The sequence below is a fragment of the Eschrichtius robustus genome, chromosome 12 (assembly GCF_028021215.1).
Source record: "Eschrichtius robustus isolate mEscRob2 chromosome 12, mEscRob2.pri, whole genome shotgun sequence".
NCBI classification, from domain to species: Eukaryota; Metazoa; Chordata; class Mammalia; order Artiodactyla; family Eschrichtiidae; genus Eschrichtius; species Eschrichtius robustus.
This window is the reverse complement of record NC_090835.1, coordinates 74500803-74641813: the sequence shown is the minus strand read 5'-3', so window position 1 is coordinate 74641813 and position 141011 is coordinate 74500803. Positions and strand designations below refer to the sequence as shown.

Below are 141011 nucleotides of genomic sequence, written 5' to 3'. Positions count from 1 at the left end.
GCAGGGATGAAGGAGAGGGAAACGGTTGTGTGACTTCACTGACCCTTGTAGCAGGTCTCTCTCTGTTGGATGTCACTCCTTTTCTGCCCACTCTTAGATCCTCTGTGGCCAAATGCTGGCTCTCCCAAGGCACCTGTGTATGAGTTCTTTGAAAGGTCCTTTGGGGGTCTTCACACTGCTGAGTAGGATGATGTGGGAGATCTGGCTCCAGAACAGCCCCTTCCCCCATCCCCACCCTCACCAATGCCACTTGTTCTGGGTCCCTTGCCCAGAAAAATGGGCGCCTTCCACGGTGACCATCTGGTCCTCAGGAGTGCATCCTTGCATGCATAGTAGTGGGATGCAGCAGCAGCTAGCAGCAGCCCTCTCCCCCTCACCATCCCTCTCTCTTTATTTTCCTGTTCCCTGATGAGAAAGACTCAACACTGCCTTCTAGACTGAGCCCTCACAGCTCTTACCACTCCCTCCTCTTCCACCATCCAAAGTCCAGCCTTCTTCTAGCAAATGGGATGATAAAGGCCTGAACTGATGCATGAGGGTGGCAGGACCAGTTCCTGTGTCTCTTAATAAGCCCCCAAGGAAGGCACCTGGCCCCGCTGCTCACGGCGTTCTTTGGGATCTGGGTCTTTGATGCTTCCTTGTCCTCATCTCTGGATCCCAGTCACCAATCATGGAGCAACTGGGAAAGTTCATGTTCAACATCAGAGCAGAGAAATCTCTGACTTACAGGAATGAGGAAGGTCCAGGGAGTGACAAGAGAGATGGGGGTGGGGAGGGAAGTGTCCTCTTGGCCCAGGTGGCCTGACGGGGGACACTAAAAATTTTGTGAAAGACTCTTCCTTCTTTCCTGTGCCTACTTCCTCCTCCCTGACCTCACCCTCTGAACAAGCACACACCTGGTCCCTCAGCAGAGCAGAATCCTAGGTCCAAGGTCAAGGAGCAAGACGAGGACAGGTCCTACCCAGACAAGTGTGTGGGCTGCCGGGAGCTGCTTCCAGCACCAAGGCCCCCGACTCAGTCCCACTTTCCTCCCTCTCTCGTCCCTCAGCCTCCACGACCAAGAGAAACACTCCTCTTACGAAGCTGCCCACCATCCTCCAGAGTGGAACTGTCGTCACAGCAGGCCCAGCCCTCACCTCAGGCCCTGATGCCCCTTTCACCACCAGCACGACGGTGTTCACACCTGGACTCCTCACCTTGCCTAGACGCTTGCCCTTCCCTGCCTCAGGGAGCATCAGACTGACCTCTGTGACGGGCTACGGCTTCACTGGCGCCAGCCCCTCCACCACGGGGCCCAGGAGGACCATGGGGTCCCAGACAGTGACTGCGTCTCCCAGCAATGCCGCAGCCTCCGCTGCTGGCCCAGCCTCCACCCCCACTAAGGCTGAGCACCTGTGCACCACGGGATCGCCCACCACGGGAATGTGCCCCACTGGCAGGTCTCTCCTCAACCAATTATCCCCCAGCAGGTACCCGGGGGGCCTGGGTTGAAGGCCATTTTCCCAGACATGGCAACAGTTCTTGGTGCCTGAAGAGACCCCAAGGTGAAATGTTACAGCAGACCAGCCCCTTTCGCCCACCGGGAACTCAGTTTGGCCTGTTGCTGAACGGGAGGTGGGAGAGGGAAGCTGGGATGGACATGGGACAGAAATGAAGGCAGTGGGAAAGGAGGTCAGGGGCTGGGTCAGCATAAGAGTCTGTGGATGAAGAGGAGAGGGTAGGGACCGGACAAGGGGAGCAGCCTGGGGAGTAGGAAGTGGGAAATGGGGACACTTTAATTTGAGTTCCCTGAGGAGTGGACTCTGAGACCAGGATTCACATTGTATTTGGAACACTGGAAAGAGCATGGGGAAGTGAGACAGGGAAGGGAAGGCAGCAGATAGAGAACTTACTGAGGCTGGTTATCACTGTGGGCAGCAAGAGCTCAATCCCGTTGGGGAGACTCTAGGGTCCAGTGTCTAGCAGCCACCTGGAGGGCAAGGGAGCTTGGGTACTTATACACCCACTCTCTTGGTTATTGGTAGAGGGCTGCCTGCCATGTGTGGCATGGAGAGCACCAGTGACCAGAGAAAGCCCTCAGGCCAAAAAATTTTTAAATGGAGTTGCTGAGGACTGGTGTACATGGAAGTGATACAGCAAGGGAATATAGGCAGGGCACCTATAGCATCTGTTCCAAAGGACAAAGGTGGGAAGTGCCATCCTCAGTCACCATGAGGAGAGTAAGAACGTTGGTTTCTTCTGTCACAAATGGGGGTCTCTTAGAGCCCTTGTCCTCAGCAGATTTGGGGGAATAATGGAGGAGAGGTACTAAAGTGGAGAGATGCTTCCCTTCGCTGGGGGTGGGGGGCTTCATCCCTGACCTCTGAGCACCTCACTTCCTTCTCCCACAGGTGGGCCCCCAAGGAAGAGAAGCCATCACTCCCCGCGGGGACTGGCAGGTTTCCCCTGGTCCCACTCCTCTCGCGTGGTGTGCAGAAGGACGTGGGCCAGGGTGGGGCACCCTGGTACTCACCTCCTCCGCACTCTGTCCTGTCTCCGCAGGCACCAGGACTTCTATCCTGCTGTGCTCGTGGGGGTGCTGGCCTTGCTCCCAGTGCCTGTGATGCTGATCGTGGTCTATGGGTTCTGGAAGAAGAGGCACATGGGAAGTGAGTAGCGCCCACCCTCTTGGCCCCCCGAGGACAGAGCGCTGGGGGGTTTGACACCCTTTCCAAAGTGCCCGACTGCCCTCGGTCCCCAGGCGGTGTGTCCTCGCCTGTGTCCAGTCAGGAGGACCGTACAGCACCCAGGTGAGGGAGGCGGGTGGGCAGGCAGCGACAGCTTAGCGTAGCCTTCTGGGGCTGAGCCAACAGGAAGCCGAGGGCAGAGGCAGAGGGGCTGGGCTGGCCCAGGAGCTGTGGGTGGTGAGCAGGAGGACCGCCCTCTTCATCTCTGTCCCCATCCTCGCAGGCTACAGCATGTGCCGTGATCCTGCCAGATCCTGGAGGGACCCATCCACAAGACCGGAGCCTCCGTGGAAGCCTGCTTGGTCTGAAGCCACTTAACTGTATGGTGGGGGGGAGCTTCTCCCAGAGAGGTCCCGGGAGACCAGAGGAGGAGTGAAGATGGGGACCTGTCTGGATCGGACAGGCTGGGGATGAGGACTCAGCGCTGGACTCAGGCCTTCCCAGAACCGGAGGCTGCACTGCATCCGCTCAGTTCCCCTGGGCTGCCCGGAACCTGGCGGGGGGCAGGGGGCAGAGCAGGGGGCACCAGGCGGGAAGTCCCTGGGGGTGGGGGGGAGCCACTGAGGTGATTCTGCTGAGAGCCACAGACGCCTGGGCCCTGGCTGGATGGCAGAGAAGCCCCAGGTGTGCTGTTTGCAGACAGAGACCTCAGCTCCCATCGGCCTTGGAACCTCTTACTATCAAGCTGATGGGGGGAGGGGTGGACAGCTAGGGCTGCCCTCTCCCCACCCGGGGCTCTGTCCTCAGTTTCCCTCTGCTCTTTTCAAGCGTCCCCATGCCCTTGGGGGAAGAAAGAGCCCCAGAAACAGCCCGTGTCCCGAGGGTCCCACCCTGGAGGAGAAGAAGGAACAGTGACTAAGAGTTGGGGGTCAACAAAGGTGTTGGGGATCCCAGAGCTGTCCAAGCCCCCCAGCCCCTGGGCCAAGTGTCCTCTACGGGGCCTCTGGATGGGCCCTGATCTGACTGTGGCTGCTTGTCCGTCGAGTCCTGGGAGCCAGCAGGGACCACACTCCCGCTGCTGCTGCCTGCTGGCCGGCACCTCCAGGGAAGGCTGTGACCGGGCAGCTGAGAGCCCCTCACCCGCAGGACCAGCCTGTCCCTGGACTTGCATGCAGAGGCTGATCAGGGCTCTCTCCCCCAGTTCCCACACCCTGGCTCCGGGTCTGAGCTCCTGAAGAGAACAGGGGGCCCTTGAGGGTCCACTGGAGGGGAGGCCATGGCTCAGAGAAAGGGGGGGTCACTTTCCCTCTGGGGACTTATTGTCCCCTGGAAAGAGAGGACCCACTGGTGACACAGCAAAGACAACTCAGAGCTGACTACAGCCTGGAGGACTGCCTGGGCCGGGAGGGGCAGGGAGGATGGAGCCAAGGAGCCTGGGCCAGGGGCCCAATAGCCGGGGGCGTCTGCCCCTGCCTCACTGGCTCATGCCTCAGTTGGCTTCTTCTGCGGCAATGGCTGAAGAATATGGACTGGATTCCTCCCCTAGCGAGGGGTATCCACCAGCCTGGAGCCACTGGAATGAGAGACTGGGGGTAGATGTGGCCTCTCCACTCTTGGCCTCGGGACACAGCCCTCCCAGGTGGGAGATCAAATGTCATAGTCAGGGGAGTGACACAGCTGGGGCCTTGGTGGGCAGCCAGCCTGCAGGTGCCACTCCAGGATAGAAGTGGGGAGAGAGGAAGGGGCAGGGGGCAATCCTGGGGGACAGCAGGGAGGCAGCACCTCTTTCCTATGCCCAGGAGAAGGCACTAGAGGGGAGACTCAGACTGAGGAACTGACAGACCTGGTGCCAGGACACACACACACACACACACACACGCACACGGCGATAACCGTCCTCCTGATCCCGGTGTGTAACTAGGACGGGGTTTATTCTCCACCCTAAAACCACATGCTGACGGCCCTGCCCCAGCTGAGAGCGGGATGTTGGTGGGTGCAGAGGCTCAGGACCGGGACCCAAGGATGACACCTGTCACTGTGGGACCCTGTGCAAGTCACTAACCATATTGGGCCTCATTTTCCCTCTCTTGTGAAAGGGGACACTAATTCCTACCTCTCAAGACTGTCCTCAGGATAAAATGAACTAACACGAGCCTCATACACTGAGTAAAAGCCTCATGCTGCTTGGTCCTCCACTTCTTGTCCAGGTCTAATGCTTGTCACATTCTACTTTTAAAACCATCGGATCCTATTTCTCTGTTCTGTACTTGATGGGAAGGGGCTAGGGAGGGTGCAGGGGGACATGGTCTGGTCCCAGGAGGTGGGTCTGGGCCCAGGCAGAGGCCTTTGTTACCTGATGTCATGCCGGGTAGCTGCTAGGTGGACCGACCATTCTTATTTGCCCAGGATGAGGGGCTCCTGGAACCAGGCAAACTCCCACCCGTGGAGCCTGCTCCCATGTGAATCCATGGTAAGGAAGGACACAGGGTGCTGAGAAGGAGGTGCAGACTCCGTCCCCAGCTTCCCAGCTCTTATGCGCCAGGGTGGCCTCTTTGGACCTCCAGGCTCCAGGACATTTTACCCAAACCCTGGCCCCTTACATCCGCCTTTCTGTTTGCCCTTCTCCCCAGAGCTCCAGGGGTATCCAGATCCCCAGCAGATCCAGGGCGGGCAGGTGCAGGGCAAGGGTGGGTATCAGGCCAAGGCTGCTATTGCCTTTGGTGGACGAGATGAGGAGTCTTCCTGAGCAATGGCCTGAGACTACGGGACATACCTGCGAAGGGCTTCCTGTCGTGGCCAAGGGAAGGAACAAATACAGGAAGCCCAGCACCCACGGGATGTTCACTCTGTGAGCCCTGATCTGATCCCACAGGACACATGTGTTCTTGCTGTGAGGCCAGCAGGCAAGCCTGAGGTTCACAGTCCCAATGGCTGCAAATGTGCTTTTCACTCTGCATCACCCTGGGTGGGTGGATGCTGCTCTGTGCAGCCTGGCTCCTCCTTCAGGCTGATGGGCTTCTTGCCCCTGTGCTGGGAGTAGTGAGGGAGGAGGCAGCCTCGCGCCTGGGGCAGACCCTTCCCAGCGCAGACCCCCTACCCCCACTGATTGACGCAGGGGGTCTGAAGCCCCGGCACCCCCTGCCACCTTGGCAAGTTCTGAAGGGTATCCCATTTCCAGAATGGCTCCCAAAGTGACCTGAGCTTCCTGTGGCCCAAGGGCAGCCTGACTTCTCCTGCCTGTCCTGCTTCCCCTGCCCTTCTTTTTCCCAGCCTGGTCCCCGAGCACTTTAAACTTCCTGGTGCTAATTGCTGCCTCAGAGTCTGCTACCCACAAGCCCAATCTGCCCCTCTGCTTGTTTACAGGGTTATCTCTTTTCTTTGTTGTTTCTCTATTAAACATAAACGGCCTGTGACAATTGTTTTTCTGTAGCTCATATAAAAACAATTAAAAAAAATGTGTTTGAGTTGTGTGGCCTTTCAACAAACACTATGGAGTGACTATGGCAGGCTGGGAGCTGGGGCACAGGGATGACCTGAGGGGCAGAGATCCTTTCTCCTCCTCTCTCCCTCCCCCTCCTTCTGCACCCATCTCCCCCTTCCCCTCCCCTCTGATGTTCCTGCCCCCAGCTTTGTTCTCTCCCACCCTTGCCAGGGACCCTCCCTGCACCTCCGTTCCTGGAAATGACTCTCCATCTCCCTTCCCCTCTTCCCTCAGTCCCCACGGAACTTCCCAGTTCCCAGGCAGGCCTGGGCGGGAAGTCTCTGACCCCTGGGGACCTTGGAAGTGTCCCCTAACTCTGTCATTCACCTTCAGCCCCTGCTTTTCTCCGGTGGGGAGGAGAAAGTTGAGGCTTGGGAGGAAGTGGTAGGAGAGAAGGGAGAAAGAAGGAGGAAAGATAGGTTCTTAATTTGTTACCAAATCCAAGCTCGTACTTCTTCCCACACGACGGGCCAATCCATGGAGAGACAAGCTGTTGGGACAAGGAATAGCGATTTCATTTGGAAAGCCAGCAGACAGAGAAGATGGTGGACTAGTGTCTCGAAGAACCACCCTTGCCGAGTTAGAATTCAGGCTTGCTTTATACTAAAAGGGGAGGGGGTGTGGCTGGTGGCTGCAAACTTCTTGGTGCCGGCCAGACCCTGGAGGGGATGTGATAATCCTTTGTTCTTGTAGTTGTCCACATAGGTCAGGTCACCATGTTCCTGTAAATCTCCAACAAGACAAATGTGATTCTCTGCTGTGCAACTCTGTATCTCTATATGAATGGAAAAGTGTTATACCTTTAAAGGTCAGAGCCTCGAGAATGGGCTATTATGTATATTTCAGGCTATAGACAACATTCTTAACTCCAAGCAAAAGCAATAGAATACAAAGGTGAAAGTAAAAGAAACAGACCCAATATGGAGTCAGGTTTGTTCTTCCCTATTACAATTTCACCATGGTTTCCTCCTGGGCTTTTATGGCTTTCTCCACCCCAGAGCGAGGGAGACAGGCTGACGGGGAAGAGGCTGGGCACAAGAGAGCCAGAGTCCCCTGGAGCCTTGATCTAGTCTCAGATGTAGCACCTGCAGCTGAGGGTCCCACCTATAGGCCAAGGTCTCCCCCTCTTCTCCAGGCAGGCTTCGGTGGATGGGCTGAATCCCCCGGGCTCTGGGTTTCTCTTCTCAGGGGCTTCCCTGCTCCCTTGCTTCCCTCCCCCCATCCCAACTCAAGAAGAGGGCCCATGGCCTGGGAGGCCACATACCTGCTGCCACCTGTCCTGCTGGTGCTCTTGGCCTCAGATGAGGGGCAGGCGAGGGGGGCAGAGGGAGCAGGTCAAGAGGAGGGGCAGATGGCTAAGTGAGATAGGTATGAAGGGGGCTATGGGGAGGAGAGGGCAGGGGCAGGGTGGCACTGTGGCCAGAGGCCAGCTCTGGGGCTCATTCTGAGTGTAGACACAAAGAGGGTGGCTCCCTGCAGGGGGGAAGCCCTCATCTCACAGCCCTGCAGTGGCGGTTGGCGGGGCTCCGTGACCTGAGGGTTTATTCTCAGGCTCCTGGGAACAGAAGCCAGAGTTGCTGTGTAAACTAGAGGACGAGACAACTCCGTGAGATGCTGGTATCCACCCCAGCAAGGCTTAAAGATGAAAACCCACGCAGGGAAATATCAGCACATAGCTGTACTGTATTAACCACCATTCCAGGCTCTGGACAAGCCCCAGTAGCTTTGATTCTCTAGCCAGGATGACCTCAGCTTGGGCTTCTTCATCATGGCTGAACTCAGGGCAAAGGACTGGGGGTTCTATTGGTGTGGAATCTACGAGTCTTCCAGGAACTCTGGTCTCAGAACCATCTGTCTGGTATATCCCAGGGTGAGTTCCTTTCCTCCTTTTGTGTGCCTCTCAGACTTCCTGAATCACAAGATGTTAGGGCTGGAAAGGACCCTAAAAATCACTTCCTTCAACCGTTTCATAGCTGAAAACTAGGGCCCCTTCCCCAAGGTCTTTGGTTGGTCAGGGGCAGAACCAGCACCAGAACTCAGGCCTGCTAGCTTTCGGTAGGTTCTTCTTTTCCCGTCACACACATTTCTCTGAACCTTTTGGTCGCTACCAACAGGACTCCTCCATTGATGTGTGATGATTGCAGAGCTTCCTCAGGCTTGAACAAGACTGGCTTATTGGTCCATTCCCAGGTATCCCTACCCTGACCCTGACCCCCAACTTTCTCTCAAAGGGCTGTGCTCGAGATGGGTCACAGGTAGCTGGGCAGGGGTCAAGAAACGTGGACAGACAGGAGACAGCCAGGTAGCGAGACAGACATGAGGCCCTGGGGGTGGAGCTGAGAGGCGTAGCAGCCGAGGCCTCAGAGGGCCTGGACTTGCCCCTGATAGTGAGAGACCTTACATGTCAGAGTGGGAACTTTGGGGTCATCCCTAACCCAAGGCCCTCAGTATTCCTCCTGCAAACTTCAGAGTTGCAAAGCATCCCCTGCATTCTCTGCAATGGTCAGGGCTTGAATGACACCTTCCCAGACTCCTGCCCTATGGGAGCCTGTCCAGCCGTTTGGACGCCTGAGGACCCAGATCAGCGGCTGGGTCATTCACTGCCCAAGCCTTGGCTCATTCCCTTCTCCATGTAGGGCATGAGGCTAGGCTCCAGGAGGGGAATCAAAAACCTTGAGACCCCATCCTCAGCTGGAGGAGCCCACAGCCCCGCCAGGAAGACAGACAAGTAAATAAAGGATTATGATGCAGGGTGGTAGGTAACATCATAGAAGCATGTTGGGTGGACGTCCAGTGAAGAGAGGAACAGGTTGATGGAGAAAGCCAGGGTTTGGACTCTCCTGGGGGACTCCCCAGAGGAGGTGACACCACCTGGGCCTTGTTGGATGAGCAGGAATTTATCCAGGGGAGACAACACAGGTTGGGAGGGTGGAGGGAGCCATTAAAGGTTGAAAGTGCATGCATGACATGTTCAAATGAAAACAGAAGAGACTATAGAACACATCCAATATACAAGTGACAGTGTGATGCCTAATCTAAAATTGTGGCACTTCACAGTGAAGGAAATCCAACACTACTGAGCATAATAGCTCCATTCATCTGCAGGGCCATGTGTGGCCTCCTCTTACCCAGGCCTGGGGACTAGAAGTGGGGAGCCCTGGAGTGTGGGGCAAATAGAGAGGAGTGCTCCCCTCCCTGTCACCTCCTCCAGCTTCAACACTGCTCACCACCAGGAGCACCAGGAGGACCACTGGTGCCATGAGCCCTGTCATTGACAGGCACTGTCCCCTCACCCCTGTCCTCTCAGCCCTTCATTTCCTCCCACACACTGCTGACTGTGCCAAATGCCTCCAACTCCCACATTCCCACAGACACCTGGCTCTTGGGATGAAATGGAGTCAGACAGTTCGTTTCTGGTCACTTCACCTCTTTCAGCCTCAGTTTTCTCATCTGCAAAATGGGACCAATAACATTCCCACCTTCATCTGGGGTTCTTACCTTTGGCACTATTGACATTTGGATATTATTCTGAACATTTCTTTGTTGTGAGGGCCCATCCTGTACATTGTAGGATATTTAGCAGCATCCCTGGCCCCTACCCGTTAGATAGCAATAGCACAAATACCCCCAGACTGCACAGCTGTGGCAACCAAAAATGTCTCCAGACATTGGCAAGTTTGTCTTGCGGGACACAACCTCCCCCAGTTGGGAACCACCATTTTACAGGGTTGTTGTGAAGATTAAATGAGATCATGGACTCAGAGGGCCCAGTGCCAGGCATGTGATCAGGGCTGCTTCTTTCTCCTCCTCCCCATTCCAGCCCTTCTCTATCTTTCAGTACAAGCAGGGGAGCTATCCCGGAGCCGCAGGGGTCTAGGGAAAGGGCACACTCTGTGGTTACTACCACCCATGGCCGGATTTCTTTTCTAACCCCGCCTGATGGTTTCCAGGTGGATGATGACAGCGGAGGTGGCAGAAGTGAGAGGCACTCACCCCGCCTTCCTCCTGGAGGAAGACCTCATCCTTACACACCTGCCCACCGGACCCCAGACCACCCTCCCTTCTCCTCTCCAACCCCTCACTCCATTTCTGGCCATGACACAGGTCCTATGGGCAAGGCTGATGTCACATTATGGCTGAGGGCAAGCAAGGTCCTGTCTAACAAAAACATTCCCAAACGAGCTATCTGAGCAGGAGGCAGTGAGATTGCAGAAGAGCCTGCGTGACTCACTGGGATTTTGCCCAGGGGGCTCTAGCATCTGGTTGGCAGCTGGATTCGATGACCTTTTACATCACCCTTGAGAAGTGATGAATCTGCAATTCCAAGTAATCTTTCCCATGATGTGGCAGGACATCACCCTTCTGCTCACATGGCCTGGAGTTCCCACAGTTCTGAGTCATTCCTTGGGGGCACTTCTGTCTCTGTGTGTGACCATAGAAAAAAGAATAGGTGAACATACATCAAAATATCACTATGATTATCTCTGGGCAATGGGATTAGAGGAGGGAAGGAAAATTCCACTCAATAAAATGAAGAGGACTGGCTCTGGAGCCAGATTACGTGGATCTAAATCTAACTTCTACCTTATATGAACTGTGTGATCCTGGGTAAGTTGTTTTTTTTTTTTGTTTTTTTTTAATTAAGATTTTATTTTATTTTATTTTATTTATTTATTTATGGCTGCGTTGGGTCTTCGTTTCTGTGCGAGGGCTTTCTCCAGTTGCGGCGAGCGGGGGCCACTCTTCATCGCGGTGCGTGGGCCTCTCACTATCGCGGCCTCTCTTGTTGCGGAGCACAGGCTCCAGACGCGCAGGCTCAGTAGTTGTGGCTCACGGGCCCAGTTGCTCCGCGGCATGTGGGATCTTCCCAGACCAGGGCTCGAACCCGTGTCCCCTGCATTGGCAGGTAGACTCTCAACCACTGCACCACCAGGGAAGCCCCCTGGGTAAGTTGTTTAATTTCTCTGGATCCCAGTTACCTGGAACAATAATATTATCTACCTGATGGGTAATAAGGTAACACATGTGAAGTATGTGTTTGCCTAGCACATAGTAAGCACTCAATAAATGTTAGTGTGTTTTAAGTGGTGGGATTATGGACAACTTTTACCTTTTTAGAGTGAATTTTCATATATTTTTCTGATAAAAATTAACTGAATATAGTTTTTAAAAGATTTTATAAATGCTGAATACATTTTACATAGTTATTCTTGTAATAGCCATAATCTCCCTTTAAAGCTGGGCACCACCTAAGTGTGGCAGCTGATCCTGGAGGAAATTGCATGTGGCTTGAAGGTATGATGTTTCAACTGCACAAGAAGTATTTACCAAGTAACTGTTGATATCATTTGCTGTATGTCATCTACTTAGTAAGCACGGTTAAATCTTGAGTCTTATAATTTCAATACTAGGTCTTTAAAAATTATCTAATTTTTCTAAATTGAGACTTTAAAAATTCTGCTAAAAAATTTTCTTTCGAAACAAGCAAATTTCGCAGCAACTAATTTGTCTTTAGGACTATTTTTGCTTTCTACTCTAATTAAGGCACAAATTATTGCTCCAGAACTCCTGTGGACGTCTCAAAATTTAGAGTAATTTTAAAAGGGTCTCATGACCAGATAATGTTAGGAAGGGCTGATCTAGATGCACATTGGTCTCAAGATTTATTTCCTTGTTGATCCCTGATTGCCCAACACACTCTGGGTGTAGAGGGAAGGACTTGTGACCTAGCTTAGACCAGGGCATCACAGGGAAACAGTGCCACCGTGTGGGGTCCAGTCTGTGCTAGAGGTGGGAATCAGCCCCTCCCTGGAGAAACTTTTTCTTTCTTTTCAGAAAAGCTGCAATTCTCTAATAATTCTCTTTCATTTTTAAGGCATTATGCATCCGACTATGGCAAGACCAATTTCAGTTGGCAGATCTCTGTGGTCAAAGCCTGGCCTGATTTCTACCCTGATGGGCATTCTGACTTCTCAACTCGATCTTGGACCAGAAGCCCAAGTGTGCCTTTCTGGATGAGATGGCCAGATATGTCCCAGACTTTCTCTGATGACTCATTTGAGGGCCTTCCTTCACTCCCCAAACCCAGGTATTAACCTTCTAGAATCCAGCCACTACAGATTTTACAATATCAACATCACTTCCACATCTAGCAACAAAGAGGAACTGCCTCTTGTTTATTGCATCTCCCTAGCACCTGGCGTGGTGCTTGGCATATGGTTGGTGCTTGGAAAATATTTGTAGAATAAATGAATGTGCCCCTGAGAAGAGTGCTCCAGCCTCTCCCATTCCCTTCTACAAGAGGGAAAGGGATGCCAAGAAGGAGGGGGCATTTGTAGGCCAAGTTCCCTTCCAGGAACAGATGGCTTACACAAAAGGGCTGAATTATCAATCATTTTAACAGGGTTCTTTACAGAGGAGTGGGCAAGGATAAGGGAACCAGTAAAGGAAGGGATCGTGATGCATCCAAAGACAGGGAGCTGTTAACACCCCCACACTTGAAAGAGCAGGGAGAAAGAATTGTGTTATTGGAACTGAGTGAGCGCCAGAGCCATGGAAGAGGGACCACCAATAAGAGCTGTAGCTACAGAGGAAAGCAGCTCCTGTTCAAACCATGGCAAACGTGGAGGGAGTAGGGGGAAGTAAAGACCCCAACTTATTTCTCCTCCTGGCCTCCAAACTCTTGCCTATATCTTCCCTTGACTCGACCCATCAGTAAGCCAGTAGGCTGGGAGCCTGGGGGATGCAGTCCAGAGGGGGTCAGTCTCCTTGGGACAGAGCAGGACTAAGCAGAAAGAACATGGGTTGGTGGAGGGGGCAGGAGAGGAGAATAACCAGCACAGTGGTCAAGGATGTCAAAGGCGGCAGAAAAGCCAAGAAGGGGAGGACTGGGAGGAGGCCACTTGTGACTTCTAAGGATCAGATTCAAAGGCACAGTTGAAGAACATGAACAGCAAAGCCATCTCTAAAATTTTTTTAAAATAAAAGAAATACAAGATAGAGAAGCAAGAAGAACTACAGTTCTGCAGCCTGTGGAAGGAAAACCACATTCACAGAAAGAGAGACAAAATAAAAAGGCAGAGGACTTTGTACCAGATGAAGGAACAAGATAAAACCCCAGAAAAACAACTAAATGAAGCAGAGAGAGGCAACCTTCCAGAAAAGAATTCAGAATTATGATAGTGAAGATGATCCAGGACCTCGGAAAAAGAATGGAGGCAAAGATCAAGAAGATGCAAGAAATGTTTAATGAAGACCTAGAAGAATTAAAGAACAAACACCTAGAAGAATTAAAGAACAAATAAACAGAGATGAACAATACAATAACTGAAATGAAAAATACACTAGAAGGAATCAATAGCAGAATAACTGAGGCAAAGAATGGATAAATGACCTGGAAGACAGAATGGTGGAATTCACTGCCATGGAACAGAATAAAGAAAAAAGAATGAAAAGAATTAAAGACAGCCTAAGAGACCTCTGGGACAGTAAACGCAACAACATTCACGTTATAGGGGTCCCAGAAGGAGAAGAGAGAGAGAAAGGACCTGAGAAAATATTGAAGTGATTATAGTCAAAAACTTCCCTAACATGGGAAAGGAAATGGTCACCCAAGTCCAGGAAGTGCAGAGAGTTCCAGGCAGGATACACCCAAGGAGAAACACGCCAAGACACATAGTAATCAAATTGACAAAAATTAAAGACAAAGAAAAATTATTAAAAGCAACAAGGGAAAAATGACAAATAACATACAAGGGAACTCCCATAAGGTTAACAGTTGATTTCTCAGCAGAAGCTCTACAAGCCAGAAAGGAGTGGCACAATATATTTAAAGTGATGAAAGGGAAGAACCTACAACAAAAATTACTCTACCTGGCAAGGATCTCATTCAGATTCGACACAGAAATCGAAAGCTTTACAGACAAGCAAAAGCTAAGAGAATTCAGCACCACCAAACCAGCTCTACAACAAATGCTAAAGGAACTTCTCTAAGTGGGAAACATAGAGAAGGAAAGGACCTACAAAAACAAACCCATAACAATTAAGAAAATATCGATAATCACCTTAAATGTGAATGAATTAAATGCTCCAACCAAAAGACACAGGCTCGCTGAATGGATACAAAAACAAGACCCATATATACGCTGTCTACAAGAGACCCACTTCAGACCTACAGACACATACAGACTGAAAGTGAGGGGATGGAAAAAGATATTGCATGCCAATGGAAATCAAAAGAAAGCTGGAGTAGCAATACTCATATCAGATAAAATAGGCTTTAAAATAAAGAATGTTACAAGAGACAAGAAAGGACACTACATAATGATCAAGGGATCAATCCAAGAAGAAGATATAAAAATTATAAATATATATGCACCCAACATAGGAGCACCTCAATACATAAGGCAACTGCTAACAGCTATAAAAGAGGAAATCAACAGTAACACAATAATAGTGGGGGACGTTAACACCTCACTTACACCAATGGACAGATCATCCAGACAGAAGATTAATAAGGAAACACAAGCTTTAAATGACACAGTAGACCAGATAGATTTAATTGATATTTATAGGACATTCCATCCAAAAACAGCAGATTACACTTTCTTCTCAAGTGCACACGGAATATTCTCCAGGATAGATCACATCTTGGGTCACAAATCAAACCTCGGTAAATTTAAGAAAATTGAAATCATATCAAGCATCTTTTCTGACCACAATGCTATGAAATTAGAAATCAATTACAGGGAAAAAAAGGTAAAAAACACAAACACATGGAGGCTAAACAATACGTTACTAAATAACCAATAGATCACTGACAAAATCAAAGAGGAAATAAAAAAATACCTAGAGACAAATGACAATGAAAACACGACGATCCAAAACCTATGGGATGCAGCAAAAGCAGTTCTAAGAGGGAAGTTTATAGGAATATAAGCCTACTTCAAGAAATAAGAAAAATCTCAAATAAACAATCTAACCTTACACCTAAAGGAACTAGAGAAAGAACAAACAAACCCCAAAGTTAGTAAAAGGAAAGAAATCATAAAGATCAGAGCAGAAATAAATGAAATAGAAACAAAGAAAAAAACAGCAAAGATCAATAAAACTAAAAGCTTGTTCTTTGAGAAGATAAACAAAATTGATAAACTTTTAGCCAGACTCATCAAGAAAAAGAGGGAGAGGACTCAAATCAATAAAATTAGAAATGAAAAAGAAGTTACAACAGACACCACAGAAATACAAAGCATCCTAAGAGACTATTACAAGCAACTCTAAGCCAATAAAATGGACAACCTGGAAGAAATGGACAAATTCTTAGAAAGGTATAACCCTCCAAGACTGAACAAGGAAGAAATAGAAAATATGAACAGACCAATCACAAATAATGAAATTGAAACTGTGATTAAAAATCTTCCAACAAACAAAAGTCCAGGACCAGATGGCTTCACAGGTGAATTCTATCAAACATTTAGAGAAGAGCTAACACCCATCCTTCTCAAACTCTTCCAAAATATAGCAAAGGGAGGAACACTCCCAAACTCATTCTATGAGGCCACCATCACCCTGATACCAAAACCAGACAAAGATACTACAAAAAAAGAAAATTACAGACCAATATCACTGATGAATATAGATGCAAAACTCCTCAACAAAATACTAGCAAACAGAATCCAACAACACATTAAAAGGATCACACACCATGATCAAGTGGGATTTATCCCAGGGATGCAAGGATTCTTCAATATACACAAATCAATCAATGTGATACACCATATTAACAAATTGAAGAAGAAACACCATATGATTATCTCAATAGATACAGAAAAAGCTTTTGACAAAATTCAACACCCATTTATGATGAAAAACTCTCCAGAAAGTGGGCATAGAGGGAAGCTACCTCAACATAATAAAGGCCATATACGACAAACGCACAGCAAACATCATTCTCAATGGTGAAAAACTGAAAGCATTTCCTCTAAGATCAGGAACAAGACAAGGATGTCCACTCTCGCCACTATTATTCAACATAGTTTTGGAAGTTTTAGCCACGGCAATCAGAGAAGAAAAAGAAATAAAAGGAATACAAACTGGAAAAGAAGAAATAAAGCTGTTACTGTTTGCAGATGACATGATCCTATACATAGAGAAACCTAAAGATGCCACCAGAAAACTACTAAAGCTAATCAATGAATCTGGTAAATTTGCAGGATACAAAATTAATGCACAGAAATCTCTTGCATTCCTATACACTAATGATGAAAAATCTGAAAGAGAAATTAAGGAAACACTCCCATTTACCATGGCAACAAAAAGAATAAAATACCTAGGAATAAACCTACCTAGGGAGACAAAAGACCTGTATGCAGAAAACTATAAGACACTGATGAAAGAAATTAAAGATGATACAAATAGATGGAGAGATATACCATGTTCTTGGATTGGAAGAATCAACATTGTGAAAATGACTCTACTACCCAAAGCAATCTACAGATTCAATGCAATCCCTATCAAACTACCACTGGCATTTTTCACAGAACTAGAACAAAAAATTTCACAATTTGTATGGAAACACAAAAGACCCCGAATAGCCAAAGCAATCTTGAGAACGAAAAATGGAGCTGGAGGAATCAGGCTCCCTGACTTCAGACTATATTACAAAGCTACAGTAATCAAGATAGTTTGGTACTGGCACAAAAACAGAAATATAGATCAATGGAACAGGATAGAAAGCCCAGAGATAAACCCACGCACATATGGTCACCTTATCTTTGATAAAGGAGGCAAGCATATACAGTGGAGAAAAGACAGCCTCTTCAATAAGTGGTGCTGGGAAAATTGGACAGGTACATGTAAAAGTATGAAATTAGAACACTCCCTGACACCATACACAAAAATAAACTCAAAATGGATTAAAGACCTAAGTGTAAGGCCAGACACTATCAAACTCTTAGAGGAAAACAGGCAGAACCCTCTATGACATAAATCACAGCAAGATCCTTTTTGACCCAGCTCCTAGAGAAATGGAAATAAAAACACAAATAAACAAATGGGACCTAATGAAACTTAGAAGCTTTTGCACAGCAAAGGAAACCATAAACAAGACCAAAAGACAACCCTCAGAATGGGAGAAAATATTTGCAAATGAAGCAACTGACAAAGGATTAATCTCCAAGATTTACAAGCAGCTCATGCAGCTCAATAACAAAAAAACAAACAACCCAATCCAAAAATGGGCAGAAGACCTAAATAGACATTTCTCCAAAGAAGATATATAGATTGCCAACAAACACATGAAAGGATGCTCAACATCATTAATCATTAGAGAAATGCAAATCAAAACTACAATGATATATCATCTCACACCAGTCAGAATGGCCATTATCAAAAAATCTAGAAACAATAAATGCTGGAGAGGGTGTGGAGAAAAGGGAACACTCTTGCACTGTTGGTGGGAATGTAAATTGATACAGCCACTAGCAAGAACAGTATGGAGGTTCCTTAAAAAACTAAAAATAGAACTACCATACGACCCAGCAATCCCACTACTGGGCATATACCCTGAGAAAACCATAATTCAAAAAGAGTCATGTACCAAAATGTTCATTGCAGTTCTATTTACAATAGCCAGGACATGGAAGCAACCTAAGTGTCCATCATCGGATGAATGGATAAAGAAGATGTGGCACATATATACAATGGAATATTACTCAGCCATAAAAAGAAATGAAATGGAGGTATTTGTAGTCAGGTGGATGGAGTTAGAGTCTGTCATACAGAGTGAAGTAAGTCAGAAAGAGAAAAACAAATACAGTATGCCAACACATATATATGGAATCTAAGGGAAAATAAAGGTCATGAAGAACCTAGTGGCAAGACAGGAATAAAGACACAGACCTACTAGAGAATGGACTTGAGGATATGGGGAGGGGGAGGGGTAAGATGTGACAGGGTGAGAGAATGGCACAGACATATATACACTACCAAATGTAAAATAGATAGCTAGTGGGAAGCAGCCGCATAGCAGAGGGAGATCAGCTCCGTGCTTTGTGACCACCTAGAGGGGTGGGATAGGGAGGGTGGGAGGGAGGGAGATGCAAGAGGGAAGAGATATGGGAACATATGTATATGTATAACTGATTCACTTTGTTATAAAGCAGAAACTAACACACCATTGTAAAGCAATTATACTCCAATAAAGATGTTTAAAAAAAAAAAATGGGTGGAAGACCTAAATAGACATTTCTCCAAAGAAGACATACAGATGGCCAAGAAGCACATGAAAAGCTGCTCAACATCACTAATTATTAGAGAAATGTAAATCAAAACTACAATGAGGTATCACCTCACACCAGTTAGAATGGGCATCATCAGAAAATCTACAAACAACAAATGCTGGAGAGGGTGTGGAGAAAAGGGAACCCTCTTGCACTGTTGGTGGGAATGTAAATTGATACAGCCACTATGGAGAACAATATGGAGGTTCCTTAAAAAACTAAAAATAGAATTACCATATGACCCACCAATCCCACTACTGGGCATATACCCAGAGAAAACCATAATTCAAAAAGACACATGCACCCCAGTGTTCATTGCAGCACTATTTACAATAGCCAGGTCATGGAAGCCACCTAAATGCCCATCGACAGACGAATGGATAAAGAAGATGTGGTACATATATACGATGGAATATTACTCAGCCATAAGAAGGAACGAAATTGGGTCATTTGTGGAGACATGGATGGATCCAGAGACTGTCATACAGAGTGAAGTAAGTCAGAAAGAGAAAAACAAATTCCCTGTATGTGGAAACTAGAAAAATGGTACAGATGAACTGGTTTGCAGGGCGTAAATAGAGACATAGATGTAGAGAACAAATGTATGGACACTAAGGGGGGGAAGCGGCGGGGGGTGGTGGTGGGATGAACTGGGAGATTGGGATTGACATGTATACACTGATGTGTATAAAATGGATGACTAGTAAGAACCTGCTGTATAAAAATAAATAAAATAAAATTCAAAAATTCAAAAAAAAAAAAAAAGAAATACAAGATAATAAAAGAACACCAATTGAAGGGGAAGCAGAGACAAACGAGGGGTTTTCAGGACAGGTGAGACTGTGCCCATGTGAACATGAAGGAAAAAATGGCTCTGGGTGTGGGAGGGCGGTAGAACTTAAAGATACTGGAAGAGAGAGGACATAGGTGAGAAAGCAAGTTCCTGAGGATTGTCAAAGGCAGGGAGTCGGGGAGAGAGAGACAGAAAGAGAGAGAGAGAGAGAGAGAGAGAGAGCAGTCATCTTGGAAAAGGAAAATGGAAATCTGGGATGGACATAGACAGGAGGAAGAAAGAAAGAATTTAGAGAAAAATATATTGAAGAGGGAGGAAAATAATGCCAGCTACTTTTTTTGAGCACTTGACAATGTGCCATACACATTTACATACCCAGATAGTGAAGCCACCCGGAGAGTTAGGAAACCTGCCCAATAGCTAGTAAATAACAGAGCTGGGCTTACTCACCGTAAGACGCAGAGCCTGTGTGCTTAACCCCTATTCTGTAGTTTCAGTTTCTGTCCCACTCAGCCTACCAATCCTACACTCTGCCCCATGCTCAGGCTAGACATCTTCCCCTGCCCCTGCCAGATCTGGATCACTCCTGATCCAATCAAGTGGCAGGTGAGATTCCCTACACCTATGATGCCTTTCATCAGGTTCAGTGCCTGGGTCCCTTCTTCTAAGCTCCGGTGTTCTCAACTAGATCTTCCCATTGGTTGGACATCCTGCCTCACTATGGCCCCTGGACAGGGGTTGAGATCTTTAGCTTAGAAAATATGAGATCTTAATAATGGGAGAATGGCCTCAGCTGGAAGTGGCAGAGAGTGACAATCAAATACAAAGAGAGAGGTGGGAGCACGTCAAGTCTGTGAGGGATCAGAAGTGAGAGAGAGTTTGGGGCTGGAAGGCAGGGGTTTGGATCCAGGAAGATGAGATCAAGCAAAAGCAGGACAGGACCAAAGAGGGAAGTGGGAAAAGGAAATCTTAAGTGGCTGCTTAGCAGCAGATGATGTTTGTAGGCTCTAATGTTTGTGGTTGGTGGTCCCAGCTAAGGGTGGAGTGGGTACCACAAGTCACTCTCTGAAGCCCACTTCTCAGGCAGGGCTGGGCAGGGGATTTCCCAGGTTGGGTTGATGCTGTGCCTGGATAGAGTTTGAGTTGTTCCCGTTTTGAGAGGCTTATTTCCCTGCCAGTTATTGGCAGCCACACCCTTCCCCAGCCCAGGGCCTGTCTGGGTGCTGGCCGTGGTCCTGACCGGACTCTTGTACTCCTCTGGCCGCCCAGGTTGGCGAGAGTGGGGATGGAAGGATAACAGAGAATCTGAAAGACGGTGAGGATGTTCACCTATGTTGATCTTGATTTATTTCTAGGGGAGGACGGGGAGTAGAGCTGTGTATTTGAGGATAGTGATGGTTTGGAAGAGCTGCTATAGGCAGTTTACTAGGAAACTTCCAGACATTCTGAAAAGGATTACCCAGCAGCTGTGAAGTCTTAGCCAAAGTTAGACATCAGGAGTATATCATGTGTCCAGTCATGCCTCTGGTTCTAGGGCTTCCCTCAGCAACGGTCACCACTGTATCCAGGAACACTGAGGCTCCAAGAGACCTGAGTTCTCCATCACATACATGATAGTTGAATAAATGCATGCATCAGTGAATGATGGCATTCAGCTGGAATGATGTAATAGAGGGGAAAAGATCTCTGTGCCCAAGTGTGAAGTGGCAGGTATCTTTGAACTCAGATTTAGCAAAAGGAAAGGAAGGACCCTGTGCCTGGGAGTGGGGTGGTGCAGAAATGTTCCTATGCTCAGACATGAGAATTAGGGGATTGAACTACAAATTAGCACAAGCTAAGAGAAGAGAGAGTTTGATGTGCACATGCTGTGAATTCATATGCATGAATTGGCAAAGATTTCTTGGTGCCTGCCCTTTGCTATGAGGCTTAGAGGAATAAAAAATACCCTTTTCTCAGGTAGGAAGGATGTGAGAAGAAGAGGTCAGAATGGAGCATAAGTGGGACAGAAAGTAAGATAAAGATTCATGGGATTTCTGAGCTCTGCTTCTGCCTAAGATACAGAAAGCTAGAAACATTTAAAATAGCAACAAAATCATGAAATACTTAGATAGAAATTTAACAAAATATGTGCAAGATTTGTATGCTGAAAATATAAAATATTGGTGAGAGAACCCAAAGAAGAAATATGTCCACAGATTGGAAGACTCAATAGTGTCAAGATGTGTAGTTCCCTCCAAATCAAGCTATAGATTCAGTGTAATCCCATCAAAAGCCTAGCAGGCTTTGGGGAGAGTGTAGGGGGGAGAAATTGACATACAGTGTCTAAAATTTACATAGCAAAGTTACTAGAACAGCTAAAACCATTTTGAAAAGGAACAATGTAGTTGGATTACTCACATCACCTGATTTCAAGACTTGTTATAAAGCTACAGTGAGTAGTCAAGATGGGGTGATATTGGTAAAAGGATAGACACATAGATCAATGGAACAGAGTAGACAGTCAAGAAGTAGACCTACATGTCAAGTGATTTTCAATAAAGATACTAAGGCAATTGAATGGAGAAAGGGTAGTCTTCTAAACGACTGAGAAGGCTGGTGCGGGCAGGACAGTGGGCTGTCCTCTTGGAGGTCTGGGATCCTCAGCACCCCGCTGCTGGGCTGCAGTGGTGGCTCCTCCTCTCCTCTCCTCCCCCACCCCACTCCCCCTCCTTGAATCATAAAGCCAGATCCCAGTCCTGATGATTGCTCAACCTCCAGGAGCCAGTTCCTGTGGGCAGCGTCTGACGAGCCTGACCCTCTCCTTTCTGCAGTTCAAGGGAAAGAAGAGATCTTGCACAAGGCACCCTGCGTCTGTCCTCCACAAGAGAAGGGTGACATGGAGCCTCTTGGGCTGCTCATCTTGCTCTTTGTCACAGGTAGGATTCCCTCCCGCCGTTGCCTTCTTTCCCTCTCCTTCCTTGAGTATATGGCAAGTGGGTGGGTGGGTAGGGAGCACTGAGCCAAAGTGTGAAGATGGCTGAAATTCTCGGCATGTCCTGCACCCCCTCTTCTCACTGTGCCCCATATTCTTCATCATCTCCCTCTCTCCCCAGCATCAGATTCTTCATGTACGTGGAAGTGTCAGAGGCTGGTGGATTCGGACACCTAGAAAGGGAAGGAGTTCTGATGGTGGCATCTCAGGCACTAGCTAGTAGTTGGGGGAAGTTTTGGGGGGCACTGGTAAGAGCCCCTAAAATTATGAACCACTTAACTAGCCCCAGAAGAGTAGCAGCGTGGGAGGGAGAAAAGAACCTGGTACTGGTAATCTGCATCTTTGGGGTGCCCCTCCGTCCTCTTGTCCGCAGCCCTGGATGGGAGGTGAAGGGGCTGAAGATTTTGTGATTGAGCAGGGGGGATTGGCACCCCAGATTCTTGCACATGACGGCCTTTTCTTGTTGGGGAAGGGTGCCTCTTGCTCCCCCGGAGCAATAGGCATACCTGGGTGAGAGGAGAGACTGTTCCAATGGAGCTGGAGCTTCTTGGCTGGAGGTGGAGTAGGGGAAGAGGGATGCGTTGGCCTGCCCAAAGGCAGAGGGATGGACTGGGGAGTATGGAGGGGGCACTGCTCACCAGGTCTCTCTGGTTCCAAAAGACAGGCCACCAGCTCCCCAATCCTTTTTACAAGTTTCTGTCACCATGTGGTTGAAGATGTGGTTGAAGAGAGGGGAGGCTGAGGCAGAGGGCGCTGGGTGATTCTCTTATAGCCCCTGCCCTGGCAATAGACTGGCACTCTAAGCCCACCCCAAGGAGGGTCCCTAAAATAGCAGCCTCATGTCTCTCCCAAAATAGTTCTGAGACTCATCCCTCCTGAAAGGGGAACAAAGACACAGAAATAGGGAAGCTGGAAGCTAAAGGTCAGAAAGAGGAGAATGCAGTGCTGGTATGAGCGTGGGCAGCTGCAAAGTAAGCAAGGATGGCAGGCGTGGGGAGGGGGTGCCCAGCCCCACGTGGGAGCAGCCCCAGGCCTGAGAGGGCCACTGGCCCTGCTCTCTTGAGATGGAGGGGGAGAGGGGAGGGCTTGATTTCATGTGACAGGAAGAACATGAGCGGACTAGGACTGGAGGGAACTTCAAGACCAAATGTCTCTGGAAATAGGCCCAGAGAGGGTCAGTTATTTCTCTAAAGATGTCCAGCAAGTCCAATGGTGATAAAGCCAGATCCAGGACCCGGGTTTCCTGGTTTCCAGCTTCCTATAAACACATACCTGGGTTATGCCGCCTTCTCCCAACTTGTGTAAAGACCTGAGTTCCTTAAGTGCGGGATTTCTGTCTTTTGTTCATTGAACATAGTAGGTGTTCAATAAACACTTGGTAAGTGAATGAATGTCTCCCCCCCAGAGCTGTCCCGAGCCCACAACACCACGGTGTTCCAGGGCACGGCAGGCCGGTCCCTGAGGGTCTCCTGCCCCTACAACTTCTTGAAGCACTGGGGGAGACGCAAAGCCTGGTGCCGCCAGCTGGGTGAAGAGGGCCTGTGCCAGCAGGTGGTCAGTACTCACCCCTCGTGGCTGCTGTCCTTCCTGAAGAGGCGCAATGGGAGCACAGCCATCATGGACGATGCCCTGGGTGGCACACTCACCATTACGCTGCGGAATCTTCAAGCCCATGACGCTGGCCTCTATCAGTGCCAGAGTCTCCATGGTAGTGAGGCCGACACCCTCAGGAAGGTCCTGGTGGAGGTGCTGGCTGGTGAGTGGGCAGCTGACTGCACCCTGGCCTGCCCTTGGGCCTGGGGTCGTCTTTAGTGTCTGAGCACAGGACCACCCTCAGGGCTTTCGGGGACCCTGGGAAATCCCACAGTGTGTATCTTGTCCCTCCCCACAACTCAGGGTCAACTCAGGGTCACTGTGGATGGTTGTGCAGGTTGCTAACTGCACAAGGGGGTCACAATCCAGCCCTGCTGTCTCTCTCCAGGCTGTGCTCCCTGGTGGAGGACTGCATCACTTGCAGGAAGGGTACAGTTCTCTAATTTGCACAAGGCACCTTATGAGCTAGCTGTGCTCCTGCTTCCCCCAAACAGCTTTATCCATTTGGCATCTGGTTAGGATGTGAGCACTGAGGTGGTCCTTAAGGAGTAGGAGGACATTCATCTATTCCTTCACACAACCACCCAATGGACCTACCAACATAGATTAAGCACCAACCCGGTACAGAGAAACAACCCTAGAAAGGAACACTGCTGTGACCCTGGGCAACGTGCTTCTCCTCTCTGGGCCTCCATTTCCCCATCTTTAAATGGAAGTGGCGGTGCCTGTGCTGCTGACCCCACAGGGCTCCCATGAGACACAAATGACATGACAGAGTTAAAAGTGTTTGGCGTCAGTGACAGCCGTTGCCCCAGCCTCCTGCTGCTAACTGCTTGGGATCCTCATTTCAGGCTTGACTAGGTGAGACGGGCAGTGGTGGGGTCCTTCTCATCCCTGAGCTTGCACAGGGGCTGCCCTTCAGGAAAGCTTTCTGTGTCTCCAGAATGTGGTTGTGTCCCAAAGGAGAACAAGTCTGAGGTTACGTATCCCTTTTCTGACTCTCCCCTTGTCCAACTCCTCTCCCCAACATGGCCCCTTATCATGGAAATGAAGGTTGAAAGTAACATTCGTCTAAGGTGGGGAGGGGAGGGTACACTGCCTGCCTTAGACCCCAAACCCTACCTCCATGGGAGTAGGGGGTGAGGACACACAGATTTTCAGCCCTATCAGGGTCTAAGGCTCAGCTGACTCCCAAGAGGATAGCAGGAAAAGATAACAACAACAACAACAATAACAATAATCCATAGCTGGTATAGGCAGCTTGACTGTTCACACAGGACTTTCAAAAACACCCATTATTTCGTTTGATCTTCCCAAAGACCCTGTGTGATGGGAGGGTGGGAGTTGCAGATACTGAGCTCCTGTGAGGGGATGGGCACTACACAGGATGCTCTCACTGTATCCTGCAACGCTATTATTAAGAAGGTGTTCCTAATTGCTCCACTTTACAGGTAAGGAAACTGAGGCTCAGAGAGGTTAACAACTTGATCCACACAGGGCCATGTCCCATAGAGCCTCACCCCACCCAGAGAGGTTCTCCCCACTGTGGCATCAAGGAGGGGGGCTAGAAGCTCACAGGCTCTGTCTCCCACAGACCCCCTTGATTACCAGGACCTTGGAGATCTCTGGATCCCTGAGGAGTCCAAGAGCTTTGAGGATGCCCACGTGGAGCACAGCATCTCCAGGTATAGTGACAGGTCTTTCCTAAAATCCCTGGGCAGACCTCCACCCTGCAGAGCCAAGGCATGGGGTGGCAGCTGGGGGGCGGCATGTGCCAGAAGTACAAATTCCAAGGCAATTAGAACACTAAAGTGTCTGCATATGATCTTGTCTAAACACCCCTCCAACCAGCCAGTGTGTGTTGGTATGACTGTGCCAGTTGTTAAAATACTGCAAAACTTCCCTAACAGTTTGTAAGTAGCTGCTGCTCCAATACTCCTGAATGGTCGGCCACCCCTCCCCTCCCCTGGCAGCCCTCAGACATCTCCACAATTCAGCAACAATGAAAGTTTTAGTATTTTAGTACAAAACTGGTACCCTCAGACCCCTGCTTCCCTGATGGGACCAGAATCAGTTCCGACTGGTTCTTGACTGGTGTTTAAACACTGTTAGTATAACCATGAAGTGCACATGTGCATGCGGACACATATACACACACACACACCATACCACACCATCATGCAGAAAACTGCTCAGCAAGGGAGGTAATTGTTTAAAAGCAGTCAGCAGGCAGATCCATGCCTGGAACTCAGGTCTCCTGACTACAGGCTCCCCCAAGCCCCGCAAAGCCTCATCCAGGGATGGTGCTGGATGGGGAGATATCCTCAGCCCCCGGAGCTCCTGGTGTCTCCCCATTCCTTCTATGAGGGCAGATTCCAGTCTGTGGGTCCCCTCATGGCCTCCCACATGTCCTCTTTTTTTCTCCAAGGAAACTTTCTGAAGAGGAGAGCCCCTTCCCACCCATTTCCATCCTTTTCCTCCTGGCCTGCATCTTTCTCAGCAAGCTTCTAGCAGCCAGCACTCTCTGGGCTGCAGCCTGGCATGGGCAGAAACGGAGGACACCCCATGCCAGTGGGCTGGACTGTGGCCATGACCCAGGTTATCAGCTCCAAACCTTGACAGGTGAGCTTGGAGAGCATGGTGGCGGCTGGGGGCTGGTGAGGTGGGGCTGAGAGGGGCCGAGTGAGTACTCTCTGTTGCAGAGCTGAGAGACACGTGAGAGGAGGACCCACGGTGGAGGAGAGGCCTGGGAGAGGTCTGCACGGACGACCCCCGCCTGCTGCACACCTGCCCCTTGGCCACCAAGTCTCCTGGTTCTGCTTTCGCAAAAGGCCACTCTGCCTGTACCCGGCTTCTCCTGGCTCCTGGAAGCAGGGATTTGTGCGTGTGCGTGTGTGTGCGTGTGTGTGTGTGCATGGGAGGTGGGAAGGACATCTACCAACTTCTGGACATTGGACATTAAACACTCTCACAAATAAATCCAAGACTTCATGTTTAACTGATGGTTTAGGGCGTCATGAAGGTCTTCTCTTTTGCTACAGGGCTAGGAGAGTGAATTCAGATGAGGAAAAGATAAAAGGTCTGGCTCCTTGGGGCCTAGGGTCTTAGGATATCATGTCCCTCCATTCCCACAGGCTCCAAACTGGCCAATCTTTTTATTCTTCTCTCTCCCTCCCAGAGATCTGATTACCAAGCCCTGCCTCCTCCTGTGGAATTTCTCTAGCATCCTCTCCTCTCCTCCTCCTGCCTCCTGTCCATCAGTTCCCTAGGATTACTGCTGGGCCCCCTGCCCCAGGCCCCCTGCCTCCCTCCGCCCCCCTCAAGTCCATCCAATTCCCAGCTGACTCAAACCTCTAGCAAACCTAGAGGTTTGCTTTCATCATGTTACTCCGCCTCCGGAGAAATGGCAAGGGCTTCGGTTGCAGAGTGCAGCGTACCAGAGCTGGGGACTACTGGTGCAAGCCCCTTATCCTGTGGAAGGGAAACTGAGGCTCAGAAGGGAAAGGATTTACCCAAAGTCCCTCGTAGAGCCTGGAAATCCTACTTTCACTTGGCGTTCAAGGTGTCCTTCCCTCTAGCTCAATCTTACTTATTTATTTGTATATTTATTCAATAAATATTTTCTGTGCCAGGTACTAGTCTAGGCATTGGAGACACAACAGTGAACAAAACAAGCAAAGATTTCTGCCCACACAAAGCCATGTTCTAGTGGGAAGAGAGCAGACAAACACAGTAAGTCAGTCAGTCAGATGGTTAGGAGTACGGGGAGTGCAGGAGGCACGGGGGATGACGCAATTCTGAAGAGTAGTCAGAAGGCACCACTTGAGAAACACTTTGAGGAAGCAAGGGGGGAAGAGTATTCGGGGCACAGGGAACAGCCACGGCAGCTCAGGGAACCTCACCTCTCTCTTCAACACACACATGCCACCTGAGGTGGAGCGAGGAGAATGGGATGGAGACTACCCTGAGGGTGGGTTGCCCCGAAGAGGAGGAAACAAGTTGGCCACATCCTCAGGTTCTCTGTCCTGGGCCTCAGAGAGGTGGAAGCCCAGGAGCCCCTCTGGCCATGGCCACACGGGGCTGCGTTGCCCCCTAAGCTGGGTGTGGGTACCTGGGGTTTTGAATCACTGGGCAAGAGCCCCTGAGGCAGCCCTGTGTTCCAGCCTCATGTCAACACATCACTCCCCTAATTGCAGTCCTGCCCCAGCCCTGCCTCCCCACTCCCTGCTTAGGCTGCTCCGCTGTCTCTGTCCCCAGCTCCAGGACTCTGGTCCAGTCTGTGTTTCCCTGGTGTCCCTGACTCAGAGGCACGTGAAACTTCCCCATCGGGTCCTGGGGCAGTCGTCTCCTTCCTGCAGACACAGGCACAGTCTAGGAGCCAAGGCTGAGCAGAGCCCAAACTGAGCCCCCTGCACCTCCCTCGCTCCCGCCCCGTCTGGGCACCAAGGGTGATGAGATGGAAGGGGAGGCTCCAGGACTTGCCTGGTCATGGAGTGCCGCTGGAACTTTCCTCCTCTTGGGAGCTCAGCCTTTTCTCCTGCCTGCTCTGCCACGTCAGAGACATCTACCCTGGGATTCAGATTGCCATCAGGATCCCCTGCCTTGGACTCTCTGCGGTGCACACTGAACAGAAGGGGTATTCCAATTTCAAGTTTGCCTCCTACTAAGAAGACGTAAGCAAATTCCTTAACTCCTCTGAGCCTCAGGGTCCTCGCATGTAAAAACAAATAAAAAACCCAACACCAAACCAAAACAAAACAACCCTACTTTGGTGGGTATTTATGCGATTGAAAGGAATAACATTAAAGTCCCGGCCAGATGTCTGGCACATAGTAGGTCCTGGATAAGCACTGGTTTCCTTCCTCTTCTCTAATGCCCAGTGATAGGACACCCCCCTGGATCCTGGCCACCTCTGTCCTAGGCACCCAGCAGGGACTGTATCTGTTTTAGGCACTCAGCAGGGACTGTATCTGTTTTAGGCACTCAGTAAATATTGAAGAGAGGTCTCCTCCTCACACAACGCTCCCACATGGCTTGTTACTGTGAAAATAATTCTCTTGTAAGGAAATCAAAGAAAGCCTGATACATATTGGCAGGACAGATATACGTACTTCCATAATACTCACTGGGGAGACCCATCTGTCCAGTTAGCCAGAGACTCTGCCAGTGTTAGCACTGAAAATCCTGTCTCCCGGAAAGACCCCCAGTGCCAGGTAAACAGGGACAGCTGGTCACCCTATCACCATGTCCATGAGGCTCAGCTTAACACAGAAGCCGGCTTTCTCAGGCTCCTGCTCCCAGTTTCCCATTCTCAACTCCCTTGCTCCTGGAGGAAGGAGAGAGGCAGAGAGAGGGGAGGAGGAGAGAAAAGAGGACAGAGGAAGGAGGGAGGGTGGCTTTTTCATGCCCCTTTCCAGGTGTGACCATCTAGGTCAGAGCAGTGTATCCTCCCAGCCATCCCCACCTTGACTGTTCCTGTCTCTCTGAGCACTGGTGCTCCCCCGGTGTCAGCAGGTTTATTACTCACATTCCATGCAGGATCCCCAAACCCCAGTTCTGCACAAGGTGACGTGAATGAGGGCCAGATGTTCCCTGTGCAGGGAGTGGGTTTGTGTCATAGGACAGGAACCCCAAATTATGAGACTTGGAGCTTATATAGAGCATCTGGCACGTTGGCCCTTCTTCCTCTCTGGAGAGAGAGAGAGGTCTTTACTCTGGAACATGAACTAATCTTCTCCAGGGAGGGAGGGGAAGGATGGAAGCAAATCTCTCTGGAGCTGACACACTGTCTCTAACTCCCAAGGCAAGTTTGCTCTTCAATCGCCCTGGAACAAAGCTTGGTTAGTGCCCTTTCCTGGGAAGGCCCAAAAATGTTCATAGAGAACTGTCTCCTAACAGAGAGGATAATGCATTCATGAAACAAAAATAATATGCTATAAATAAGAAATGCTTGGAGAATAAAAAATCTTGTAAATTAAAAGCACTAAGGGATAAAAATCTGAAGGACAAGGAGAGAAGGGATGGAAGAAAAAGATGAGGATATCTTCTAGGAATCAGAACAAAAAAGATGGAAACTGAGAGAGAAAAGCTATGAAGATGAGATGAATACATGAGGGTCAATATCCAACTAATTATCAAAGCAATAATGCAAATCCTAGAACTGGAGCACGTGGTCCACACTCAAAGTGTCTAGGGAGCGCCCATCTGAGGGAATGAAGACAGGCCAGCCCAGGGCGCACCATCAAGGTGGGGCTTCCTGGACGATCTCCTGAGAGCTTGGGTGGGGCACTCACATAGAATTTAAAATCAAGATGGCCTCGGGCCATGAGAAGGACACTTTACGTCCCTCCTTCACAGCTCTGCATCATCGGATTCTGTATTTGGAATACCCTGAAGATCATCTTCCCCCTTTCTCTAATGCTCTCTGGTTGTCACAATCCTCCTCCCCCTCTTCATTCCTTACAGGGTGCGGGGTGGGGGTGGGGGCGGGGGCAGGCTCCCAGCCTTCTGTTTTTCCTTGGGCCTTCTCACCCTACCTTGCCCATTCCTACCCTCAGGGATAGTTCCTGAGCACTGAACCAACCAGGGCTTGGAAGAGCTCCTTCTCCCCACCCATGGAGGGGCCCACCAGTGCCTGCTTCCCACCCCATGGTCACTGAGAACCCCACGTGACTGTCTGAGGCAAAAGTTTCCTGCCCCCAGGGGAATGCTGTGTCAGTGCCCAGGCAAGCCCCAGAGCTGACATCTCCCTGCCCAGCCATGGGCCCCAACCTGCTCCTGTTGCTGTTCCTGGGACTAGCAGGTAAGGTTCAGAAGGAGCTGCACTCTGGGCCCCATATACCCCACTCCATGCCCAGGAATAACTGGCATTACCATGGCAACAATAACATGTAGGCCCAGAAGGTGGACCTCTAGATCCCTGTGCCCCTACGCAGTGGGTGGGCCAGGAGGTGCCCTGTCCAACATCCCTGCAACTTTCCTTCCCTAGGCCAGGGCTCGGCTGGCAGCCTCCCTGAGGTGCTGCAGGCGCCTGTGGGGAGCTCCATCCTGGTGCAGTGCCACTACCGACTCCAGGATGTCAAGGCTCGAAAGGTGTGGTGCCGGTTCCTGCCAGAGGGATGCCAGCCCTTGGTGTCGTCAGCTGTGGAACGCAGGGCCCCAGCCAGCAGCCGCGTATTTCTCACTGACCTGGGGGGTGGCCTGCTCCAGGTGGAGATGGTTACCCTACAGGAGGAGGATGCCGGAGAGTACGGCTGCGTGGTAGAGGGAATCTCAGGGCCCCAGACTGTGCACAGAATCAGTCTGGATGTGCTCCCTGCAGGTGAGTTATTCCAGCCTGGCCACCACCGCTCTAACCTGCCTTCCTGCCCCACCAGCTGCTCTTGGGTCCTTGGTGGGTAGGGGCCCTTGTGGGGGAGGAATTGGGAGCAGATATCCTTTTGACAGCTCTGCAGGGAACGGAAACCAAACTGGGTGAGAAGTCTGAGATAAACCAGCCACATAGCAGTCCCCTTTCCCCTCCCGCACAAGTGGGTCTCCCCACAGGAAGGCAAATTCTCTTTCCCCACTCAGGGCCTTGGCCTCCTTGTCCAGCATTTTCAACATACTTGATGCTATTATTTTGCTTAGAAATGTTTTAAACAAAGTTTTAATTCAGACATATCAACTGGAATTAATTTTTTTACATCTTCCAGGTTTTTATTGCTGTAATAACAAGTCTGATGGCTTAAAAACTATTGAATTTATATCTAATTTAATTTTATAAATCTTCCCTGAGCATCTAGTATGTGCCTCACCTACAGGCAGGGTACATTCAATGCCTGAATTCCTTCAACTCATTCAGTTTTAAAAACAGAAAAAAGTGTCAGCAATAGTTAATATTATAGGGTTGAGAATAGTTAATATTATAGGGTTGAGAATAGTTAATATTCTCAACCCTATTTTCAGTATAGAAACTATATTCACAGGTTTCATTTTCACAGCTTATAACTTTCTCATGTCTAAATATTTATTGAAAGTACATTTTAAAGTATTAAATTTTTTCCAGAAAAATAGGATATTGTTTAAAAAAAAATGTTCTGTTGGGAACATGGTCAGCTACCTGAGGAAGCAGAAACTGTCCTACCTTGCACTTATGGATGCTGACATTTTTTTCATTTTCAGGTCTTCCTTTTTCAAGTAATTTGTGCCAAATGCCCAAAGTAATGAAATTAAGAAAGGCATTTTTCCTTCTCTGTTTTTTCTCCATCTTTTAATTACGAGGATGGACTAAGCTGTCATTAGAATCCCTCTTGAGTCCACAATTATTATTTATATTATAAATATACTTCTGTTAACCCTAGTCATCCTTTGTTCTCCTTCTTCCTTGACACTAAGGTTTAGTAACTCAAGGTTAGAACTCCCTAAATGGCAAGTTGTGACAAAACAATGCACTGGGAATAGGTGGCAGGGAGACAGGTACCTGTAGTGGGGCAGGTGCTGGGGACCCCAACAGCTGTAGAGGATGGACGTTCAGGCAGGCAGGTAGAGCACAGTATCCAGGGAGGATGTGGGTGATTTAAAAAACTCCAGGAGATCAGGACATATACAGCAAGATTGGGGCCATAGCATCTCCAGTTCCTGGATTGGAATGGGTTGGGTAGTGGGAATGGTGACTCTCTAAGAACACGGCAAGACTCTCCTCTCAGAGGGTCTAGAAGGACTGCCCGGGTTCCCAAGGCAGATCCTCAGGCCCAGAGAAACCAACCCTGAGTCCCACAGACAGAATTTGAGCATGTTGTTAGGATGACAGAAACCTTGTCACAAAACTGAGTCTCAGGGTCCAAGCAAGGCTCTCAGCAAGGATCAGCTGGCATTGTGTCATATCAGGGCTGACCCTAAGTTCCTTAGCTCCTGAGCGCAGAGCTTGGGGTGGGGCTCAGCCAGCCTGCAGGGGCGGTCACAGGGTTGCAGGTATGTGGAGAGGTCTAGCAGGCTGGGCTGAGGTCCCTTTGGAGAACAAGTGATGAGAGCCAGGAGCAAGGTCTCCAATGAGATGAGTGAGGTTGGGTAGGGAGGTGGGCACAGATTACCCAGTAGGGTTTCTGCATAGTCTGAGCAGCCTGGGTACAGTGGGAGCAGGTGAAGGAGAAGAAATGCAGAGGGGGAGGGTTGGGAGCTGGTGGTAAAGGGGAAAGTGAGCATATTCACAACCAGATAAAGACATAAAGAGGCCACTCCCTGACCTCCAGAATGAGAGGCCCCTAAGGAGTATCCCAAGCACCCCTTCTTTGTGTTCCTTACTTAGGACTTCTCCTTCCTCAGCTCTACTCCCCCAGTCCCTCAGATCTCAATAGGCCCTTGAACCCTGCCCACAATGGGTATGTTCTCATTAAGTATTTCCTTCTGACTCAGCTCCTGGCCTGAAAGAGGACGACGAGGAGACCCATCAGGTCAGGAGTCTGGCTGACATCTCCTCTTCAGATCCTGTAGGCAGTGCCAGCCCTTTGGACCCCAGCCGAGATAAGAAGAGGTACTGACAAGAACTGTATTTGGGAGGCTGGGAAGGGGTGGTGGTGAAGATACAGCTTGTTTAGAGCCCCAGACTAAATTGAAAAGAAACTTTATGATTCTTTCCACTCCTGGGGAATTTCTGACCAGGCAGGTAGGCAGACAGACAGACATACCTCCCTATCCCAGTTCAGCACTGACCCCTTCATCCCAGATCTCCAGCCAGGATACCCTGACAGTGTGTCTCTCTGCCCTGCCTGAGTTTGTCCTCCTCATTCCATTCCAAAAATCTCTTTCTCCAACCATGGCTCACCAAGAACTGCACCTCTGTGCCACTTCTCTAGGATTCCTGGCCAAGCAGCTCCCTGCCAGGTTCAGGGCTAAGCTCACCTACTCCTTTGTGTCTCTCAGCAGACCCTTGATTTGGGGTGCTGTGCTCCTGCTGGGCCTGCTGGTGATGGCGGTGGTGCTGTTTGCTGTGATGGCCAAAAGGAAAGGTAGGTAGCTGTCCACCTGCCTATCTCAGAATGGCCCCCTGGTCCTATATCAGCCAGTCTTGTATTCAAGGCTGAGAATCTAGGTCTGCTCCCCCTACAGACGGGCTTCAGTAAGGGTCCCCAGACCCTAGAATTCCCATGGCTGAGGGGTAGAGGAGAGCAAAGAGATTCAGTGGGAGGCGGCCTGGGGAGAAACAGGAATTGGAGAGGGTGAGACAGTGGGATTGGGGACAGGTGACTGGAGGAGGTGGGGGATTTCGGGAGATGGATTGAGTGTTGAGGCAGGTTGAGGGGAGCTGTGGAAGCAGTAAGTGGGTGGGGGGAGAGTTAGGGCTGGCTGGGGGTGGGGGCTGGGGAGATGGAAAACTTTGCTGGTGGGAGTGGGGAAGGTGAGTATGGGCTAGGACGGAGGTTTCCAAGGTTTCTGAAGGGCGTGAGGGGGGCACTGAGTCAGCATAAGAAGCAGACTGTGCTTCTGTCCTCTGTCCTGCCAGGGAACAGGCTTGCTGCCTGTGGACGATTTCAGAGCAGTGGAGTCTCAGGCTCGGTAAGAGACCTCTGCAGGCCCCCAGCCAAATTCCCCAGACCCTCCCTCTGCCACAATCACTGAGAAGTCCCAGGATGATGGGGTGGAGAAAAGACTGGGACCTGGTAGAAGTCCAAACCCTCTTCCTAAATGCTGTAAACTTGGCAACAATGGTCTCCCACCTTCCCACCTTGCTATCCACCTTCCCAGATTTGTGGAGAAACTTGGGGCTTGAAAATCTTCAAAGTGAAGCCTTCTTGCCCACTGACATACTCAGGATTGAAGAGACAGATCCAGTCTGGTCCTAGGCTTCCCATCTAAGGGAACTGGGGCAGAGGGAGGCATTTTCTCTTTGCCTGATTTGCCTGCTTTTGTTACAGGCCCCCTCCTCAGTGGTCCACCACATCAGTGACTCTGGACTGGCTGTTGACGTGCCATCGGATGTACCATATGTTAGGCTCGACTCGCCACCTTCCTTTGACAATAACACCTACACCAACCTTCCTCTTGATTCCCTGTCAGGGAAACACCCACCCCCAGCCCCATCCTGTTTGCCCCCTCTGCCTCCTAAGGCTGAGATCTGCTCCAAGCCTGTGACATACGCCACAGTCATCTTCCCTGGAGGGGACAAGAGTGGAGGAGCCTCCTTCAAGCCAGCCCAGGATCCACCTAATAGCGAGATTCCACCCAGCTAAGCTGTTCACCATCCTGTAAACTCACAGAGATCATCCCCAGGGTTCTGTGTAGCCACCCACGCAGCCTGTGCCCTAGATCCTTAGGATATCAGAGCAACTAGGGTCTTCAGGATCTGATCTAATATCTTGACTTTTCTCACCTGGTAAGTGATACTTGGAACGAGTGAGGTGTCTGGGGAAGTCCCCCACGCTAGTTCCTCTGCCATTACACCACAGGGCTAAATAAACTCTAAATGATAATATATGAGCTCTTGATGCTTGAGGGGGAAGGAAAGGGCCCAAGTTTGACTTCACATGGCCCGAAAACTGAAAAGACTGGTCCAGAGTTTGTGTTGTATGATCTCCTGCCTGTTCTGCTAGCGGGGAAGTGGTTTCCCTCCCTGGTCAGAATACTGCACACAATTTGAATTAAGGGGCATCAAGAAGACCTCTTCAAAAGTATTTTGTGTCTTTATCAGGATACCTGAAAGTATAGAGTCATTTTCTTGAGTCTAGAAATCTCTTCTGCTTTCTGCTCTATACCTTGTAAACAAGTGACATCTTATGATGTAACAACATATGGTGGGAGAAGGGGGATAATAATTAGTTAAAGGAGATTCAGGACAGATGGGGTATGAGAGATGGAGTTGGAAAGAAACAGGAGTAAGATCAGAAACTGAAATAGATACCAAGCTTATTCCTTGGCAGGACAAAGGATTTTCAAGCACCAGGAAATAAAAGAACTTTGCAGACATCAGTTTTACCAGAGCTGGCTCTTTCTCAACTGGGTGATCATCCGGTAGTTCTGTTCCCTTTGGCCTGAACTCTGAGCCTGGGACGAGTCCAGTGGAAAAAGGGCATGGGGGTGAGGGGAGGAGGAATAAATGGTAAGGGTATGGCCATGGTTAAGTGTAAATGAAAGCTAGTCCAGGCTGGGGATAGGAGGCCCTTTAAGGTTTCTGCCATGATTTCTTCTCAACTGTTCAGTTTGAAAATATTTGCCCATACTGAGATGAGAGACTTAAATGGAGAAGATGAGGTGCTCAGGAACCCAGTCTTTTATAATCATGGAGAACTAAGCAAAAAGAGGTTTTCGCCATCTGGACCATCTGGAAGGGCCCTAAGCTTGGTCTAGGTATCTGAGGAGAAGGAACAGGCAGGGACTGTGTAAGTCTAGTGATGCTATTTTCAGGAAGCTCTGGCAGGATGTTTTGAGCTTCCTCTGATAGAGTCTCAGCCTGTGACAGAACCTAAATTTAGGGAGGCAGGAGCTGCCTACCAATCAACTAAGCCCTCATTTCCCCTGGCTAGGATGACTGGGGACTTGCCTGGTGGGAAGGCAAGGTGGGGGTGGGGGAGGGCAGGAGAATGTGGGGGAAGGGCAGAATAGGTCTAAAAAGTACCCCTCTGGGAGAAACTTACCCTGGTCTGAATGTAGTTTGAACTTTTTAGAACGTGACAGAAGTAAAGGTATATTTAACAATACAAAAGAAAATACTAAGATAATCAATTGGCTGGTAGAGAAGAGGGAAGGAGAAATATATTAATTCCATCATTGCTTTGGTTGGTATTCATAGACTTCCAACCAGAGTCATAGGTATAAAAGTAACTTCTACGATGAGAATACTAAACTAAATTTCATTATAAGAAACACAAAAACAAAGCAAAGAAAATGCAGGTGACATGGTGAGATGACTGCTTCATATCAGAACCTTTGGAATTCAGTTAAAGAAGTTCTCAGAGGAAAATTCACACCCTTAACAAGAATTAAGCATCTTACTCAAATAGCTCGTTAATTTTAAAGGAGAAAAATGACATAACTAATACATAAATAAAAGAGCTTATTCTTTGAAGTAAAATGAAATAACAAAGTGTTAGCTAACTTTACTCAAGAAGATGGATGAAATAAATGACAAGGGGGAAATCATCACAGACATAAACACAAGGAAAAAAATAACAAGATTATTTTGTGCTGGTGGTGGTGGTAGAGTGGGAATGACTGTAAAGGGGCCTGAAAGAACTTTTGGGGGTGATTAAATGTTCTCTATCATGTTTGTGGTAGTGGTTACATGGGTGTATACATTTGTCAAAACTCATCATTTAAATAGGTGTACTTTACTGCATGTAAATTATATTTTGATAAAATTTATTTAAAAAAATACTTGAAAGGCCATTGGGGAATAGTTAAAATAATCTTACAGGAAAAAAATCTTTAAAGTATTACACAAAACTCAGCGGCCATAAAAGAATTCATAGATACATTAAAACTGACACATTAGGATAAATTAAAAAAAGACTGATACTTTTCCCTTTATGACAAAAATACCATAAACAAAAATCAAAACACAAAATGAAGAAAAATTTTGCAGCTCATACAAAGGCAGATGGCTCATTTCCCTAATCCCTACAAATCAACTAGAAAACAAATACTTAATAGAATACAGTCACAGGATACATACCTATAGCTCACACAAAATGAAATATAAACATAATAAAGATGTTTAACTTCATCTAAGGGAAATACAAATTAAAAGTACATTGAGGGCTTCCCTGGTGGCGCAGTGGTTGAGAATCTGCCTGCTAGTGCAGGGGACACGGGTTCGAGCCCTGGTCTGGGAAGATCCCACATGCCGTGGAGCAACTGGGCCCGTGAGCCACAACTACTGAGCCTGCGCGTCTGGAGCCTGTGCTCCACAACAAGAGAGGCCGCGATGGTGAGAGGCCCGTGCACCACGATGAAGAGTGGCCCCCACTTGCCACAACCAGAGAAAGCCCTCGCACAGAAACGAAGAACCAACACAGCCAAAAATAAATAAACAAATAAATAAATTAATTAAAAAAAAAAAAGGTACATTGAGAGTGATTTTAAAAGAAAGTGGTTAGAGAAATCTGAAAATTCTCTCCTCCATAAAAGAAACAAGAAAACTGGCAAAAACAGAATTAACTTTTTCAGAACTCTGGAAATTAACCAATGGCTTGCATCAATCCAAGGAGTATTTACTCAAGAAAAATGGCTTTCCCCTGCCCCTATTTGATTTAAAAGACAACTTCATTAAGCAATAATTATATACCTGTGTTGATGGGTACACCATTTATTAAGATGTAACTTTTATGACAATAACAATATGAAGAAGGGGGGAGGGAATGGGGCTATATAGTATCAGTTTTTGTATATTATTGAAATTAAGTTGGTATTAATCTGAACTAGATTGTTTTAAATTAAAATGCTAACTGTAATCCCTACAGCAAGAAAATAACACAAATTATATAGTAAAAGAGATGACAAGGGAATTAAACTTAACTCATTTAATATAACAAAAGACAGTGAAGGAATAGAGGAGAAAAAAAGACATAAGACAAGTAGAAAACAAATAACAAGATGGAAGACATAAATCTTACCTTACCAGTAATTATACTGAATGTTAATAGATTAAGCATTCCAATTAAAAGGCAGAGATTGGCAGAATGGATTAAAAAACACATGATCCAACTATATGCTGTCTCAAGGAGACAAACTTTAGATTGAAAAACACAAGTTGGCTGAAAGTAAAAGAATGGAAAAACATAAATCATGCAAACTAGCTATAAAGCACTGGAGTAGCTATACTAATATCAGACAAAATAGACTTTAGGACAAAAATTGTTACTAGTGATAAAGAAAGGACATTCTATAATGATAAAAGACTCAACCCATTAAGAAGATATAACGATGATAAACATATGGGTACCTAACAACGGAGTTTCAAAATACAGCAAAAACTGATAGAACTGAAGGGAGAAACAAAGAGTAATGGTTGTAGACTTCAATATTCCACTTTCAAAAATGATAGGACAAGTAGGTGGAAGATCGCAAGGAAAGAGTAGACATGAACAACACTATAAACCAACTAGACCTCACAGATACCTATAGAACACTCCACCCAACAACAGCAGAATACACATTCTTCTCAAGTATACATGTAACAGTCTCCAGGACAGACCATATATTTGACCATAATCAAGTCTAAATAAATTTAAAAGGATTGAAATCATACAAAGTATGTTTTCTGACCATAATGGTATGAAATTAGAAGTCAATAACAGAAGTAAATTTCGGAAACTCACAAATATGTGGAAATTAAACAACTCACTCCTAAATAACAAACAGGAAAAAGAAATCACAAGAGAAATTAGAAATACTTTGAAATGAATGAAAATAATTTCACAACATACCAAAACTTCGGTGATTCAGCAAAGTCAGTGCTTAGAGGGAAATTTATAGCAGTAAATACCTATATTAAAAAAAAAAAAAAAGAAGAAAGATCTCAAATTAACAACCTAACTTTCCACCTGAAGAAACTAGAAACAGAAGAGCAAACTAAACTCAAAGCAAGTAGAAGGAAGGAAATAATAAAAATTAGAGCAGAAATAAATGAAATAGAGAACAGAAAAACAATAGAAAAAAATCAGCAAAACCAAGAGTTGTTCTTTGACCAGATCAACAAAATTTACAAACCTTAGCTAGACTGGACAAGAAACAAAGAGAAGACGACTCAAATTACTAAATCAGGAATGAAAGTGGAAGGAGAACTACTGACCTTATGAAATAAAAAGGATTATAAGAAATATTATGAACAACTGTATACCAACAAATTAGGTAACTTAGATGAAATGGACAAATTCCTAGAAAGACACAAACTACTGACACTGACTTAGGAAGAAATAGAAAATCTGAATAGACGTATACCAAGTAAAGAGGTTTAATTAGTAATCAAATAACTTCCCAAAAGAGAAGCCCATGCCCAGATGGCTTCACTGGTGAGTTCTACCAAACACTGAAAGAATTTTAAAAACCAATCCTTCACAAACTCTTCCAAAAAACAGAAGAGGAAGGAATACCTCCCAACTCATTCTATGAGGCTAGTTTTACTTTGATACAAAAACCAGACAAAGAGATCACAAGAAAACTACAGATCAACATTCCTTATGAATGTAGATGCAAAAATCTTCAACAAAACACTAGCGAATAGGACCTAGGAACAAATAGAAAGGATTATACACCATGACAAAGCGAGATTTATTCTAGGAATGCAAGGTTGGTTCTACATTTGAAAATCAATATGATACACCATATTAATAGAAAAAAAACCCCAAACCACATGATCACTTCCAACGGGTGACGGAAAAAGCATTTGACAAAACCCAACACTCTATCATGATAAAAACACTCAACAAACTAGGAATAGTATGGGATTTCGTGAACCTGATAAAGAGCATCTATAAAAAATTCACAGCTAACATCATACTTAAAGGTAAAAAACTAAAAACTTTTCCCCTACAGTTGAGAACAAGACAAGCATGTCCACTCTTGTCACTTTTATTCAACATTGTACTGTAGTATCTAGCAAGTGCAATTAGGCAAGAAAAAGAAATAAAAGGCATCCAGATTGGAAAGGAAGAAGTAACATTATTTCTATTCGCAGATAACATGATCTTGTATATAGAAAATGCTAAGGAGTGCACCCAAACCAAAAAAACTTAGAGCTAACAAATGAATTCAGCAAAGTTTCAGGATACAAAACCAATATGCAAAAATCAGTTTTATTTCTATACCTTAGCAATGAACAACCCAAAATGAAATTAGGAAAACAATTCCATTTATAATAGTACCAAGAATAATAAAATTATTTAGGTATAGACTTAACAAAAGAGGTGTAGGACTTGTGCATTAAAAACTACAAAACATCACTGAAAGAAATTAAAGAAGACCTATATATATGGAAAAGATATGCCACTTTCATGGATCAGAAAACTTAATATTGCTAAGACAGCAATTCTCTGCAAATTGATTTATAGATTCAACATAATCTCTATCAAAATTACAGCTCTCCTTTTTTGTGGAAACTGTGGAAGATGACAAGCTGATCTAAAAGTCATATGGAAATGCAAGGGACCCAGAATAGCCAAAACAATCTTGAAAATGAATAATAAAGTTGGAAGACTCACACCTCCTGATTTTAAAACTTACTACAAAGCTGCAATAATCAGGACTGTGTGTACTGGCATAAGGATAGACACATAGGCCAACGGAATAAAATTGAGAGTTCAGAAATAAACCCATACATCTAATAAAACCATACATCAACAAGAGTGTTCAGTCATTTAAATGGGGGAAAGAATAGTCTTTTCAATAAGTGGTGCTGAGAAAGTGTATATCCACATGCAAAAGAATGAATTTGGAAACTTACCATTCATTATATGCAAAAATTAACTCAAAATAATCAAAGACCTAAATAAAAGCTAAAACTATAAAACTCTTAGAAGAGAACAGAGAAAAAAAATCTTTGTGGCCAAAGATTGGCAATGGTTTCTAAGATATGATACCAAAGCACAAGCAACCAAAAAACAAAAACAAAACAGATAAACTGGACTTCATCAAAACAAAACACTTTTGTGCTGCAAAACAGTACCATCATGAATGTGAAAAGACAATTTACAGAATGAGAGAAAATATTTGTAAATCAAATCTGATAAGGGTCTAGTATCCGGAATATATAAGAAACTCTTCAAGCTCAACAAAAAGGCAAATATTCCAACAACAAATGGACAGAGGATTTGAATAGACATTTCTCCAAGAAGATATACAAGTGGCCAATAAGCTCATAAAAAAATGATCAACATCATTAGTCATTAAGGAAATGCAAATCAACACCACAATGAGATACCACTTCACAATCACTAGAATGGCTATAATCAAAAAAACGAATAATAACAATTGTTTGTGAAGATGTGAAAAACTGGAATCCTTACACATTGCTGGTGGGAATGTAAATGGTACAGCAACTTTGGAGAACAATTTGACAGTTCCTTAAAGAGCTAAACAGAGAGTTTCTGTATGACCCAACAATTCCATTCCTAGGTATACACTGAAGAGAACTAAAAACATATGTTCATACAAAAACCTGTACACAAATGTTTATCGTAGCATTATTCATAACAACCAAAAAGTGGAAACAACCCAAATATCCATTAGCTCATAAATGGATAAACAAAATGTGGCATATCCATAAAAAGGAATGTTATTCAGCCACAAAGAGGAATTCTACAACATGGAAGAACCTTGAAAAGATTATGTTAATGGATCTCACCTTATTATATAAGATGGAATCAGTTCATCTCAAAGCCTCCCTGGCCTCCGGTCTAGCTCTGATTCTAATTTCTGCCATAGTTGCATTCATGACTGTTAAGAGTTAAGAAAGATCTAAGTTTCATGCTTTAGAAACACAGGCTTTTATTTTGACAAAGATATAGATAAAGGCTAGCATATTTAATATGTATACTATACAGTATCTTAAAAAGGAGACTTGGGGGCCTATCTTTGTATTACATGTAATAAAAGAATCATGGTCCCTTCAGATGATTTTTGTTTTAACATATACATTCTTGAATTTCTTCTTCATCTTTATTCTCCTTGACATCAGCCACTCTGACAAATCCTGAAAATAGGAACATAAAGAGTAATACAAACACAAGGAATTTCCTTAGCAATTACAAATTTAACTCATGGCCTGGAATAGGAGGAGATTTGCTGGGCCCTAAAGCAAGAAACTATATTCTTTCCTCTCTTTTACTTGCCCATATCTTATCATTTACCTTCACAGACATTACATTGTGGTTTCTAAGGCCTTCTTTCTCCCTTAGTGACCATCCAGCTACTCCAAGGGAACAATCTATTTGTTTAAGCTGGGACCAAGGAGGAACTTCCTATGCCTAAGGGTTATAGATGCTGAAACAAAGGGCCAAGAGAGGCTCTTACACTGTTGAACAATATAAGGGGTCTCTGTCTAGGCTGGGTCCGGCACTGTGAGAGAAGGACAATTACCTCTGGAACAAGGACTAATCCTAATATCTGTATGTCCCTTCTTATTTGGAGGTACAGTCTTTGACTGCTTGTGAGTAAGAATCTGAGACTGTTCTTTATGTCTCTCAGACAAGGGTTCCAGGAAGGAATGCTTACTCTGCAAATTTCCTTCAAAGGAGTTATTTTCCTCCAGGAATTCTCCCTCTATCCAAATCCTGGTCAAGCAGGTGTCAAAAGGTCTGATGATGTTAGTCAAGGACATGGACTCTCTCTTTCCATATCTCATTACAGAGGCTTTAAGCTCAGAGGCCCACTGGTGATAGACAGGGCAGGTCACACATCGAGAGAAGAACTCCTTAAAGTACTGAAAGGAAGCGAAGGTCTATTAGCTCAGGGATTAGTACCTTCTTTCCTCCACTCCACTCCATCAGAACTTACAGCAGTCCCCACTCAGCATACTCACTCAGGGCTGGGGTAACAGAAAGGAGTAAAGTACGCCCAGATGGTAAAGTAGGCCCAGAAAGTCTGTTTTGAGATACAGAGGAACTGGAATGTTTTAGACTCAGAAGGCAGGGATGCAGGGAGATGTGTCAAACTATAGACTGAGCCACAGTGGTCCATTGAGAAGGGCTAAGTGTTAACATTTTAATGGTACTGGGTAGTAGCTGTGCAAATCCAGAAAGTTAAGGAATCCAGTCCTGACCATGCAAGAATATCTGGGAGGATACATGAGGTAGGTGGAAAGACTTTCTAGGTGGAGTAAAAAAAGGGTTCAAGGGGGAAAAAGAGACAGAGGCAGCAAGGAGAAGAGTAAGGGAGAGATGCAGGTGGCAGAAAGAGTACCATAACTTAGGTGTTAGTTGAAGGGTAACGGAGACAGGTACCTTGAGGGTTTGGCGGGGAGTCTCTGAGGGAGTATGCGCGAAGACACCCTCTGGCATCTTCTGTAACATTAGCACGTGGCACTCTAGGAATCGGACAAAGCCATGTGAACCAAATAGTGAGGCATTGGTTCTTTTCACCAACTGGCGAGCCTTGGAGAAGTGGTGCTCAAATAGCTTCCACTGTGAGTCCTGGGCAAACCTGAAAGGGAAGAATCACAGCTCTCAGCTCTCTCCCCTGCTTACCAACCATGGCTCTTTCATAGAACTGTCAATTTTTTAAGGCTCTAAGATCTCCTGGACAGTCAGAATTGTGATTCTGGTAAGTGGCCAAGGCTACTAACTCACATGTAAGGAGACTTAAAAGGAAACCAATGATATTCAGCCTTGCCATGGGTTATCTTGCACTTAAATATAACTCTAAACCAAACCCTTAATCTATAAGCCCAAACCTGTTAAGGGACAAGAAGAACCCTACAAATAAGATGGGGGGTAAATGGGAGGTGAATGGTTTTTAGAAGTGGGTTGGATGAGAGAAGCCGCCGCAATGAGAAGCCCACACACTGTAATGAAGAGTAGCCCCCACTCGCTGCAACTAGAGAAAGCCCGCGCGCAGCAACGAAGACCCAACACAGCCAAAAATAAATAAATAAAATAAATAAATTTATTTAAAAAAACCCCAAAAACAAAGAAGTGGGTTGGAGATGTGGAACAGTCCTGCCTGGGAGGGCAAAAGGCAATAGTTTAAATGAGTTCATGGTGTCTTCAAATTTCTACCCTTTCCCACAGCCCTGAGTAACACGTTGGTACCCCACATTACCACATGGCCAGAGAGGAGTGGACCCCCAGCATGACATTGCTCTGAGAATTTAGAATGCAGCTGTGCTCGTAATGTTGAATGAAATGCAGACATTCCCCAAAGGGCCGACACAGCCATCCTGTGGACAGAGAAAGTAACCAAGTTAGTATAAGTTGTCCATGTAGGAAGTGGTATAGAAGGTGTGTGGTACAGGGGAGGAGACAGCACCTGAAAGGCAGACATCCCTGAAAGGCAGACATCCCTGAATCACAACGTGGTTCCTAGACCTTAAGGAACCAGAAGCCAGGAGCAGAGGCCATGCCTGAGGGACAGGCTCATGACTGCCTATGTTCCAAACCCAGGACCCCACCTGAGGTCTCAATCCCTCAGGAGTACAGCAGAGCCCAGCACAAATTTACCTTTTCCATAGAGCAGCAGATCTAAGCAAGCAGAATAGAAGCAGGCCAGGCCAAGGACATCATGACCCTGGGCAATGAGCGCCCACTGACTCTCCAGCACATGGACACACAGATCAAATCTGCCGAGAAACAGAGCCACTGGGACCAGCTAGAGAATGGGGAGGACAGTATAGGAGAGGAGGGAATCTTACACCTTCAAAGCAGCCTAATATCCCTCCCCTAAATCTCCTCTCCATAACTCTATTTATATAGAGAGCATCTGTGCCTGGGATCAGACCTGTCTCTAAGGCAACAGAAGTGGGAAAATGACTCTGAGACAATTTCCAGGGTCTTGATCAATTACCTACCTCCCTGCAGAAAAATGGGGGAAAAAAGGAATATCTGGTAGCTCAGACTCTGCATTTCTACTCCTGACCCCTCAAACTTAAGACAATGCTTCCTGGAGTGACTAGAGAAGAGACAGTCCTGGCTGTGGAGAGGGAACAGTTTCTCCCTCTCCACTCTAAGCTTCTCTGGAAGATCATACCCTCCCTTCTAAGGCAACAAATACAAAGGACAGAAAATGATCTTAATACTTTTTCTTCAGAAATGCAGATCTGAAGAGAACTGAGAGAACCAGATTCTCTAGAGCTGGTTTCTTGAGGTGTCTGCATATCTCACGAGCTTGAAAACCTAAGGAGGTTAAAGAGCATCATGTGAGGTCTAGAGGTGAACCTGGCCTCTCTAAAAGCCCTAGGCCCACCAGCGTCAGGCCCCATTACCCAGCCTGATGGAGAAGTCAAGATGGCCGAGGCAGAGCTTGGTGTAGGCCAAGGCCTGCATGAGCTGGGCTGTGGCCAACAATCCCTCCCTGGAGAACCAACATAGGCTGTTCTTCTGAATGGCCATCTGCTCACAATGCAGCCACTTCTCCTTGTCACCCATGTTCTGGGAGAACTGGGAGAGGGCCACGTAGGTAGAGACAACCTGCAGGGCAACAAACATGGGGTAAATATTCTGACTGTACAGTCAGGCTGCATCTCCATCTCGTCCCTTTCCTGCATAAGAGCCCCCTGCGTGCTTTGCTGCTCACTCAGTCAGCACTCCTGGGGGCCCCACCACTCACCTCAACTCCAGCTATGAAAACACACTCCTTCTCACCCCTACACTTCTAATTTGATCATTCTCACTGCCTGTTCTTGAAACAAACCACTTTCTCCATCTGCGCCTCTTATTTCTCCCCAATCCAAGACTTTCCCCTTCAAAACGCTGGCCAAACTGCACCTCTTCTATGTTTTCCCTAATTAAGTCCTCTGATTCTTGCCCCTTAGAACTCTTCAGAACTGCTGCCTAGGTCTCTGTTATCAGTTGCATGCACATTTGACATCATTGATGACACTCTTGAAACACCGTGTTCGTTAGGTTTCCAATAGAATAATCTTATTAAAATATAAGCAGACTTGGTCACTCCACTTCTAAGAAACCACTAACAGCTTCCCACCTTCTTTAGAGTAAAAGCCAGAACCCCTACAGTGGCCTACAAGGCCTGCACCATCTCCCATCCCCCTCCCTAGACTGACTCATCTCCTGGCTCTTCCACCTCTCCTCCCTCCCCTCTAGTCACACTGCCCTCCTCACCGTTCCTCAAACACAGAGGGCGTGCCTTGTGCATTCGCTATGCCCTCTTCCTCTCCACCCTTCTCCCAGATAGCCATGTGGCTTACTTTCTCATCTCCTTCAGATAGTTGCCCACATGCCACCTGCTCAGTAAGGCTTTCCCTACCATCTTATTAAAATTGCATCCCCACCCCTCACCCTGCAGCCAGTTCCCAGAACTCCATGTCCTCTGGTCTTCACGTAATTTTTCTTCATTGTATTTATTATCACCTAACATACGACATATTTCACTTATCTGTTTCCCTGGAACCAAGATCAGTGCCTGGCACAGAATAGGTGTTCGTCAAATATTTGTTGAACAAATGGATAAAAGAGAGATATAGACAGATGGACACTAAAATTAGGAAGACATATTTCTCTTTCTTCTTTTTTCCTAAGTCAGCAATTCTGATCCTTTTTTTAGACCACTGGCTTCTTTGAGAATCTGATGAAAGCTATGATCCCTTCCCTACTTCCTATCACTCCCCAAATGCTCTTTTGAACACACACACAAATCAACATTCATTTCAGAGAGTTCACAGATAGCTTCGTACCTGGAAGCCCATCTATAAACTGCAAATTGAAAACCCTGCTCAAACCCAAATCAGTGGTGTCCCGCTAAGTCTGGGTTATGGTGGAACCACACTTAACCAGGGACTTGGCAGAGTCTCTCCCCCTAGCATTTTAGGTTTCTGCGTGAGGACAGAGGTAAACCAAGGGCTGGCTTACCTGGGCTTCACTGGCAGACTCCTTGGCTGAATTCTCCTGCATAAGAGTGGCCAGGTAGGCAAACCTGCGGCTGCTGGCTGTGGCCTCCAGGTTGTAGAGCTGCCAGAGCAGGGAGAGGCACTGCACCTGCTGCTGCAGGATTGCCAGCTTCTTCTTACTGGTGTGAAACAAAGGGTGGTTAGTGTGCCCTTATTCTTCACCAGTGTCCGCTATCCTTCCCCACAAGAAATCTGAGTCTACTCACCCAGACTTTCAGACTCAGAAAGGTTCCTGGGATCCCACTACTTCTAACCCAATATGCCTTTTAAATTCATCCCTCTCGACCAGAGAAAAAGTTTTCAAAGAGGTTTTTTAAAAAAGGTTTCATTCTTTGAATTGCTCTTTTGGTTGAATACATTTCCTATAAATTATTATAGCTCAATAACCAGGTAGCAATTTAGTATTATGTGTATATATATCAGAGAAATAATATTGATATTAAGTTGCCATATATGTGTATGTGTACACACAATACACATATATGTATCTTTATTTGAAAGACACAGGATAATACCATACTCCAAAAACAAAAGAAGTCCTCATTCAGCTACAATGAATTGGCTGTAAAAAGAGCAGTCTTTATAGTCAAATAGGCAAAACTCCAGGCTGGGTCGTAGTTTAGTTCTCTGTGGCCCTAAATGGAAACAGGACAAGTTGGCTAGGCTTCTCACTTCTCACTAGGATTGTCTGGGGGTTGGCTCAGGGAACAGGAACGCCAGCATTTCTCTAGGAATGTTTGGAAAATGACACCAAACCAGGTCCAAGGGAAATTCCTTTTCAGCAGACGAAGGGCTTGCCTAGCCAATTTTTTGGCCAAGGTGATCTGTCCCATGTTGAAACAGACCTGGAGACGGTAAAATGAGAAACAGTAATGTAAATGTGGGAAGAATATTAAGGACAAGGTTCTAGATGTAACACACTGGCTTTTATTTTGGAATGTGTACTTGGGGCCCTTGAGGTGCTAGAGTGAGCTGAGTTGGAGCAGAGCCTGGCCACGCTACCAGGCACCAGTAGGGCCACGAGCCAAGCAAAGGAGTGAGAAAACAGAATTACAGAGAAAGCACTCTCCTTTCTCATCTCCCACACATTTGTGAGTGAGTAGTAGAGGAAGGCTATGATTTAGAAAGTGATGCTCCTAGACTCAGATGGGATTATCATTTGGGCAGAGACTGAGATGCTTCAGATGCCATGGAAAGCATCTGAGATATCACCAAATCCCGTATCCCTCTTCATAAACAAGTTGTACCACCATAGTGCATTTGAGGGTAGGATCTGAGGAACTACCTTGAGGTTATCATATACCTGCATGTTCTGTGGCTAAATCCTCCAAGAAAATGATAAAGTCTATGGTAATTTCTGAACAATCTTAGGAAGACTGCACAATAATTCTTTCTTATAAAGGGAAAGAAATAATTATTTAACTTTGCTCCAAAGACCTTTTGGTTGAAACACAAATAATGCAATACCTTGGACAACTCTTAACATTCCCTTTGGTGTTCAACGGCATTATACACATTAGGTTTACTCTCCTAACCAAGGTTATCTTAAGGTTCACATTGAAACAAGTTTTTATTTATTTATTTATTTATTTTATTTTAAAGCTCGGCTCTCTAACAAAACATCCCCCATGGTTTTATGAAGTCATCATTTATAAACTGATAAATAATCATTCCAACACATTTTGTTCTGTTGGATTTAACAGTAATGAGGCTGGGGGAAGTTGCTGTTATGAGTTATTCATACAGAATAAGTAAGTTTACCCCTATTTGTCCTTTGAAAATGGAATGTCTCATGGCATGCTTTCCCCAGAGTTTCTATTTGATATACAAATCTCATTCCCTGGGGAAATTTGTTATAAATGATATACAGTGATCTACAAGGTATATTTATTTATTTATTTTTAAAACAAGATGTGGAATGGAGTATAGAGAGCTCCTATTTGTATATAACAAAGGAAGGGGAAAGATTATATACATTTATGTATGCTGAGCCCCTCTGGTAGAATACATAAAGAGAGGACACAGTGGCTCAGTGGTAGGGTTGCGGGGAGAGACTTTGAAATGTATGTTCTTTTTTTCCTTCTAGCTTTATTGAGATATATTTGACATATAACACTGTGTAACTTTAAGGTGTACAATGTGATGATTTTTTTAATTGAGAGATAACTGACATACAACATTGTATTAGTTTTAGGTGTATAACATAATGATTCAATATATGTATATACTGGAAAATGATCACTACAGTAAGTTTGATTAACATCCATCACCACATATAGTTACAACTTTTTTTCTTATGACGAGAACTTTTAAGGTCTACTCTCTTAGTAACTTTCAAATATACAATACAGTATTGTTAACTACTGTCACATGCTGTATATCACATCCCCAGAATTTACACCTTTTGACTTACCTTCACTCATTTTGTTCACCCCTGCATCCCCCTGAATTAGTTTATATACACTCCAGTGAGCAAAGGACATGACAGGCAATTCACAGAAATAAATGACCAATAAACATTTAAAGAAGACTTATAATATCTGATGTTGGTAAGGATGTGAAGAAGTGAGAAAAACTCGAATTCATATAATACTGTAGTGGACAATTTGGCATTATATTTATTAATTGTAAAATCATTCATATTGTCTGCCTTAGCATTTCCACCTCTGGAAATTTCTCTTACAGAAACACTCTCACAAGGGAATAAAGAGATATTTACAAAAATAGTCACTGTAGAAATGTTTATAATAACCCCAAATTAGAGACAACCTAAATGTACATGAAGAATGGAATGGTTAAGTAAATGTGATATATGGATATAATGTAGTACTTGGCACCTGTAACTATGATTGGATGTATGCCAATATGCAAATATGTTCAGTCTGTATTTTTAAGAATAAAAGCCAGATGCAGAAAAAAGACAATGTAGAATTATGATTCTATTTTAAAAATAATGGAAAACAATAATGATATGACTATGTGTGTATAGCTGGTGGAATTCACACCAATTATTAACTATGCTGGGGGTGACATGGGATTAGTAAGCGCTCTTTGACTTTCTACATGTATTTCTGCTTTGAATTTGAATCACATTTATAATTGCACACAAAAAAAGAGATTTTAAAGGCAATAACAGGATATTCCTCAAGGAGAAACAACCCAAACTTCAAGGTTACCCCCTGCCCTCACCTCTGACCGAAGACAGCAGAAAGTGGCCTCCTCAAACTGAGAGATCTTCACCTTGTGCTTTTTAAAAAACGAGAATGCTGAGGGTTGGCCCAGAAGGCTGCTTGCCTTCCTCAAATAAAAGAAGGCCTCCAAACAAGACAAGGGATGGAGAAACTGGATTAGGATTTGGATGTTGCTAAGCATGTGACTGGGGCGAGGGCTAGATCAAGGTTATGATGAATTTGAACTGGGGCAGGATTTAGTTAGAAATGGGGAGCTGGACTGTGTGTGCAGGAGTTGGGGCAGGGCTGGCAGCACATGGTGCTCCTTCACTCCCACTTCATATTTTCTCCTAGACCCATTACAGCTCCTTTCTCTCTCCCACTTTCCTCCACTTTTCATTGCAAGTTACTGGATGGTAAGAAATCTCTATCAAATTCCCCTAGTCATAGGGCTCAGCTCAGGGGCAGAGAGCAGAGCTTGCTCACCATGTAATTATCTGACAGGTCCAAGGAGGCAGCGGCAGCCTCCAGCAGGTAATAAAACGCACAAGTGGTTTCTCCAATGACCAGGCAGTGCTGGGTGAGAGGTGACAGCACTAACTTCAGGACTTCCTTACAGTGGCAGGGCTTCGTGGTCAACATGTCTTTCTCGGGGCTGGTCTGAGCCAGTTTCCTGTTCACTTGATCCAGGAACTCCTCCTCTGTTCTTTGTGGAGAGAAGATGAAGAGCTGAGAGTGGCCACACAGTAGCCGCTCTTGCTGAGGCATTACCAGGTCTCAAAGTCACTTTGTCCAGGAAGCTTTCCTTTATAATTCATTAATTCTATGTCTATCTTTCTCCTCCATCGCTCCATAAGGTTTTGAAAGTCAGGGACCTGGTCTATAATGGCAAAGCCAAAGTACCTCACAAACTAAAGGAAACGACCACACCTGAAGAGTAAACTAACACTGTTACATGAAAACATAAAAATGATACAAAGCAGTAAGTAATAATACCTTTATCTATTAGCACATTTGAACTCCATCATGGCATATTTGAATATTATTTTATACAACACCACCACCTTATCCTACAGTAACCCTGCCATTCAGGTAGGCAAAAATTACCTCCCTTTTACAGATGAGGAAATTGAAGCTCAGAGAGGTTAAGTGACTTATGTATGACCTCACAGCTGAGTAGAACCAAAACTAGAGTTCACCTTTCTGACTACTAGTCCAATGCACTTTCTACAGGCACCACGAGTCCAAAAGAGGTCTGATCTTTCTGAGATAGAATGATCGAAAAAAGTGGGAACTGAGGAGGGCTTTGAAGGATGGTGAACATTCTGTTAAGTGGAAGGATGTGGATGTCACTGAGTATTTTTAAAAAGCAGAACTGTGTGAGCAGAGACACAATAAGTGTGGGGGTGATTCATGTAGAATATAGATTTTTGTTTGAAAACTGAAGGAAATCAGGTTGGATAAATATAATAGGAAACTCGAGAGTGGCTGGTGAATTCAAGGTAGGAACATGTAAAATTGATAAGACAGGCATTGGAAAGCCAGGAGGTACATGGTTATGAAATGTAAAATCATTTTAATATCATCTGGGCTCAAAAGTAATTGAGAAGGCAAATTTATAGCTGAAAAAAATCTGCTACATGTACAATACATTTGAGAGCTATTAAATAAAGTTTTTCTTAATCACTAAAAAGTAATTTCCCTACAAACAATCAAAAATTGCCTTTCTGATTCTCTGTTAACTTGAATTTTGGGCTGAGTACAAGAGTCACTACTCCTGGGTGGTCAGATGCCTTCCTTGTCTGCAGGTAAGGTGAGTGCCCTAGTTTAATGGTTATCTGTGTCTCACTTCCTGGTCTCCTCCACGCCCACTCTCAGCATCTCCATCTACCTGCAGTGTTCCCTTGTGAAGGCCTCCTGACTTCTGGGTGATTTTGTCTGGAACTGAAAACTGTCTGTAGGGGGAAAGAGATGATTATCTTTAATTGCCCATATTTGTATTAACTGAGAATATTTAAAATTCCTGACTACCTTTCCACTGCAGCTTAGTTCAGGACCTAATTGCCTCCCCCATTATAAAAATGATAAGTTTAGGTTTAAAATTAGCCTTACACACAAGATTAGGGTGCTAAATTTTTCCTTAAATGCAACTATTTGTGATTCAAATAGTAACTCCTTTCATTCTCAAACTTCCCAAACCAATTCCTAATTCTGTTTGCAAAAGAAGTGAATAAAGAATGTGTCCATCTGGTTTGATGACTAATTCTAATAGTAGAAATCCAAGAATATATCTAGATCAGATTTACGACTAGATGGGAGCAAACCACAGATCCTAAGACCTAGTGAAGAAAATCATGAGGGCACACATCCCACCAGAGTCACAATGACCAGCAGAGGTTTTCAGCTTTACCTGGGTGGCCTTAAATAACCTTTATCCTCTAGATTTGCCTTTTCCTCTGCAGCTGTCTTCTGACCAAAAAGCAAAGACTGGGAATGATGTGGGGATGTTACCTATTTGGGCTCAGGAGCACAGGTGGTGGGATTGAAAAGGAGTCTAAAAGAATAATTATAGGGAGGACTTGCGTTAAGTAAAAGGACTGGCTCTCTGATTATTTAATGCTGTCACCTAAGGTAAGGTAAAGTAAGGCTAAGGTAATTAAGGAAACTGGAATTTGGCAGCACTACTGCAATGCACAATTGTCGGGGCATCACCATATCATAGCCCATGTGAACAGCACCCTCTGTTCTGCATGGTCATGCACAACGGCCCTGGGTCTGAGAAGCCTCCTCAGGGTCCGGCTGTGCTGGAAAGGTCTTGGGCCTCTCTCGCAGCTGGACTGACCAGGCTGTCGAATCTACAGCTGACAGTGACCTCTCAAAAACAAAAGGCCATATAGGAAATATGAATGATAGTGTGATTTCTTCATAATACCAACCAGGACATTTACTACTTTCCTCTTTCCCCTCAGAAATTACAAAAGTGCAAATGACTGTAGAGCTCATCAGCCAGTGACCAATTTCTCCAAGTTACTGGTCCACCTTCATAGAGTCATAAGAATGTTATGGCCAGAAGAGGTACGATCATAGATCAACATCTTCATTTTAGTCTTTTACTACCACCGATTCACCATCTCTCCCATATCCCTCTCCCCTGCCAACACCAACACCAACTTCTCTTTTATCAAAGTAGAAAAAGAGAAGATTTGCCTGGGTCTTGACAGCTGTCTTCAAATATGAATGAAGGCACAACTCTGAAAAATGAGTGAAAAAGCTGCAGGAAGGTAGAGTTCACCTTGATGAAAGAAGCTTTCTAACAGCTACTGAGAATGAAATGGGATGTCCTACAAGGTAAGCTAACTGAAGATGGTAAAACAAAGAGGGTGAACTCTTGGCCCTCAGCAGTGAAATCATGGAGTCCTAAGCACTGGACCACAGGGAATTCCCAAGGGTGAACTCTTATCTGGGATGTGGTAGAGGGCTATAGGCTTTGGGGAACATCTATCCACTAATCCAAGCTTCTTTAAGTAGCTAACTCCTACTTATCCCTCAAATCTCACTCAAGGGAGAGTCTTATCTTACTCATTTCTCAGGCTGGGCTAATGGCCCCTTCTCTAGGTACCCCAACTCCTATGTAGTCCGTTTTCATCATCTTTATCATGCCATATTGGAATTCTCTATTTATATGTCTGTATCACCCCCCCAAAAACTGATAATTTCATTTTGTATTATTAACACCTAACTGCAGCATCTGATACACATAAGGGCTCCATATATGTGTACTGAGCTGAATAATTACTGAGCTGAATAATTATAATAATAAAAACAATAACTAAAATGTATTGAGCACTAACCATGTGCCTGGCACTATTCAAAGCACATTATATATTTTAACTCATTTAATCCTCACAACAACACTATGAAGTGTGTATTGTTATTTTCCTCAATTAACTGAGGTTATGTAACTTGCCCAAGATTGCCAACCAAACCAAGAATAATCTCTAAAGTTCCTTTTAACTCTGAGATCACACTTTTCTTATTTCTGGTACTTCAGTGAGAAATGGCTCTCTCCACCTATTTTTCTCTTTTAATCTGATTTCACCTTTTGAATAAAGAGCTCCAAGTACACGAATAAAGAGTAGTGCTGCCCACGTGTCCTCTTTCTGCCCCCTAGATTTACCTTGGGGAGAAGGCAGCTGCAATTTGTCTGTGATCACTTGTGTTAGTATCGAGCCAGTATCTTTGTAGCTACAGAATCGGGAGGTCCCACTGGAGCTCTTAGTAGAACAGATGGCAAAACGGTGGAAGGGGACAAAATCCCCCCCGTGACAGCTCCCACAGCGGCAGGCCAAATCTCGAAGAAACCAGGCACATTCAAGGTGTAGGGCTGTCTGTTGTGCCTTGGGCCACAGCTCCCAAGCCGCTTCCTGCAACAGAGGCACTCCAAATTCTAGCACCTCGGTTTGAGGTAGGGATAGTTCCTCTTGTAGCCTGAGAGGAGAGCCAGCATCTGAAATATAGGAAAATCTAAATGAGAGTCTCCCTTAAGGTTCTTTTATGCTACCAGGTAGCAAACTCCCAAGCACATGCTGCTAGTGTATAAGAAAATTTCATTTATAATTCCTATTTGGTATAATGGCTTCCTTTGTATAAAGAATTTTATACCAATCTGAGAGTGATATTGACCATATCTAGTATAAAGTACAACAGGGAAGAAATGATTAGTGGTAGAGAACTACATGGGATAGATTTCTTAGTTTTTCCTCCTAAATTGAGCTTTTTTACTACAAATTATTATAAACATCAAATAATCAGGAAGGCTCTGCTCAAATATATGGTCCAAACATATTTCAAAGTCAAAGGGAAATTGTTTGTGGATTATATATGCTTTGGGTAGCCTATGTCACAATTTTATTCTTTTTTGTGGAGAATATGAGATTGCAGCTATTTAATTTATATCTTGCTTTGTTCATATCTGTTTCAATATCACATGTGTTTAACGTCCTTGTGAATTTCTAAAATTAGAAACAGTTTATCTTATTTTCTTATTATTTATCCCAAGAAGCCAATAAAAGACTATGGCAATATTTTCTGAACCAAAAATCAAAATACAAATACTTAACACATGCGGTTAACATGGAGCTGGAATTCTTGAAATTAAGACAATTCTGAAAAATACAGGCTATTCATTCACTATAACCATGGCTCTTCCATGATTAAAATAATTAATTTCCCCAATCTCTTAGACATAAGCTTTAAGAGACTGAGGCCCATGATATATGATATTGATATTCTTTCTGAACACAGATACCCTCACCCAAAGCTCTCTATTCAGTCCTGAGAACAAGGGAGCAGCTCTTCCTCACCTGACTTTCTCTCCTCTTTGGTTTGTTCAATAATCTCGATAGAGGAAGGCATTAATATTGGCTCAGCAGGAAGGTCTTGGCTCTTGCTGCACCAGCGGAGCACATTTATATCCACAAGAGCCCTCAGTACCTGAAGTAGTTTATTTTTACCCCAGCCAGGCAGGAGGTGCTGCAGCAGATCTATGTGGAAGGAGTGACCAATGACTGCAGCACACTTAACCAGCAACTGTTCCCCTGGGCTCAGTTGATCCAGTTGGTTCACTGCTATTTCTGAAGAAAAAAAAAATCTGCAATGAACCGGCTTTCTACAAACATAGAATACACTGTGTTAATAACCTGTTCATTCAAAAAAAAAAAAAAAAGGGCTTGCTTTTTTGTCCATCTGTTCTCTACTCAGCCGAATCTCTTGAAAGAGCCTTATCTCCATGCCCTCTTTTGTCTCCATTCCCCATTCATTATTCAACCAACAATCAGGTTTTCAGCACAACACTGAAATTGTTCCTCATGGTCACCAAAACCTTTTACTGGCAGATCCATTTTCTTCTTACTTTCAACTAAACATGGAGGCTGGGCTTCCTGGTCCCAGAACTCTAATTAGTATAAAGATCTTAACTCCAAGCATTTTAGTAAATCTCTCCATATTCTGACCCATATATTAAAGCAGTTGGTATTGAACCAGTAAGTCACCAAGCCCAAAATCTTGGAATAAATCTAAACTTTACCCTCTCCCTCACAACCAACTTGTCACCCACTCATTCTCTTTCTAAATGTTCTTGAATATATTTCCTCCTAAACAATTTTAGTATAAGCAGTCATTTTCACCTGGATCACTACACTACCTTGTTTTGAACATCTCCAATTTCCTCTCATTCTTATCTCAATAACACATTAACTAGTGGTAGAACTGTACACCTAAAGTACAAATATAGTCATGTCAGTCCCCTTCTTAAATACTTTTATAACTTACATGGCCTTTTACCGTGTAGCTTTGGCCTTTCATTTAGACCAAGGCCTTGCTGACTGAACTGTTCATTTTAGCTTATGAGTTAAATCCTTTTTGCTTCCCTGTGGACAATACTGATCTTGGGTTAACTTTCTAGCTGTTTCCTAGGATCCTTATAAAATTAGAATGTCAGCTGAGTTACCAGGTAACGCTGCTTATGCAAAGAGTGATCCCTGATTGGAAACTGAATTTGGACTAGGAAAACTGAATAAGCTACAAATACCTGGTGGTAAGCCACAGCTTTGGGGTTCCTTGAGTGTAGTAATTCTTGTAACAGGTCACAGTGCCTAGAAACTATGCCCACAGGACTATTGTAAGAGATACCAGTTCCTTGTTGGGAAATGGGGCATCTAAGCACCCATCCATCATGGTCTCATCCCATCACATGTAAGCTATTCCTTGAGGCTCCAGAGAATAGCAGTGGGTACTGCTGTGAGGACCCCCACTGAAGAAAACCACTTGCTGCTGTTCTGCTACAGTGCTGTGTTTCCTGACCTGTACACTTCTAAGTTAGTAAAGCCAACGCCAAGTGTGGCCTATCACAGTTGTAGGAATATGAACTGTCCAGGTGGACCTAAAACCACCAGAGTGAACAGCTTATAATAGCTAACAGTCATTGACTATTTATTATATACCATGATTTATTTCATTTAATCTTCAACTACCCCCATGAGGTAGGGGCTATCATTATCCTCATTTGAGTGATGAGAAGACTAAGGCTTAGATAAGTTTATCTAACGTTTCACAGCTACTAAGTGGAGGAAGCAATGGTACCCAGGTTTTTCTGATGCCAGAGCCCTGGCTCTTAATTACCAATGTGTCTGTACTGTTGTTTCACATGTGTGTCATATTCTCAGTGAGACCATGCCTGACTTGAAGGCATGCTTATCCATCATAACATTCCTCAAGAAGGTTTAATAAAGTACCCTGGCCACCAAACATTCGAACAGAACATTAAAAAAACCCTCCTCAGCTCTAAAAAGAACACCGTCTGTCTAATTATGCCTACCCAATTCTGATGACTTTATTCTTTATCTCATCAGTCATTATAAACTTACTTTGCACTCTTTTTATTAAACCCCTGCTATGTCCCTAATACTGTCTCTTCACCAGCACCACGGATTTTCCTAAATCTCAGCAGCATTATCTCCCTTGCTTATTGTCTCCTCCAGCACAGGAATATGCACAAAGGGAAACTCAGGTCATAGTTTTTATTAAGCAACTAGAAAACTTTCCCAAGTTATCAGTCAGCCTCAAAGAGAACAGTGGGCTAACTTACATAAAACATTGCTCAAGTAGCATTACAAGTCTTTAAGAACTCTTCCGGCAGTGCCAGAATTTATTTCTGGAAGGCAGGTTTCTTTTTTGAAGAAATGAAGCTAGCATGATAATGAGGGATCTATACTCAATCACCCACCAAATTACTAAGTGCAATGACACCTGTAATTGATTCACTTGAGGTCTTCAAGGGACCTGCCTTTTAATAACGGTGGAAGAAGCACTGTATCCAAGTTCACATCATCCTTGACTGTGCAGACATAAAGTTCCTGGTCTTCAGAGCTGGCAGGAGAAATACTATACATTGTGGATTTCATGGCATTGGCTGTAGACAAAGAAGACTATGACTGAGGAAAACACCATGCTCAGTGACTGTAGTTTTAAAGGCACAAAAACACAAAAATTTAGTCAAGAAACTGAAAGGATTAAGATAAATGGAGCATACACATTTAAAGTGGTTTACCCCACCCATCCTGCCTGTTCTCTCATTTTCTCTTAAAAACGAACAACATTTTCTGTAACACACGGTGCCTAACATTCTCACTCTTCCTGTTTACCTTCCAATAGCCCTCTCTTCTATTACATCACAGGTCTAGGATGCCTTTCTAGATTTACACATATTTCTATCTCTTTCTTCCTCCCTTCTCCGCTCCCCCATTCAAACCGTCAAGTCATCTTTCTCATCAGTAATGTGCAATTCTCTATTAGACTGTCATGTTTATCAATCCTCTCTGATGTTTATAAATCCTATTTTCCTATCCCCGCCTCCTAGGCTGCTCAAAAAGGAACTAAAGTAGACTGACTCAATTACTTTATCTGAGGCAGGTATTTAGTGTTTTCAACACAGCTGCATATTATTTGTATAGTACACTTAGCCAGGAAGGCCTAATCTTGCTTATGATGTCAGCAGGGAAGAGGCACATGCCTAATTAGGACCAGGTGATGTCATGTTCAAGAATGAACTCCAGCAGTGGGATCAGGGTAGAACCTTGGGAAGCTCAGCTTACCTGAGAGGGTTTCCCACTTGCTGTTCTCCTCCTCCTCCTCCTTTTGGAGGTCATGAAAGAGCAATATGTTCTTAGAGAGAAGGTCCTGGCATAAGACCTCACAGTAAAGGGGGTTTCCAAAGCACCTGCGGAGAAGGTAGCTGTAGAGAGGTAAGCAGGGGATTGCTGACTAAAGATGCCCACTTGAAGAGAGCCAAGCGTAAGGGTATTTCATACTGCGGAATATTTCTTCTTTTGTTAAAGTCAGTTCTTGATGATATACACTAACAGAGGGAAGCAGCAGCACAGAAATGTAAAAAAATGTTTCTGATTGGTTTTGGCAGTAACTTTTCTCTCAACTATTTTGCTTCTGTTGATGTTAAAAGGAACTAACATCCCCTTGCTAAAGGGTCTGGCAGAAATTGGCCTGACCACACATAATGGACCTATTAAGCAAGCCATCCAAGTCCTAACTGTCCTGTGAAAACCTGGGTGAAGAGCCCAGGGAGACAGCCCTTTACTGGGTTACTAGGAGATTGTCTACTTTTAAATCCAGTTTTGGGCCTCATCATGGTTTCTAATGCTATTCTCTCCCCCAACTCTGGTGTGAGACCTGAGCCCTCTCTTATATTATGGCACTGGCTCCTCCCTTAATGAAGTACCCAGCTAGTCCTAGCCACTCACATCTGCAGCTCTTGGGGGATGCTCACCACCCCCAGTTCCCAACATGCCATTCTCAACAGTGAGGTCGTTGCCAACTTCGAAATGGGCACAAAGATAGCCTGAGGGCTCTGCAGGAAGTGCTGGGCCCAGCCACACAGGGTGAAGGTAGGGGTCAATGTCATCACCATGATGATGGGCACACTGGAGAGCAAAGTTCCCAAAAACTCCCAGGAGGCTGCATCCATATACTGGGCCTCATCAATGAGGAAAATCAGTGGTGTTTCCCTCATTGCCTGGAAATAACAGTAAAGAAACAATGACAAGCTCTGATTAGAAATGAAGTCATCTGATTTTCAAATCTACCATGAATTTCCCATCAACAATTTAAATAAAATGTCAACAAAGGCTGGGATTTTCAGAGTGAAATGTATTCTTAGTCCAGGTAATATTTTACTTTATAAATATAAAATACAGCCTATATATCTAATTCCTAAAGAAATGTACTGAGTTTCTTTGAACAAGAAAATACTCTAACTGAAATATGAAATAAGCATCAAAATATTCTCCAAATCAAACTTGAAGCTTTCAAATATTTCATTTTAGCAAAAGATTCAAACTGTGTGGGAATTCACAGTTTTAAACCAGTAATTTCCAAACCAGGCTGCACATCAGAATTACCTGGGAGTGCTAGCTAAAGCTACCAATTATAATGCCTACTCATGTAGACGTTAAAAAAAATGTATTCTCTTTTATCCACATTCCCTACTCCCATTCCATTCCTCAGTGCCACAGGTAACCATGCCAATGTGTTTATCATATTACCTTCTGCTTGTATTATGCTCTTATAAAATGTGCATTGTTGTTTTGCCATGTAAATTGTTTTTATGTAAATGGTACTGTATAACAAGTCTCATTATTTCTCTTTTTACTCAGGATTTAAAAAATTGGTTTATAATATTATATACTTTTTATGTGTACAATATTATATTTCAACTTCTGTATACATTACATTATACCATCAAAGGTATAGTTTCCATCCATCCACCATACAGTTGACCCCCTTTACCCATTTTGCCCTCCCCCCACCCCCCATCCCCTCTGGTAACCAATACTTAGTTCTCTGTATCTATGTGTTTGTTTTTGTTTGGTTTGTTTGAATTTTTTTTTTTTTTTTTGATGTGGACCTTCTTTTTTTAAGTCTTTATTGAATTTGTTACAATATTACTTGTTTTATGTTTTGGTTTTTTGGCCATGAGGCATGTGGGATCTTAGCTCCCTGACCAGGGAAACCTGTACCCCCTGCATTGGAAGGCGAAGTCTTAACCACTGGACCACCAGGGAAGTCCCTGTTTGATTATTTATTTACTAATATTCCACATATGAGTGAAATTATATGGTATTTGTCTTTCTCCATCTGATTTATTTCACTTAGCATGGTACCCTCAAGGTCCATCCATGTTGTCACAAATGGCAAGATTTCATCTTTTTTTTTTATCCAGCTATTCCACTACTGGATATTCATCGGAAGAATATAAAAACCCTAATTCAAAAAGATATACGCACCCCTGTGTTCACTGCAGCGTTACTTAGGAGAGCCAAGATACGGAAACAACCTAAGTGCCAGTCAATGGATGAATGGATAAAGAAGACCTGTTGTATACATATACACAATGGAATATTACTCAGCCATAAGAAAAGATAAAATATTCAGGATTGTTTTTAGATTACTCCATGTTGCTATGTTTTCATCTACTGCCTTACTTCTAACTTCTGCACTATATACACTCCATAGTGTTCATCTATGAATTCCTGCCAACACCTCCCTAACCTCCACAAACAAACACTGCAATGAACAGACTCCCTGGGATATATATCCAGGAGTGGAAGCGCTAGGTATAGAGGATGAATGTTATTAAAATTTGACTAGTTACTTCAAGATAGCTTTCCCGAATGGCTACATCAGCATCTCCTCGTACAGATTCTTGACTCTGTAATCCTAGGTTGGGGCCTGAGTATCTGTATTTTTAATAAATAGGAGGTAAAATAGCTATCAACCTGCATCCAGAAGCTACTGTTCTAAGTTCCTAAAATTTCATTAAGGAACAGGATCAGGAAAGAGCAAAGACCTTTCCTTGTATGCTGTGCTGTAGGATGGATTCAAGGTTAAAGGTAGATACAAACAATGAAGATATCAATAAATAGGCAGGCCGAGAAATGGCCAAGTGAAGGTAAGATGTGGATAGATTGAAATGAGCATAAACCATTTCCACATATTAAGAGTTAATGGTATGTAGCAAAAGTACCTACCTTCTGCAGCACTTGAAAAAAACACGCTTTAACCTTCTTTTGTCTGGTCAGGTCATCCATGTGCGAAACTCTGAAGGATAAGGGAAACTGACCGGGAAAATTATTCATATATTATCATTCAAAATGACAATCTAATAAAAATATACAGGTTCTCAAAAGGGAACGGAAAATTATCCTATTTTGAGTGAGAATGGATTTCTACAGGATTAGGCATAGGGTTACAAATACCAATCCAACGTCAATATACAGTTCAGAGGGTGAGACTGAAAGTCCACTGGTGGTTAGAGAGATAGCTCCTTTCCATACTGGACGCTGGCAAACCCTTAAAGGACCATGACTAAGGAATAAAGTGACAGGTCAGAGTTAGCAATGTCACTTTGGACAACTCCAGTACCCCAGTTATTCCAAGTATACCAGAATGAATGCGTGCATGAGACTTGTGAGAAAGAACTGCAATGGACATCTCCAACACTGTGCTAGGCTAAGGCACATGAGCTACGATGGACCTGAGAGCCAAAGTGAGGCTACTCCTTGACCACTTCGGCCAGGGCCCCAGGTAAGGCCTGTCTTAAGACAGGGCTATGCTGAGGGACTGGACAGATTTTTGTTTTCTCTATTTTTCATTAGATACAATGCCCTGCATGCTGGGTAGATTAGGAGACGTGGTGGAGGATGGATAAATGGAATTGTGGACCAGGGAATTCTTAGCCTACTCGCTATTGGGTACCACATAAATCCTAGACCACTGGAAGCTTTTGAGATTCAGATGCTGGTTCAAGTGACATACTTCATGACCCAGGAATGGAAAGGTAAGGTTAAAGAACAAAATGCTGCAACCAACTCAAGAACACATGCATATAATTGCTGGATATGCACATCTGGTCAATATCACATTGACAGATTTTAGTACTTTCACATTTACGATGCAGTCTCTTATATACTACATCCTCTAAAATCCATGCAAAAACCATATAAAGTACTACAACTGTCATTTCACAGGTGAAAAAAATTGAGGCTCAGCGAGGCCAAGTGATTTGTGCCAAGATATACAACTAGCAAGTTTCAGAGTCAGTCCTAGAATCCACTCTCCTCAAAAAGGAGAAAGCCTGGGGTCTGGTGTCAAAGACTTTTCAAATCTCAATCCTGCCACTGCTGACTGTGTGTTCTTAGGCTGTATATGTACATGTATATGTATATGTATATGTATATGTATATGTATATGTATATGTGTGTGTGTGTTTTAGATTAGAAGACAATCCTGGTCCAACTAGCCACCAAAAATATCAGTAATCCAGTTCAGAAAGCCACTGCCTTCGTTACCTTCACAAAGAAGAGGTCATTAAACAGGCAGTGAAGCGGTTCCTCCACCATCCCGTGGAGCTGTTTGTGGAGGCGCTCTTGCCGGTAATAGGCTGGGCACATATCAATCTCAAAGAAGATGGCCATGAGGGTCTGGATGGCATAGAAGCACTGCTTGGAATCTGCTTCCTTCAGCTTCAATGGCAACACCCTGGTGAATGTTACTATGGTCACTGGGAGTCCCCTGATCCAGAGAGGTTACTCAGTCCGCCAGCCCAAGGATGCTGAATCTAACGATATAAGAGTCTCACCAACAAGGGAAAGGAGCCCCAAGAGAAACAGACGCTAAGTCAGAAAGCAGGAGTCTTTACCTGTGCCCTTCTTTCTGGGCCAGGAAGTTTATTTCAGCCAACAGCTGACTTTTTCCATAGCCTTTTTCACCTTCATACAGAACTGCTTGTCCCTTCTTCTGGTGCAAACTTCCCTGCTGTGCCATTCGGAAGGCTTCCAGTTCTTTCTCCCGGTCTGTAAAGAGACAAGGAGAACCTAACACTCCTGTGCTTTTTAGCAGACACTTATTTATTTGAATTAATTTGTAAAGGTAATTCTCAGAATGGCTTCTTCCCCAGAATCCTTGACAGAATTCCATTATTTGATAAGCCTTCACATCTTCTTCCAGAAAATCAACTCCGGACTATAAAGAAATGTATGCTGGGCTTGGGGGCTTGCTCCAGAGCCTACGTAATAACATTTAGAACAACTAGGCACCACATGGACATGGGGGCTACTACATCTTCTTAGCTTTTTGTAAAAATTTCCATTATAACAATTTAGTGTTCAAAGTCTGTCACTGCTATGTGAAAATAATGGACTAATGGATCTAGATAAAACAAATATAAAGATAGGGAATATATAGTGTGGGTGGAACAGTCTCAGTGCTATTGTCACTATCTCAGGATGAGGAATTTCCCTCTAAAGATTTCTCTCTAAAGATGAGAATCCTTACAAAGATTCTTACTAAATGTTGGAACCTGAAATTTAAACATTCAACATGGAAAAGAAATGGCAAGTCCTCTTCAAAATTAACATACGTTCACTAAGAAGGTTGTTCTCTATTTTTTAATACAAGCTTAGAAGCATTTAGTCTCAAATTTTTGCTTTTTAAATCACATTTAACCATCTACAGCTGAAAACAATATGATTTAAGGTAAAAAAGAAAACTTACCTAGCAAAGAGTGATTTTTATTTCTCTCTCTGGCCAGATGTCTCTTCCCAAACATTCTGGGAAAGAGGACAAAGGGAAATGTGTTAATTAAAAACAGATTGGGATAGACAGATAATATGTTTTTAAATAGATAGAGGATGAGTTGTCCTTATAAATAAGTACTTTCAGACAACTAAAGAGGTCCAGAATTCTGTATCAAAGAGTTTTCAAAAGACTAAAAAATTTTGGAAGGGGAGAAAAACTATTTATTGTTCCAGGCTCAGGGAAGTAAATAAATTGTGAAGTACACATAGCAAAAAGAACATCTAGACTAGTGACCTATTGCTATTTTCTTCCTGTAGGACAGAAGTTGTTCACTAAGGAACTAGCTAAGAGCTAAACATAAAAGCTAAAGATCTCAGATATGAAACCCTCCTCTTATGTCTCTTATTCCATCAGGCCAGTACTAGATGCATCTTTCTTTCTAATTTCATACAATCAAGCATTGATTATTCCTATGCCCTGATTCTATAAAAGAGATGGGACTGAACTATCACATAATGACACTCACATACATCTTCTATGGCCAAGGTATTCATACATCTTCCCTGGGTTGGAGATGTTTTTCATCATTTTCTCTGGGAGTTTCTTAAAGTTGTAAGCAGGTAGCATAGATCTTAGATATGTTACCTCATCACAGGACACCAAACCTGGATAAGCAGTTATCATTCTTGCCACAAGGCTTACTTTTGGGCCAATAACTGTATCAGGGAGACAGAAAAGAAAAGGATGGAGAATTTTTGGATCACCTCCTTTACCTTCACCCCCTAAGACACAGAGCTAACAGTCTAATGTCCTATTCTACCTGTATATTCGTGTCTTGCTACTGCCCCAACCATGCCACAGAATACTGGTCCACTGGTGATACTGATGGAAACAAGCCTGGGGATCAGAAAAGCAACAGTGGGTAAATATGCACTCAGAAGCCTCCAAGTCCAGCACTAGATCTGCCACTCCCTAGATCCAGAAGTCTAGTTTTAGAGCTCAGAATGCAAAAGGCCAGAGGCTGCTGTCAGTTTGCATCACATGGTGGGTACAAAGTACTGAATACTAGGGAAACAGTCAAAAGGAACAAAACGGTCCCCCTACTCTAGGAATTTTAGTTGAGGAGCTATTATTAGTAAAAACACTAAAAACACCTTATATCTGTCAGATACTCTTTATGTGCTTTTTGAAGTATTTTCAAATTCATTACCTCATCTGATTCTTTGAGGGATAATTAACAACAAACATGTGAGGTACGTAGGGCAAATATTTAAAACCCATTTGACAAAAGAAAAAAAAAACTGAAGGAGTTAATTAACTTTCCCAGAGTTATACAAGAGTTAATATTAGTGCCAGAATGAGAATCCAGGCCTCCTGACTCCCAGACCAATGTTATTTCCACCACACCATGCTGCTTAACATGAAACCCCAAAATGAAAAGGGGATCAACAGATCTATACAGGGTTAATGGATCAAATAACGCCAGAATGTGAGAGTTAACGAATACTCAGAATGTCAGGCTGCTGATGGAAGGCTTGCTGAAGCAAATTAGTCTTTGAAATAAATTTTTTAAAAGGAGTAATATTTTTTCATTCATCCATTCATGCATGCATACATTCACTCACTTAATAAGCTCTGAGAAGCATGTACAGTACCAAGTACTGGGCTAGGTGTTTAAAATACCCTGTCCTGGAGAAGTTCAGTCTGGGCTGCTGGTGGAGATTGAGGGAGGTGAAGAGATATATTCATAAGTTAGCAAGAAAATACTACATATTAGAGATCAATACAGCAATTAACAGAGCAAACAAAGGGATGCATTAACTGATACTGGAGATTAGAAATAAAGTATTCATAAAGGAGAGGACATATGATCAGACCTTGAAAGCTGAAGTACTGCCAAAGTGAGGCAACAGCATTCTGTCCAGTGGGAAAAGGCACAGGCTTTAGCAATCCTGGTGTATTTGTGCAAAACTAAGTAGTTCAAGATGGCTAGAACACAGAAGGTGTTTGAAATAGGAAGAGGTGGAAGGAAAAGTGGTCCTACCTAGGCCATGGATAGAAAAGCACTAGAAATATAAATTATTTTTAAAAAGGGCATATACTATTCCAGGTGAGGCAAAGGCTCAAAGGTGGCAATGAACAATTCATGCATAACAGAATAAGAAGATTTACTTGACTGACGTGAAAATTTCATGTGACAGATAACAAGATATACATCTGGAGAAAGAAGGTGCAATGAAGCATAATTACTTTCAAGTTAAATTTACAAATAAACAATTTTCAGTTGTTCACGGACAGCACGAAAAGTGGCAACAATCCTAACACTGTTGTCTCCCAGACCATCAAAACTTTCCTGTCTTCCTCTAAGGACAGGATTGAGGACTCTTATATTCACTCACTGGGCCCACTGCCCAGGGTGAATCAGAGACACTCAAGACAAGAACTAGGCAGTTGGTTCTGCTACCACCCCAAGAATGACTGAAAATCTGCTAATGTTTCACAATGCTTCCTTTGTCTAAAATACTCTTCCCCACTTTCTCCACCTGCTGAACGCCTTTCCTTCACAACTGGCTCAAAAATCATCTCTATAGTCAAGACTTCTCTAGTACCTCTGGGAAGAACTATTTCTTCCCATAGCACTTTTTTGTAGCTCCTATGGCGTTTTATTCCTACACTTAAGTTTCACTGTATTAAAATTAGTTGTTTACAGAGCTGAGGAGGTAGTGTCTTATTTCTCTTTATGTCCACCACACCTAGAACAGTGCCTGGCTTGAGGCTTATTCAATGAATGCTTGTTGAATGAATGCATTTATGCATGCCAGAAACTCAGCTGTTAGCAAGACTATGATAATGAAACAAGTAATAGTTTTTTTCACTTGGTTATTTCTTATTTCTTTCTGTTGTACTTTATAATTCCCCCTTGCTCTTCCTGTGGTCCATGTTCCATCCTTTCCAAAAAATATTTTAAAAAGTTTTCTTCATTGAGGAAATATATATTATTTACTCATATAAGTAAAGTATTTCTGGTGCTGCAAAACTGTTATGATGAGATATGGAGACTGCATTCCCTGGGTCTCAAAAATATCCTGGAGAAATAGTCACAAACCAGAAAAGCCTGATCAATCACTGGACACAGGGAATCATCTTTCTTCTGTAAAATGAACTGGAAACTGAAGGTTATTTCCTAGACTAGAAAGAGGAACTTAGAAGATGACCCAAGGTGAACAGGGAAAGGATACATGGATGTGGTTTTGGGTCTGGATGAGGCTGACGCGAGGCAGAGAGGCATGAGCAATAGTATCTGCTACCGACGCCACACAGGCACCTCTGAGACTCTGTCTCTAAACTTGAATTACAGGTGAAGAAGGCAAGCTTCAGGATCTGGTTAGTGCAGCATTTCCCAAAATATGCTCCTTAGAACATTCATTCTTCTGGGTGTTTACAGGTCTTGGTGTTTGGTGATCAAGTAAATTTGGGAAATGTTGAATAAAACAAAATATAACAAATTTCTTTACTCTAAGACTGCTCAGAAACTTTGATGTTAATGTATATTGTGAATCTTTAAGAAGGAAATATAGTTGCATCAATTCCCAAACATATTTGGCCATGAAAATATTTTTTCCAGGATTTTTTAAGGGACTAATGTTCTACCAAACACACTTCGGGAAATTACTAAATTAGTCATTATCTTCAAGGGAAAAAACACTGACCTGGAAACTAGCTTTTAGGATCTAACACTGTCAAACTATCTGGCTTTCCAACGTAACCTCTGGATTTTACTTTCCTTAAGTTAAGGAGGCCAAATGAGATGAACTCTTAAGATCCTATCTAGTGCTTAACATCTATTATATTCTCAACTAAAAAAGACTGAAAAGATCAAGTTATGGTCTAAGAGTCATAGAAGCCATCCTTAAAGGCATTGTAAGATAGCCTCTAATGACCAAGAAATGACTATCTTATTCAGGAGTAAGGGCTAACAGCAGGACTCTTGAAGACCAGAGGTCAAGGCAAAATTTGAAAACAGAATAGACCAGCACTGAAAGGAATGGCTTAGCACACTCACACTGGAGATATGACTGGAAAGTAGGCTGTAGGAGTATCTGCAGATCTCACCGAGCCTGAAAGAAGTGCCACCACGTATCTGCTTTGGACTAAGAGTTTGAGCGCCTATGAAGCAACTGTAGCATCTTTGTTATCTATAAAATAAGGAGTTGGATCAGATAATCTCTAAGTTCCTTTTCAGTACTAATGTCCTATGAGTATGCCTCTACAATGGTATCACAATAGTAATATATGCTATCCCTTTTGGGGAATATTTATATTTTATAAGAGGCAGCTGTGAGGTAATGAAAATAACACAGGATTTGAGGACAGAAGTTCTGGGTTTCATTACCAGCTTTGCTACATGCTACTAACTACTCTTCTGTGGTCCTAGTTTCCTCATGTGTAACAGATACAAATGTTCACACTGGTAGCATATACTAAAGTATTCTAAAAATGTTAAAGCATTATGTAAGTATGTGATATAATTTGTATTCATCTTGAATAAGTATGGCAAGCAAACAAATCTTTGACTCAGTGTTGACATGAGGAATGACCGTTTTTCAAATCTATTCATGTACACGCTTTCCTCATAGCTTTCTAGTGAAAAAAGAAAAAAGGTCATTTGAAAAATTCCAACCAATCATGTCATAGTTGCACTACAGAAAATGGAATTTTCTATAACTTCATTAGGGCTAGGCTTTTGTAGGTGGGAGGGTGGGGTGAATATGGAGGCAGGAGATCAGTTCAGTGTGAATTCCAAAAAAATCAACAGGACTGGGAAAGACTAAGAGTGAAAGCCAAGGAGAGCATTAACCAGCTGTGGTCCCTTCCTATCTAGGCAACTGTCCCATGACATCTCTTCCCACGCCTCCCCTCCCCATAGACAGGCAGCCTTCTCTTCACATACAGATGTATTATGTGCATATTAATTTATATGTTTGCTTGTTGCTTGAATCTTGCTATGCGTATTTTATACCTCCCCCTCTCCCACCCCACTGGACAGAAACTTATATCCATTTCCCCTGGGTATCTAGTACATAGTTCTGTACCTAGTAATTTCTTAATATATCTTGTTTTCTGACTTCCCTCAGCATGTTCCCACCCCTTTAGGCAGACTCTGGATGCCCTCAACCCCTGGTACTTGTTACTGTCTCCTACCCTGCCTGAAGAGCCCCCTGGGCCTGAGAAGCTCCTCTCTGCCCCACCTTCCTCCTCACTTGGTCTCAGTAAGATTCTCCCAGCAGAAGCTGAAGATGCTGAAGGAGCTCTCCAGGGCATGTGCACACTCATCTGGCTTCTTATCCCCAGGAAGGCCGAAAACACAGAGGAACATGCAGCCCTGAGATAGGTGACAAAGAAAGAAAAGGGAAATTGACCTGGGGAAGAAATATGGCTTGCCTCAACTGAACCAACTTCCCTAAATGAAGCCAGACCCCTTCCTGGCTGGTTTTCTATTAGGAATGTAGGATTCTATAAGATTCATGAAATGGACGTTCCAGGCCACATCAACATGGACATTTTTAAAAAAGAAGAAAAAAAATCTTGATTTAACTATTTGAAGAACTGAAATTTAAAACACAAGAAAAATCGATGTTAAGAACTTTTCAAAAATTCAATTTCTAGTGTCTACCTTGAGCTAAGTCCATCTGCCTATATTTTCTTTACCTATAATGTCAAGTATGATACTGCTCTTTTTCAGGCTCCTAAATTACCTCAGAAGGATCTGATTATACTTACTTTACTAATAGAGACAGAAAAACATTCTTCATGCTTTCATAAGGATTTTTCAACAAGAAGAGAATTAAAAAGATATGGATGATAACACTCAGTTACCCTGAAAATTAAACTACCTAGAACATCCCGTTCCTTAAATATTATTACTTGAAGTTTTAATGTAACATAGCTTATTACAAAATTAAGAAGCAGAGAGTCTGACTTATGCCTGTGTTATGTGAGAGATAACATAAGATGTTATAATAATAACATAAGACTATTATTCCTCACTCACCTTTAATGTTGATATGTCAAGTTCCCTTGTACTTACTGTCTCAGACATAAAGATCCGGCTCAGCTGGCCACCCCCTTTCTCTATCACTGTGGAGATGTATAAGGCAGCCTCCTGGATAAGATGACACAAATGCAACATCCATGCTGTCTTGTGGAACTCTAGGCTGACCAAAACCATAGTCACAGTACGGAATTCGGATATATACTCCATAGGCTGGCCTTCATCAATCTACAAAGACACAGTGAGTTACCTTGACTGTATCTTCAACTTTTAGTATCATGTTTAGGCATTTAAATTCTATATTCCATGGTAAACATGAGAAAATGACTTACAGATGTCAGACATAAAACTTAAAATTCAGGTTTAAGAGGTATAGAAGATATACAACCAGTGCACTTGGAGTTAAAATTGTTGACTTTAAACCTAACTCACTGATGAAATTTGCCAAGCTTTTATATTTCCTCTCTAAGACACAGTTTGATATGTCCAATTCTATTAGTCATTATATCACTTACTAAGGGATTCACATATAAACAATCAATCAACACTTATTTACCAAGCATATACTCTATACCCTGTTTACAGTGTATTAGTTTCTAGAGGGACAAACAAACAAAAACCAAATATGGTTTCTACTTTCTAGGACTGAGAAATCTAAACTTATAAGACACGTCATCACAGTAATTGGTGCAGATGGGAAAATCTGCTAGTATTACAATGGGAAGCGGGAGATGAACTGGATCAATCAAATGGTTGTCACATTTGTACATGTACACTTGTTTACAGAAACACACACACAGTCTACACACAATGACTCAAGAGCTAGGAAATAACCTTCTTTAAAAGGTTTTTCATTATGTGCTTCCGCAAGGTTTGCTCAAGTGCAGAGTCTGGATCCAACTCCAGGGCAGTTCTTAGAGTGTCTGAGAGAAGGAAAACAAACAAAATGTCTCCAGCCATGTGGAAAATTAATCTTTGAAACTTTGGGCATGGGTATAATAAAGGACAAAATAACTTACCAGCACTTGTCCGGTAACGTGGCAGGTAATCGAGGCACTTGTAAAAATGCTCATCAAAATCAAATGGGTCAATGATCCGCATATCTCTTAACTATAGAAAGGAAACTGCTCAATTCTGTGCCCACCCACCAACTGGATTACCTTTGGTTCCTTAATAGAGGGGCTAAGGATGGCATCTCCGTTGTTTATCACTTATCTTTTCAGCCTTACTGTTCTGCCTCGTCTGTCTTCCTGGGAGAATATCCCTCACCTCCCTCCAAAATAAAGTTCCAGTGGTTGGTTTGGTCTGGTGTTGAGCACCACCAGAGCACTGCCCTATGCAGTAGGAAGGCCTTTTCAGGACGTTCAGTGGATGTGACCAACCTCCTACCTTCACAGCTTCATCCTCCCTCATGATTTCCACTTCAAACATGTACTGCTCACAGAGCTTCCAGCAGTTCCAGGACAAGACAATCTCATTTGCCTGAGCCAACCGCTGAGCTAACTGGACACCATCTACATCACGCCCAGTCACCAAGAGGTACTGTCGCTGCTCGTCTCCAACAATAACTTGGGAAATCCGCCCTGCAGACAGACCTATCCAGAGAAAAGGAGACAAGTGGTGAATAGACAAACTCAGCTGGAAAACTATGCAAAGGCTGGGGTCTGGAATCCTCACATTGCTTTATGCATCACGCCAAATCTCGTTATTGCCCACAGTAGCAGAAATATTAGGTGAGCTCCCCCTCAAAAAGAATAGCTTGCTCCAGATTTCCTTCTGTCTTAAACACACCTAGAGACAGACATTCAGACAAGCCTGGGTTGTATGAGGGAAGAAACTCTTGGATCCTAGGCATCCAGGAGTCTTGTCTCTAAATTGCTCTTCTAATGGACAGCTAGGTCCTGATGGCAGAGATCAAACGATTATGCTCAGAAACTGCTGCCACCGTGACCACACCAGCTCTCCTCATATGTAACCAGGGCTGAGTGAGTAGACAATCAGTATTTTACCACACATGGGCTTCGCCATACCCTTTATTTCTGCCTCCTGTTTTTCTTGTCCTGGGGGATTTTTTAGTGCTAATAACAGCTGAAAAACTGGTTTGCTTGCCAGGGAAGAAATTACTATAACCAGAAGTATGCCCTTAGGCAAGTCACCCAATCCACACTAAAAACAAGGGAAAAAGCAGTTTTAAAAGAATGGCAGAGACATATACTTTTGGCCAAGGTGCAGCAACAGGCAGTGAATTTACCTTAATGCCTGGAACAACCAAGGAACTGGAAAAATACACAAAACAACAGAAACAACAGTTTCCAAGATATTGGACATGAGGTAATTAAGGACAATATGCTTGAGAGATGAGAAACAAACAAAGTGAACCCTCTGATGCCCCAGCTCACTGCCTAGAGAGAGTTTCCAGTACACATCTCAGGGAGGGTAAGCCCAGGTGTAGCCCGGAGGATTCCCTGAGTTGAGACAGAGGTAGGAGTCTGAGAAGGCCAAGCTAGCTAGAGCTCACAGGGCACTGTGAGTGCTGGAGAGGAGAGTGTGTAGAGAGAAAACTCCACAGAACTCCAGAGAACTGAGTCCCCCTCAGGTCTTTAAGTGCATCAATGTGAGGAAACAACCTGAGGCTAGGGAAAGAGCCCCCTGAAAAGATTAGAGGGAACAATCTTAGTATCACACAGGGCTGGGAATAGTTCCCATTTCCACTAGCCAGAGTATTAAACTTCATGCTTCACAGGACATTAGGTACAATACTCGGAAGTGGTGTGCCTCAGGAATGGGGCAAAACTAGCTCTGGACTAAACACTGCTCTGGTCCTATCCAACAAAATTTGAAAGCAAAACCTATTAAGCTAACCACATCTCAGAACTAAGTTCAAGAATATTTATAGAAATATTAAAAAATCCAGCACTCAACAAGGTTAAATTCACACCTGGCACCCACCAAAAATTACCAGGTATGCCAAGAAAAAGGAAAATATGACCCACAATGAGAAGAAAAATCAATCAATCAAGCCCAATGTAGAATAACAGAGACGACAGAATTAGTAGGCAGGACTTTAAAAGTTATAACTATATTCCATATATTCAAGAACTAGAGAGAATACTAAACAAGTAGGGACATGGAGGATATGGTATCTTCATATGGATGAAAACCACAGGCCTGAGATGAAAAATACACTACAAAAATACACAAGAAAATATATTAGATCAAAGGCAAATTAGACTTTTCAAAATAAAAGATCTGTAAACTTGAAAACATAGCAATAGAAACCATCCAAAATGAAACACAGGGAGAAAAAAGATAGAAAAACAATGAACACAGCATCAGTGAGTCGTGGGAAAATTTCAAGCAGCCTAATATGTGTGTAACTAGACAGAGGAGGAGGAAGAGAGAAAAAATTATTTGAAGAAATAATGGCAGAACATTTTCTAAATTTTATAAAAACTAGAAACCTATAGATCCAAGAATTTCAATGAGTCCCAAGTACAAGAAAAATGAAGAAAACTGTACCAAGGTACATCACAATCCGATTACCTAAAACCAGTGATAAAGAAAAAATCGAAAAGCAGCTGGGGTAGAAGGGGAGGGACATTATATACAAAGAAACAAAAATATAGATGAAAGCAGATTTCCTGTTGGACATACTGCAAGCTAGAAGACAGTAGAACTGCAAGCTAGAAGACAGTAGAACAACAGCTTTCATGTAAGAGGAAAAAAATTCCTGTCAATCTAGAATTCTATACCCAGGGAAAATACCTTTCAAAAACAGAGGTGAAATAAAGATTTTTTTCAGACACACAAAAGCTAAACTAACCCATCTCCAGCAAACCCACACTATGAGAAACGTTAAAGGAAGTTCTACAAACAGACAATAATAAATGTTGACTAGGACATGGAGAAATTGGGACCTTTACACATTGCTGGTGGAAATGTAAAATGGTACAAACACTTTGGAAAAAAGATAAGCAATTTCTCAAAAAGTTAAACATGCATCTACCGTTATGACCCAGCCCTTTCACTCCTAGGTATTTAACCAAGAGAAATAAATGCTTAAGTCTACACAGACTTGTATACAGATGTTCATAGCAGCCTTATTTGTAATAGCCAAAAATTGACAATAATCCTATTGTAGATCAAAAAGTGAATAAATAACCCTAGTCAGAGAACTAAGATCCCGCAAGCTAGCCAAAAAAAAAAAAAAAGCAATGATAGAAAAATCTGTGGTTGCTTGGGGATGGGGAGGGGAGTAGTGGGATGGAGAGTTTATAAAGGGGCACAGGAAACTTTAGTGAGTGTTGAATATGTTCATTATCTTGATTGTGGTGATGGTTTCAAAAGTATATAAATATGTCTATGTACAGTATCACTTATGAATTATCTATCAATAAAACAAAAGCCAGAAGAAAAAAGGATGATAGGATAGGAGAGATGCCATACAACTCAGAATATGATTCTTCACTTCTGTTCCTCAAAATACAAATGAATAGCTAGAGCCAACTTTTGCCCTTACTTCAGAAACCGCTTGAGGTTTCTGGACTCCTGTGAAGCAGTTTTTTGTATAGAGCTTCGCCTTCAATCCTGACTCTGTTGAAACTATGGCCTCTGTGTACAGCTTTTAAATTTCTATGGCATTATATTATATATATATATATATTTTTTTTTTAAATTATTTATTTATTTATTTATTTTTGGCTGTGTTGGGTCTTCGTTTCTGTGCGAGGGCTTTCTCTAGTTGCAGTAAGTGGGGGCCACTCTTCATCGTGGTGCGTGGGCCTCTCACTATCTGGCCTCTCTTGTTGCGGAGCACAGGCTCCAGACGCGCAGGCTCAGTAGTTGTGGCACACGGGCTTAGTTGCTCCGCAGCATGTGGGATCTTCCCAGACCAGGGCTCGAACCCGTGTCCCCTGCATTGGCAGGCAGATTCTCAACCACTGCGCCACCAGGGAAGCCCAGAATGTTAGTCTTTTCTTGATTTCTAGGTGTTTTTTCTATGTTAGGAAAATTCACCCTTTGTCTAAATGATGTAAGTTGCAAACATTTTTTTCCAGGTTGTCATTTATCTTTTGAATTGTTTATACTGTTTTTTTTTTTCCAATTGATCACTCTTTTAGTAGCTAATACCTATCTTTAGCTGCAGGTCCTGGCCTTCTCTGGTATGGTAGATCCCAAATTTCTCCTGTATCTCCAGACTGCATTTTGCCACCAGGGTAATGATGTCACTCAGTTGATGCTGTTCCACTGTCCAGAGTGCCAAGAGCACATTCCCTGTAGAGACACAGATAGGCTGACAGAGATCAAATATCTGGATTCACTTGCCAGAGCAAAGCTCCCGATAATGCAGAAGATATCATGCAAGGTGTCAGACAAGGTTTCTTGCCCCTATACGTCATACTAGGTTAAAATATGGCCTTAGATCCTTAAATCCTTTCAGCATATAAAAACATGACTAAGTAGAAGCTGAAATGTTCCTAAAACCTAGGGCTATTTTTGGTACTCTTCTCTCCATCAGTGTACTAACAGATCTAAGAGGTTCACAAAGTGTAGGTTTACATTCAAGTTGAATTTTAAGATTTTAAGTGGTTGCTTTAAGTTTAAATGAAAAGACAGGCCAACTCTATGGCATATAGCTGTTAATAATCCTAAGAGTTTTCCAGATAGGAGACAAGCCAGACTTCTTCCCTACTTAGCTTCTGCTATTAATGACCAAGTTTCTCATTAGTTTTCTCATGAATGCTTTATAGGCACTTATTTTCCTGTCAGTCAATGTGAACAAAATGTAAAGTACTTGGGAGCTTAATATGGACAAGGCTTTTGCATTAGACTGGGAGATCCTTTGAGGCAGAGACTGTGTCTTCCTCATCTTTGTTTCTCCAGGGCCCAGCACATACTAAATAAACAAACAATGCTGAATAAACAAACATGCCAAATTCCACCTATAGTCTTCCTCGCTTACAGTGCTTTAAATATTCAGAAAAAAATGAAAAATACCTGTGATATTTAGGATATCCCCTCCAAAACAGAGCACATCTGAAATCAAGTAAGGGAGAGAGAGGAAAATGAGTCAAAATCAGAGATATGCCAGATCATGGCAGAATAATATATGATGAAAAGAATGGCCTGCAGAGTTTTTCCTCATATCTTTTCTGGTCAATTTATTCACTCCAAGGCTTAGACTCCTTCTTCCTTTCCCCTGGCTTCTCCTCAAATCTGTCTGTTCCTATATCCATCTTCTCTAAAATGGAAGAAAAGTCCTCCTGTTATCTTCAAAGCCATCCCCCTATTCATGCTCTGCATCCTAGTCCCTCTCACCCTCCCAGGAACGTCACTCCTTTCCTTATCTTCTCTCTACTCCATCATTCCCATTAGTATCTTTTTTTAAAAAAAAAACAAAACACAACAAAATTAACCCACCTAGTCTTGACTCTGCCTTCTTCTCTAGTTACTAGCTCAATTTTTGTTACATTCCCAGCAAAACAATTCTCAGAAGAGCTGGCGATATACAAGTTTCTCCTCCTATCAAATTCATGCTTAATTTTTTTCCTCTACCATTCTCTTCTCAGTTTATTCCAATCTGACTTCCATTTCCACCACTTCACTAAAACGAGCAAAATCATCACAGCATTCATCTTGCTAAATTCAGTATTTTTCAGACATCACTATATTTGACACTTTTCATTTTCAACCCAGCTAGAATGGCCCTCTTCTTCTAGAGACACTACTTCCCCTTTGGCTTCACAGAATCCTACCTGACTGGCTGCTTTATAGTCTCTTTTGTAGGTTCTTTCTTCCTGATCAAAATCCTCCCCTGGAGTTCCTTAAGCCTCAGTCTTAGGCTCTTTCTCTTCATTTACACTCTCCCAACGTGGACTCAATCAGTTCTTTAAGTAACATCTTTATGCCATCAATTCACTTTTCATCTCTAACAGATCTATTCTCTGAGCTCCCAGGCTCAATCATACCTGCTAACTTCATTTCTCCAGTTGACTGACTTATTAACATCTTAAACTCAATATATTTAAAATAGAACCCCTGATTTTCTCTCAAAGCCATCTTTCCCATCTTGATAAGTGACATCACCATAAATTCAGTTATGAAAGGCAAAAAACTTGAGAGTCCCTTTCCTCACTACTTCCCACTGAAATCCAACACATTAGAAAATCCTGTCTGCTGAACTGCAAAATATATTTCAAATCAGTTTATCTCGGTACAGCTCCCTTCATTGCATATATCTAGACCAATGGTTTCAACTTTCACTGCACACTAAAATTGCCTATGAAACTTTAAACATCCTTATTCCTGGGCCAAACCCAAGACATTCTGATTTAACTGGGGTGAAGCCTAGACCTCAGGATTTTTAAAAGCTTCCTAAGTAGTTATCTAATGTGCTGCCAAGGCTGAGAAGCACTAACCTAGATGAAATTTCCATCATCTCTCCACAGCTGCTCCAAATGCCTCTTCCAGCTTTCATTCTTACCACCTACCCTCCATCAGATCCCAATAATACAATCTCCATGAGGGCAGACACTGTGTCTTTCTTACTTTTCCATGTATTTCTAGTACCCAGCAGCTCCTGGTGTTATAATACACACATGATACATAATATCTATTTCTCCCTTTCATCTAAACTTGATGAGATCAATTGAAAGACTTTTTATTTTTATTTTTAAATTAAAAAAAGTTGCAGTGCTGCTCGGCTTACAGGATCTCAGTTTGAACCCTGGCCCAGGGATTAAACCCCGGCCCCGGCATTGGAAGCGCAGCGTCCTAACCACTGGAACGCCAGGGAATTCCCAAAAGGTTTTTTATACTTGTTCCTCAGGGGTAAGGGGTGAGTCACATGGCCACTTTATGTGGCTAAGGAAGATGCCACAAACTAATCATTCTGGTGAATCTCAGAATGATGGACATAACTCAACAGGATACTGTCAGTACAGGAAGGGAATGTTATATCAGTACTAAAGGGTATAGGGCCAGAGTAATTTCTGTTAGGTAGACCTAACTAGACTGAAAACTCCTCTAAGAGTAGGTCTTTGCACCCCCTGCACCTATTACAGTGTTACGTCACAGAGCAGGTACTCAAAACATGTTTACTGTACAAATGAAAAGGTTTTTTTTTTTTTCCCCCCAGATTAGGCAAATATCCACAAGCTTAGTATTGATACATGGCAGAAAATAAAACACTCAGTCCTACTTCACAGGATCAAAATGCAGTAATACAATGGGAAGGTGTTCTGTAAATTATATCTGATATACACACGAGGCACATTATATTACTGTTAGAAGACACAACCTGAGGAATACTTTATTTTGAAATAAAATACAAACATGCAAAGTAAAAATCAGCATTTTTCCCCCCTTTCTGAACACCGAGTCAACAGGATGTGCGACTGGGTAGAATGGCAGATACAGGCAAAGATCTAGCTCGGCAGAGGCAACCTGAAGAAAAAAAGGATGAGTGACACTAAAGGGATGTCACTTTAGTATGTCTTAAAGTGCCCCCGAGCCCCCTTCTGTTACAAACCCTCAAGAGCCCATCACCACACCTCCTTGCTCCCCTACAACGGTCACTCACGCTCCACGATGTCACTAATGTAATAACTGAAGATGTGGGCCAGTGTGTCCATGTCATGTTCCGACTTGCAGCTCAGGCTGAACCTGTCCATTAATGCTGTAAACCCTGACCAACAAAGCAAAAATTACTACGTTAGCTGCAAGTCCTAAACTTTTAGGCTCTATTCCCTCCACACATCAGGCCAGTGGAACGGAAGCAGATCTTCTCAAGATGAGTAATTTCATTATCCTTTAACATGGTGTTACTTAGCAAGTACTCAGGGCCAGGCTGGTTGCTGCTGCCTCTGGGAGTCCAGAGGGCCACCCTCCCCATGTTTCTAGAAGCTGCAGATGGTGAAGATTCACCCACAAGTGCCCTTTTCATTGGTATCCGGCTACTGCTTTCCCATCATACTCTCTTAAGGCTCCCTGGCCAAGGGAACCTGTAGGATTCCCCTCTCCCCACCCACGTGAGGGATAGAGAAACCACTGACAAGGAGAATGGATGAAAGCTTTATGGAGAACTCATATGGTGAGCTCCTCCGAGGACAGGCACCCGAATCACTCATCTTCATATCCGTGACACATGAACTCCACAAATACCTGTTAAATGAACGACTCTCATAGTAGCTGCTAGGTCTCAACTCCTAGAACAATGGCGGGCACCTACTTATGGACCCAAAGAAGAAAATAACTAAACAAATAAAATCACTGGATGAAGCAGAATGCTTATTGGAAAATGCTCGGGACTGGGGAAAAACTTGGGTCCAAAGCCTGCCATATGGCCCCGAAAAGGTCCTTTCCCCTTTCTGAGTCTCAATTTCATCATCGCTGACGTGAACTCCAGGGCTACGACAGGTCGTCCGAAAAGGCATCCTCCTGCTCGGAAAATGACCCTCACGTTCCAGCGGAGGCGGCGAAAAGTGCAATGAAACCGTGCCTTTAGCTCGCCCCAGGGCCAGGCCCGTAACCGCCGCGGCCTGTACCAGCTGAGGCCCAACGGCCGCCCCTCCGGCAGGTCGGGAGAGCGACGCACCTCCCCTCGCCCTCACCCGTCACGTGGACGCCAAGGAGGACGCCCTGGGCCGTGGCAAGCTCGTGTTCCGATCCCCGGGGCTTCCTGAAGACCAGCAGGTCTGGAAGCAGCGCCGCCAACCGGGCCTCTACGGGCCACAGAGGCGGCACCGCCGCCCCCTTGCCCGTCGCCATAGCGGCGGCGGCAGCAGCGAAATTTTTCGCCGAACGACCGGAAACAGCGTTCCTCCGCGTAGCAGCCAATCCGCAACGACGGCCCTGACGGGTCCCTCCCGCCAACCAATCAGTGCGGGCTTCCTTGGGGCCCCGCCCACCTGTTTTCATCGCCTTTGCGCTCGCTGCGGATTGCGGGGTGGGAGGGGCGGAAGGAGGGCAGGGCGGCGCCTTCGAAGGAGCAAAGCCTGACGTTTTAAAATCTCTTTCAAACGTGAAACTGCTTTTACAATAAAACTGATCACCTGGGATAAATATCAATAGGGTGGTCTTTTCTTCGTATCAGTTTCTAAGGACAAGTTCCATTGGCATGTGACTAAAGCAAACTCAGGATGGTTTTTAAATTTAACACCATTAGACTAAGGCCGTTTAACACAGGAAGTCTTTTTCCTTGTTAGGGAAATTATTCCACTTCTGTTGTCTGCCAGGACAGGTCATTTGGTCTCATGGGAGTACTCCCCCTGAGCCCTTTTTCTCACTTCCGTGTGGTAATGGCCCATTTGAGGCTGCCGGTCTGTGGCTCAGATTTGTGAACACAAAGCAATAAAAGGACGAGCATGTTGTGGATTTTTAACAATCAGAAATGCATCTGTTTTTCTGCATGAATAAATCTAAAAATTACATCTTTACTATCTTTAGTTCTACAATATATCATATAACAATGCTGTTTTGTTGGTAACTGAAGGGCTAATTTTACTCATGGAATTAATTCATCGTGTTTTCATGAACACTTACAGTGGGAAGACCAAATGTATGATCAGTCCACAGGTGACAGAAAATATTTCCTCAGTAGGGTGGAAGGGCCAAAAGGGAAGGAAAAGAGATCAAGGGGAGACACACCTGAAAGGCTGGACACTCTCAAGTTTGACACACTGTCCACAGAGCTTACATGTGTGTTTACAGAGTTCACAATATCAGCATTATAAACACAACCCAGAACCCAGGGGATATAGACGCCTCAAAATTCAAGACACTTTTAAAGCATTTTATAAATTTATTTTAAAAAATAACAATTGAAATGACATCAGTGATCAATCACCTGTGCTCCCCCTACAGCTGAGGGGAAAAAACCTTCCGTAGAGTTGAGTCCCAAAGGAAAATCAAGACATTATCAGGCACCCATTAGCCAGAAAAATGCTGTTGGTCCAGTGGTATAGACACTGACATGTTCAATGTACCAGTGCAATTAAAATATATATTTACAATTATCCTGCAAAAAAAAAAAGCACTCAAGAAGTGAAATAACTATGCATTAAACCAATTATTCACTCATCCATTCACTCTTTTTGCATCTATGAAGCCATCACTACAGTCACAAGGACAAATGAATAAAAGAACTTCTAGTAACAAAAAAATCCAAACCTCACCCCCACTTTGTGGGTTATTATGTGCTAAAATGACCACAATAAAAGGGCCATGAGCTACCTGAAATGGCAATGACAAAATGACAACTGTATTCATTTCAAATAAAACCAAACTCAAACTCATGAAAAAAAAAAAATCCGCAACAATATGAGGTTGGTATTACTATGTACAAACTTACAGACACAAATAAATAGCATTTTAGAACTGTTGTTGGCTTAAGTACTAGAAATTAGGTCTGAGGAATTTCTTTCTGAACTCTGCATCTTGAAGGTTCCTAAACAAACCAAAGGATATAAACTCTTCATTGTTTTTAGTAATCTATCATCTGAAGAACTTGGGGCTTACTGAATAAAGTTAACACCTAAAACTCACATAAAGAGCCAAAAGTTTCTAGTGAGCCCACAGGTCAACCCCGCCTAACATCTGCAAGCCAGGAGAGATGGCTAGATTCAAGGGACTAGGGAGATACTTCACTTCCTGCTTTCTTTGCATAGCTCTGTACCTCTGTTTTTACCATTACAGTGATTTCCCTTTGTGATGTTTTCTTTAGAGGGTTTAATTTCTTTTCCCTCTTAATACAGCTAGAGTGAAATCAAAGAAAGAGCCAATCTCTACTCTCGGTATTTAAATCAAACCCAAATGTTCTTCAAAAGGATTATATTTTCCTTCTTTGTTTCCAAGAAAACAGCAACTCTTCTGAAATATCATCTTAGTTCTCCCAGGGTTCCAGGTCTAGAAAAGAAACTGATTACTGAGGCACAACCCACTCTGGGAGTTGTGGCCCTGTTCCTGACCCTGCAGGAATCTCTATTTCCAGTCCGCAGTTTATCCCCAGAACATGGATGCAATGTGAAAACCTTTCCACACAATGCCTATGGAGAAAAGGGGAAACAAACGGAAACTGGCACCAAAGAATCAGCTGCCATGGGAAGAATGAGAATGTTCGCTCCCCAGGGCCAGCACAAAGCGCAGGAGTGAAGCCAACATACACCTCAAGCTCTAGCAGGCAACCTGGACTATGTCCAGGATAGCCTGATTGAACAGTGCTTTCCAGAAATTGTCAAGGACCAAATCTCAGACTTTTCCCTTTCCGTGCTTAAAAGGTTATAGTATAAATGTAAATTATTCTCTTCATCTTAATGATCCATCCCAGGCATCCATCCACTGGTGAATCGTGCTATATGACAACACGAGAGTATATATACTACCCTTTGTCCTTCTAGACTGAAACAAACATGAACCTTTCTATTCCCCAAATGCTGTCACAAAGCATGTGATTGAAAATCTCTAGTTCTGCTCTGTTAAGGAGCTACTACAAATGTCCTCAGCACTTCAGCACAGAAGTTCTATGGTTTTGTTCTCTACTTAGGAAAGGCAGTGTCAAGGTCCAGTACACTCTAAATTGTCTTAAAAGTAACCACAGCAAGAACTACAGTCCATGTGACCTGTCAACAGACAAGCAGACCACAACTTGTCAAAGCTAAGAGATTCAGCTATATTTTTAGTGCTTGAGTCTTTTATCAGTCTATCCCCAGAGTTAGCTTTTTCTTGGCTAGAGTCCAAAAATACCAACCTATCATCTGGGTAGAAGGGATTCTTATTATTACCACAGATTAGATGAATGTATCTCAGAGAATTTATTGTTTCCATATCATGAGATGAAGCTTCCTTGCCTGGAAACCATCTCTGAATACAAAGTGTCCATTAGTCAGCCTGAGATCCCCCATCAGAGGGATGGGTGCTGTTTGGAATCCATGGGAAGGAGTGGGCTGCAGCTTCCCTGACTGCAGTTTAGGTTGAGAAAGTCGTTCTCCTCTGCTGAGATGGCCGGCTGGCATTACCAGTCAACATTAAGTGCTAGGTGTGGTACTGCTGGGCTGGCATGGGTCCCCTGCATCATCCCAATCCATGAAATGTCAATGTCACCAACAGTCTGAAATAAGTCCTGACTGAAAGGGTGAGACAAAGGCTTGCAACTTCAATTTGCCAGACATCCTTGCAATTATAATACTGAGCCACTTATTAAAAACTAAGTGGTTTCTGTCCTGTAGAAAAGGGCAGAATGTAATCGTCAGTGTCCCATTGGAAGAGTTGATCAGTTTCCTTGGAACAGTGGGAAACAGTGCCAGGAACATGACCTTGATCAGTTCCATCACATGGCCTGGGGTTAGGACACTCGGATGATCTGTGTCATAGCCTCTTCATCTGCTTGATTTGGATCCTACAAAGAAAGCATAACAATTAAAGTCCTTTGCAAAAGAACTGGAAACTCATGGCTCTCACTACTTATCACCAAGGGAAATACACAAACTTTGCTAAGTAAACCAAAGGCTTGTGATGTATCTAAGTCTGCACACACGGATTGAAACGCAGCTCCATTAGGAAAGAGGAGACAATACACCCTACTCTTAAAAAGATTCCAAGTCTGGCCTGGCATTCCATTACTAAACACTCCAGAGTTGAGAGTATCTCTCTTTTCTAAGCACCTATGCTGTGCTCTATGCTTAAGGATTAAGGGTCCTTAGGCAGCTAAGAAAAAGACCCAGAGAAACCAAGTCATGTTGTATATTTTCTGATCATCATATTTAAATACTGAGCACTTAGCAGGGCTGGAAAGGACGCTGGAATTTATTTACTTTAATGCACTCATTTTGTAGGTAAACCTGAAGCCTGGATGGGTAAAGTGATTTGCCTGGACTAGAGTCAAAAAGTTAGTGAGGAGCCCAGCAAGAACTAACTCCCAAATCTCTTGGCTCCGATTTAATCTTCTTTCCATTAAACTCTGCCTACTGCCTGCCTTTTACAAAAAACCTGCAGTGTTAAGACAAGGATCAGTGCTTGGGAGTTCCCTGGTGGTCCAGTGGCTAGGATCTGGCGCTTTCACTGCCATGGCCAGGGTTCAATCCCTGGTCGGGGAACTAAGATCCTGCAAGCCGTGCAGTGTGGCAAAAAAAAGGGGGAGGGGATCAGTCCTTGGAAGCTTTTTGCAACACTCCACAATAACCACCTTCAGTTCCTCCACACCAACACTCTGAAGCCTCAACTGGTGTGATCCAAGAAAAAGCTGAAACATTTCTGGAGGTGGTAGGACCAGAGGCTGGGTCTTGATCAGTGAGCATGAACAATAACCAGCCTCTACTGAGCTCTCACCATGCACTAAGCACTGTGCTAAACAGGTGCCTAATGTGACTTACTGCATGAAATCCCAACATTCCTATAAAGTATCAACAGCATCCCACTTTACTGGTGAAGAAAGTGAGGCTAAGTAACTTACAGAAATAGTTTGAGATCTGCTGCAGAAAGCAATGAGCAACTAGCATGCATCCTTGAGCACGGGACTGACATGATTAAGAAAGCACCATCTTTTTTTTTTTTCGAAAGCACCATCTTATAAAGACAGATTTGACGGTAGTGCAGGTGGGATGTGATGGGTATACAGAATAAAGCATCAGCAAATGGGAGGAACCCATTAATTCAACAAACATTTACTGAGTGCTTGTTCTTAAATGGGCATCATGCTAAGTACAATAGAGAACAACAATCCTCGACTTTCTACACAGCTTACAGTCTAGTGAAGGAGACAACTACTGCACGATCACACAAATAAAACAATATGATTATCAATATTGTACTCAAAAGAAAAGGAAGATGTGAGAAAATAATGGGGTAGAAGAGACCTCTGGATATGGCCTCTCAGATTTAAACCAAGACCTAAAAGAAGGAGATAGCCAAGCAAAAGGATGGCATGAGAAGCTTTACAGACCAGCTATTTTGAAGACAAAGGTTCCTGAACAGTATAGCAAGAGCATAAAGACCAAGCAGCAGGAGGAAATAAAGCCAGAAGTGGGCAGTAGCTAGATCATGCAGGGCCTTGCTGGCCATGGTAAGAACTCTGCATTTTAGTCTAAGTGCTAATGGAAAAGGGTGGGAGTAGAAGGGATTTAAGCAGGATGATGATGTGATATGATACACGTTTAGAAAGATCACACTGAGATGTGGAGAGTGAACTAGAGGGGCACAAGAGGAGAAGAAGGGAGACTAGGCAGCTGCTGTAATAACTGAAGCAAAGAAGAGCAGGTTAGACCAGGCTGACAGCAGTTACGAGGGAAAAAAGTAAGCTGATTGAGAGTATATTTTAGAGTTAAAACCAAGAGGACTTCAAGAATTGGACAATTCTAGCTTTAATAACTGGGCGAATGGACATGTTACTTGTTGAGAAGAGTGTCTGGTTTAGGCATAAAAAAATAAAATAAAAACCAACAGTTCTATTTTGGACATACTGACTAGAAATGCCAACAAGATACAATCAGTGAAATTAGACGTAAGAACCAGTATGGTTACAGACTAAGTCCTGGAATTACACTGCCTAGGTATGAATTTCAGTTGCACCATTTTACTAAATATTTTACCTTAGGCAAACGACTTAACCCCTCTAAACCTCAGATTCAAATGTAAAATGGAAACTATAATTCTTACCTCATGGGGCTTGAGCTTGTTGTAAAGATTCAATGAAAAAATGCTTACAAAAGAAAAGTGCTTAACATAATGGCTGGCACACAGCAGTTAAGTGTTTGCTGCTGCTGCTACTACTACACTAAGAAACAAACTTGTTCTTTGAAAATCAAGAAAAGTGAGAATTTCAAGAAGGAATTAATAGTAATAGCTGGCAAAGACTGGAAGGAAAAAAGGCCACTGATTAAAGACCTTAGTTCTTTTAAGGTGAAAAGGGCTCTAAGACACACAATGTTGCATCCAGTTTAGAGACTGATTAGTCCCTAGTTTGAAAATATCAAGAGGACAATGCGAAGGCTTCCACCCAAGAAAATACAAGGCAGTAAAGAGAAGAATAAAAGGTATAAATCTTCTTACCTGCATATGGGGACTATCTTTTTCCTTTGGAGAGAAAAATCGTCCACCTTCACCACGCTTCCGTGCCATGGCATGACGGTGCCGAGACTCATGCAGGTATTTCTAAAATAAGAAAAATAAAACTACTAGCTGAAACTAGCATAGCTGTCTAATGATTAAAAGTTTAGGACAGCTGTGATCAAAGCCACCAGGGGCAATTATGACCTTGTATTATGGAGAAATCTTTGGAGAAAACACAAACAGCAGCTAACCATATCTAACTATCATAAGAATGTAAATGCCAAATAAGTAATAACTAACTAAAGATTCCCCAAAGATATAAAAGAGATGACTACCTACCTCCCAATATATATCCTCTCTTTCACTTTAATAACAAACCAAATTTTAGTTGGTTGCTCAGTAAAAAGACTGCATTTCCTACACTTATTTGCAGTTAAGTGTGGCCATGTAATTAAATTTTGGCTAATGAGATGTATGGAACTTCTTGAATGTTTCCTTGAAAGAATGCCTTTCTTATTCCCTTTGCTCCTAGGCTAGAGCCCAGACAGTCATCTTGGACTATGGACAGCATACTAAGAATATCAGGACAGTAAGAAAGGAGGAGAATGGGTCTAGAGGACTGGAAATGTGCTACCACAGCCCAAGACAATTTATCTCTCGACTTCTTTTACGTAAGATAAAAAAAACACACCCTATTTATGTCATAGTTATCTTTTAAATATTGTAGTTGAAGCTCCATATAGCAATAATAAATGCTTTTACAAAAGGTAACAGCTATCTAAGTTCAATGTTTGGAAGGTACTCAAGGAAACAAACTACATAAAAGGTAATTTCAAAAGTAGAACCCTGCCGTTCTCATCCTGTATCCTTCCCAATGTTATACATACCCTTCTTTCCTTTGGAATTTTCCCTTCTGCCTCTAATTTAGCCCGGGCTTGCCTCCTCTTAAGTATACGGTGGTACTGTTTGGCATTCACATAGAGAGGCTCTTCTTCAAGCATCTCTGCCCCAGGGAGAGGGATTCTCTGGATAGCAGGCACAGAGCCAGCACCAGGTACCATCTGTGTGAAAAGAAAATCAGAGCTTATTAACTAGTGACATGAAGTACGGACATGGGAATCAGGTTATTGGTCCCTGTTAGTTTTCTTCTGAATGCTACAAAGAGCAGCTTTTATAGGACACTTAGTTAAATGCAGATTCTTGGAGAACATTTACACCAAAGGCCTGCATTTTATTTTTTTTAATATCTTTATTGGAGTAAAATTGCTTTACAATGGTGTGTTAGTTTCTGCTTTATAACAAAGTGAATCAGCTATACGTATACATATATCCCCATATCTCTTCCCTCTTGCATCTCCCTCCCTCCCACCCTCCTTATCCCAGCCCTCTAGGTGGTCACAAAGCACCGAGCTGATCTTCCTGAGCTATGCGGCTGCTTCCCACTGGCTATCGGTTTTATATTTGGTAGTGTATATATGTCCATGCCACTCTCTCACTTCGTCCCAGCTTACCCTTCCCCCTCCCCACGTACGCAAGTCCATTCTCTAGTAGGTCTGCGTCTTTATTCCCGTCCTGCCCCTAGGTTCTTCATGACTTTTTTTTTTTTTAGATTCCATATATATGTGTTAACATATGATATTTGTTTTTCTCTTTCTGACTTACTTCACTCTGTATGACAGACTCTAGGTCTATCCACCTCACTACAAATAACTCAATTTCGTTTCCTTTTATGGCTGAGTAATATTCCATTGTATATATGTGCCACATCTTCTTTATCCATTCATCTGTTGATGGAAACTTAGGTTGTGTCCATGTCCCGGCTATTGTAAATAGAGCTGCAATCAACATCGTGGTACATAACTCTATTTTGAATTATGGTTTTCTCAGGGTATAGGCCCAGTAGTGGGACTGCTGGGTCGTATGGTAGTTCTATTTTTAGTTTTTTAAGGAACCTCCATACTGTTCTCCATAGTGGCTGTATCAATTTACATTCCCACCAACAGTGCAAGAGGGTTCCCTTTTCTCCACACCCCCTCCAGCATTTATTGTTTGCAGATTTTTTGATGATGAAGGTCTGCATTTTAAACAAACATTCCAGATGATTCTGTAATAGGGGCCAAGGAGCCATACTGATAAATGACACAACCATGTCCAAATTTTTGTCCACACAACTGCTCCATTTTCTAGGAATGTCTGCTGCCATCTAATGGTCATGAACGGTAATCGTAAGGCAATAAAAGGGCACAAGGAAAACACAAAGGAACATAGGTTCAGATTGACCAAGCGCTACTAAATGCTTTTAGTTATATAAATAATTTAATTAAATTGTTAACTTACTATATAATTCAACCCATATTTTCCTAAACAAACAAAAACAAAACACTGTACTAAATGTATGAGGAAACAAGTAACAGGCTCCCGTGCCCCACTACCTTCCCAACTATAACAACTTTGAATGGTTGTATTGTTTTTTCTGGTAGTTCCTCTACTTCTGTGCAGGTTTCTACTACTCATTCTTAATTTATCCATTTTTGGTACTGTATACTGACATCCTATTTTGACATATATGAGGATTTAGCTTTCACTCACACCACCCAACTCTCCTTCCCTATCTTCCCGATATATTTACATCACAGTTTTTGGTTTCTCTATTGATTACAATCTTTCTAATTTTGAACTTACTTCTTGTTTTACCCACTCTGGGCAATATACTTTCCACTTCCCGAAGATCAGTAGTTTGTATCTCCCTTCATTATTTGAATTATGAATAAGATTACAGAAAAGCAAATACATCTGTTTATCTTCTGCTGTATCTCTAGCACCTAGAATAGTCTCTGGCACATAGTAGGTGCTCAGAATGGACTATGGTTTGTTGTAATGTTTATTGTAAAAGTAGATCTCTGTAAGTGTCCTAAGGGATTAATCGCAATCCCAAGAGGTCAGCATTATAAACAAGCTTTGTGAGAGATATCAAATTGCAAGTTGAAGAAATTTTCAAAGACAAAGATACATGGAAAAACAAATTACAGATGAGAACAGTGAAATGAAAAATCAATTTTCTTACCATGACCATTCCTCCTGAATTGACCACATTGCCTGCCACTGGTAGTGTCACAGTGACAGTCCCTTGCCCACTGCTGGTTGTGTTGGTATTGGCTCCGGTCTGAACAATCTGTGCTCCTGCCAAACTGGCTGCAGGGATGGTGATCATGCCTGAAACAGGGACTGTAACTTTAAGAAAATAAAACATAAAACAAACAAAAAACAGGTACACAGAAAGGAGGGAACACAGTTAGTCCCTCTTCTATCTGGCACACACTTATTCACCCTGGAAAAACATACTCAGAAGCACAAGGGGAGAAAAAGCACTCCTCCATTCTCTCCCTGGTTCGCTGTATATAATCCAAGTAATCACAATCTTAGAAATTCTATTAACTATCTGGGTTCCAGTTCTGAATAAAACTACCCTTGAAATGGATAATTCCCTGGCTATTCCAATAATAGTTTTCAATGGGTGACCAAAAAGTTTGGAGGCTTCCCTTTCTATGGGTATGACTCCAGCTATATCAACTGTTCTTATATATATGAATAACCTGCTTCAGGATGAAGATTTTTATAAACTTTTAATTTGTTTACCCTAAATTGACAATGAGTCAAACAGTTGCAGGACTAAAACTTAAAACTAAACCAGGTACTCCAAGCCCCCAAGCTATCACCAGCAGCACTTGAGGATCTGTTCAGTGTTCAGCATTCTCTGAGCTCCTGCCAGTTCAGGCCCTCTCCCGAGTCATGGGAGAGCACACTTACTGCACTCACTGGATCTTGTATACTGCCAAATTTTAATCACATGTCAAACCTTTGGTCATAGAATACATACCTCTAATAAGGGCTATGCACTGTGTTTATTTGGTCACATGCATGTCTCACTTACTAGACTAGAAGGTCTAGAGAAGAAAACTACTTTTAGTAATGTGCTACATATACAGAGTGGGCATATAAGGCTTTTTGGAATAAATTAATAATGAAGTGGCCCAGAAAAAAAAAAAAGCAGCAATAGCAATAAATGCCAACTTGACTCATGATGTTTGTCTCTACCACTAAAGAAACTCCATATTTCTAATCTTCTATTTAGAAAACATTTCTTCCCAGAAAGAATAAAAAGCTTATATAATCCTTAGGGTCCTAGTGGTTGTCTTTAGCAACCACTGTAGTTCTACAAATGGAATCAACATTGGTCGCATATTGGTGACAAGGAACTAACAATCAAGGGAGACTTAGAGGAAATTTTGTTGTTTTTCAAAAATATGTCGTATAGAGGTCACCACAAAATTTCTAAAGCAGTCATTTGTTCAAGATAAAAAGGATGCCCCCAAAAGTGCCACAGAAATGATGGGCACACGTACCTTGCTGGAGAATGGTGCCATCTGCATTAACTGGCTGATAGACGATGGTCTGCCCTTCGGCAGTTTGTGCCACTTGCTGCCCCTGGACAGCAATCTGCTGTTGCGTCTGTAGGAAATAAATAATGACACAATTTAACAGATTCCAAAGACACCACAAAGAAAAGGACTATGTAGTCCTTTTTAAGAAAAAGAAATTTTTTGGATGGTTTTCTTCCCCATTTCTACTACATGTGAAATATTTGACTCAGTTGTCTAACCCTCCCAAAGCAGCTGTGCTCCTGTGTTGACACAGTGGACAGTGGAATTACCTGCGTCTGGCCAGCAGTGACGGCTGTCTGGGGCTGCTGGATGATGATCTGCTGGGTCTGGCCCTGCTGGCCCTGCACCTGCACAGCCTGCCCACCCTGGATCTGGATCTGTCCAGGTGGGACCAACTGTATCTGGGGAACAGAACATAAAAGATTAGTATCCTGCTGACACTGGCCTCCTATGGTTCTGGAGTGTTAGTTACCCAAATTCCTCTAGAAGGCAGGAAATGCTCTAAAGAGGAAAAAAAGAAGTCCTGTTTTGCTCGATTATGAATTAGAGATAACTTGTTTTCCATTTATGAAACAATGGGGGAATTTTGACCACTGTCTGGATACTGGATGATATTATGGAATCAATGTCAGTTTTTAAAACGATGATAGGCTGGCATGGGTATATATTTCTAAAAGCATGTTCATTTAAAAATATACCCTAAATATACCTAATATACCCTATTTTTAATAGATGAAATGGTACTACATATATTCAAAATAATCCTTGAGTAGGGGAATATAGATGAAAATGGATTTACTTAAACATAATACTAGTTTGTGTGTTAAAATGGGTGATGAGGATTCACCATACCATTCTCTTTGTTTTTGTCTGTTTGAAGTTTTTTATAATAACATATTGAAAAAAAATTAAGTAATTCCTAATTTTTCCAACTGGGATTCTGTAAATATGTATATACAAAATCCTTAAAAGATTTTGTACAGAAAGGTTGAGACTATCATATTAGACACCCCTGCAGTCAACACTGAGATTTAACAAATTAAATTAGAAAGTGTTGGTAAATAAACAAGTAAAGAAATTTATCTGGTTATCTGGATCTTTTTCTACCTGTTTTGGATAGCAAGGAATACGTGTTATTGGTCAATAGGGTTTCCTCTTCTATCTATTCATATTCTTTGCTCATTTTTCTACTGGATTGTTATTTTCATATCAATACATAAAAAGAATTTTTTTTAGTGTATTCTGGATACAAACCCAGTTATGTGTTAAAAATACCTTCTCCAAATTTTGTCTTCTACCTTTGTTTTATGATATATTTTGATGTATACAAGTTTTTATTTTAACGTAGTCAAATCAATTTTTTTTTGGCTTTAAGAAATCCTTCTGTATGCCACAGCATAAAGAAAATATTCCTGTAAAGAGAATATAAAAGTTTCCAAGTACGCTTTTTTCCATTTAGATCTGTAACCTATCTAGCAAGTATTTTTGATATAGCATGAGGTAGAGATCAATTTTCTTTTTTGATATCATTCTTAAACCATTTCTTCACTGACACTTTATACTATTTTTGTTATATACCAATTTCCAATATTCTTGCATCTATTTCTTGGCTCTCTACTTTAGTTCCATTGTCTATATCAAGCCAGGGATATTAATCTGAGAGCATAGGTTTCACTGGAATTCTAAAACAGAAGATGCAATCCAAAAAAAGGTTAAGTACACTTCTAAAAGACACGGTTATTCAAAAAACACTAAAGCAACCTCTAATAAAAATGGATTGAAATTTTAAGCATTCTAAGGGAGGCTATGGGATCTCACCTAGAGACGTATTATGTAACATTAACAGAAAATAATTTTTCCAAGATGGTTTGATTAGTTACAGTCCTGCTTGGAGGGAGGGGGATAAAATAAACATTTCAATGTCTCCTAAAGGCCAAAAAAAAAAAATCCCACAAAAATCACAGAATTCAGAGCTGAAATGAGCCCTAGCAATCACCTGATATAAACTGCATTTTCAAATGAGAAAACTGACACTCAAATGACTTGGCCAAGATCAGAAAGTTTGTTTAATGGCAGACCTGTGAATGAAGTCAGGTCATTGCACTAGTGGTACAATGTTCCTAGCACTGAATCACACTATTTCTATTCAACAGAGAAGAGGGAGTGGCAAGAGGGGGCTGGAGACGAGGCAATGACAGCAAGGACAGAAATGAAATAGCAGTGTGAAACTGAGGCAAGTACACACACTAAAATATATTTAAAGGCTCATACATTTATGCATGGAGAAACATGGAAACTATTTTTAATCCTAACTAAAACTCTATCTTGGCAAAAATATGCCAATAGCTTTAAAAATGATCTTACCCTTCGCCCAACCAATTCTTCCACTCCAAAGAAATTACCATAAGATTAAATTCAACTGAAAAAATAAAGCTATAAAATTCAAATACATTTATAGTAATCTTACCTATAAAAGCAAAAAAAGAAAAATAAAACAAACAAAAATCCCTAACTACACTTTGTAAATTAGAAATTCTGATTCATCAAATTGACCATTATGAAGGAATTAAAAATGATAAGAAAATCATGTGGGGGGGGAAAAAAAGCAAAGTAAAACAAACAAAAACACCAAACACACAACAATGAAAACTATGTGCATGTGTATAACTATGTCTGAAAGGTGTGCACAAGACTACAAGGGAATATGCAAAACTTAAAAGTTTGATTTATCAAGCATAGCCAAATTTTTTTCAACTTATATTACATTCCTCCAGAAAAATGAAGACATTAATGAAATAATTGTAACTGTGAAAACAAATTAAAGATATAAACAGCTTTAGAAAATTTTAGTAAAAAGTTCATAAACATATATACTCATTGGGATTTAGCTATTAATTACAAAGGTGAGATGACTTAAGTATATACTTCTCTGCAAATTATTTCTCACTAAAAATACTTCAATATTAACCCCTCACCCAAAGTCAACAGTTCATCCTTTTTAACAAGGACATAGTACACTCCATATGAATATAGTATGATGTATTCAACCATTTCTTTACCCTTATTAACAGACACTCAGGCTACAATTTTTTTTTTTTTTTTTTTGCTAGTAGAATGCTGCAATAAATGTCTTTACATTTCTCCCTAAATATTGATGCTTTTGTTCCTATAGAATAGATTCTCAGAAGCAGAACAGGTAGATCAAAAGGCTTATGTATTTAAGAGTGAGATACCTTTCCAAAATGACTTTAGAATTTGAAAATTACCAAAAATAATGAATGTTTCATTTTCTTCACACCCATTCTAGCACTGGATATAATTACTGTTTAAAATTTTTGCCAACAAGATAAAAATCCCTCTAAAAATTTGATGCCACAGAGTTGTGTGTCCTGTTTACTTTTGTTTTCTGTTTCTGAATCAGTCTTTCCAGTGGATTTACCTAACTACTTTATATGTCTGTTTAAGGAATCAGCTTTTCTTTACTTTTCTACATTTGTTGGTTTTCTACTTCATTAATTTTAACCTATCTTTTGCTCATTTTGTTCTTTTCCTAACTTTCTAAGAGAAATACCATTGTTTATTTGCAGTTCTTTTAAAATATTTAAGTTTATAAATTTTGCTCTAAGTACAGCTTGAGGTGTGTGCGATAGGTTTGAACTGAAATATTTCCATCACTTGCTAGATAACTCAAGTTATAAATTACATGGAAGGAAATGAAGACTATAAAATTCCCTCCCCCAGTGCCCAGAAGTGCCAACTGAGATCATACCAATGAATTACTTTTATTAAACTAGATTCGTTTTAAATTCTTTACATTGATTTGAGATCACGTCTAATATCTTAGTCCTTACCAGAGATGTCCAATTTCTGTCCAATAGCTCTGCTTTATATCACTGACACTACAAAGGTGGGAAATCGACTAAATGCGAACAGAAGGTAAGAAACAATTAAGTGCAATATCAATTTTCAGTTCGCAACAACCTATTTCTTAAAACCTGTATCCTGTTATTCTGTCTAAACATTTTAAAAAATATCACTCACCTGCTGCAAACCCTGTGTCCCAGATACAGGTACTTGCATGATGGTTTGACCTTGTCCACCAGGAACAGCCTGGACCATGATGGGTTGGCCAGTTGATGTGATTAACTGGCCTCCACTGACCTGTACCATTAATGGCTGCCCCTGGACCTAGAATAAAGTAAAATAAGAACAATGAAATAACGTAAGACACAAAATGGTTTTTACCAAAAGACAATCACTGCTTCTACTCTGCTGCCTTGCTAGAGAGGGAGAAGGTAGGAGAGACACTAAGAAAATAAGTCTCAAGTCCTCATCCTCAAGTAGTCTTCTTCGAAAATACAGTATCTTTGACTAAATGCCAAGCTGAATACTTTAAGGTCAGATATAATGGAGAATAAGCAGAGTCTTTGGGAAGTCTCAATAGATACAAGGCATTTATCATCAAATACAGGCTAAACCCATGAGAAGTATTTAATCAAATCATCAAGGCTATTTTCGTTTTTAGACCAATATCCAGGAATAGTCTCTAGTGAAGGCTGGAGAGGAGGCAATGAGAGGGAGGGCTGATGGTGGGGATGGTGGTTGACTGCAAATTCTAAGTAACTTGTAAGGAGTAAATCAAACTGTACCTAGCAACCACTCCAGGTTAGGCAGTGAGCAGCTCTGGAAGCTTATATAGAATGCCCTTCCTCCCTACAGTTTCTCAAGCATAAATGAAACATATACCTTTTACCCACTTCACCTCACTGAGAATTCTAGTCCTGTGGTTGTTTAAGGAGCCCACTAGCAAAAATGCCTAGAAATATATTGCTGGTGAGTTTGCAATCTCTGTGGTGGAACTTCTCACACTGGACCCTGCAATACCTGCATAGTTATTTTAGCTTTAACAAACATGAACATTATACAAAGCACTCAAGTGTACCAAAAAACTCCCAACTTTCAAGCTCCAGTGAGTAAATGGATTACTCTAGAAGCCAGGGCATTGTAAGTGCTCTGTAACATCTTGAGTCTCAATATGAGAATATCTAGCTAACTGCATTCTGAAAGCCAAAAAATAAGCCACTTTAGTTCAACAGAATAGCTACAAGTCCAAACTTTCTATCTTTGTTTTGAGGAATTATTTGTAACAGATCAAAAGAAAATTCGTATATCTGAAATAATCATTCTTAATGCTAGTGAAAGTATGTTCAAATAACAGGAATTAGTTAAAAGACCGATCTATCCTAGATTAGTAATTAGATATTAAGCCTCCCCCCCACCAAGCATATCATAATCTTCAGGAACATTCAAATCTTGTATTTTGTTAAACTGTTCATTGAGAAATTCCACTTTACTTTTTAAAGACTTGCATATGCTCTATGAGGAAAGACTTTCCAGAATATTTATTGCATGACTAACTGAAAGAAGTATTTAAAATTCTCCAAAATAATGAGAGCCCTAGAGGAAAGGTTTCCATTATTTTCATAAAGTACCTCCATTTCTTTAAATAAAATCTGCCTAAGTAGGAAACACAAGTTTTAAGGCACAACTATTAGTAACTTTCTGGCTATCCATCATCTTAACTTTTCCCTTCATTGACACACTTTCCCCTATATATGCACATGATGAACTATTTGAGACTCCAAGGAACCCACTGTTTTTACAACATATGAATGAATACAAGAATACATGCATCAGACAAGAAGCCATACAGTTAAGAGCATGTTACATTCCCATTCCACAAGTGGTTAATGACAATACTGTTTTATATTTCAATAAGATGAAGCAAGCATGAAAAACATGAATAACAAACTGCTGAACTGAGATTTGAATATAGTTTGGGAGTACCTGTAAGCTCAGCTTATTTCAGCTTAATTTATGTGCAGAATTGGCTGTACATCATCATCAAACACTATGAGTGGCAGGTTTGGGAGTGGGGTTGAAAGGGTAAAGTGAAATGATTACAATAAAGGGTAGTTCACTGCAGGATACTTGCTAAGCAGCACTAATAATAAAGTGAGATGCCAGTTCTACATTCTAGGTCCTACTCTGAATCATTTCCATTCAATGGAGGGAAAAAGGCAGGGTACTCGAATCTTGTCAATTTCTCAAAAATATGGTCATTTTAGTTAAAGTAACCTATAAACTCAGAAAAGACTTATGCTTCTTCACTTATCTTTATATAGGAACTGGCCAAAATATAACCCCAATTTACATATTTAACTTGGTCATACATAATGTTAGGAAACTGCATTGTTTAAGTAGGAATTCTTATGGAGGCTATAATACTTAAGACTTACAGAAAGCATATCCCACCTCTGTCCAAGAGCTATGGGGCAATCTCTGCAGATGTAATAATAAGACAAGTCATTATTTTCCCCAAGAAAGGTAATGAAAAGATAGCAGTTAAGAGATTAACAAGATTCGGTGATTAGATCAATCTTGTCAAGTGCAATCATTATTGCAGGACAGGACAGCCAAGTTGTCCTTTTAATAAAAATATAGCACAATCTACCCTAGTAAAATGTATATATTTTCTTCTCCACTATCATAATACAAACTCAAGAAAAGTTACCATGCGATCTTATTACAGTTTGATCTCTAAATAGGTTCTAATGCCACTTGTAAGAATTTCTTCCTGTCCCTTATACTGATTCTTTCCCAGACATTCCCAAAGAAACATTAGCCAAACGGCACTTTTCAGAAAATTGATACTGGGGTCACTACATGATTTAGCATGAAGCATTAGGAAACTGGCGTCTTCTAAGCCTCAAAGACAAGTTAGCAGCATCAAAGACATGCAACTGACTTTGCCATTTCTCCATGAGATCCTACCACAAACAGCACCAAACATGAGGAGAGGAGAAGTTCATGCAGTGCTTACAGAGAATCAGAGAGGGCACCACTACCTGGAGGGTCTGGACTTGCTGGCCTGAGGCGGATGCCACCTGGGCCTCAGTCTGCAACTGGACAGCAGTAACACCACCCTGCTGCTGAGAACAGGAACAGGAAGAGCTTGAAATGTGTCAGGAAGGAAATGTATAGTTCAAGACATGAGGTCACCTTACCTCTTGTGGGACAGGGAGGGTCTTCTTTCAATAGCCCCACCCTACACAGGACTTTCAAACTGCAGGCTCCCTATACTGAAGCTGTTTTGTTGAAGGTAACAGATTACAGATCTTAGCCCTTTGTCCCCAGAGTGGAACTCAAAACACACTTCCATGACTCAAAAAAAATCAATATAGCTGACATCATTGACAAAAAAATTTTTAACACAGTCCTTCCCTCCAAAAATAGGTATTTGATCCTTCTTCGTGAAGTTATTTTAAAGCTCTTTTTATTTCCTCAAATGAATTCACAAGAACAAAAAAGTTCATCAGGTTTTAGCAGCTTTGAAGCTACAATGAAGAATTTCTGGAACTTGAATGCAATCCCCAGAAAGGAAGAATGAAGGTAATCATCATGAGCCAAAATCATCTTCATGAGGTCACTGCTCTTATGTCCCCAAACTAGGATTATTCCTACTCAGTTGGACTACCTTAGAAGCAATGTTTTTACAGATTCAACCTAATTTTTATTACTCCTAATAGTTAAGTTCTGACAGAACAAGAATTCACCCACCAGGGCATTGGTATGAATGCAGGGTCCTCTGTGGAATCCCCTTTTCTACCAAGGCAGTTGAAGGAAGCTGCAGTTACGTGGAAGGAAAAGCCAGCAAAGGAATTTCGATAATTAATCTCTTTTAATCAAGAGTAGCTCCTTTCTTTGATCATTAGATGGAAACACTCACCATCAAAACATCCTCTGCCCTCCCTACTAACTACTTTTCTATATTATCTAAGTTCCATTTTGGAAACAAAACATTCCCAATCTTGGCCTAAGGTTAAATCAATGCATAATAAATTTCTTTTCTTCCTGGGAGAAAAAACAAGTGAAATAACAAGTAAAACAAGTGAAGTTTTCCTAAAATAAAGCCAGGTGTAAATCATCAGAAAATGTAATCTGTGTATAAATTCAAGAAGGCAACCTATCTTAATTAGGATAAACCAGCAGCAGGGAATTCCCTTCTAATATGTGCTTATCCATAAGTGTGGCTATCTAAATATTATCCTCATGTTAAACTAGAGCTTTTCAAAATAAGCACTGTGATGGATCAAATCAAAGGACAGTGGATTTCTTAGAAGCTATCTTGGTTTGTTTATTGTGGCCAAAGCCTAACTAGACCACAAGGTAGCTTAATCAATAAGAGAAACAACCAAATTGAATCCAGGAAGAAGAACAAAAAAAACCCCTCCATAATTCCATCTGAAAACAGACTAGGTGTTTGATTTCTAATAAGATAAAAGGGGGCAATTTACTATTAAACCAGGCTGCCATGAAATCAAATTCTAAGTGGTTATGGACTGGATATAGACTTCTGAACAGAGAAAATGAGAGAAACTGCAACAAATCCAATCTTTGAAAAGCACTTCAGCACAAGTCACCAGACCCATTACTTATAAGATCTGAGAGCTCTCAATTCTGCTACTGAGCAGTGCTATTATCAGCTCTTTTGCTGTGATGTTTAAAGCAGTTTTACTTCCATACCTGCTGCTGAATCTGTCCAGCCTGTACAACAATCTGCTCTGTTGAACTATTGCTGTTTGCTGTATACTGTTCCATGGTCCCTCCAAGTTAGAGTCTTGACCACAGTGAGTTTCACTCTGGAGATCCTAGAAGACTTCAAGATGCACTCCTATTAGAAAGGTAGGAAAAGTAAAGTGAGATTGTTAATAAAGGCCTCACCAGATGCTTAACCTTGATAACGCTATTTAACATATATAAAAAATGCTCTTTGTCATTTCTCATCAGCAACCTTTCCTTTCAATACTACTATAGCAACACTTGCACCTTAAGAAATTCTCATTAAGCTACAACATCACTTTGTTACAAGGCCTATTTAACACTGATTTTCAGGTCTGCACATGTACTTTAGAGAACAGTTTCTTTAATTTGTAACACATTTGCACTACACATGGTAAGCAATTTAAAATTTCAGGGTTTATTATTTAGTAAGTAATTACCCAGACCTGAAGTCAAACATGTTGCTTATCAAAATCTCCATTAAGTAGTGTTAAGTAAGAAAGACCCAGCAAAGGTTTAGGAGTTTGCGTTTTAATCCAGAGCAAGGAATAAAAAGGAATTACAGAAACAGCAGGCTATGATTTTCTCTGAAAAGAATTTAAGTTTTCCTCAGTCATGAATCTGAATGCCTAATAATACCCCACCCTTTACTGTATAATTTTAACTTTTACTATGATAATTTTCAAAAATGTACCAACATAGAACATTATAATGAACCCCTATGGCCATTACCCAACCTCAACAATTTTCAACCCATGGTCAATCTTACTCCACATAGATCTCATCCACTTTCCACCCACCCCTGCATTATTCTGAAGCAAATCCCAGACACTTTATTATTCCAAAACTCCAAAAATACTTCAGCATCTATCTCCAAAGAGTAGATTCTTTTCTTTATCATTTTATCACAATGACATTGTGCCTCTACAATTACTTCAAAACATTAAAAAATTTGTAAGTTCTTAATATCAAATATGCAGTCAATGCCCAAATTTACTATTCTCATACACTTTAACAGCTGAAAGCTCCGTTTTGAAATAAGCACACAATTAGATAAACTGAAGTGATATTTGAGAACCTTGAATAAAGACCTGATTCAAAAATTTAAAATTATATAAATTATCAAAGGGTAATTCACCTTGGAAACATGGGGGAGGTACAGCTGTATATAAGCAAAATGTAGATAAATCTTTCCCCAAACTTTTCTCCAGGCCTTCATGAATTCTAAAATTTGAATGACAAAGTTATATGAGTTACATGATCTGCACATCACAGCAGCAAAGCAGTGCACCACTCTCCACAAATCCACACATGGTGGATGATATGAATCACCCACCATGATTGTAAGGTGTCTCAATATGATGTGAAGAAATCAAACTATATTCAAGTACGTGCCCAAATATTAGGAAGAAGTATATTGATGGATGAATAGATGGAGATATATATATATATATATATATATATATATATATATATATATATATATATATATATATATATATGGGTATCTCTCTGAAAAGGCTAGTACATTAACAGTAGACTCTAGATGAAGGGTATACAGGTGTTTATTGTAAAACACTTTCAACTTTACTGTATGTTTGAAAATTTTTATACTAAAATGTTGGAAGGAAAATCTAATAAATATCGATTGAGCCTATTACTCATAACCTAATTGGTATGTAGTATAAGAGTGTTAAAGTTATAAACAAGTGACAGGATGACTATGTCATCACAGCATGATGGTATGTGGCATTGTGGTTCTTCAACTCACTACCCTTGCTCTAATGGAATGCTCACCAAGCACACACCTAGCTATAATTTGGATTTACATATACACTAGCCAACAGGGAGCAGATATGATCAGCAACACAAGTAAACTTGATAGTTATTTCTCATTGCATACTGAAAAACTGGCTTTCTGATTTTTATGTCTCTTCTGAATTGGGTGACTCAGTTGGCTCCTGAGAGATTCTGGGAACAGTACAGAAAATCAGACTTTCAGCCAGACTAAGTGGCTCTTCCAGGGAAGTGAATGGTCTTCCCTAAACTCTATCTTGTCTCTAACTGCAATATACACAATACATTTATGTTTCTAAACTAATAAAATTAAAAATTAAGGGTCATGATACAAAACAGTGGTGTGATTTCGTTTATATGAAACCCTGAGAAGGTAATAGTAATCTAGAGAGAGAAAGCAGATCAGTGGTTTCCTGGAAATAGAAAAGGGGGAAGAGGGGAAAGTGGGAAGTTGATTGGAATAGAGAATTTGGAACTTTTCCGGGGTGATAAAATGTTTTATATTTTCATTGTGCTGGTGGTTGCATAGGTGTGTAAATTTGTCAAAATTCATCAAAATGTACACTTAAAATGATTATCCTTTATGTCCAAACTATATCTCAAAAGAGTTGATTAAAAAAATAAGGATCAGGAAGGAATGTCCTCTGTATTTCAACAACCCACCCCACCCAAATCCCCTTCCTGTATAAGATTTTTTCCTTGACTGCTAATTTCCAGAAGTTTACATCGCACTGGAAGTGCAGGGAAATGACTAAGAAAACGTCATGCAGATTTTCTTCTTAACTAGCTTATCCTGGTAATACAAATGCCTCAATTTAAAAACACTTAAATCCACTATACTTTGAAGGGTCAAAAGGAAGCAGCTTCAAGTCTAACAGCAATTCTCTGTCATATTAACGAGGGAGCGATTCAGCGTGGAGCATGATATTGAGACTGCTAATGGTGAAGGCTGGACGCAACTGGCTTCTATGAAGCCACATGTTCCCATTACTGTGAGCTTCAGTTAGGAGAACTGCAAACATCGTCGTCTTTCCTCAAGTGCCTTTCGGCCACATTCTGACAGAATTAAGTCAGCCAGATTTAGTCTGTCTAGCTCTCACTCCTAACTCAAAGTTTGAATGTCTTTTCCTCAAAGAGAGAAAGTGAGTATGTTTATTCCGGTTAGCAAGAAAATTTCCCTTCCTCTTCACTTCAAGGTGCAGAACCTGAAATGCAGCTAACAACTTAGGAATCCATTCATTGTGGACCCACACACATTTTTATTTTAAAGCTAAAACTTCCAGAAACTCAACTATAAGTGAAAAACCCCGTAGAATTACCATATTTGACAATCACTACCAGGTAAAAACTAGAACAGCAGCTTTCAAACTTTTTTGACAACTCACAGTAAGAAAAACATTTCACATCACAAATGCACATGCAACATATTAAAAAAGTAACTAAAACAAAAGTTTCATGAATACTTACCTTTATAACATAAGATGAACTGTGATACTTTCTATTCTATTGTAAAAAATTACCAGCATTGGCCCACTAAATTGACTTCACAACTCAACAAACAGGTTCTGATCTGTGTTTGATAAAAGACTAGAGAACAAAGGGCTGTCCAGCTTCCCCAACATCCAAAAGGTTGTGGATTGCAGTTCCTAATTTGCTTCTTAATCTCCACTAATGATGTACCACCTGTCAGACACCATCCTGAAGGTTTTAGAAATAAAAGTAAAACTGTGACTAAGATTTTAACTTCAAAGAGTCTTTAAATTTAGTAAAGGAGTAAAAATCTGTACTGAACCCCTAAGAGAAAAACAAAGTAATATGGGAGTTCGGAGGACACAGAGTTCTTCCAATTGGGGATCGATAAGAAGGCTTTAGAAAAATGTGGCATCTGACCTGGTCTTAAGCATGAGCAGGATTTATATATGTGATGAAGTGGGAGGGAATGGAGTGCTCCAAATGAGGACAGAGCATAAAAACAAGGACAGAAAAATTTCCACATATGAACAGTATATACAAGGCCACATGTCAAGAGAAAGCTAAGGCCAGATTACTGTATCTCAACATTCCAGGCTAAATTCTTCTGCAGATAGGTGGAGTCTCCAGAGGGGTTTAGCAAAAAAGTGACCAAACTATAACTGTCGTTTAGAAAGAAGTCTAGCAAAAATGTTTGCTGGTTTTTTAGTGACTAGATATAACCATTTTTAAGTACCAAGGTATTCATCCAGTCCAACAGCAAATGTAAACATTCTAAAAAATATCTAAACCACAGTGCTCCATCTATTAGCTATTTTAAGAACTAAATAAATTTTTAAAATGACTTAAACAATGAAAAACTCATTGCAAAAAGTGAAAACAAAAACTGTCCCCAAATTTTTAGTAGTGAAAAGAGCACTACTCCTCAGGAGTAGTTTTCTGCAACCTACCAGTTGTATGACCTTAGTAACTGTGATTATACTAAAGGCCTACTCTATGTGGCAAGGACTGCTGCACTCGGTGCTTCACATGAGTAAAAACTTTTAAAGTCCTAGGAGAAAAATCTTCCTTTTTCCCCCAAAGTCAGCTGCTATTGTGGAGCAGAACCCCATAAGCCAGAAACTTATTTTTCCAATCTTAGGAAAAAGTGTGTTTCTAGATTTCTCTTATCCGAAACTCCACAAAATAACTGCTTCCGAAAAATTCCTTAGCAAGATATACAAGTGTTTTTACCAACTGGGCTTTCCAGCCTAAACTCTCATGGCAACTGCCCACTGCCCTATACTTTCTTCCCCCTTGAACACACAGCAAGGCTTGGTGCCTCTGCACATGCTTTTCTCTTTGTGAGCAATGCTCTTCCATTCTTTCTTGTCCGAAGAAATCCCATTATCCTTCAAGGCCAATCAAAAGTGTGGCAATGCTGGCCTTCCACCGGGGCTGTTGATAGCTCACACATCAGTGCACCACAGAACTGAACTTGGCCCCGTTACAGCACTAACCGTGAGATATTAATTACTTGTTCACCTGTCAATCTCCACCAGGCTGGGAAGGTTCTTATCGACCTCTAACCACTCCCTCCCCAGCACACAGATGGACGCCTGGTACATACTAACTGTTCGATACTTGGTTGTCAACGGAGATTTCCTTTCACCCTAACCAAAACCCCACAACACTGTTAAGTTTCTATAAATACCTGCTGAGAAAACATCAACATACTGGAAAAAAACAAACCAAGAGATGGTTGTGGACTGAGCTAATGAGTGAAACCTGACACGTTCAAAGTGACACAGAAAGGTTAAAAGAAAATAACTGTGCATTCCCAAGGAGCGAGAATTCACAAGATGAGCAACAACAGGTAAGACTACTGAAAGCAAATTGTGCAGCCTCCGGTAAAAGGAATGCACAGGGCTCGCCACCTTCTATAGTGAGGTTCCAGGCACCGAATGGACAGGCCTTACAGCCCGGGCAAGGACGGGTGACCGCCTGGTTGCGCTCCAAGACGGAGGTGTGCAGTTCTGCCCGGCGATCGGGGCGGGGAAGAGAGGAAATGACGAGCCAAAAGGGGGTGGTAACGGCGCCGGGCCGGAGACCCGGGCCGAGCGTGCTGGGAGGAGGGGCGCAGCGGGGCCGGGGAGTGGGTGCACTAATGGATCCCCTCCACCGATCAGGGGGACAGCGGGGACAGCGGGGACAGCGGGGACGGCGGGGGCGGGGGCGGGGGCGGGGCGGGGGCGGGCGGGGGCGGGCGGGCCCACCCCACCCCACCCCCACCCCACCCCACCCCACCCCCACCCCACCCCACCCCACCCCCACCCCCTCTCCGCGATGCACGCGGGGCCCGATAGTTGCGGCGTGCGTCTTCCCCGGGCCTGCCTCCCGACCCAGAAGGGCTGCAGACAGACAGACCCGCTCACGGAGGGGTGGGGTGCGCGGGCCCCGCGGGGGGAGACTTCCCGTCCCGAGGGCCAGAGCGTGTTGAGTGCAAGGGCGGGCTTAAGTGTGAGGCCGGAAGGACCAGGAGGAAACCGCCAAGGCCCCGGGCCCGCGTGTGTGTGTACACCTGAGCGTAGGGGCCTTCGTGGCAGGCAAACCCAACACCCCCCGGCCTGGGGCCTGAGAAGCTGTGCCTAAGGGTCGGGGGAACGGGGCGCATCGCATCCCCAACTGGCTCTGGCACCCTGCGAGGCTCTGGACCCCGAGATGCCTGCTCCCGAGGGCGCCATCCCCGCGCGGGGCGGCCCCCTGCAGGCCTCGGCCGGGAGTGCCCCGGTACGCTCGCAGGCTCCGGCCTGGGCCGTCGGGAGCCCCGCTCGGCTAGGCTCCCCGGGCTCGACGGGCGCCTAGGCCTCTCCTGAGTGGTCAGCGAGACCCGCCAATCGGGGCGCTGGGGCCGGCTCTGGGCCGCTGGATATTGGCTCCTCACACTCACCGTGCCTCGCTCCCCCGGTTCGCTGCCCGCGCTGATTGGCTCCAGTACCGGACCCCGAAACCCAATCAGAGGCTCCAGCCGCCGCTGCCGCCGCCACTGCCGCTGCCTAGCAAAATGGCGAAGCCGAACAAAGGGGAATCGGGCCTCCCTCCAACTGCCTCCGCGCAGGCGCCTCCGAGACCACGCCCCCTAACCCGAGCTCGGGCTCGCCCCACCCCCAGTTGAAGGAGCACTGCTCAGGCGTCCCCTGAAGCCACGCCCACTTCCCTGATTGGATCACACCCCCGGCCGAAGGAATACGCAGGCGCCTTCTAGACACCCCAAACCCTTCAACCCTTCAACCTTCAAACACCGCCCTGAGCATAGTACCACGCAGGCGCTAACTAACTCCTTTGCTAACAGCCCTCCCCCGTCTCTGCGGCCCCTGGAGATACGCTCCTGGGGCTAATGCGCAAGCGCCGTTCTACCCAACTCGCTGTCTCGTTACGCATGCCCGGGCGGCGGCGGGGTACTCCATGGAATTTACCACCGGAAGTTCAGCGGCCATCACCAAAGAGTGCAGGTTCGGCTAGCTAGCTAGAGGGGCTCGTTTCCGCCCCGCTCCCAGGTGGTGGGCGGCCATCTTAGGTGCGTGCAATTAAGAGCTTTGGCGGGATTGGCTCCACATCTGGGCTCTTCTCCTGCTCCCCACCTACCAGAGCCCTTCCCCGCGGGGCGGGACCTCCTAACGGCCGACTCCTTTCCAGGTGAAGGGTAACCCCGGTACGTTGAGGCTTTGAACGAGCCTCCTCGCTCCCTACCACGGGACCTCGGGACAGGCCCCACGCCCTCGCTGATCCGCCCTAGGGTAGGAAACAGAGAATGGGACGCCTCTCTAGACTTCTTCCCCCAACTCCCCCCAAAAGATGATGGTGAGCCTTCCTTGAGAGGCCGCCTTCCCTCTCCACTTGCCCCCGCCTCGGCAGTACACTCCCCCAGGCCTGTATACTCCCTAGTTGCGGCTTAACGGGACTGTGGCCAAGTCCCACCTTTTTGCTTATGGGCCAGATCCAATGGGGAAATACTTTTGCATCTTGCAGGGAAAAGGAGACTGTCTTGAATCAGCCTTGCTCGGCGCGGGCGCGGGGAAAGGAGGAGGCGGGTCCTAGGACCGCCTTTCTTCCGCTCCAGGAAAGCGCGAAATGCGAGCGGGGCCCGTCAGCCTCCGAAACCAGGCATTCTTTCTTTTTCTTGCCCCAGAAGAGTTTTGTATTACTTCCTAGAGGCGAACTTACTTTTCAGCGATAAACGGTGGGGGGAAAATGTTCGTACGTGGGTGGTCAGGGCAGTCTGAATGTAATATATTCAGGTTGCCTAAGCATTTTTACTTCCTTTCCCCTTTTTATAGCTGAAGAAACACTTAAATTCTGGAAATAGCGACTCAGTATCATGGCTGGCAGCCCTAATGAAGATTCAGAAGGAAGCAGAGTGCGTAACAACTATTAATTTATTGAACTGAAATTCAGAATAATTGAGGTCAAAAGCATAAACACTTTTTAATTAAACTAATAATTGAATTGTCTTTTTCTCTCTCTCTCTCTCCTGCTGATTTACTTTAGAAAGGCTGATACAGTCCTAGGCAGAGACCACCCATCGCTTTCTTTTGCACATGCTTTAATTCGCTTTAGATAACCCCTTAAATTAAATTCTGAGGATTTGTCTTTAAATGAAGGAGGGACGGAGGAGAAGTGGTGGTGGGCACAGTAAAGGAAAAGAAATAGCTTAGTATTTTTCTGTCACTAATAAAACTTTTCTTTCCCTTTGCACATTTTAGATTACTTATGTGAAAGGAGACCTTTTTGCATGCCCCAAAACAGACTCTTTAGCGCATTGTATCAGTGAGGACTGTCGAATGGGCGCTGGGATAGCTGTCCACTTCAAGAAGAAATTTGGAGGGGTGCAGGAACTGTTAAATCAACGTGAGTTTTGAAAACAGCTGAGCTTATCTGCCCTGGCTAGAGCATCTTTTGATGCTCTTGTTATACTTAATTATTAAACAAGATATACATGCACAGATGGGGTTCCTAACTACTGAGTCCTATTAACTCTGCAGATTTTTTCCTCTACAAAAATGGCCTCTAGTTTGGGTCCTTATCACACGAAACCTGAATTCTTGTAAAAGTTTTAAATTTCTTCCCCCTCTTTTATAAATCTTGATAACATTACTCCATTTCTCTGAAACCTTTAATAACTCTGAAGTGCTTAGCAAAGTCCACAGATTTTAGCTTGGCATTCAAGATCCCCTGTTTACCTATATTGTGCTTATGCTTCAAAGAGTTTGGAACCTTTTCCTTACAGACTCCTCCCATCACTTTCTATCAGTGATTTTAAACCAGAGATGTGTATCAGAATCACACGTGGGCTTCTGAAACAGTTGCTCAGGCCACAGTCCAGGCTTACTGAATCAGAGTCTCCACTGGTGATTCTGATCCCAGCCTTTAAGAAAGCAACTTCTTACTGCTTTGTATTATATTTATTTCTAAGCATGACACGTTCTCCTGATTGAAAACTCTTTAATAATTAAGAACTTTTTAATACGTCTATGTTCCCCTTAATGCTTAACGCATTAGCTGTTTTTGTATGTAAAAGGATTATTATTAAACATATTTGGCAAGTAAAAAGTGCTGTACATTCTAAAACATTTCACGGCAATAGACATTAAAGTTTTTTAAGTGAACAAGTAAGGGTATATTTGAAAGTGCAGCAGGACCAAAGATGGGGTGTGAGGAAAACATGATTCAGAAAACATTAATAAGAAAGCTGGAAGTTAAGGAATACAGTATTTAGGAAGGCTGATAAGGATCAAAGTGTTCTTCAGGGTTGAAAATTCTAGTTCTGAAGTAGACTCAAATTTATAAAGATTTTTTAAAAAATCTAAGAATGGAGATCAGTGTTTTGGTTTTCAATTTCTTTTTTACTATTAAATAACTGTTTTTCTTAGAAAAAAAGTCTGGAGAAGTGGCTGTTCTGAAGAGAGATGGGCGATATATATATTACCTGGTAAGATGGGGCCAATTCTCAATAAGTTCTAAGGACTGGTAAACCAGTGGGCTGTACTGCATTTATGTTGATCACAGTGTTTCATTCCAGACAACCAGAGATGTCAAAAAGCTGACCTCATGCCAACTCAGATCCAGAAGTGGTGGCTATTTGGTGCACTGGATTAGAAAGGAACATGAGGCTGCATCCCAGCTCCATGGGAAGGAGTAGTGATATTCACCAAAGACCTGTGTTATGAGACTTGCAAAAGTTAGGGATGCCTCCCATAGTTTAATTCCTTCCTAATCACAGTAAGATAGAGACAATAAAGTCTCAAGAGATAGATTGCCCAAAGGAGTTTTTCTCTCAGTCTTCCCTATCAAATGCAGTGCCAAGTAATACTCATCTCCTTTCCTGCCTGCTTCCTCAATGTGGGATTCTTTCACTATCCAAATGGTCTTTGGCCTCAGAAAGAGTGCAGCTTCTTGGCGATGGTGCTGGATGACTTATAGCCAAGTCACTACAAGCCTGATTTGGACAGCACACTGAGTGGGGACATGTCCTAGCCTCTTTGAATGTCCTTAATGCTACTGTGACTTCCAGTCTTGTTTGGAATGCTACCAGTTTGTCTCTGTTCTTTTATAGGGAAATAAAAGGCAAGCACAGTTTTTAAATAAATAAACCTAACAGGAAATTTTTAGGTGTTATGGATTCTTCCTTGTTACAGATATGCAGCTTATCTCTTGGAAGTGGCACAGAAACTTTCACCTACTTTGTTTAAAAACAGTAGACAATAGGCACACCTGCTAATCTGGTTTTCTTGGGAAAAGGAAAGATTATTATATGGCAGTGTCTGGGTTTCTCAGGCTCTATGTAGTGGATTTCTGAGGAGCTCCCGTAACTGGAAGGGACAGTATGACATTTGTCATCTAGACTATTCTATAAAAATATACTTATTATTTTAATTATCAGGATGTTGGGAGAATATGATGACTTTTCTTTGGCTCTCATTTTGGACTAATGGAAATTTGAATTCGTTCTTTGTACTTAGATTACAAAGAAAAGGGCTTCACACAAGCCAACTTACGAAAACTTACAGAAGAGTTTAGAGGCCATGAAGTCCCATTGTCTGAAGAATGGAGTCACTGACCTCTCCATGCCAAGGCAAGGAAATCCAGGGCCCTAAATGAAGACTTGATTAGTGGGGTTTACTGTCTTACCCAAAGACAAGTGACTTAAAAGCTTAATGTAACCTAAAATACAGACGTAAAGGTGGAAAGATTTCAAAACATTTAAAAATCATCAGTAAACAAGTTGTCAGATCTTAGCCTAAGGCGTGCCCATCTTTTAGCCTGGGCTGAATGAATCAGGATGATTAAACCACAGACCTGCCTCAGCCTACTTAGTAGGGAGGAGCCGTCGTTCACAGACACTTGTTGAATTCTGGGCATCCTCTACCTGAAGCTTGGCCTCTGTTTCTGAAGCAATACAGCTAAAGAACAAAGACTGAGCAATTGTGATTTCTCTCTGGGCCACTTCAGGTGTCCCAAACCTGTTAATTCTGTGTGAAGGAAGTTGTAAGTTATCACTGCTTTTTAAACTGCATGCTTGTTTGTGTTCAGTGTGGACAGTAGCCAGAGGATGGGTCCCTGATGTAATGTCTTAGACCCTAGATATTGGGAACTTAAGGGACTGATGTTAGGGGTTCAGTATCCCCTTTGTTTCCTTTTCAGGAAATAGGCTTGGGGTCCCTTCTTCTCTTCTTGTCAGACTAGTTTTGTCAGTGCTGAGCATGCATGCGGGTTTATTCCAAGGTCCAAGTTACTTAAGAGCGTGGCTACATGGTCCCTCATCTTACGCTGGTCTTTAATATATTCATCGCTTATGTACCAGAAACTTTTTTTTAACACAATTTTTTCAGGTACTTAACCACATTTATAGAAAATTAGCAACTTCAAGCCTCTCTTTTTTCCCTAGGGATACTGAGGATCAGTTAAGTAACATCTTGGAAGAAAGGTGCCAGGTAGTAAGAGTTTTGTGGGCCGATTGAGGTTTCCCACCAGAGTGCTGCAAAGATCTGAATTACAGTCAGCTTGGCATTTCCCAACATTCCCTCTTGACTTCCTGTGTGCAGAGATCCTGTCCTTTGTCATTCTCCTTTTTATCTTCCTTAACATTTCATTATCATAAGTGTATTTTAAAAATACCAACCTTTTGCCATCCACCCACAGCTAGTTTTCATCAGTAGAAATAGAAGGATAGTAAGTTCTTCCATCTCACTGCAGTTATACATTTCTAAACGTAGGCTGAAGTAACTGGGAAGTGGTACTTTCAAAAGAGAAGTGACAGCTATTGGATGTTAGGGCTGTCTAGGAAACAGCCTTAGGTGACTCAAAATAGGAGTTAACTTCCCAATTCCCACCATGGCTGCCTATAGGTGTGAGACCAGATAATATCTTAGGCTTTGGGTGGATGCAGCCTAGAGGAAGAGGGAAGGAGTGTTTTCCTAGATACCTTCATCACAACCAGTGGGGATGTTTTGTCTTTTTCAGGATTGGATGTGGTCTTGATCGTCTGCAATGGGAAAATGTATCTGCGATGATTGAGGAGGTCTTTGAGGCAACAGACATCAGAATTACTGTGTACACACTCTGAACAGATGAGCATTTTGGATATGTCTACCTTCTGTGTCATCTGGGCCTTAGGACTGAGCAAACTGACCTTAAAATGGTCAGAGGAAAGTTTCATGTGAAGTAGTCTGTGTCACAGGCCAGACTTCGGTTGCTGTATTCTCATGATTAGACTGGGACTCTGGAGGAGGGATTGCTTGGGAAGTGTTGCTGGGAATTTTTTTTTTTTTTCCAGGAAGGTAAGGCATAGATGGCCTGATATTAGGTGGGGAAGCCAGATGTTGGGCCTATGACCCCTGTTTTGCTAGGGATGCTACTTGATTTGTTTGGGTTGCCACTGGGTGTCAGCATTGCTTCTACTTCTCTGCTGTTTAAGAGAAATTTCAGGAAGGATGAACATTTCAGTTAATTTTACATCTTTTGTCATTTGTGCACTTACCTGGTATTATCCTTACGTCATAAAATTCATCCTAGGAGAGAATTATGGGTTCGGTTTTGTTTAAATTACAAGAAAGAGTTTTATGTTGTTGACAAGGAATTTGTGGTGACAAGCATGGAAAAATAAATATCTTCTTGGGGGGGTGGGCAATGAGGTCCTGTGCACATGTCTGTGTTGTTCTGGACTTGGGTAATGGAGGGTTCACCTGTAACTTAATCCGGAGGAGTCAGATAGAGGGTCCAGTATGAAGAGCAGCAAAGTGAGAAATAAGACATCAGAATGGGCAAGAACTGTGGGTCAGCACACTGGAAAGGCAGGCTTTTAGAATCTCCCCGTGGTGAGCTCCTGCTCTTTTGTCCACCACATAGGTTCTGTGATTGAACCTGTCTGAATTCAATCATGAAACAAATAAAATACTGTATGTGAAATATGTGGCAAAGTTCTTAGTGTGGAGTAATGCCTCAATAAATCAGTAGTTCTCAACAAAACCCATATGAATCTCCTTAAAAAAAATAAAGGTCCACTTCCTCCAAAAAAGAATTCTAATTTGGTAGTGGGCGGGGGGGGGGGGGGCGGGGGAGAGTGGCCATGTTTCTTTGTGTTTTTAAGCTCCAGAGGATTCTGATGTGTGGCCACCTGGGATCGAAAACAGTAAATATTAGTCCCCTTTTCTTGTAAGAGAGCAGCGCTTTGTCCACTCTTGATTTCCATGGTGGAAGAATAAGGTTCATGGATTTAGCCAGTGGTTCAGTATCAGAGGTGTGGGGAAAACTAGTAGAGTATTTCAACCCTCCGCCCCCTTACTGTGGTGTTGAGTTCAAAGAGACAGACCTACTATTGATTTTCTCCCTAGAGTGAATTCTGGGTCTGTCATAGGACTTGCTGCTTTCCCAAGTGTAAAAGAACTGGATTTTAGAAGGGGCTCGTTAAAACACCAGGAAAGCACTGGTTAAATATAATCTTTGTACCTTAGATTTGTGTTTTTATCGCATCTCAGCCTGAATGAGGCAGCAGTTTCAAAAAGTATTTCACTTCTTTTGTATCTCTGTGTGTAACAGACAAGTTCTCCATGTTGTTGGGGGTGGGGGTAGGGGCAGTGCCAGGGGCAAGTTCATTGTCAAACTTTTAGACTAAGGCTTTTCTTGGAGCTTTGTTTCTGTCCACATACACACAGTAAAATTGAAGGGGAAAAAAAGGGAGAGAATGTCTATACAAAACAAAATGAGAGTGGAGTGGTAAGAGGAAACTTAGAATTAAAGTATTTTGCCTAACTATGCAAATAAATCTTAACACTGGGTCAAAACATTGATTTTTCTAGGCTGCTTCTACGTTTTAAGGGATTAGGGTTAATTTTTTTCATGGAGTATGAGCCTCGTTCATATTTCTTTTAACAAAACCTAGTCTTGTGGAGGTCTGGCTGTGAGTGGAATTCAGCAGGGATGTGATAAAGTGCTTTGTCATTTGCAGATAGTCTTGGGGTCAAATTCCAATGACTTACCACACTTGAAGCCTGGGGAAAGGAGGCATGGCCTGATAATCAGAATGGACACATTATTCCTGGAAACCTAGTTAGAGTTTGGGAAACACCCAGAAATTCACGTGTGAAATTTTGCTTCTACATAGGACTCAAACAAGCCTTTTAAGAAATGAGACTTTTGACACCATCCTGCCGTCGCCATCAAGTACCACATACTGACTATTCTTACATTATGTGTATCTGAACATTGAAATCCTACTTCTTGCCCTTTCCTCTTTAATCACGGTGCTAATTGCCTATGAATTGGCACTTGGGATGTTTATATACCTTAGAAACAGATTTCTTGTGCCTTTTGTTTCATCCTCTGCCATACTCCTTGTCTTCAGAGGAGGGAAAAGATACTCATTTACAACTAATCTCAGAAGAAAATATTTCATGAAGGTCAAGACCAAGGTGTGAAGTCTGCATGGGAGAGTTAGTACATCCCGTGTTGCCTAGGCAAGTTCTGGTTTAAGCCTTCCTCCCACTTTATATACTGTCCTGGCTCGGTTCATAGCCTGGGACATCCCTGCTCCTGCCTGGGACTTGCTCACTGTCCATAATAACTTCTAAATGTCCAAGTTCCTTAAAAAACTTGGTCACAGAAAGACCACACCACCTCTTTTATTAATGTTGCTGTTTTTCTTAAAAAAAAGATCCCAACTTAAGATGCACTTCTGGACATATTTCAAAGATCTGTGCAGACTTTGGGTCTGAGGCTCTTCGACCTAAGCAGCCCAACTGAGGGAATAATGCGGACCTTCAGCCCCACGGATGCCTGGTGCCCACATATGGTTGCCGTTTCTCTCTTCGCAGCTCACTTTCCTCTTTCCCAAGAGCAGCCTTAGAGAGAGAGGCACAGCTTAAATGATTTACAGCATAAGTGTATTTTGAGTCCTCGGAGGGCGTTGTGCAGTAGGATTGGTTCGTGTCAAATGTTGTCCAGCTCCAAGTGGTATTGGGAAGTCAGGCGTGTCCCAGGTGGCCACATGTGTCATTGCTGTCTCTTGGTGGCAGCAGACAGACCTTAGTGAGAAAACAGAAAGCATGTTACTGAGAGCCCTGCTGGCCCTAAACAGTGAAGGGTTTTCTTTTTGAGTTAGGGTTTCTTTGTGCCCTCCCCAGCAAGTGCCTGAATTTCTCCATAGTCTCCTGTGATTTCCGGTTTACTCAGGACTGGATTTGTTTCATTCATGTTTTGGTGTGGTTCGCACAGAGAAAGCCCCAGAAGAGATCTGCTTTAAGTATGTTATCTTGAGTTAAATCCTATTCTGTCATTTTTCAAAAAGACGGAATAAGAAATATGAGACAAATTTTCTTTAACAAATGCTCATTTCTTGAGAGTATTTTAATTAAGCAGAGTTCTTTGGGGCTTTTAGATGACAACTTGATTTCATGCCAATTTTTTTTTTAACTTGGTACATTTTAACCTTTCCCTTCAGGAATATGAGCAACTAAAACAGAGTATAGGGAAGCATGTTAATGGGTCCAGATAATACGGTTATGTACACTAATGGAAGGAGGCTTATAATGTGGAACATGTCCAATAATATTTTATTTAAAAATAATTTGACTTAGAAATGGACTTTTCCCTCAAACTGATTTATCTATTTTACTTGTTTATTTAGATTAGCAAAAGATATAACTCCCAGTTATCCAAAATTAAAGGCTCTTTTTAATCCTCCTTGAAATGCTTAATTTTTATAGCAGGTTTCGCTATTTAATTATTTGACTTAATGGAAAACACACACACACGCACACACACACGCACACACACACACATCCATCTCTGAGGTCTTGTTAGTTTGGCAGCTGGAAGAAGTGGCCTGTGACTCTAAAAGATGTTTAAGAAGAAAGTACACTAGTGTTAAAATTAGGCTACCAGTCATCATTCTACAGAATCTATGTAGGGTTTATAATTATGAGTGACAGTCCCTATACTAATAAGATCTTCGAGGAATTTAAGTTAATTTTGTATTTTCAGAGGTCATCCTTAGAAATCTGTTTGTATTACTACTCACCACCATTCAGAGTGGTCTTATTTTGTGTGAGCAAAGTACCATGTGGCATTACCTGACCATAGTCTCACTGAATTCAGTGAATGGGTCCTGCTTTTTGTAAGGAATGGCCGAAAACTGTGTCTTCATGGATTGGTGAACGCTCAGCTGGAGAATGATCAGGCACCCTGCGTGCATGTCTAATAGCAAACACCTGCCAACATCAAGCCCTGGAACACTTACGTTTCCAAAATGTGTCCGTGAAGCAACATCTTCTCTTTAGAGTATTACGAGTGAGAGACACCAAAAATAAGTTGAATATCTTCATGGAAGCAGGCTGCTTTCATGTTTTATTAATATGTGAGGTGTTCCAGAATTAAAGTTGGATAAGAGGGTGGTGAAGACCCTTTCTCTGTTATGGGAAAATTTTGATCGGTAACTCAGGTCTTGTAAAGAGACTTAGTCATTGCACTTCTATGGGAGCAAACTAGATCAGATGAAATTCAAAAGGAGACAGTAAAGGATCCTTTACCCTCTTTCCTGAGGGCAATCGGCCTGTTTCTCTAAGAGTCTAATTTACCCTCAGCAAGAGGCCAAATTGGCCTTAATTGTGTCCTAATTATTTGCTTTAAATAGCTAATTTTTACTTCCAGTTCTCCTATCACATCTTGATATCTATAGGAGGCTACTTCTGAGCTGCTGCCTAATTTACAAACATCTTTTTAACCCTTTAAACATTGCTGTATAGCAGAACTTGTTGCTATATTATCCTCATTCCCGCATTCATCATTTTTCTGCGAGTTCTGATGAGGTCTTCTCAACATTAGGGAAATGTTCTTGCATTGTACATTCAAACAGCAATTATTGGTCTCCCTCAAAGCAGAACCATTTGTCTGAAAACATGAAAGCTTCTCTGGCCCCCAGAAAGTTGACTACAGATCCATTCGGGGACTTTCAAAAGTACCAAAAATGAAAAAAAAAAAAAAAAAAAAAAAGCCCCTGTAGGAATGAAGAACCTGCATTAGGGAAAAATGGAATGGTAAGATTGCAAATGGGGTGGGGGCAGGGCATCTAGAAGGTGTCCAGAGTTAGTAAGTCTGAACAGGTGGACATGGGGACATGCTTAGGGGACTGAAATATCTTTGCTGTTGAGTAACAGGTCCTTGCACCATCTAAATCCTACTATGAAAGTCATTCTGTCTCATCAAAGCTTCTGGATTTCTGTCACCCTTGAGCACTCCAAGTTATGGGGAAAATCAGTTTGAAATAAAAGGGTAGGAGAGAAAAGGATTTAGGGAGAGGAATTTAGAGGAAAGAGAAAAGAAGGAGGGATCTACTAAGAATGTTTTTACAACCAACCAAAAACACAGATGAAATCCTTTCAAAGGAAAATCAAAGAGACCACTCATTCCCCCTGACCTTCTACCCAAGTTAACAGTGGAAAGACTCACGTGAGGCTGAGCCCACTCGCCTACTTCAGGATGTCAGCCAACTTCTCGTCATAGTACAGGAAGTTCTCCTGAATGTCCTCCCAGGGCTCAAAGGCCTTGGATTCGCCCTCTTCTTGCTCCACGAAATTCTGCCAGACGTACTCGAAGTCTTGGGGCTTCATGATGCGCAGTTTGCAGCCAGCCTCCTTCAGCTTCCGGAGAGCCGCCTGGATCTCAGGCTCCTCCCACATGAAGAGCCGCCCCGCCAGGAGGAGCAGGCGCAGGTTCTTGGTCTTGTTGAGGGTCCTGACGATGCGGTCAGCGCAAGCTGCGCAGGGGCTGGAGGACACGTACCAGGTGACCAGGTAGCACAGGGCCGGGTCGAAGGCTGGCATGATGGTGTTGAAGAACGCTTCCTCCGCGTGCGCGGCGGCGTGCTCGTCCTCTAGGTATCCCCGCGAGGCCTGCACTTGGCCTCCCTTGCTCTGCGCTTCAACCACATAGCAGAGGAAGGTCTTGTTCCGCCCGGAGCTGTACTCCACATTCCGGAACTGAAACTTAAAGAAGTTGGCAGGCAGCCGCTCCCTGTGGGTCAAGGAGGCAAAGGCACAGGGAAGGAGAGAGAATGATGAGTTCTTGTTCTAGGACTAGCGTGGAGTGGGTGGCTCTCCAAGATAAGTACCTCTGAGACACATTCACTCTGACTACCGAAACAAGACTTGCCTACGCTGACAGCAGTGACAAAAAGACACGAAGGAATTCAAATGTTTATCTAAAGGAGAGGAGAGAATTTGGAGTGAGGCGTGCATCCTGGACACCTCATTAGCACAGGTCTCCAAACACTCCACCTTCACTCCCAGCACACAGCACACGCTCACATTTCTAAATCAGTGACTCTTTAACCTGGCTGTACATTAGAATCCTCTCGAGGAGCTACAAATGTCCATGCCCAGGCCCCACGCCAAGCCAATTAAATGAGAACATTTGGAGGAGGCTCAGGCATCAGCATTTTTTAAAAAGTGCTCCAGATGATTCTATGTGGCCAGGTTTGAAAAACAGTGTTCAAATATAGTAATTTTACAAAGTAGCAAGCCTGTAAAATATCTCACGACAGAGCAAGAACATTTCATGCTTTCATATCTCTCCTTGTCAGTCACGGGTATTGCATCTTAGGTACGGGATGGCCTAAAACTTGCAGTCCCAGGCTCTCCCGAGGACTGTTTTTCTCAAGTCTGTCTTTTCCCTCAGGTGAAAGAAGGGTTGTCATGTAAGTGTCCAAGAATGTTTATCTTTGAGGCCAGACTACCTAAGGGTACCTTGATATGAATTAACTTGTATAGTATTGACACATTTCAAAACCATAAAAGACTTGGCCTCTGCCCTCCAGATGCTTGTAATCTAGCAGCTAGATTATAGCTGGAAAGAAAAGATGTAGATAAGACAGCTGAGAACAGTAGAGGACTACTAAAAATGAAGAGGTAGAGTGGGGGACATGTGATGAAGGTTCTTGAGAGTTTAGCCTTGACTCAGGAGCCAATAGAGGATTGCTACAGGTTCCTGAGGAAAGAAAGGTATAATGAAAGTGAGGTCCATGGAGGAGTACCGGGGTGGCTTTAGGCAGAGAGAGTGAAGCTGGGGAAAAGCCTGAAATTTAGAAAGCCCATTTGGTGTCTTAGAGCACCAGACTTGGTAATGAATATGTCCAAGGGGAGACGGCTGATTAGGAAATGAAAGCAGCAGAAAAAGGCCAGGTGTTTTGAAAAGTTTAGTAGTAATAAGGGGAGAAAAAATGAGAGGGCCTAAAGAAAGCATCAGAGGTGAAGATTGTTTTCATCTTTACGTGTATGTGCATGTTTTTCTAAAATAGGGAAGATTTGTGCAGGTTTGAAGTCCCAGGAGAATGAAGAGGCTGCAACAGGAGAGGTTGAAAAGGTCAGAAGGAGAGGAGTGGATGAGTACCAGCTGGAGAGGCTGAATGTTTTCTTTTAAAAAATGTAATCTCTGTGGTTGCCCCAGAAGATACCCTATGGCAACCATTAACTCTGCGCTTGCTTCTCTACACCCCTTCCCTTCCCCCAGAGAGGTCACCCAACTCCCTGGGCTGCAGGGAGATCCCTGGTATCCCAGGGTCTTGGCTTCTTAGGGGTAAGTTGCAGGTGCCAAAGAGCTGAGGAAACTAGAGCTATTTTCCTGCAATCCCCCCTTCCCCCATCACCAAATTTTCTCCACCCAGCTTTCCATGTCCCTTGCTGTCAGGTTAAGTTTCCATTGTGGAGATGGATGTGTTTGGGGACCCAGCCCTGGGATTCCTTCGGGTACTATCTTTAGCTTCCTAAGCCCCTCTGTCCCTGGTTGAATGTGTTTATATTTACTTAACATTTGGGGAGGATGGATGGCCTGATGATTCCCCTCTCCTCTTTCAATCCCTGCTGGGAATTCACTTACACTGGGCTTTCTTCCATTAAACTCACCCCACCAGACCACTCCTGAACTCAGCCAGTTGCTAAATGATCCCTTCACTTCCTAGAGTGGCTTTTTTTTCTCCTGAGAAGCATAGAGCTTACCTTTCTTGCTGAAACAGTTTTTGTTTGTTTGTTTTTTAATTGGAGTATAGTTGCTTTACAATGTTGTGTTAGTTTCTGCTGTACAGTGAAGTGAATTAGCTATATGTATACATATATCCCCTCTTTTTTGGATTTCCTTTCTTCAAGGCCTTTTGCCAGACCACTTCCCCAAGTCCAATCCAGAGCTACCTGTAGGATGGATTCTCAGGTAAAACTTTTGGGAGGATTCATGGCTGCTTGATTGGCTTGGGGGCTTCAGCAATAGCTGCCTGTTGGTCCCTCAGGTTCCCTTCTGGAAACCCCGAAGTATTGCTCCAACTTTGCCAAGTACAGCCCAGCCGAGAGGACATGTGTGGCCCAGTGTGCAGTTGCATGTTGGCTGGATGGTCTACAACTGATGCTTCTCTCAGCCCATCCTCCTCTTCTTTAGGCAAGAGGAGAGGACCCAGAGAAACTGGAAACCCAAGGGAGAGGAAGAATGTTCACCTCTCTATAAATATCAGTTTCCAACCCCGTGGGCCAACAGCCCCATGGTCTACCCTGTCCCTCAGCAGGGCCTTCTGGACTAGGGACCTCAGGAAGGGAAGTGCATTCAAGGGGCAAAGGAAAGTCACGGAAGGTCTTGGCTCCCAGTCTTTCCTTGGGCTTGCTCAGAGGCTGAGCTTGCTTGGCTTCCCAGTGGGATTCTTGGTCTTCTAGAAGGAGCATAAAGGTTGAATGAGGCTTCCCATTCTCGGGCTTCCCACAGACTGAAACAGCTCGGCCCTGGAGGGCTACCAGGAGAAAAGAGGCAGTAGAGGTCTGAAATTTCTCCAGAGAGCTAGCCAACATGGCCATCTTGGGTTATATTATAGAATCACACAACACTATTATGCCCACTAGTGGAAGGAAGGAAATAGTGACAGTGATTTCGTAGATAATCACAAACATCTTTAATTTTCTAGTAGCATGATATGCCCAAGTACCACATTTACTTATATTATAGCCCTTTGCTGTCAACCCTAGCAGATATTTTACTGCTAAATTGTGTGTATGTGTGTGTGTTGGAGTGGTGGTCAGGAGAGAGATGCTGATGGTAGATTTCTTCACCTGGACTCAGTCCCTTCTTCAAGCACAGAAACCAACAGCATGATTCCTACCCCCTCCTGCCAACTTCAGCACCTCTTTAGGCACCACTTCCTCATACTTTCTGCAGACAAGGCCATTCGTACAACATCTGCTTAGACCCCGGTTTCTGGGCATTGCAATTCTCTAGGCAGGAAGTGGAGAATCCTTATATCTGGAAAAAAGTGGGACAAAGGTCTGCTTGATGGAGGGAGAAGAGATGTGAGTCAATGAAATATATATATGTATTCTCGCTTTCACATTAAAAAACATTTGCATTTCCTAAGCATAAATCTAGACAGTGAAAGGAAGCAACCTGGAGGGCAGTGGAAGCTAGTCCAAGTTTAAACATTTGCCCCCAACTAATCCATGGAGTGGAAAATCTACTCACAGGTAATTGAGTGTTGACTCGTTTCTGCTTTGCTCACGAGACCTTTTGTGACCCACTTGAAAGAGGCAGAATTGCCAGTTTCAGTTTCCTTTTCCCTTTTTCAGACCACTTTTCAAAGAAGATGCTAGGAGTGGGTATCGTCAGAAGGAGGAGTGTAGGGAAGCAGAGAGTTCTAACAGCCGGACTTCCTAGAGCTAAGAAGGGGTTTGAGGAGCTGCTGGCTCCTGACTGGCAGTTCTGGATGGGATTCCGAAAGCCCTGGGCCCGCCCTGTTTCCTGGGGAAACACCATCTCTGCACATGAGCTTCCACCTTCCCCCAACCCTCAGTGGAGGCCAGGGTGGCCAGAGTCAGTGGCTGTCTTCTGTTCTTTATAGACCAAACTTTCCCAGGCTGCTCCAGACTCCAGGTGAGGGGTGAGGGGACATGGCATTAACAGTGGTGTCGAAGGCCCCTCACTCCTTGCCTGGCCCTTCTCTGAACCCTGCTTCTCCTCTCTGTTCCTCACGTGGGTGGAGTAAACTACTGGGGGCTAGAGAAGTGGTTGGAAGGAGACTCGTCGCCTGTGCCATTTATCTCTGTTCTAGAATAACCCCTTTGATAGCAGGTTCAGCTTATGTAAAAGCATACACACACACACACACACACACACACACACACACACACACAAAATCATACACAACGTAACTAGAGATAAAGACAAACACAGCAAGGGGAGCTGCCAGGCAGAGCTGCAGCTGGGGTGGAGACATGGGGAGCCAACCCGTTCCGGTGCCCCAGAGCTTCCCTCAAGCATGCTGAGTTCAGAGGCAGGCATGATCCAGTGGAATTCTCTTGTGAGCCTAGCGCTGCTGGATCTTCGTATATATATCCTGAACTTCTCTCTTCAAGAAGCCCTCCCCCCAATTAATTCCCTACCCGAATGCCTGGCAGAGAGCCTACCACACAATAGGTGCTCAATCATGAGTTCACTCACTTATTCAGCAAATGTTTATTGAGTACCAGTTAGGAGCTGGGTACCATTCTTGGTGCTAGGGAGAAAGCACCTAAAAGGAAGAGTCCCCGTCCTCATGGAGGTTAAATACTTCTGGGGGAAACAGGCAGTAAACAAATGACTCCTATTCAGAAAATATTTGTTGAATATAAAGGACCCTTCTTTATGGCCTTTTTAGATGCACTTGCATCACTGTCTGATGCAAGTCAGACAGTCTTGGGGTTCACACCCTACTCCATCCACTAGCTTTGGGCAAATTATTTCTCCCTCTGAGGATTGGTTTCCTCATCTGAAAGATAGGTTGTGTAATCCAACCTCTCAGATTTTGGACAGCAGTCGACACTCAAGAAATTAAACCTGGTACCGATGGATGGTACCTTCTCTGGGCCTCAGATCTTACCCCTTAAGCACATCCCTCCTCGGCTCTCCTGCTCCTGTTCAGAGGGTTCTCTCTTTCAGTGCTGTGCTGGCTTAACACCCAGCTCTCTGAAAGAAAATTTTTTTTAAAAGCCCTGATTTCTAACATTTGCTGATTCCCGTCAACACACCCATTATGGAGATTTCAAGAAACCAACAGGATTTAGTGAACACAGACTTGGTAAGGGATGCATCCGATTGACTCTCAGCCGAGAGGCGTGAGCGGGCCTGGGCACACTGCCCTTTCTCTAGCACTTTCTACCACATTATTTTTAATGTTCTTAGGTCTGCTTTCTATTTTTTTTTGGTCATGCCACGAGGCTTGTGGGATCTTAGTTCCCCGACTAGGGTTTGAACCCGGGCCCTCGGCAGTGAAAGCGCCGAGTCCTAACCACTAGACCGCCAGGGAATTCCCTTAGATCTGCTTTCTATCCCGAGTGCCCTATTCAAACCAGAATCACGATAAGTGGGCATGTCTCTCCTTATTCCTACCCGGTACTCCCTCCTCCCCTCAGACTTGTTTCCTGAAAAGCCATCTGCGGTTCTAGTCTGGGGCCCTGTTCTAAGGGTCAGTGTGGCTAGACCTCTCCCCCATGGGAGTCCAGGCTCTGCTGGTCCTTTGACGCCAGGGCACCTGGAGAGCGAAAGAGAGGAAAGCTGTTCCCTCTTCCTGTCCCCGCACAGACATAGCCACACCTCTAGGCTATTTTAAGCTGTCTGTTTGCTCGGAGGGGCCCAGGAGACAGATCTCCACAGCTGTTCCTTGTGGCTGGGAAACACGAAGGGCTCCACCTCCCTCCTGAACTGCTCTCAGAGCGCCCAGAAAGCTGCCCGACTGTGCCTCTTCTTCTGAGCCTTGGGTCAGGGAAGCGTCTGAGCCTCACCATCTCGAGGATGGAGAGAGGTGGAGCTCTGTTTGGGAGACCAGTGGAAAGGATGCCAGGGTGGAGTCAGAAAACTTGCCACTTACTGGGTCTGTGGTCTTGGAGCAGTGACTGGATCTCCCCTACTCTCAGCTTCCCCATCTGTAGAGCGGCAATGATATAGCTCCTCTCCTGGCCTTGTGCCGAGGCTTGAATGCGCTCAGGCCTATGAAAGTGTGCCGGGATTATAAAGCCCCAGACACGTGCAAGTGACATCAGAGGATTTAAGCTTTCAAAGCGAACCACCCTGAGACCTCAAAGCATGTTCAACTCAATAAACATACTCTAATTCTGTTCTGAACCAACCCTGCCCCTGTGCCGGGGAGATCACAAGATCACAACACTGTGCAGACTGGGTGTGCATGTGCCCGTGTGTGTGTGTATGTGACCAAGGCCAGCAAGGACCAGCATGTTCAGGTGTTAGAAAAAGGATCTCCTTCCACAGAGAGCCACTGGAATCAAGGATTCTCCTGTTCTGGTGGCCCTAGACTCTCCCTGTGAATGTATTAATCTGTGCCCCATATTGCTCCTTTAATCCTGGGTTGAAAGTGACATTACTTGGTTGGCCATGGGTGAGTGCAAGTTCGGGGACTCTTTCCTGAAGCCTTGCCTCAGGAACTAGGATGCATTTCCCTCAGGTTCTCTTAGAGATCAGAAAATATCTGAGTTGGAAGGGACCTTGGGAATCAACTAGCATAACTTCCTCATGTTACAGATGAAAAAACTGCAGCCAGGACTGGGAAAGCACTTGCCCAGCTTCAAACAGCAAGTCCAAATTGCCTCCCAGGGCCCCTTCTGCCCCTTGAAGGCATCAGGCCTCCATTCTTCCTGAAGTTTCTCTTCCCGTGGCCCTTCGTCTGCCTGTGGGCATTGTTGGAGACAAGCAATTCTAGTGGCCCCACGTATTCCCTTCTTATTCTTTGATTAGGAACTTAGCAGAATCTTCTGCCAAAGGGACAGAGAGGGAAGAGAAGGAAGACAGCTTGGTTTCATTCCTGGAAGTGGCATAATCTGGATGAGACCGGGGGACCCTGTGTGCAGCCCCCTCTTTGGAGCCTCAACACTCTTTGCTCTAGATCCTGCTTCCTCCAGGCTGTGGCTGAGGGTGTTGGAACCCCTCCTCTGCCCAGAAGCTCTGGGCCTGGCCTGTAACGTCTCTGTTTCCCTAGGTGGGGGCGGGGGCAGATGTAGGCAGCCCCCGGGTAGACTCAGAAATGATTCAGCAAGCAAAAACAAAAACAAAAACAAAAAAACGCTTCTCACTCTAGCTTGGGAAAGGATGGATCTATCTTTCCTGTCTTAGGATCTTCTACTCCAGGGAGAAGCTCTAAAGAAAGAGTGAGAGACATACAGGTAGAGGAAAGGCCCACTCTGAAGCAGAGAGAGACGTTGAGGGAGGAGCTACTTTGGGACCATATTGAAATGTAACGGTGTCATCCCATGTTTTTACCAAATTCCCTGGGACTAAACAACCTCTACCCAGAGAGGCAAGTGATGCCTCAGGGGTGGTTTCCTCCTCTGGGCCCTGGCCTCCATGGAGTTCCCCCTACCTCCCCTGACTGGAGGTGTCTGAGAAGCCAAGAGAGATTTGCTGCTGCGTCCCCTGCAGCCCCTGCTGTGCACACCTGTGCACTCTCACGGCTGCAGCATGGTGACCCCAATCCCTACTGTTACCATCTAAGTCCCCCCAGCCTGTCCCCAGCCGGTGCTCTTCTAGGGGGGGGGGGGCCCAGTCCACACCCAGCTCTCACCCTGTGACAATCTCAAAGGGCGGCAGCTCCACCAGTTCCTTCAGATTCTTGGGGTCCTCCGGGTTCTCCAGATCCTCACCATCCTGCGAGGTAGGTGCCGCGGCCTCAGCGGTCTCTTCTTTCTGGGCCATGGAGGGCCTGAGGCTTGGGAGTCGCTGAGAGAGAGGAGAGGCGGCGGGTCTGGGCCAAGGCCTGGCGGCAGAGTCCCAAGCAGCTGTCAGCAGCTAAATCTGCCTGGGGGTGACAGGAAAAGGATCTGGCAGTCCAGCAGTGTGCTCACCGGCTGGCCCACAGGCTTTATAACCAGAGGCCCCTCCCCCAGGCTCTCTCGCTCTGTCTTTTTTTAATTGAGTGACAGCGGGTGCCGGGATGGGGGGAATGGAAAAATCTGGCCGTCGGTATCCCCTATTTATCAGCAGCAGACAGGAAGCTGGCAGGTGGGGATGGCTTGGCCTGCTCTCCCTCCCCACACCAGGTCACACATGTATTCATATTCTCTTTCTTCTCCCCCTCCCTCACCATGTATCCCTCACCTTTCCTTCCCACCCAGCTCGCCTGGGGAGATCGTGGAAGGGACCTAGGGTGGGTGAGTTTTCGGAGGGAAGCTCTCTCAGAGGTTTAAGCAGGACAAGGCTTGTGTTGAACGGGGCGTTTGCAAAGAGACCCAGGCCAGCTTGGATGGGGACACTTGGGTTCAGGGAAAGAGGGTCCTGAGACAGGGGGCGATGAGTACTGCAAATTGGGAAAGAAACTGTGAGTTGTTACTCAAAGGGAGTGGATGCTGATTTGCCTGTTATGATGCATAAGCAATGTCACGTCGACTGGGAGCCTCCAGAAGTAACACTATTGCCATTTACTAAGCTTAGTTTTGGAAATAGGCCAGGCAGTGAGTTTAGTGTTTTATATGTGAAATTGGACTTAATGCTCTCAATAGTCCCGGGAGGCAATGTGGATTATCCCATGTTACACATGAGGAAACTAAGATGCACAGAAGTGTTAAGGGCGTTTTTTACGGTCATAAGCCCCAAAATGGCAGGGCCAGGATTACAACCAGGCCTTTTCACTCCTGAGGCCAAATGTCCAACTGCCATGTATGTTCCCTCTCAGTTGGTCCTTTATTCATTTAACAAATATTTATTGAGCGTCTACTATATGCCAGGGGCTGTTTCAGGTACTGGGGTATGGCAAAGAACAAAACAAATGAAAATCCTTGCCCTCACGGAGCTCGAGGGGGTTGAATAATATACAGGCTAAGTAATATATATGGTCTATTTGGTGGTGCTAAGGAGAAAAGACAGGGAAGGGGGACAGAGTGACATGTTTTTATAGGGTGGCCAGAGAAGAACTTTGAAAAGGAAATAATTGAGAAAAGATCTGAAGAAGGTGAAGCAAATAGTCATAGGGTTATCTAAGGGGAAAGTGTTCCAAGGAGGGGAAAAGCAGGTGCAAAGGTCCTGAGGTGGGAGCTTTCCTGGTGTGTTTGAGGAACAAGTAAGGACATACACATGGCTGGAGAGTCCTAGGAGATGAGGTCAGAGAGATAAACAAAGGCTAAGTAGGTTGGGGCCTTAGGGACTGTTATAAGGACCTTGGCTTTTTCTCTGAGTGAGATAGGAAGCCATTATCTTTGAAAAGATGGGACACATGGTCTGACATATTTTTGTAGGATCACCCAGGCTGCTTTGTTGAAAAAAGAGCAAAGGTGAGAAAGAGCAGAAGCAAAAGGACTGGTTTTAAGACTGTTGAAACTAATGAGAGATGACTGGGGCCCCTGGAATAATCCCTGAGCTGGAACAGCATCGGGAGGGGCTGGATGATTTTTGCAGTTGACACGGTGGGTGCTTAGCCGGAGCCATGGGTTTTCGTGTCTGGGGCAGTGCAGACATTCTAGGACATTCTCAGGGCAACAGAAGTGTGGGTCAGAGTCACCTAGATGTTGAAAATGAGTAACCTAAGAACGCTGGGGACCTGATCTGAACACAGCTCCCAGTGCAGGTGGGTGGTGGGAATTAGAAGGTAGGGGACCCCTTCCATGGTCGGGGTAGAGAATAGGAGTTAGGATGATTTGGAGGATTTGGGGCTCTCCCTTCCGGAGAGTTCTGAGCAGCATTGCACCCTATGAGTAAGATGTCCAAGCATTTTGGTTTGCCCAGGATAATCATAGTTTATATCTGTTGTCCAGGCATAATTGCTACTGCCTTCCCTTTCACTCCCAAAATGCCCCAGTATAGACGAACTATATGGTCACCCTACCTATTAGGCTTATTACTTAAAGCATTCTTATCCAGAAGTTATTTTTTTTTATTCAGTCATTTTTCCAGGGATGTAAAGCACAGGGTAGCGGTAGTAGTGCCTGTGTCCACAAAGAAAGGCAGTGATAACTGATAAATAGCAAACACACATTATTATTATTATCATCACACAAACATACAACATTTAAATGCAAAGAGTTTACTTCGTTCTTTTATTTTATCAACATTTATCTGGGGCTCCTACATGCCAGGCACTACTGTAGTAAACACCAAGAATCCAGAGAGGAATAAGGTGCTGCCTCACCAGGAGCAGCTCCCAGTTTTTATAGCATTTGGGGTCATTCAGGCACTCAGGCTCTCATTATCGCCTTCGGTCCTCATGCCAGTCTCACGCGGGTGTGTATTATTGTCTTCATTTCGCAGGTCAGGGCCCTGCAGCTCAGAAAGGTGATTTGTATAAGATCACACAAAGATTTAAGTCCAGGTCTTCTGAGCCTACATTCTTATTTCCAGGGCTGCACCCAGCTAGTTCTGATGAATACATCTTTAAAGCATTCCGGTCGCAGCTACAGTGATGTGCTTGGATCGACTAAGGAAGAGTAAAATGTCTTGCAGGGAGGAAAGTGGGGAGAAGGGATCCTTTCAGCTCACTGTTCCCTTGTGGGGAAGACTTCCTCCCTGAGGATAGGTTCTTATACTTTGGCTGTAGTGTATACCCTGGATTGGGAGTAAAAAAAAAAAAAAAAAAAAAAATCCATGTTCATATCCACATCTCGATCCTTGATTCACTGTGTGATCTTGGCCAAATCACTTAGCATCTCTGGGTGGGCCTCAGTGTTCCCACCTGCGATGCAGGCTGAGTTATTGCTCTCTATTCCAGGATGGTAAAGGGATGAAAATGAGGAAGCAGGGCTGGCTCCCGAAGACCTGCAGGGTGGAGATGAACAGTGTGGAAATTTTCTGACTCTGAGTGATGTTGGGAGATGGTCCCCAAGCTGGTCCTCTCTGAAGATGTGACCCCCTCACTCTACCACATCCATACACTTTTACCTTTGACATTTGGGAGAGTGCCCTGGACCCTGCCTGGACTGATGACTGACAGTTTCCTTTTCCACTGCTCCTTTCCAACCCTCCTTCCCTGGAGGCCCTCTGACTCCCTCTGGCTATTTATGGCACCTCTTGGGGGCACAAATTCCTGCCTGGTCCGTGGCTCTCCTTTCCAAGTCAGTCCAGTTTCCCCTGCTGGCCCCAGAGCGCAGTAGCTAATCTGGGGGATCAGGTGCCAGGAGTCGGACTCCAGCTCCTGCAGCTGCCACTATACCCTTTTTAGTGCAGGCATTCCCCAGCCCCCCATGTTAACACTGTTGGGTACGTTTCTATCAATACACCCCTTTTGCAGAAGAGGAAACTGGGAAATAAGGTATCTATTTATTTCAATGGGGTCAGTGGAGTGCTGGGATTTGAACCCAAGTCTGTCAGCCTCCAAGTTCCATGCTTTTCCCACTGGGTTATGCTGCCTGGAATTCAGTAACATGAGAGCTGACACGGGCCCAACCCTCCCTGGGGCTTGACGTGGCTCTAAGCAGGTCACGTAAATGAACTCATTTACTCCTCATAAGGATGTCGGGGTAGGTACTGTTATTATCCTCATTTTATTGGTGAGGAAACTGAGAGCAGAGAGGTTAAGTGACTTGCCCCCAAAGTCACACAGCTAGTGAGAGCAGAGCTTTGTGCTTCCAGAGTCTTAACTCCTTCACCATTTAGTCCCGACTGCTACCAGGACCCCTGAGGCCAGGCTCTGAGGGACGAGGGGCAAGAAGGGAACTAGGGGGAGAAGGAGTTCTTGCAGGGAGATTGGGCTCTGGAAGCAATTAGTATATGAGGTGTGTGTGTGTGTGTGTGTGTGTGTGTGTGTGTGTGTGTGTGTGTGTGTGTGTGTGTGTGTGAAGGGGGTATAGGTATAGAGACACCAGAGAGCGGGTGAGTGGGGATGGAAACCCAAAAGGGAATTCTCCCAATCTGTCTCTGTAGGCCCCAGCCCCTCTCTGTGTCTGGGAGGAGCTGGGTTAGGCCCAGGATAAGCTGCGGCCTGCCTCTCCCTGGCCCATTTCCCACGGTCATTTCAGAAAATATTCCAAGGTTCTAGGAGGTGGCTGAGAGGAGGAGACAGGGTCAGGCACGGCTATTCCTTGGGTCTCGGCGGGCTGCCGAGCTGCCCTCACTGGGAAGGGAGTAGAGAGGCCGGGGTGGGGTGGTGGGCTGGAGGAAAATAGCAGCCTCACCAGGGGAGGGTTTACATTCTCACTCTGTGAAAGAAGATACCTTGGGAGCCCGTTGACAGAGTGGGTGCTTTATGTGCAGGGACAGCTGGGACCCCCAACAATGCGTTGCCCCAGAGACCCAGCCCTGGCGTGCCCACCCCTCGGTCACTACCAAGACGAGGTACACAAACAATGGGCCACGGGCACCAGGCACCGCCCTGGCGGGCAGGAGCCTGCCCCCGCTAGCAACCGCTCTGTTGACATAAACACAGGGGTGTCCAAGAGCCTTGGCAGGGTGTGGGATGGGGGCCAAGGGTCTCCAGAGTCTGAGGCCAGGAAGGGAGGAGCCTCTAGAGTCACAGGTCAGGCGGGAGTTTCCAGTCTCCTCCTGTGCAGGACATCACGTTTGGCTGGCCATGCAGGACACACCGCCCTGGGGAAAATGGTGACACCTGGGACTTTATTCCTGGTCACCGCGGTCTTCCATTCCAGTGGCCACTCCTGGCACCGCCCAGCTCCCGTGGCTGGTGCTTTGAGTCTTTGAGGAGAGCGAGCTGATAAGAATCATGCCCATTAAGGTGAGTAATAGTGTTCCCCTTTGAAAGGGTGTTTGCAGGGCCGAAGAACCTACTGGGAGAAAGCAATAAACGTAACAGTCAGCTTTTGAGAGGAGATTTTCAGCCCTTAGAAATGTGTTGGAGTAGGTGAAGGTGGAGGGGGGAGGGGCTTTTTCGGGTGCTCCTCTGAGCAGATCATTTCTGGGCAGGCTGGGGGACCTCACAGATATAGACACTAGAGGGACAAACGGGGTTGATTAGATACCACTGAGGCTCCTGGCGTGACAAAGAGGGCTTCTCCTAACTCCCACGCCAGAAGAGGGGACCTCTGTTATGAAGGGTCCTTGAAATCTAGGTAGGGGGAAGGGGCCTCGGTGGACTCTGCTTGAGGATGGAAGTGACAGGGGTGGTCCAGATCTGAGTGGATCCCCCAAAGTCAGGCTTTGTTTGGATGGGTAACTAGTTCGTCACTGATGAGGATCAGCAATAAATCTTTAAAACAAAAGGGTCTTGTGCTTGTTTTCTGGAACAACAGGAAAAGGGATCTCTGGGAAGACTCTGATACTGGGCTTGGAGTGCAGGGAAACCCCAGGAGATAGAATGGATGGTGGCCACCACAAGGGAAGCAAGACTTTGGAGCCCTGGCCCGGGCCTGACAGTACTCGGGGGCCTTACGCGTCCACTAGGGCATCACCTCTACCTGCCCGTAGGTAGGAGGGACCACAGATGCACAGAGAAAACACTTGCTGCACTCTGCCCGCCTCCCAGCCCAGCTGCCCAACGTTTATCCACTGGACATACACCTACCGTTCTGCCCAGCTCACCTGCCCCTGTGTATCCCCATTCTGCAGACATTGGCAAAAGGAAGAAGAATGAAGGGATCAGGGGAGAAAAGAGGGGACTAGGATACAGTAGAATGAGACATCACACTGCCTCCTGGGGTTGCTATTTCACCTGGAGCTGCTCCCCACCTCTCCAGACACTGGTGAAGGACTTGTCTCTCCTCTACCCACCGAGTGAATCATATTCAGACACCAGGTGCCCACTCAGAGGCAAATGGAAAAACACTGCCCAAGGACACAGAAGCACACACACGTGACTTGGATGGTGGAATCCCGGGACACATCTGGCAAAGAGAGAAGGCAGCTCCGATTCGATTTGGGCACAACTCTAGGTAACAGGAGAGGAAGGGCTGAGGGCAGTGTGTACTCCAAACCGGGCTCAGAACTGGGAGGCGGGGTAGAGGAAGGGCAAGAGGCCAGGCAGGTGGGGAGGCTGGAGGATTAGAGGCTCGCACTCAGGAACCAAGGAGCTGGTGCTGAGGGGGATTTTAAGGATGACTTTGGGGTCAGAGGATAAGAGTTTGGGGTGGAGATCCTGCCCTTTCCAGCTGTTTTTGCACAAAGCCAGGAAGCTGTGCCAGGCAGTCATGCTATTCCAGGGCTTGGGACACTGCCCAAATCAAGCTTCCTTCTAGGGCCAATATCCAAAACTAGAGGCATCTGGACCCCAGGACTTGTGGTATCAGCTTGCCCTGCAGAGGTCATAGTCACATGACAGGCAAGGTGCATCCTCTTGGAGGGCCAGTTTAATTTCTAGAATTAGTTGGCAACGTGAATAAAATGTGGTAGCAAGTATCTGTAATGCCTACATGAGATGGTGATGGTAATGACAATGACAAACACTTCTGGGGTGTAGACTTGTTTAAGTGGAACTAGGATAAGAATCCATGCAGTGTGGCTCCTGAGCCTGTCCTCGATCAGTATTTATACATTTATAAATTTAAAACAGTTACCTGGATCAATGGAGTTATCAATTTAACTAAAAGCTTTAAAAAATCTGATTGAGGGGAAGTCAAAATCCATGTGAATGTGTAAGATAAAGAGCCCATCATTTTGTGTGTGTAACACTGGTCAGGCTGGCCCACAGACCTGTGGGGAAGGTCACTCACTCTCCCGGCCCTTAGGAAGTCTGGGAAGTACTTCCGCGGTCTCAGAGCAGGGTGGGTCCCCATTGCAGTGTGAATCAGAACCATGGGTGCTCATTAAACAGGTGGCCTCCCGGGGTCCCCTCCTAGGACAGCTAACATTTATTGAGCACCTCCTCTGTGCCAGACACATTTACTCTTACCCCAAATTCTCTGAGGTCCCCATTTTACAGACGAGGAAAATGAAGCACAGCGAAGTAAGTTGTACCTGGTTACCAGTTAATGACAGGGTCAATATCCAAGCCCAAGTTGGTCTGTCTCCAAGGCTGGAACTGCAAACCACCGTACCTTATGGCCCGCATTCCTCAAGTTGATCTGATTCCGTGAGTCTGGAGCCAGGCTGGAGTCCAGGCCATCAACAAGGGCCCCAGGAGGTCACTGGGCCGCACTTTGAGAAGCAACGCCCCACGGCAGCTGTTCTCAATCTGCCCGCACATTAGAACCACCTGAGAAGTTTCAACAACTATTAATGCCTTTCCCTCCCCCAAGAGAGAGGCTTTTTCAATTGGTCCAGAGTGGGGTGTAGGTGTTGGTGGGGTGCTGGTCGGCATTGTCTTTTAATGGGATCACGTGTTCATTTATTCAATCAACCAATCAACAAAGATATATGAACACCTCCTCTGTGCTCTGTGCTGCTCTGGGGTTGGGGACACAGAGGTGGGTGGGACACTGTGCGTGCCCTCCAGGAATGCCAGTGACCGATGTGCCCAGCTGGGCAGAACACGCCCTTAGTGGAGGCGGGGAGGATGCAGATTCCTTCTCGCTTGTCCTCACTTGGTGAGCTCCAGGAACAGCCAGTCTCCTTCTCAAATGATGATGTCCTCTGGCTATTGCCCCTGTGTGGTCCTTGGTTCCAGACCCAGAACTCAGCTCACAGAACCAAAGGTTGTCAAAGCAAAAAAAGCCCTGGGCTTCCCTGGTGGCGCAGTGGTTGAGAATCTGCCTGCCAATGCAGGGGACACGGGTTCGAGCCCTGGTCTGGGAAGATCCCACATGCCACGGAGCAACTGGGCCCGTGAGCCACAATTACTGAGCCTGCGCGTCTGGAGCCTGTGCTCCGCAACAAGAGAGGCTGCGATGGTGAGAGGCCCGCGCACCGCGATGAAGAGTGGTCCCCACTTGCCACAACTAGAGAAAGCCCTCGCACAGAAACGAAGACCCAACACAGTCATAAATAAATTAAAAAAAAAACAAACGTGAATTTCTAAAAAAAAAAAAAAAAAAAAAAAGGCCCTGAAAGACCATCCGTGCCTGGAGCTCTCAAATTTCAGCGAGCAGCTGACTGAAGTGCTGGGAGCTTGTTAAATCTAAAGATGCCTGGAGCCCACCCCAAAAGTTCTGATTCCTAGGTCTTGGGTGGGGTCCGAGGAATACGCATTTTTAATAAGCTCCCAGATGGCTCTGGGACACCCTCAGCAGTGTTTCTCAGGTGGGCTGCACATGAGGGGGTCCTGGCAGTTTTAAAAACACTGATGCCCAAGCCCCTCCCTAGAGAGTCTGGTTGGTATTTTTCAAAGCTCCTTCCACAAGGCGCCGGGGCCTTCCAGCTGGCCTTGTTTAAGATTTGGGGAGCCAGCCCTGGGGCAGTCACTTCTTGCCACCATCAGGGCTTTGAGACGAGAGGAAAACAAGAGGAGGGAAGAGAGGAAAATAAAAAAGCCAATAAGAAAGTTTAGAAAGAGAAGTAAGAGAGAAGGTTGGACAAGAAGCTCCTTCTGAATTCACTAGCCAGCACCGAGGCTTACATCTCTCCTTTTTCAACAGTTTTTCTTATTACAGTAATAATTAATTGATGTAAAAAACTAATAGTATAAGTGTATATGAAAACAAAAATAAAAAAGATCTATAATCTTATCAGAGATAATGACAGAAGGTCTTCATATGACAAATATAATGTATAATATATCATAGAACCATAATATATACTATGATACTGTTATTAGTGAAATTAATATAATATAGCAATTAAAATAAATTAATTAAATAAAATTAATATAATGTAGACTAGATAATATTTTATATGTGATACATAATATATATTTATATTTATATATGATACATAATACAAAATATATAATCAATATAATATATAGCTTGACAAGTGGAATTGGTATACTTTTTTACTTTATCTACTTTTTGGTTTTGATCTTCTGTAACTTTTCAAAAACACTTTACTTTTCAGGTAATTAAAAATTTAAGTCCTGGGAATTCCCTGGCGGTCCAGTGGTTAGGACTTGCCGCTTTCTGTGCCAGGGGGCTAGGGTTCGATCCCTGGTTGGGGAACTAAGATCCCACAAGCCTTGCAGTGTGACCCAAAAAAAATCTGTTAAAAAAAATCCAAGTCCTAAATTTTGGGGTCAGGTTTGTGAGGGCATGTGAACAGAAATGGTGTGCCCACTCTTCCCACACGTGCGCTCACACCTTCATTCACGTGTGCACATGCACACAGATGTACAGACACGTCTATTCCCACCCTGCAGCCCTGGACTTCATACACTCAAGTATACATTTCACATCATACCCTCAAAGACAGTTAGGATTTTATTTAGTGATACTACTAAATTAATTCTTATTAATACAGAATTTATTATTTTATATTAAGTGTGAAATAAGTTTCCTTCCTTTCCCATGTCTCTGAATCCTAATGGAAAGTGGCACCAGGGGACCTAGGACAGTGGCCACATTGGAGCGAGTCACCTTCAGGGACTCGTCAAGCCCTGCCACCTCCCCACCCCCCACTGTCCCCACCCTAGCTCCACAGCCCTGCCTGAGGTCTCCTCTATCCCCACCCTGGCCCTCCCTCCTCTCCCCTGCCCCCTGCCTCAGTCACTCTTCTCCCACGTGGGCTGGGGCTGGTGCTCTGGACAAAGGCTGTCCCTCCACAGGCGATAGGTGATGGAAGAAACCACGGTGAGCCAGGCCAGGTAGGGCAGCAGGAGCAGGGCAGCCAGCTTGTTGATGGGGTGCCAGATCAGCGCCATGCTCACCACCAGCCCGAAGAGCAGCAGCAGGTGCAGCAGGGCCTGGGCAGGGGCAGGGCGGTCAGGCAGGCTGCCCTGGGAACCGGCCCTCGACCTTTCTGCAGCACCCTGGACCTAGCGAGCCAAGTTCCCAGTGCTCTGTGCGTGCCACGGAAGCTCAGAGAAGTCTGCCCAACCGTTACCTGCCCACACCTGATTGACCTGCTGTGCTATCAGCTTCTGGGGCCTGGTGGCCTCATCTTCCCTACCCTATTCCACTGCTGAGCACTGGCGCCTTACCAGACCGGGGGTGTGGGCTGTGAACAAGAGAACCAGGACAGTCCAGCTGATGGCGAGCTGCACAGCATAGAGGCCGAGGGGCAGGGCCAGGGGCCGCCCAAAGCCCCCTCCCAGGTCCTTCCACACCAGGTAGGAGGCATATCTGTGGAGAGATGGTGGCAGCAACGCTCGGAGGAGGGTGTCCTATGGTAAAAGGAGAAAGCCCTCTGGCTTAGGGCCTTTCGGTTACCAAGAGGGAATCCTTGTGGGCTGAAATCGGGGTAAGTGGGTCTAGGTATCATTTGAGGGCCGGGGGCGGGGGGGAGGTGGGGGAAGGGATGGGGATACTGGGAGAGGGGAGAGGAAGAGGGAGGGGTTGGAATCCGAGGCAGGCACAGAGGGGACACCCCAGAAGAGGCAAGATGAGGTACCATCCCTTTAGAGGTCAGTGTACGGCAGCAGTTCAGGGATAGGAGACTTGTTCCCACCCCAGGGCATGAGAAACAGACACTCACCCCGTGATAGAGTAGATGGCTGTCCACACCAGCAGCAAGACTCTGTGGGATGGGCACCACGGCAGCCTTCTCAGGCTGTCACACCAACCAGACATCCAATGATGGGTGAGCAGCCAGACCAGGGTGGGCCCCAGGAGGGGCAGGGCCACAAAGGCGGCCCCTTGAGGCCACATTCTCCTTGAGGAGGTACAGTCTGGGGAGGGAGAGAACACACTGATGGTAGCCTTCTCCTAGTCCTTTCCCCGTGTCTGCCCGTCTGTCTCCTCCTACCTGACACTCTTCCCTGGCCTGGGCCCCTCATAGGCCTGGCCTGGGCCTCCTCCCCATGATTGACAGGATTAGAAGGAAAAAAAAAAAAATGTGGTTATTCTCAGTGTCTGGAGTGACTGCCTACTCCATCCTTTCCTGTCAAGTGTCCGTGAACATGTCCTGGAGGTGCTGGAGACAGGGCTGACCAGCCCGTCTGCCTGTGCATCTTTCCATCTATCTTTCATAGAGGCCCCACTGGGTGAGCCACATCTTCCTCCTCTGAGCCCACACTGCCTTCCCCCTTTTCCACCCTCCGTGGACTTCCTTTCTCCCCACTGCTTATTTGGCACTGGGAGCGTACTGTCTAGTATTGATAACTGCTTCTTAGTGAAAGACTCCTCTCCCCCAACGTGTGTCTGGCTCCTGGATCTCAGGTCCAGGTAGGCCCGTCTTTTCTGCCTCTCTCAGTGGGTGGCACTTGGCCAGGTACATAGCAAGCCCTCGATGGGGACAGTGTCTCAGACTGAACTCAACCAAGCTGACATAACCAACCTGGAAGAACCACATTTGGAAGGCAGGAGCCAGAGATCCTTGGGGGTCTTTTCTAGTCCAGAACCGGCCTGCCCAACTGCCCCGGGCTTATCTCGCTATACCAGACCAGCAAACCCCAGGGGCCCACCCTGCTCGAGCTCCCGCCCAAATGCAAACTCAGCTGAGTGACACTGTAGATTCCTTTCTCCAAAGTTCTCATCTTCCCCTCAGGAGCTGGGGGAGGTTCCCCCTCCATGTCTCTGCTTCCAGAGGGTCGGGGCCACAAACACAACCACCCAGATTTTTTTGTGGCCTGACTTCTCAAGGAAACCACTGCTTGGTCTTTGATTAAAGCACTGCCATGCTCATTTGCATGTTGCTTTGCATGTCCTTTGCGTGTAGGATGATGCACAGACCCTCCTCCAACCAAGGCCCCACCCAATACCATGCTTCTCATTCACCTGTGATATTTCAGCCTCCTCCCCATGACTGACAGGATTAGAAGGAAAAAAAATGTGGTTATTCTCAGTGTCTGCAGTGACCGCCTACTCCACCCTTTCCTGTCAAGGGTCCATGAACATGTCCTGGAGGTTCTGGAGACAGGGAGAACCACCCTGTCTGCCTGTGCATCTTTCTATTTATCTTTCTCTGCTTCTCACCGTCCATTTTTTCACCTTCTGCCTTCCTGCGTCTCTATGTCTGTGTTTTCTACTTTTCTATCCAGTGTTGGAGGTTCCCCCTGACCCCCCTTCCCTTTTTCCTGTCCTCCCCACTCCTGGCTCCCCTTTATTTATTCCCAGGCCTGTGTTCTCCTTACCTCAGGCAGCATACCTCCCAGACTGAGTGCCGGGGATGTAAGATGTGTGGAGGGCAGAGGAGGGTGGGGGATGGGGAGAAGGGTGGAGTGGGGCTCCTAGCTGGCCTGCCCTTCTCCAGTGACAAGGGTGGTGACACTGGCTGGGGAGTCCAGGCTGCTGCCTGCATGGCCCGGAAGCGTTCCTCTCAGCAGGGGATGCCCTGGTCTGCTAGACGTGGCCTCTGGAGGAGTCCCCTTGGTGGAACTGTTGAGGCTTTGGTGCTGTGGGACCCGGACCTCTTGCGACAGCTGAGCCCCAGGCTGCCAGACTACTCATGCCTGTAGTCGCTGCATCCCATGAACCAGCTTTGTGTCCACGGCGGTGGTGGGGACCCTCAGATTTCCCCGGAACTGGGGCTGTAACTGGGGCTGTCCCCAGTGAGGCAAGCACCAGCTTCGGAAATGATCTCATGAGACATGGACACAGCCCCTGGTTATTGCCTGCTAGTTGGCTTGGAGTTGAGCTTGACGGTTGTTTCACAAACCCCTAGAACCTCATGACTCAGAGGAAAAGGCGGCCAGCCTCCTGTGTGACTCAGACAGACCTTTGTCCAGCAAAGTCCAACACGTCCGCTCTTCATTCCTATCAAAGTTCTGAGCACTTCTTTCTTGCTTGTCCTTTAGGCATGAGGTCCTCTCCCCAGGCTGGCTGCTCTCCACCATTCCTTTGCCCCATCTCTCCACTTTGGGGACCTGGGCACCCCTGGGAGGTGTTTATCCCCTCCTCCCAGGGAAGGCAGCCCAGGGGAGGGGGTGGCAGTCCGGGACAAGAGGCCAGAGAATCGTTAACTAAGACGAAAGCAGAAGCGGTTACTTATTTTCCATGGGAGATGATCACTTCAGGGCTGGGGGAGTGACCTCCGCTGCAGGAGGCCAGACCACAGTGACAAGTTACCACTTACTGAGTAACCATTTCGTGGTGTGCACTTTATATTTATTAGCTCAGTAATGACCATCATTATCCCTCGCAAAGTAAATATTATTATGTGCATTTGACAGGCAAGGGAAGTGAGGCTCAGAGGGGTTGAGCAACTAGCCTACGATTACACAGCCAGCAGGTGGGTCACTGGGTTCAGTGTTGGCAGTCTGGATCCAAAATGCCTCCCCTTTTCTCTCAGCTGGCCATTCATTCATTCAAGTCTTTACTGAACACCTACTTTGGATCCGGCTGTACTGAGAGCTGAGGATACAGAGCAAATGGCTGGAAAAACATCCCTCTGCACGGGGAGCTTTCATTCCAGTGGCAGAGTGTCAAAGGAAGGACCAGGCTGGCAAACGGCCTGAAGTTCAACTCCCCCCCAACTGGCAGCATCCCTGTGGGCAGTGGAAAGAGCACTGGGTAGGGAGCAGATACGGCTGTGCCCCAATGCCGCCAGCAGCTGTGGGTCATTAACTCGGTGCCTCCACCATCATATCTGTGCAGGAAGGGTGCAGAACTAGGTATTGTCTAAGCCCCCGGACAGGCCGCAATGGCATCACCTGGGGGCTTCTAAGATGTAGAACCTTGGGCCCCACCCCAGACCAACGGGATCAGAACCTGCATTCTAACAAGGTCGCTCAGGCGGTTCGTGCGCATTATAGTTTGAGAAGCCCTGGTTAGGGTTCCTCTTACCTTGTGTCGTTTTCATAGTCTCTGGCGGGGGACAGCCACTGACCAGCAGAGGGCACTCTAGAGACGTCTCACCCGTACCCAGGTTGTCTCCCTCTGTCCCCTCCCTTCCAGACCTAGACTACTAGTCCTAGACCTAGTACTCGACCCAGTCCTCTGACTCCTGCGATCCTCCCTCACCTTGGCTGGACTTTGCCAATAGACAGGGATAGACTCCCCACCCCGCCTTAGGGCAGCTGAGAGGCAGGACTTTGCCGGGAAGCGGGAAGTGCCAGGCCACTGCTGCCTGGATTCCCCGCCCACCTCCACTTGTCCGCTGGCTTGGCGACGGGGTCTGGCTGACCTCTCTCTCAGAGAAGGAACTACTGTTCCTGGAAAAGCCGGCAGCCTCTGGGAGCACCTACACGGTAATGTGAACACCCCCTGGGGCAGCTGGGGGTGGGGTGAGCGTTGCGATGGGGCCACCTGGGGCTCAGGGGAGGAGCCAGGCCAGCTCAGCTGGGCCTGGCGGAGTGTGGAGACCCTGTGCTGGAGGAGGAGAGGCGGAAGGGGCTTGGGAGAGGGCCACTGCCCAGTGGGTGTGAGGACCAAGGGGAGGCACTATGGAAATATAAACTATGCTGATGAATGCTGCCCATGACTTAGATTTGGACTCATCCATCCTGGTACCTTTTATGTACTTCAGTAATTGGAGATCTTTCAAGGAGTAGACACAATAAGAACCAGTGACGTGGGAGAAGGGTTGAGAGTTTCCTTAAAGGATATGAGCAGAGCTTTGCAGCAGGAGCCTGGATCCTTGTGCTGGAGGAGGCAACTCCCTAGGGTTAGCTGATGGCAGCATCCTAAAGGACCCTCATCTTGGGGAAGTGCTACCCAGCATGATCAAGGGTCTGGGGCAAGACAAACCAGAGGCCTGGGTAATAAAGGGTCAGCCATGGGGTTGGGAGGCTTCCGTCTGCATTTACCTGGTTGCTGTGCTAATAGATTTGGGACCCTTCCCCTTCCTGGGGCAAAGGGGAGAATGGAGTGAGGGCCAACGCAGCCTGGAGAGCTGTCAGCCTGGGAGAAGTGGGGCTGAGCTGGGGGAGGAGTTAACCTGCTTCCGGCCAGGTAATGAATGGGCCCCTGTGAGAGGCCTTCCAGGTTGGAAGGTTGGGCAAGGGGACTCTTCTGCGCCACCCAGTGGGGTGGAGGGGATTTGGACTCTGGTCTTTGGAAGCCCTGGAAAGGTTGTTGCTATAGAAATAGGGAAAGTCCCTCCTTTCTTTCCCAAGAAAGAAAGCTGGCCCATCCCCTGCTGCTGGTGCCTTGGTGGGCAGGGGGTTGGGGGGGCATCACTCGTTGTGGCACCAAGGATGTGCCTTTAGTTCCTTATGTTTATTTTTCCTTGTATTTATTTTTGTTTCTTTCTCTTCTAACTTCATTTCCTCTAGAAGTGGAAACGAAGAGACCCTGGGGAAAAAGAAGGGGCAGGGAGAGAAAGGGAGTGTTTCTGGAAGCTCTTGTCATCTTTGCTCATCCTTCCCTTCTGCTTTCAGTTGTAGCTTAATAATCTACCCTCTGTCCTCCCTGGGGGAGATAACTTGGTTTCCTAATCTGGGAAATGGAGATAAAAATAAAAGCTAGCTCATAAAGCTGCTGTGAGGATCAAATGAGCTAGGCCACGTAGAGCGCTTTAACACACTGGCTCAGCAAATCTCCGTGAATGTTAGCTATTATTATTACAGTTATAATTCCAACTGTCTTTACTATGGAAGGACCGAAAGGATTGGATGGGACGTAAAGGGAAGTCTGCGGCTCCG

The 141011-nt window shown here is 44.3% G+C and overlaps 8 protein-coding genes across 22 annotated transcripts in view; 4 read left to right on the top strand and 4 right to left on the bottom strand.

Annotated features, from left to right (window-relative positions):
* Positions 1 to 3044, top strand: part of LOC137773916 (trem-like transcript 2 protein) — a 7206-nt gene extending 4162 nt beyond the window's left edge. Inside the window, exons 3-5 of the mRNA XM_068558999.1 lie at positions 1049 to 1469; positions 2542 to 2648; positions 2950 to 3044. Of these exons, the coding sequence (XP_068415100.1) occupies positions 1049 to 1469; positions 2542 to 2648; positions 2950 to 3044 (623 nt within the window). The remainder of the gene's footprint in view (positions 1 to 1048; positions 1470 to 2541; positions 2649 to 2949) is intronic.
* Positions 3045 to 22093: 19049 nt separating this feature from the next.
* On the top strand, positions 22094 to 26454 carry TREM2 (triggering receptor expressed on myeloid cells 2). Its single transcript, XM_068559187.1, has 4 exons — positions 22094 to 22133; positions 23595 to 23945; positions 25377 to 25467; positions 26211 to 26454. Exons 1-4 carry the CDS (start codon positions 22094 to 22096, stop codon positions 26452 to 26454), a joined length of 726 nt encoding a protein of 241 aa, XP_068415288.1.
* A 4087-nt stretch (positions 26455 to 30541) lies between these two features.
* LOC137773836 (trem-like transcript 1 protein) lies at positions 30542 to 34989 on the top strand. 2 transcript variants are annotated; one of them, XM_068558868.1, is made up of 6 exons: positions 30542 to 30584; positions 30771 to 31103; positions 33191 to 33293; positions 33683 to 33768; positions 34263 to 34315; positions 34675 to 34989. In XM_068558868.1, exons 1-6 carry the CDS (start codon positions 30542 to 30544, stop codon positions 34987 to 34989), a joined length of 933 nt encoding a protein of 310 aa, XP_068414969.1. The 2 variants fall into 2 exon arrangements, with proteins under 2 accessions (XP_068414969.1, XP_068414970.1); XM_068558869.1 differs by lacking the exon at positions 30771 to 31103.
* A 6500-nt stretch (positions 34990 to 41489) lies between these two features.
* LOC137773138 (adenylate cyclase type 10-like) lies at positions 41490 to 80447 on the bottom strand. The gene is made up of 32 exons (XM_068557591.1): positions 80291 to 80447; positions 79261 to 79365; positions 76677 to 76715; positions 75810 to 75953; positions 72069 to 72274; positions 71699 to 71789; positions 71514 to 71602; positions 70716 to 70907; positions 69889 to 70010; positions 65448 to 65524; positions 65154 to 65343; positions 64604 to 64659; positions 63750 to 63903; positions 63400 to 63589; positions 62080 to 62166; positions 59794 to 60065; positions 59131 to 59270; positions 58323 to 58448; positions 55843 to 56112; positions 54657 to 54986; positions 52371 to 52434; positions 50966 to 51185; positions 50499 to 50624; positions 47982 to 48154; positions 47272 to 47428; positions 45669 to 45873; positions 45483 to 45579; positions 44908 to 45026; positions 44510 to 44627; positions 43693 to 43891; positions 42965 to 43172; positions 41490 to 42443 (listed from the first exon to the last, which is right to left on the bottom strand). Exons 1-32 carry the CDS (start codon positions 80445 to 80447, stop codon positions 42376 to 42378), a joined length of 4791 nt encoding a protein of 1596 aa, XP_068413692.1. The 3' UTR covers positions 41490 to 42375.
* Positions 80448 to 81460: 1013 nt separating this feature from the next.
* NFYA (nuclear transcription factor Y subunit alpha) lies at positions 81461 to 106092 on the bottom strand. 6 transcript variants are annotated; one of them, XM_068558084.1, is made up of 11 exons: positions 105981 to 106092; positions 100923 to 101008; positions 99749 to 99896; positions 98068 to 98154; positions 95204 to 95350; positions 91432 to 91563; positions 91124 to 91229; positions 89785 to 89951; positions 87608 to 87781; positions 86721 to 86822; positions 81461 to 84072 (listed from the first exon to the last, which is right to left on the bottom strand). In XM_068558084.1, the coding sequence occupies exons 3-11, from the start codon at positions 99821 to 99823 to the stop codon at positions 84019 to 84021; spliced, it is 1044 nt and encodes a 347-aa protein (XP_068414185.1). In that variant the 5' UTR covers positions 99824 to 99896; positions 100923 to 101008; positions 105981 to 106092; the 3' UTR covers positions 81461 to 84018. The 6 variants fall into 6 exon arrangements, with proteins under 6 accessions (XP_068414185.1, XP_068414190.1, XP_068414189.1 ...); XM_068558089.1 differs by having other exon boundaries at positions 89785 to 89933; XM_068558088.1 differs by having other exon boundaries at positions 98071 to 98154.
* Positions 106093 to 106329: 237 nt separating this feature from the next.
* Positions 106330 to 112495, top strand: OARD1 (O-acyl-ADP-ribose deacylase 1). Of its 8 annotated transcripts, none has more exons than XM_068558700.1 (6): positions 106330 to 106542; positions 107368 to 107447; positions 107794 to 107938; positions 108961 to 109019; positions 110050 to 110162; positions 111551 to 112495. In XM_068558700.1, the coding sequence occupies exons 2-6, from the start codon at positions 107409 to 107411 to the stop codon at positions 111651 to 111653; spliced, it is 459 nt and encodes a 152-aa protein (XP_068414801.1). In that variant the 5' UTR covers positions 106330 to 106542; positions 107368 to 107408; the 3' UTR covers positions 111654 to 112495. The 8 variants fall into 8 exon arrangements, with proteins under 8 accessions (XP_068414801.1, XP_068414804.1, XP_068414800.1 ...); XM_068558703.1 differs by having other exon boundaries at positions 106341 to 106607; XM_068558699.1 differs by lacking the exon at positions 106330 to 106542 and adding an exon at positions 106584 to 106742.
* A 1947-nt stretch (positions 112496 to 114442) lies between these two features.
* Positions 114443 to 125284, bottom strand: APOBEC2 (apolipoprotein B mRNA editing enzyme catalytic subunit 2). Its single transcript, XM_068558027.1, has 3 exons — positions 125154 to 125284; positions 117032 to 117595; positions 114443 to 114609 (listed from the first exon to the last, which is right to left on the bottom strand). Exons 1-2 carry the CDS (start codon positions 125282 to 125284, stop codon positions 117052 to 117054), a joined length of 675 nt encoding a protein of 224 aa, XP_068414128.1. The 3' UTR covers positions 114443 to 114609; positions 117032 to 117051.
* A 9742-nt stretch (positions 125285 to 135026) lies between these two features.
* TSPO2 (translocator protein 2) lies at positions 135027 to 139375 on the bottom strand. 2 transcript variants are annotated; one of them, XM_068558419.1, is made up of 4 exons: positions 139213 to 139375; positions 135965 to 136157; positions 135471 to 135612; positions 135027 to 135233 (listed from the first exon to the last, which is right to left on the bottom strand). In XM_068558419.1, exons 1-4 carry the CDS (start codon positions 139226 to 139228, stop codon positions 135033 to 135035), a joined length of 552 nt encoding a protein of 183 aa, XP_068414520.1. In that variant the 5' UTR covers positions 139229 to 139375; the 3' UTR covers positions 135027 to 135032. The 2 variants fall into 2 exon arrangements, with proteins under 2 accessions (XP_068414520.1, XP_068414521.1); XM_068558420.1 differs by lacking the exon at positions 139213 to 139375 and adding an exon at positions 137562 to 138186.
* Positions 139376 to 141011: the final 1636 nt, after the last annotated feature.

Excerpts from the sequence above, each read along its gene's own strand:
- TREM2 (XM_068559187.1), top strand. The coding sequence starts at position 22,094 with ATGGAGCCTCTTGGGCTGCTCATCTTGCTCTTTGTCACAG. Across the intron at positions 22,134-23,594 it reads CATCTTGCTCTTTGTCACAG|AGCTGTCCCGAGCCCACAAC; the intron begins GTAGGATTCCCT and ends TCTCCCCCCCAG. Across the intron at positions 25,468-26,210 it reads GTGGAGCACAGCATCTCCAG|GAAACTTTCTGAAGAGGAGA; the intron begins GTATAGTGACAG and ends TTTTTCTCCAAG.
- LOC137773836 (XM_068558868.1), top strand. The coding sequence starts at position 30,542 with ATGGGCCCCAACCTGCTCCTGTTGCTGTTCCTGGGACTAGCAG. Across the intron at positions 31,104-33,190 it reads TCTGGATGTGCTCCCTGCAG|AGGACGACGAGGAGACCCAT; the intron begins GTGAGTTATTCC and ends CTGGCCTGAAAG. Across the intron at positions 33,769-34,262 it reads TGTGATGGCCAAAAGGAAAG|GGAACAGGCTTGCTGCCTGT; the intron begins GTAGGTAGCTGT and ends CTGTCCTGCCAG.
- LOC137773138 (XM_068557591.1), bottom strand. The coding sequence starts at position 80,447 with ATGGCGACGGGCAAGGGGGCGGCGGTGCCGCCTCTGTGGCCCGTAGAG. Across the intron at positions 63,904-64,603 it reads TAAAAATCACTCTTTGCTAG|ACCGGGAGAAAGAACTGGAA; the intron begins GTAAGTTTTCTT and ends GTCTCTTTACAG. Across the intron at positions 44,628-44,907 it reads TCTGCTGCTCTATGGAAAAG|GATGGCTGTGTCGGCCCTTT; the intron begins GTAAATTTGTGC and ends CTCTGTCCACAG.
- NFYA (XM_068558084.1), bottom strand. The coding sequence starts at position 99,823 with ATGGAACAGTATACAGCAAACAGCAATAGTTCAACAGAGCAGATTGTT. Across the intron at positions 91,564-95,203 it reads GGACACAGGGTTTGCAGCAG|ATACAGTTGGTCCCACCTGG; the intron begins GTGAGTGATATT and ends TCTGTTCCCCAG. Across the intron at positions 87,782-89,784 it reads ATTCAGGAGGAATGGTCATG|ATGGTACCTGGTGCTGGCTC; the intron begins GTAAGAAAATTG and ends CTTTTCACACAG.
- OARD1 (XM_068558700.1), top strand. The coding sequence starts at position 107,409 with ATGGCTGGCAGCCCTAATGAAGATTCAGAAGGAAGCAGA. Across the intron at positions 107,448-107,793 it reads AAGATTCAGAAGGAAGCAGA|ATTACTTATGTGAAAGGAGA; the intron begins GTGCGTAACAAC and ends TGCACATTTTAG. Across the intron at positions 110,163-111,550 it reads ACTGACCTCTCCATGCCAAG|GATTGGATGTGGTCTTGATC; the intron begins GCAAGGAAATCC and ends TGTCTTTTTCAG.
- APOBEC2 (XM_068558027.1), bottom strand. The coding sequence starts at position 125,284 with ATGGCCCAGAAAGAAGAGACCGCTGAGGCCGCGGCACCTACCTCGCAG. Across the intron at positions 117,596-125,153 it reads CCCTTTGAGATTGTCACAGG|GGAGCGGCTGCCTGCCAACT; the intron begins GTGAGAGCTGGG and ends CTTGACCCACAG.
- TSPO2 (XM_068558419.1), bottom strand. Across the intron at positions 135,613-135,964 it reads GCCATCTACTCTATCACGGG|ATATGCCTCCTACCTGGTGT; the intron begins GTGAGTGTCTGT and ends ATCTCTCCACAG. Across the intron at positions 135,234-135,470 it reads CAGCCCACACCCCCGGTCTG|GCCCTGCTGCACCTGCTGCT; the intron begins GTAAGGCGCCAG and ends GCCCCTGCCCAG.